The sequence below is a fragment of the Rutilus rutilus genome (genome assembly GCF_951802725.1).
Source record: "Rutilus rutilus genome assembly, chromosome: 18".
Lineage (NCBI taxonomy): Eukaryota > Metazoa > Chordata > Actinopteri > Cypriniformes > Leuciscidae > Rutilus > Rutilus rutilus.
In genome coordinates this window covers 31,609,798-31,742,931 of record NC_140231.1, presented here as the reverse complement: position 1 = coordinate 31,742,931, position 133,134 = coordinate 31,609,798, and the positions used below count along the sequence as shown (strand labels likewise).

General features: G+C 37.9%; 5 protein-coding genes and 1 long non-coding RNA gene across 13 annotated transcripts in view; 4 read left to right on the top strand and 2 right to left on the bottom strand.

The window, feature by feature from the left end:
• The window catches only part of LOC311277205 (synaptic vesicle glycoprotein 2C), a 46,532-nt gene extending 41,299 nt beyond the window's left edge, over nucleotides 1-5,233 (top strand). The window contains exons 12-14 of the mRNA XM_084387430.1: nucleotides 15-218; nucleotides 401-560; nucleotides 2,141-5,233. Of these exons, the coding sequence (XP_084243556.1) occupies nucleotides 15-218; nucleotides 401-560; nucleotides 2,141-2,324 (548 nt within the window). The 3' untranslated portion in view covers nucleotides 2,325-5,233. The remainder of the gene's footprint in view (nucleotides 1-14; nucleotides 219-400; nucleotides 561-2,140) is intronic.
• Nucleotides 5,234-11,670: 6,437 nt separating this feature from the next.
• sema4d (sema domain, immunoglobulin domain (Ig), transmembrane domain (TM) and short cytoplasmic domain, (semaphorin) 4D) lies at nucleotides 11,671-71,680 on the top strand. Of its 8 annotated transcripts, none has more exons than XM_084386381.1 (21): nucleotides 11,671-11,801; nucleotides 26,741-26,840; nucleotides 39,067-39,137; nucleotides 51,204-51,337; nucleotides 53,318-53,463; nucleotides 53,576-53,638; nucleotides 53,744-53,842; nucleotides 55,063-55,156; nucleotides 55,273-55,389; nucleotides 56,806-56,957; nucleotides 58,075-58,250; nucleotides 58,493-58,649; nucleotides 59,108-59,330; nucleotides 60,370-60,485; nucleotides 61,502-61,671; nucleotides 61,944-61,990; nucleotides 63,288-63,644; nucleotides 66,299-66,448; nucleotides 69,657-69,869; nucleotides 69,948-70,039; nucleotides 70,987-71,680. In XM_084386381.1, the coding sequence occupies exons 4-21, from the start codon at nucleotides 51,241-51,243 to the stop codon at nucleotides 71,014-71,016; spliced, it is 2,499 nt and encodes an 832-aa protein (XP_084242507.1). In that variant the 5' UTR covers nucleotides 11,671-11,801; nucleotides 26,741-26,840; nucleotides 39,067-39,137; nucleotides 51,204-51,240; the 3' UTR covers nucleotides 71,017-71,680. The 8 variants fall into 8 exon arrangements, with proteins under 8 accessions (XP_084242507.1, XP_084242509.1, XP_084242504.1 ...); XM_084386382.1 differs by having other exon boundaries at nucleotides 11,794-11,966; XM_084386384.1 differs by lacking the exons at nucleotides 11,671-11,801; nucleotides 66,299-66,448 and adding an exon at nucleotides 20,067-20,247.
• LOC311277789 lies at nucleotides 32,613-33,446 on the top strand. Its single transcript, XR_014625326.1, has 2 exons — nucleotides 32,613-32,900; nucleotides 32,931-33,446. It is a non-coding gene; the product is annotated as an uncharacterized lncRNA (long non-coding RNA).
• Nucleotides 71,681-74,582: 2,902 nt separating the features above from the next.
• On the bottom strand, nucleotides 74,583-79,095 carry LOC311277847 (cyclin-dependent kinases regulatory subunit 2). Its single transcript, XM_084388296.1, has 3 exons — nucleotides 78,885-79,095; nucleotides 78,488-78,615; nucleotides 74,583-75,322 (listed from the first exon to the last, which is right to left on the bottom strand). Exons 1-3 carry the CDS (start codon nucleotides 78,941-78,943, stop codon nucleotides 75,282-75,284), a joined length of 228 nt encoding a protein of 75 aa, XP_084244422.1. The 5' UTR covers nucleotides 78,944-79,095; the 3' UTR covers nucleotides 74,583-75,281.
• Nucleotides 79,096-84,166: 5,071 nt separating this feature from the next.
• Nucleotides 84,167-109,556, top strand: shc3 (SHC (Src homology 2 domain containing) transforming protein 3). The gene is made up of 12 exons (XM_084388292.1): nucleotides 84,167-86,460; nucleotides 94,251-94,321; nucleotides 96,608-96,671; nucleotides 100,023-100,142; nucleotides 100,287-100,340; nucleotides 101,008-101,059; nucleotides 102,242-102,371; nucleotides 102,444-102,591; nucleotides 103,347-103,401; nucleotides 103,534-103,728; nucleotides 104,780-105,084; nucleotides 109,005-109,556. Exons 1-12 carry the CDS (start codon nucleotides 85,936-85,938, stop codon nucleotides 109,131-109,133), a joined length of 1,848 nt encoding a protein of 615 aa, XP_084244418.1. The 5' UTR covers nucleotides 84,167-85,935; the 3' UTR covers nucleotides 109,134-109,556.
• A 3,501-nt stretch (nucleotides 109,557-113,057) lies between these two features.
• s1pr3b (sphingosine-1-phosphate receptor 3b) lies at nucleotides 113,058-117,660 on the bottom strand. The gene is made up of 2 exons (XM_084388295.1): nucleotides 117,430-117,660; nucleotides 113,058-115,742 (listed from the first exon to the last, which is right to left on the bottom strand). Exon 2 carries the CDS (start codon nucleotides 115,594-115,596, stop codon nucleotides 114,571-114,573), a length of 1,026 nt encoding a protein of 341 aa, XP_084244421.1. The 5' UTR covers nucleotides 115,597-115,742; nucleotides 117,430-117,660; the 3' UTR covers nucleotides 113,058-114,570.
• Nucleotides 117,661-133,134: the final 15,474 nt, after the last annotated feature.

Sequence of the window (133,134 nt, the reverse complement as noted above, 5' to 3'; positions counted from 1 at the left end):
TCTGTCTCGTCCAGATATCGACGACTCAAAACTCATCGGCTCCACCGTGATCAACTCCACGTTTGCGCACAACAAGACTGGCTGTCAGATGACGTTTGATGACGACTACAGCGCGTACTGGGTGTATTTCATCAACTTCCTGGGAACGCTGGCCGTGTTGCCAGGCAACATCGTCTCCGCCCTCCTCATGGATAAAGTGGGCCGTTTGAGCATGTTAGGTGATGACATCACCAGTCAACTGCAACTTCACCACATTCTAAATCAGATTTTACATTCTAAATTAGTAGAAATCACTTTGAGGACCTAGAAAAGCGCTATATAAATGTAACAAATTATTATTATTATTATTATTCTAAATGTTGTTGTCTGATGTCATGTTGTTGTGTGTGTGTGTGTTCAGGCGGCTCGATGGTGTTGTCCGGCATCAGCTGTTTCTTCCTGTGGTTCGGCACCAGTGAGTCCATGATGATCGCGATGCTCTGCCTTTATAACGGACTCAGTATATCAGCCTGGAACTCACTGGACGTGGTGACGGCCGAACTCTACCCCACCGACAGGAGGTACACGGACACACCGTCACTAATACACACGGAGCACAAACATTTACACACATTTTTAAGACTGTCACTAATGCACTGACGTCTGTGGAGCATCAAGATACAGTGAAGGGGCTGTTAGCAAATTATTACAAACACTTTTTGTATATACATTTACATTTTAGATGAAGAACTTTAAACTGAAATTAGAGATGTTGCTTTGGCAACTAACTGAAATGAGTTTAAAGGTTGTATCAGTGATTTCAGGCCCAAACATAAATGATCACATTCATCTAATCTTTCCTAACGATCCGCTAGCTGCCCGCCCCATAAGCATGCCGTCAAAAAAACGTGTCAAAATTATTGTATGTAATATATATAATGTTTATTAACATATTTGATCCTGTCATCGTAAAAACATAAACAAAACATAATATAATAATACCCTAATTTTTGTGCTATAAAAGCACTGCTCTGTATAAGTAAAATGTCTAATCTAATTATATAATTTAAAAGATAGTTCCCCATAAACAGCTTCATAACGGCTACACTGAGAAGTGTAGTTTGGCTACAGTTGAGATAGTTCTGAGTAAATGATCAGTGGCGAGTTTCATGTACACTGAAAAACATTTGTGTGTAGGATTTACTTTTAAACCACTTTCACACAGAAACTGCTTGTAAATTTCACAAATAATTACAAAAGCAACACATTGAATATTCCAAAGCTCTTTGTTTTATTCACAACTTTGTGGACTTTTAGACGTCAAAGCTTACTGCAACTTAACTATAAAAGTATTAGTACTATCACTGCTGATCTTGCTAGCTCTGCTGATCTTGCTAGCTCTGCTGATCTTGCTAGCTCTGCTGATATTGCTAATGCTGCTGATCTTACTAGCTTTGCTGATATTGCTAGCTCTGCTGATATTGCTAGCTCTGCTGATATTGCTAATGCTGCTGATCTTACTAGCTCTGCTGATATTGCTAGCTCTACTGATCTTGCTAGCTCTGCTGATATTGCTAGCTCTGCTGATCTTGCTAGCTCTACTGATCTTGCTAGCTCTGCTGATATTGCTAATGCTGCTGATCTTACTAGCTCTACTGATCTTGCTAGCTCTACTGATATTGCTAGCTCTACTGATCTTGCTAGCTCTACTGATATTGCTAGCTCTGCTGATATTGCTAATGCTGCTGATCTTACTAGCTCTGCTGATATTGCTAGCTCTGCTGATCTTGCTAATGCTGCTGATATCGCTAGCTCTGCTGATATTGCTAGCTCTGCTGATATTGCTAATGCTGCTGATATTGCTAATGCTGCTGATATTGCTAGCTCTGCTGATCTTGCTAATGCTGCTGGTCTTGCTAATGCTGCTGATATTGCTAGCTCTGCTGATATTGCTAGCTCTGCTGATCTTGCTAATGCTGCTGATATTGCTAGCTCTGCTGATATTGCTAGCTCTGCTGATCTTGCTAATGCTGCTGATATTGCTAGCTCTGCTGATATTGCTAGCTCTGCTGATCTTGCTAATGCTGCTGATATTGCTAGCTCTGCTGATATTGCTAGCTCTGCTGATCTTGCTAATGCTGCTGGTCTCTTTGGTCTGCAGGGGAACTGGATTCGGCTTCTGTAATGCCATGTGTAAACTGGCCGCCGTCTTGGGGAATGTAATATTCGGTTCGTTGGTGGGAATCACGAAATCGATCCCGATCCTGCTGGCGTCGACTGTGCTGGTCGGCGGAGGCCTGGTGGGTCTGAGACTACCCGACACCCGCTCCAACGTCCTCATGTGACCCCACTACACCTGTGACCTCTGACCCCTGAGCCGCCACGGAAACACGCTCAGGGTGCAGGTGGAGCCAGCGGCAGTGATGCGTTTGCTTTCTTTTTTCATTTAAAGTATGTCGTTTTTTAACTTATAAACAATTATTTATGGATTTGATTTATTGGTTTAGTTTTTGACTTGCCCAGTTTAGATTAAAACTAATGCCTTCATTGCTGTAAATCAAATGTTATGAAGTGTCAAAACGAAAACGTGTCAATCTGTTTTTAGACTGCGAGTTTGTGAGCTAATCTGGGTTGGAAGAGTTATTTAAAAGTATTTATTTAGAAAATTCAGCAATTTTGTTATTATACATTTTTTTTAATGTTATCTTCATTATTTTTTAGCTGAACACAAAAAATTCAGGTGATTTTAATATTTTTTATTTATTTTTAATATCAAAACGCTACTTAATTTCCTTGAAATGCTCAAACAAGAGTAAAAAGGCCATTTACAGATGTAGACATTAGCGATAACAGCTTTTATTGGTAGCGCGTAGGTCCGATTCTCCGGCGGCCAGAGGCGGCCTTTGCAGTTCAGAGGGCGCCCCCCTCCACCCCCCTCCCCATATTCGGGAAAACAGCACTTTTGCTCGTGTGGTATTGCTTATAAGTATAAAAAACAAGAAATTATACTGAGACTTTTTTGCACCATTTCTTATTTTTTGGAAGCGTTTTTATCCATTTTTGCCCCAAGCCCCCCGTTCATTTCAGACCGTGGCGTGATGGGGGGGCGGGGCTTTATTTCCAGCACGAGCGGACGGAGGCCTCTTCTGTTGCGATGCCAGTTTCAAGTGAAACGCCTGAAACATTGCAAAGGCCGCCACTGCATTTCTTAAACAAGACGATAACGATTATCCAGTTTACATTTTCTGCTTTTTATAATGATTTAGCTAGCGGAAGAACACGCTTCGACTTCATTCTTGCCTTCGTGAACTTTGTCGTCGCTGTAGCTGAAACAGACTTAATTTGTGTGTCTCTCTCTCTTGGTTTAAGGGATGGTTCAGAGTAATTTCAACCTAGGGTCCTTTGCACCATGACCTCGAGCCAAACACCCCTCCTGAGGCTTTTTAAAACGAGGCATCGGAAAGTTTGTAAGTACATCAGGAGATTATTTAAATAACACTCGCCTGATGGCTAATGCTACCGCTAACCCGGACGTCGACGTCACTTCAGTGATTTGGGAAAAGCCCGTAAAAGTCCAGGCAGAAAGCGATGCATAAGGACGTAGTGTAACGACGCCCAGTTCCAGGAATGCACTAATATTTTGTTGGTAGTACCAGTTTCTAAAAATTATTAGTTAACACTAAGTTGTCAACACTTCGGAAATAATAATAAATGCATTTGCAAGGATTTTTACGGACTTTTCCCAAATCACGGAAGTGACGTCGACGTCCGGGTTAGCGGTAGCATTATCCATCAGGCAAGTGTTGTTTAAATAAACTCCTGATGTACTTACAAACTTTCCAATGCCTCGTTTTATGAGTACAGAACCTATTTGTACTACTGTAGAAGTTTGGTACCATTCTGGGCATTATTAGTGGGGTAATTTACGAGATACAGCCTTGGATCCATTAGCGCCTGCACTAAGCCATCCGGCTGATATCTCTAAATAAGCTCTAACTTTAATAACGTTCGACCAAGGGGAAAAAAGCTTCTGGGTGGGGGTGTTTGGCTCAAGGTCATGGTGCAAAGGACCCTAGGTTGATCCATCCCTTTAAGGGTTACGGCGTCTTGATAACCCTAGTCTAGCTGCTACGCTTCCATGTGCGAACTCTTCTTCTGAAAACTGAATGGCCTTTGCTTCCTCTCCGTGCCTCCTTCCTCTTAAATCCCTCCGGTCGGCTTCTCGTAGGTTGTAGCGATCCATCGTACAGCAGAACCGAGCGCGTTTCGAATGCTCTACTGCTCAAATAGGTCGTGTTTCATCACATTCCACTGGAAATTTCATACACGCAATTGTGCAATATGACTAGACGTGATACGGCCGCATCATAGAAAATAATAAAAGCCATTCAGCCTGGTCTGATCTCTTCTGCTGCTGTCTACATGCACTGAAGTACACTAAACAGCAGAAACAAACTCTACACAAGTCAACGCTGAGACCTTTCAGATGGAGAACTTTGTTTCTGGCCTAATTTAATGATATTTTGTCGTGTGTATGTCGGGAAAGTTAAGATAAACACTTGTTTTGAACTTATCACGGGCGACAACGTTTGCTGTACACGTCTAAATGTTGTAAAGTGTTGCCTGTCAGAGTTAAAACATTATTTTTTCTTGGTCATATGTGTATGCAAACGTCTCCTCATGTGTATGTGTAGATATACTGTATTTACTGACATTCATTTCTGTCTATAGGTGTTTATTTGGGCTGGTTGTGTGATTTTTTTGGGGGGGTGTTATTTGAGCTAACAAGAGGATCTTGCAGGTGTTCTGAACAAATTCGGTTCGTGAGAGGAACGAATTCAATGTAAAGTTGAACTTGTGTTTTTTTATATTCATTTCTGAACAAATTCAAGTGGCCTATCTGAAAAATTCCACACACACAAATGAAACATGATGTCTTGTTGATAAATACACCCGTGCATGTGCATATTGAGATTTGTGTTGCAGTGATTTGTCTGTCGTGCTTTCGCCATGAGTTTATTTCTCGGTTTGAAAGATGAATGTATCATTATTGTGAGCGTGTGATGTCGTTCTGAAATGGGTTTTGATTGGTTGTGGATCTGGCATGCCAACGACACGTCTGCCGTCACTGCTGGCCAGATTTCTCTGATATATCTGATTTTATTTTGAAAAGAGAGAGAAAAGTGCCATGCACAGTGTGAACGGAACTGAAGTGGATCCAGAAGTACTGCTATTAAAGAGTTTCATTATAAGACTAAAGAGTGTCTGCTTGTTTTTTCCTTTAAACGGACCCCATATTCATTTTTGTGGAATAAAAGTTAAGAGTTACATCCTTCGTTCTGTCCCAGAGTGTGATATAAGGTGTAATATATCATGAAATATCAAAGCAGAATCTGATGAGAATCGATTAAGATTCTGTATGAACTGATATTTTGGGTGGAGAAAAAATTTGGTCTAGTGGTTTAACCTTAAAAAAAAAACCAAACATAATTAACCACTTCATTTACAAAACATTATTCTCCAACACACGTTCACGCAACAACGTCTGCCCTTGCCTCAACACAACACGCATGCCTTATGGTGCTCTCATGAATATGTGTTGGAGATTAATATTTTGTAAATAAAGTAGTTAATTATGTTTTTTATTTTGTAAAAAAAAAAGGTTTTGTTGCATATTACAAAGTATAATTGCAGAAGAACTCACGTCGCTTCATAAAACTTAGGTTAAACCCCTGGAGTCACATGTATTACTTTAATGATGTCTTTACTACCTTTCTAGGTCTTTAAAGTGGTAGTTGCATAGACCGTGAATGGAGGGACAGAAATCTCTCAGATTTCATCAAAAATATCTTCATTTGTGTTCTGAAGATGAATGAAAGTCTTACAGGTTTGGAAGGACATGAGGGTTAGTAATTAATGACAGAATTTTCATTTTTGGGTGAATCATCCCTCTAACGGCAGTATGTACTGACGGTTATATGGACTTTTAATCAGCTAATTAATCCTTGCTAACTATTTTTACTGTTGACGCTATATTTAGTTTTGATGTACAAATGTTAGTGAGTATAAGAGGGAAAAACACTTACAGATCTGCATATACGGTGGATATTGGTTATGCTCACCTTTGCTCAAGTAAAACAGCTCTGTGTATTTAACGAAGCACTACAAAAGACCTGAACCGGAAACGATGCAACCCGTTCCATTATATTATTTAAAACCTGTTTGAATTGATTAAAAACAAGTGAATATTTCAAAATGTATCTTATTGTGACCTCTAGTGGCGAACGTGGGTGCATTAAAATGATCTCGTGGTAATATTAATATATATATATATAAAAGTATTTACCATATTGTTGTTGCTGTTGTTGTTGTTATAATATAATAACAATATATACGAATTGTATGACTAATTATTAAAAATAATAATTGTTGTATTATTATATATTTTAATATATAAAATAAATCGTCTAATAATAGTAATATATAACACGCAATGCGAGACGTTTAAAGCTCGTGCGCCATCTAGTGTCGAAGCGTCGAACAGGTTTATTGATCACTCGTGTTCATCATGAAAATAATTATAAGCAAACACACCTTATTAAAAAAGTTAGGAAAACTTGCTCATCATATTTTCATGATGAACACGAGTGATCAATAAACCTGTTCGACGCTTCGACACTGGATGGCGCACGAGCTCCAAACGTCTCGCATTGCGTCAGAGCGACACATCCCCTCAGGTCCAGAACTTTTATTGGACCAGGACTGTTCTTGATATGTGGTGTTTGATTCTGGAATGACATGCAGCTCTGAATCTGTTTGTCTGTGACTGACTCGAGGACAGTTTAATCCTGCTGGAATGCTCGAGTGAAACTAGACACTCACCAGCCCGCCTGTCTCTGTCTCTCTTTTCACCCTCACTGTCTTTGAGTTTATCCCTGTGGTTTATCCCCGCTTAAAAACAGTTCACATCATCCTCAAGGTGCAGTAGCCTATTATTATTATTATTAATAATATATTACATTAAACATTACCATACATTTTATTTAATAAAATAAATAAAAATATGCTAAATAAAATAGAAATGACTAATATCAATTTCAATCAGAGTTCTATCTGCTTATTTTTTTATGATTATATAACTATTTTAAAAAAACGATTAATACTACTGAACCATTCTGAGCTCTTACTCAGATCAGGTTAAGCTTTGGAAAGGCCTGACGTTGTGAGTGCTCTTATAGTGTAAAACACGGCTTATACGAGATCATCCGAACTGCAGCTGCAATGGAAACGGGAGAGGGTGTTTAATATTTTGCACGCACTGTATCTGCTAAACAGCTGTTTCAAATCATAGCTATATGAATTGAAAAATCAGCAGGACTGCAACTTTCAGCTTTGTAATGTTTAAAATGATTGCATTCTGTGTAAGAGATGTAGTGTACACTGAAGTCATGTGCCAGTAAAGTCATTTACATAATCATACAGTATGCACTCTGATAAGGATTATTGCATTTACTGCTGGGAAACAGCAGGATATTCAAAATGTCACATTTGAATTGCATTATTTGCATTATGAGCACAAAGGGAAATTCCAAATTGCATACATAAAAAAAAAAAACACTATATGTAAGATAAAAATGCATAAAAATGTTTCATTCTTCAAACCCACCATCGATGGCAGAGTTTCTGTATATCAAACTAGTTAGACTTTCTTCACACAGGCCATGAACTCAGATCAGGTCTCTACTCCCTCCTGTAATTACTCTTGTGGGAGAAGAGGAAGAAGAACAACACATCTGTGCAATTATCCGTCATATCAGCGTCCTCAGAGAATGATCCCGGGGTTTAAACCACCAGCAGCTGCTGCGTTCAGGAATAACAGAGGGAATCTGCTGCTGCTTCACTTGTGGGTCAGGTTCAAGAAGCTTTGTAGCTTGCCGTTACACTGGTAATATGGTTTTGCAGTGCAGGAATGCCATAGCTTACTGGTTAATATTAAATGATGCATAGTAGGTCTCCATCAGCAGGACAAATAGGGTCCATTTACATAATGTATTCTAGAGAAATTAATTTCTGGGTTTTGCTAAGGGGTTATTATTGGGGGGGGGGACGACCACATAGCAACTCCCTGGCAACCACCTAGAACATCCTGGCAACCACCTGGAACACCGCAGCAATTCTATGGAAACCACCCAGAACACTCTGGCAACCACTCAAAGCAACCATATAGCATATCCCTGGCAACAACCTAGCGTCCTCCCTGCACTAGCAACCACATATCAAATCCCTGGCAACCTCGCTGTCCTAGCAACTACATAGCAATGCCCTGGCAATCACCTAGAGCAGTACTGAATCCACAATGCAACTCCCCAGAACGCCCTGGCAGCCTCCTCAAACACCCTAGCAACCCCATAGTAACTCCATACCCTAGCAACCATATGGTATCTTCTTGGCAACCACCCAGAACACCCTAGCAACCACATGGCAACTCCCTGCCCAAGCAAATGCATAGTAACTCCCTGGCAACCACCTAGACTAAAAATTCAAACAAATAGCAACTACTTAGATCGCCCTAACGACCATATAGCGAAGCCCTGGCAACCACCTGTCAACCTCCCTGCCCTAGCAACCACATAGCAACTCCCTGGCAACCAACCAGACAATCCTAGTAACTACATACCAACGCCCTGCCAATCACCTGGAGCACTATAGCAACCACATAGCAACTCCATACCCTAACAACCATATGGTATCTTCTTGGCAACCACCCAGAACACCCTAGCAACCACATAGCAACTCCCTGCCCAAGCAAATGCATAGTAACTCCCTGGCAACCACCTAGACTAAAAATTCAAACAAATAGCAACTACTTAGATCGCCCTAACGACCATATAGCGAATCCCTGGCAACCACCTGTCAACCTCCCTGCCCTAGCAACCACATAGCAACTCCCTGGCAACCACCCAGACAATCCTAGTAACTACATACCAACGCCCTGCCAATCACCTAGAGCACTATAGCAACCACACAGCAACTCCATACCCTAGCAACCATATGGTATCTTCTTGGCAACCACCCAGAACACCCTAGCAACCACATAGCAACTCCCTGCCCAAGCAAATGCATAGCAACTCCCTGACAACCACCTAGACTAAAAATTCAAACACATAGCAACTACTTAGCTCGCCCTAACGACCATATAGCGAATCCCTGGCAACCACCTGCCAACCTCCCTGCTCTAGCAACCACATAGCAACTCCCTGACAACCACCCAGACAATCCTAGTAACTACATACCAACGCCCTGCCAATCACCTAGAGCACTATAGCAACCACATAGCAACTCCCTGACAACAGCACCCTGGCAGCCTCCTAGCATACCCTAGCAACCACGTACCGTATCAACTCTTTTGGTAACCACCTAGAACACCCTAGCAACCATAAAGAAAGGCTGTGGTGACCTCCTAGACAAGCACAGCTCACTCAGCTTCTTCAGAAACTGTTAAAATCTAGTTGACATTAGGATTCCTGTACGGTGTAGCCTACTTCATATCTATACAGGGCAGATCTGATCATACATTGTCCCTCTTACTCAGAGATGCCTCACATTCCCAGGCCTGTGTCTTTGACATCCTGAACTCATCTCAGTCATGTTTACGCTCATACTTCACGTGTACAGCAGCGTTACACGCAGCACTCAGAGCGTGACGTACAGGGTCACACGCAACACATACAGAGCGATTCGCCATCGGTTCAGCTGTTTATGAGCGCTGCTCGTTTGCCACTGTTATCTGTGTAAGGAGTGCCATTACATCAGATCTCTTCTTTTAAAATTCCTCCAGATCGGTAGATAACAGATAAAGCAGTTTAAAGGGTCATACTGTGAAAGCAATACGTAAAAACAGATGGAAACTGTTCGCACGGCTCATCAAAGTTAAATATCCAGAGCCGCTGGCCTGAAACAATGAAACTAGCGCACACAAGCAACTTTATTGACTATATTCCTTTATCAAAAAGAATGTGAATGCAGTTCACAGAAAGAATGCAGTTTCTTTCTGTCGTTCTTTTGCCTGGTAATGAAAGACAACACTTGCTCTGTCCTCCACACTCCTGTTTTGATTCACTCCTCCATGGGCTGAAAATGTCACATAACCTTTGACCGTTTGACAAGGGCCCTTTCATTTCGTTCTTGCAGCTTGCTAGTGGCGAAAGAAATGTTTCTTTTTCCGCTTTTTATTTCTTATAAACATCCACGGTGATGTCAAGGCCCATAATTTGAGACACAGAGCCCATAAACGGAGAAACTGTCCAGGATTAAAGCAAATCTAGGTTCCAGTGCAACACGTATTCTCACATACTGAGCTTATGTAACACTCAGCCAAAGACAACACTTTTAAATGCTTGTTACGTAAACACAATGACTCTATAGGTGCAATAACTCTATGGCCTGGTTTCACAGACAGGGCTCAGATAAAGCCACGATTAGGATTAGTTCAATTAGGACATTTTAGTGGCTTTTATAAACATGCCTTAGAAAAAAAAACATTACTGTTTTGAGGCTGTGTCTGAAATCGCCCCCTATACCCCTGAATAGGGCGTTGTTTGAGGGGACAGCCATTTGTAGTGGTGTCCGAAACCATAGTGGACATTATCAAATGAACTCATTCAATCCCATAATGCAATTCCGGCGTACTCAGTGTCCGAATTCACTAACTCGTTTTCATTCATTCCATCAAGGGGACTATATTAGTGGACTAATATAGGGAATAGTGAATGAGGGTAAAGGGGGGAGATTTCAAACACAGTCATTGAATCATTCACTAAGCTGAGTCATTAAAAAAACGCTGATTCATTCAGTGACAAAACAATTGACTTGCTGTGTTTGAAATCACCCACTATACACTCATTCACTATTCTCTATACTCCACTTATCCACGCGGGATTTCAAATGGTCTCAGTGCATTATGGGTATTCTCTGGCCATTGAGCGTATCGGTTGTACACTTGTTATCGCGGTGCATTGTGGGATTGAATAAGTGCACTCGATAATGTCCACTATGGTTTCGGACACCACTACAAATGGCTGTCCCCTCAAATAGTGCCCTATTTAAGGGTATAGGGGGCGATTTCGGACACAGCCACTGCCTTTATGAACGAGTCATTGAATCATTCACTCAGTCGATTTGTGTAAAAACACTGAATCATTCATGAGCGAAACACCACCACTGTTGTGTGATGTTCGGTTTAATCATTCCATCAACTTCTCAGAAACTGCCCAAGCTGTTATAACATAGTATAATGTTACATACCACAGTTAAAAGTATTTTATTTTATTATTTTGATATTATATGATATTTTATTATATGATCAAGAATAAAGGTTTAAATATGTATTATTATTTTTTGTTAAATCACATAAAATGATTTGTTGTATCATTGAGTAATTTATTTTTTCTAAAAACATCAAATCTAATTTTTTTAAACACAACTGGGCTAAATAAAAAAAATCAAACATTTATCAAATAAAAATAAAATAGAAAAAAAATAAAAAACGTATATTAACAAAACCTCGTTATTCTATAAGCGTCTCAGGATTGTTGATCGCTCTCTCTCTCTCTCTCTCGCTCGCTCGCTCGCTCGCTCTCTCTCTCTCTCTCTCTCTCTCTCTCTCTCTCTCACACACACACACACACACACACAAACACAAACATTGCTGAGAGGGAGAAGCGCGTCAGGTCACGGCATCAGCTCTCACAAACTCTTTAAACTTTAAACGTTTAACCCGCGCGCGGAGGACCGGAACCCTTCCTTCTTCTTCACGCGCCCGGGTGAGTGTCTGTGCGGGATTCAGTCGCAGTGTGTGTGTGTCGGTGTGTATGTGTGTGTCCAGGTTTTGAGGATTGTTGTTCTCCGGTTTCTATGGACTCTGGTCTCGAGAGGTTTTAGGACTTTGAGCTGCACTTGTTCCTCCGCGGCTGGATCATTAACAGCAGGTTTCTTCCTCCTCTATACGACACAACACTCCACTTTCACCGCATATCGCTGTTTGTTCGCGTTTAGTGGCGGGTTAGTTTAGTGTTTCTTTGTATTTGGTTCAGAAACAACCGAACAAAAGGAAAGTATTTGCTCTTTTTAAAATATCAAATGCTCATTGGCTGACAGCGACTCTGTCTGTCGTCTTCTGTCGCTCCCTTTTAATTGTTTGTTTGCATACGTTAATTCAAACTGGGTTAACCTGCACGTTTAGTGCTGTTTAGTTCAGTTTAATTGTGTGTTTTTCTTTATGTTAGTCTGGCATTTTAGGGTCACGTAGAGGTCTGCAGTCAAACTCGCATAAATTATCCCAGACTTTTCATCTAAACAACAAAAGAGTCTTTAGCTCAAATGAGACCACAACAGATTTTTTTTCTTTGTGCTTTTTTTTTTTAGTTGAGAACTAGTCAAGGTTGTGTTTAGTTGTACAAACTTCCTATATAATCAATGCAAATGTATTTGGTGACGACGTGAGCATCAAAATCTAAGTTAAAGTTTGTGTGAGGTGAAGTTTTAATCACCCTTTTGTTGTTTTGTAGTTTAATTTAAATGGTCATGTGTTATGAATGATATGCATGGAAATATTAGTGCAATTTTACATGCAGTCTCTCAGTTAATAATATGAGTTTATAATTGCATGTAGTTTAAACATTAAAGTATTTTTCGACACAGTTAATGTATCTTTTTCAGTTTGTTTCTGTTGCATGTGCTCATTTTTAAACTGCATAAATCTTCATGTAGTTTTTAAAACATGTTTGGAGACTCTTTGGTCTCTCAGAGCAGGGGCCTGAAGCCTGGCTAAAATAGCAGCAAGGTAAAAGTGTCTGCTAAGTGGGAGAATATAGCTTGACACGAACTGTTGGCTGTCAGCGGAGGGTTATCATTCAGACAATGCCTTCGTGTCCATGACCTCTTGACCCCTAATGCCTAAAAACTGACCCTTGAAACGATAGAATTTATTCTTTGCTTCAGCGACTACTTGGTCTTTTGCTGTTAAACGTGTAAAAGCACATGATACTGTTATTAAAAGATAAAAAGGATTCTTGTTGCTAGAACTAAATCTTAAGTTTAGCATCAGGTTGATTTGTTTTCCCATCAATCTAGAGTTGGGTTATGTTCAGAATAGCATACCCTACTTCTTGTACTTGTGTACATTTATTCATTTAGCAGTATTTATACAGTATGCATAAGTCTAACTTTATCTGCATACATACAGTATATACTCACATATGGCAATAGTAGCCTATATATATAGCAAGATCACAACAGTTTGATTGTTTATATCATATCTGATAAATGCAACTATGAATAAGGCATGAAAATATTAATATTAACATCAACATCAGGATTTTCTGTAAAGCTGCTTTGAAACCATGTCATGAGGTCATGTGACAACAATGTAGCTTACTATTATTTGAAATGCCTGTGTGCTGTTTCACACACTACTTTTTAAAAATAGTAGGCCGTGTGTACACACACAGCGCAGTAAGCTAGTATTTTATTCTGAATATAGCCTTGAACTTTGCATGTGCTGTGATAATTAGAGCAGATGCCGGTACTCGCCGATGGGTTCGCTGATGTTAAATTAGTCCCTCAGGACATTTTTAATGAGGTAATGATCTTATGAGTGGGTCACATACCGTATGTTAATCTGAACATGGATTGTGCCGATAGTCCAGCCAGACAATGACCCGCCTTCATGGTTGAACACGATAGAATCATGTAACCCGGATGAGTTGGCGCCGGGTCAGACCGGTACCCAATATCCCTGTGAACCGAACACCAGTGGCCCGTCGATGAACAGAACCGGCCTTTCAGAACAAAACCTATGAGATTCAGACTAATTTCCATTCAAGTGTTGTTTTAAAGGGATAGTTCACCTTTTCAGCATATCATTTCAATGATTAATTTAAATTTTTGGGTGAACGGACTCTTTAATGACTTGAATTTGGACAGATGGATTCATCCTGAATTAAAAATCAATGCAGCGATTGACCTTTAGACTTGCTTTGAAGCGATAGCAGGGGTCTCTCATTAGTAAGCTAGTGTAATGCGACCTGATCCGAACCCTACGTCGATGCCCTAACCGCTCTCCGACCCTTGTTTTAATGCTCCGTCCACATTGTGGATGCTGAAAAAGACTCGTCCACGGCACATAATGTTCCTTCACTCTAAGAAACCGCACAAAAGTGCCACTCTTGAGTCTGTGAGCCGAACACAGTCGTGCTTTGTGTCCCTCTGCCAACATCCCTCCATCTCCCAGAGGAGTGTGGAGAGAAGGATCTGGACTGATAGGAGGACGCCTTGCAAAATTAAAGAATTAGTTTTGTATAATGCATTGAGTGTTGTTGTGGGGAGCAGTGCTATTTTAGCATTATTTATATACTCTTATAATGTATGTTCATATTTTGAATTAGCTTCTATTTTTATATTTTCAGGTTTCAAATGTAATTTTACTTTAAGTTTAGTAATTTTCGGTATAGTATGGAATATCGGTGTCGGTGTAGTATCGAATATCGACTCCATATCGGTGTCGGCCGATATATGATCAGTTTTAATGTTATCGTTATCGGTCCGATAAGAGAATTTGTCCAATATATTAAAGCTGATAGTGATAAATAATGGATTATTTCCTTCAGCTGAGACACTTCAGACATTCAACATGATGGTTTTAAATCGCTTGAAATATGATTGGAATAACTTTAAAAGGAAAATGCAGTTAAGTGCAACATGTGCAGCGCAAGTCTGTCATATCGGCTACATAATTGCAATCAGGTTCTCAAAAATTATATAAAAATTTGGAGTTAGATTTATTGGTCAATATATTGGTTATCAGCTTTCATATCGAAAGTGTTATCGGTATCGGCCAACATTTTTATATCTGTGCACCCCTAAATTTTTTTATTTTTTTATTTCAGCTTTAGTATTTTAGTACTTTAACTTAGACTTTTCTGCCGAGATAACATTTCTCATTTTTGTTAGAAAATGTTTTCAAGTATGTTTATACATGTATATCATGAAGTAACACTACATAACTTGCAGCTATTATTGCAAAATATAAGTTCACTGTAAAAAAAAAAGATTAAAAAAAGTCATGGTTAAAGAAAAAAGAAAAAACACTGCCAGCTGTGGTTGCCAGAATAATTCTGAAAAAACATATACAGAACAACATGTAGATTTTACGTTTTAAAACTGTAATTTACACACACACACACACAAAAAACATTTTAAACCGGTAAATCCAACAGCATATCTACAACTGATAACAAAAAAAAAACTAAGAAGAAACATAATAAATACAATTAAAAATCACCAAATGAGGCAACTTGGTATACAGCCTTTCACTGTAAATTATAAGATGATTTGTTCTTTATACTTCAAAAAATGGTACGTTTAATAGTCTTTCACTGTAAAATGACACAAAATGTAAGGTTAGATCTATTTTAGTACTAAATAAATGTTTTCTGTGTTGAATATATGTTAAAAATGTAAGTTATTCCTGTGATGCAAAGCTGATTTTTCTTCAGGGTCACATGATCCTTCAGAAATCATTCTAATATGATGAACATTTCTTCTCATTATCAGTGTTGAACAGTTGTGCTGCTTCATATTTTCGTGGAATCCGAGATACATTTTTTCAGGATTTTTGGATGAATAGAAAGAAATTTATTTGAAATAGAATATTTTGTGACATTATTTACTGTCATTGTCAAACATGTCTGTAAATAAAGAGGGCCATGAGCTATTCAAGTCATTTGATGAAATATCATAAAGACAATTTTTTTGCTTATTTTTTCACAACAACATGCATTTATGAATCATTCACAGTGAAACCAGAAACATAAATAAATGGGGTAAATTTGGATTTCAAGTTGACTTCACGGAGAGTCAAAAGACTCATGTGGGATGGTCGACTCGTTTTTAACCTCGGATAATTAAACCAGGCTCATTCCAGAGATAATCGATTTATTGGCTGATGGGAAGGCCATTCTGCTGTTTGGAAGCGTCTCCCTGAATGGATTCATTGTGTCGGATTGACTTGATTTCTCTTGCGTGCCACGAGTTATCGGACACGGGTGTCGTTTCAGACCAGATAACACTAACGCCATGCAGCAAAAAAACAAATTCTTCCTTGGGAAACGATAATGATTAATCCCTATTTGCATTCACAGCAGTGTTCTCAATTTTATACATGTTTTTTTTATTAAATGCAAATGTTTTCTGGGTGGTTTAGGGAGTGAAACAAGAATTTTCCGAGATTAAATATTTCTGAAGGGAGTGTTTGAGAAGACACAAACAGTTATGTGGAGGAGAAGAGCAGTCAGCGCTTTAAAAGTGCAAATTACATTGTGTTCAATCAAGACTGAGGCCATATTCTACATCCCTGTAGCATTTTACTTTTCTCCCTGAAGCTAGTCAAGGTCTCTTGCACCAAAACAGTCGTAATTTAGTTTAACGTGATCATTTTCCGCCCTCTCTCTGACCTTCTCAACTCGCAAGCTCTATTCCAGCTCATACTCTAAACACAGCTCTCAAATCTCATTTGCACTTACTTTCAGTGAATTACATTGATCAAATATGTCATATTGTGATCATGCACAGAGTGATTGTGAATTTGCATAAATGCAGGTCAGATTTTAAAGGAACACACCGACTTTTTGGGACTTTAGCTTATTCACCGTATCCCCCAGAGTTAGATAAGTCCATACACACCCTTCTCATCTCCGTGCGTGCCGTAACTCTGTCTGACGCACCCACCGCTAGCCTAGCTTAGCACAAAGACTGGAGGTAAATGACTCCAGCTAGCATACTGCTCCCAATAAGTGACAAAATAACACCAACATTTTCCTACGGTTAGAAGATGGCTGTGTCTCATGTGACCTTGTTATTTGTACACGCTGTGACTATGCAAATCACAACATGTAAATAGCAAAATGTTGGTGTTATTTTGTCACTTATTGGGAGCAGTATGCTAGCTGGAGCCGTTTACCTCCAGTCTTTGTGCTAAGCTAGGCTAGCGGTGGGTGCGTCAGACAGAGTTACGGCACGCACGGAGATGAGAAGGGTGTGTATGGACTTATCTAACTCTGGGGGATACGGTGAATAAGTCCCAAAAAGTTGGCGTGTTCCTTTAAAACTGTGGTGGAGGGAAAAATATACAGAAAATAATGTAAAGGCTCTTCCTCAAATGAAACTCTTAAATGCCTTCAGAAGACTTGGAATATAATATTTTATTGAAGCTCTTTTGAAGGAAATACTGTTCCAGTGTTCCTACCTCAAACATTCATGTTTCATTCAACGCGTTACTTGCCATTTCTTTGTGATTATTCATGAAATTTACCTGCAATTTGTGAGCGAAAATGGTTTCAAAGTAAATACTACATCAGAATTTTTTGCTCAGTGTAGTGCACGCCTCATTTGGAGTTTTTAATGGTACTTTTATCATTTTTATTAATATAATAATTTGTTGTCCTTTTAGGAGTTTTACAGCACCAGAAGGAGCTTTGAATTGTGACTGTTAGAGTATGTGTACAAACTACAAACTCTTATTTGAAAAGACCTGTTTTTCATCAAATTTGGCGAAAGCTTTGGCAGGATCTGTATCTGTGCTTCTGTTTTACGAGAATCCTGTGACTCTCTGATTGTGTGAAACCATGTGTGATGATGTTCCCGTAAACACACACTCAAACACAAACAACATCTACCCTGCACTGACTCAGGGTCATTCAGGCTGATCGGGGTTCATCGTGTTCTTTAGTGTTACATTGTAACATTATCCAGGGTTTTGTTGAGTGCAACATCCTTAAAGTGCCCCTATTATGATCTTTTGAAGTTTGATCATTTTGTTTTGTAGGCAAGGCAAGTTTATTTATATAGCACATTTCATACACTATGGAAATTCAAAGTGCTTCACAAAATAAAAACAAGGAAAATTAAAACAGTTATAAAAGAAATGAAAAGAGATATATGGAACAGTTATAAAATCAATTAAAAGAGTAAAAAGATGATACATGGATAAACTTCTCATCTGGCAAAACATCGGTGTATCGTATTTTTCACAGCTCCAGAGTGTCAGTCTGTGGTGTTCTTTGCAGTCTCCTACAACAGGTTTACATGCATCCAAGGTCAAAAAACACTTTATTTTTCTAGCATCAGCTCTTTTCTCACAGTGTCTGAAAAGGTTAAATTGAAGATTCACACTTTAAACCACTCCTTTCCATGAGCCTGCTCTGCTCTGATTGGTCAGATGGCCCAGTCTGTTGTGATTGCTCTGCTCTGATTGGTCAGATGGCCCAGTCTGTTGTGATTGGTCTACTCTGCTCTGATTGGTCAGATGGCCCAGTCTGTTGTGATTGGTCTACTCTGCTCTGATTGGTCAGATGGCCCAGTCTGTTGTGATTGGTCTACTCTGCTCTGATTGGTCAGACGGGGCAGTCTGTTGTGATTGGTCTGCTCTGCTCTGATTGGTCAGACGAACCAGTCTCTATCACAACTCAAAGCTTCCCAGTCCATTCAACACATTTTTGTAGTTTTGCAGCTTTGTACTTCTCAATAAGATGTCTATTGTTTGGACTCAGGAGGCTTATTTTATTGCAGAGCTGATGTAATTTCAGTGGTACACCAATCTCTTTAAAACCACAATCTGTGTTCGATCTTCCAGAAAGGTAGTTTCGTAGAGCGAAGTTATTAATTCAAACCGAGCCAGCAGGTACAAAGAAAGACAAGCTAATTAAATTTGTGGAATGATTGGCGTGTAGATGAGAATCACAGTTAAACTAATGAACATGCACCATTTATTAATTTATTTTTCAATGCATGACTTTTTGTCATTCTTTCATAATTCCCCCGAATTATCTGATGTAAAGCAACATAACAATCTTTGCAATTAAAAAGGCTTTGAATTTGATGAAATCCAAAAGATGCACGATATAGAAATTTGATTGATAACCATTTATATATATATATATATATATATATATATATATATATATATATATATATATATATATATATATAGTTAACTTGTTTTTTAATAAAATGCATTAAAAAAAGTATTATATTAAAAATAATTGTATTATGGAAAAAACTTTGTGCACAACTACGATATTTACATTGAACTTTACATGCTTGAATTAAAATTGTATTTTAATGTTTGATAGAAACAACTGATATCTTTAGAGCTTTTCTATACTTGCCATACTGTTTCAATTGCAAAGAAAATAAGTGCAGATATCTGCTTCAGTTATGAATAATTTATTTAAAAATGTGATAGTGATATTGTGCATCTGGCATCTCTAATCAAAAACCCTGTGCTCTGCTAATGTGAACATTTAGCTTTTTTTTTCCTTGCAAATGCAGATCATCTGATGACCGAGCACATGCATCACATGGTCTTCAGACTCGTGCTGGACAACCAATTGCTAAATTCACACAGAGCAGCTTGTGAGATCAGTTTAGGTTTTGCTTTCTGATCAGTTGTCGTCCCTAGTGTAGTGGTTAAATTTAGGATAGAAATGCGATAAGTGTGGATCATCTTGAAACCAGAACTCTTCCCAACCCCGGTGAAGAGCCGACTGGTCTGTGTCGCAGCGTTATGGACACACTCTGACCCTGTAAACAATAGAAGACTCACACACTGACCCAGCCCCCTCTGTGCATTGATTATATTCTGCTGTCAGCAATCTCAAGTGTGTTCTGCGACACACACACACACACACACACACACACACACACACACACACACACACACACACACACAAATGCATGCAGTTGCACCAGCTGATCTGCCGTTATTGTTTTGCACCTGTCACAGCAGTGCTTCAAACAGTGTGTGCGTGTGTGTGAGAATGTTATAATCTGACATTAATTGTTGCTTTGACGGGGTGGATGTTGAGGTTAAACCGTCTTGATTTGGGTGCTTTTTTTTTTTGCATGGTTTCTGACATTCTGAATGCTTTTCTGAGAGTGAGAGAGAGAGAGAGAGAGAGAGAGAGAGAAGGAAAGGGGGAGGTTTGAATGTCTCTTCATCTCCGTTTGCTCGTGTTCAGACCTCCACAGCCAGACAGAACCATCAACCTTTATGACACCCAGAAAATTGCAGATTTACTCTAAATTATACACACGTCTGAAAGGAAACCGACACGTATGAGACCAGCGGACACACTGAAATGATTCCCGCTTGGTTTTGTTGCATCTTTGTGGATTTTGTGGTTGTCCTCCAGAGCGTCTGACCGGCACTCGGTGAGTTTAAGGAACGTCTCTTGTATTTTTTGGATGTTGTTGGATGCATATTGCTCATTTTAATAACATATAGAGTAGACAATAGATCAGTTGATTTTATAGTTTTTCTTTTCGTGGTAAAGCTTCAGAGCGTCTTTACCAACACTTGGTGGGTTTAAGTAAAAAATGTTATGTTATTAGGTGGTTGTGCTTTATAGGTTTTCTGTTGGTTGTTTAGTTGTAGGTTTTGTTAAAGTGTGCTTCTCTTTTGCATGCTGCTGTAGCATCGCTAGTACAATTTCTCATATTGAAGATTATTACATTTACATGCATATCCCATATGCACATTCATTATTCCACAAATTCCAAACGAATCAGAAACACCACCTGCAAAAGCCTAACATTGTGTTTGCAAGATTAGCAGAAAACGTGAAGATATCTAGTCTTGTATTGTCTGTGAATTCCTCCTGACAGGCTTTAGGAAGGTGTAGTTTAGTTGTGGCTTTTGGCACATGTCCGTATGTCTCCTTCAGCCGTGATCAAATGCATATTTAAACCTCCACTGTAAGCAGTGTTTTCTCTCTTCACGTGTGTGTGTGTGTGAGCCTTCCGTAGCAGCATTGCGAGATCAAAGCACACACACACAGCGTTTCAAGACACATCTGTCCGATTTCAAAGTGGGCTCATGCATCCCTTTAGAGTGGACACTGTATGTGTGTGTTTTAGTGTCAAAATAAAAGTCCCCCTCCTGACACATCGGCCAAACAGAGAAACTTTTTGGCCAATGCCGATAATTAAAAAATACTGGCCTCGGCAATATTGGCAAACCTTGGTCGACATAGAAAACACCTCAACAAAACGCATGATTTGAGGAATCATTCATGTCTGAAGCTCAAACGCTGCAGGACGATGCACACATTAGAGGTTCGATCACGTAATAGTGATGCTTGACTTGGCAAACTTAGATCTGTGCATTCGGTCTTAAAGTGACGACAGCCTAATAACCCCGCTGCCATCTGTGTCATTAATGTTAATCAAACAACAAAAGACCGAGAAAATCACTCACTGCTCTTGACTGAATCACTTCTGAATCTTTAATTCACTCAGTGAAGACTATGCATCGTATTATATTTTTTATATTTGATTATTCAATGTCTGTAGTATTTCTCACTACATGTTAAATAAACCTTTTATGCTAAACTACAGTACTAAACTAAAGTTGTCGGCAGACTCAAGTGTGTGGAAACTGAACACACATCTGTACACGTCACAGATCCCGCAATATCAAAATGAGTCTTTTTTTAGTTTTTTAGCTTAATTAAATAAATGCTTTGTTCATAATAAAGAGGATGTTTTAAAGGGATACTCCACTTTTTTTGGAAATAGGCTCATTTTACAACTCCCCCAGAGTTAAACAGTTGAGTTTTATCATTTTGGAATCCGTTCAGCCGATCTCCGGGTCTGGGGGGTCCCACTTTTAGCATAGCTTAGCATAATTAATTGAACCGGACAAGACCATTAGCATCTCTCTCAAAAAAATGAACAAAGAGTTTCGATATTTTTCCTATTTAAAACTTGACTCTTCTGTAGTTACATCGTGTACTAAGACCGACGGAAAATGTAAAGTTACGATTTTCTAGGCTGATATGGCTAGGAACTATACTCTCCTTCCTGCGTAATAATCAAGAAACTTTGCTGCAGTACCATGAGTGAAGCAGGCGTAATGATGATATGACGCAGCGCATGCCGCCTGATAATAGGCTACCGAGCTGGGGACTATTATCATGCGCTGCGTCATATCATTACGCCTGCTGGACTCATGGTACGGCAGCAAAGTTTCTTGATTATTACGCAGGAATGAGAGTATAGTTCCTAGCCATATCAGCCTAGAAAATCGCAACTTTACATTTTCCGTCGGTCTTAGTACACGATGTAACTACAGAAGAGTCAAGTTTTAAATAGGAAAAATATCGAAACTCTTTGTTCATTTTTTTGAGAGAGATGCTAATGGTCTTGTCCGGTTCAATTCATTATGCTAAGCTATGCTAAAAGTGGTACCGCCAGACCCGGAGTTCGGCTGAATGGATTCCAAAATGATAAAACTCAACTGTTTAACTCTGGGGGAGTTGTAAAATGAGCCTATTTCCAAAAAAAGTGGAGTATCCCTTTAAGCTATGAAACTTGAAGTATGTTTTAATGGTACAAATGGTGCAAATTTTATTTCTCGTGTCATGAGCCCTATAAGTTTAAGCAAGTTTTAAGTTTCTATTTCAGAGAGAAACCCTGGTTGCAACCTTTTTGTAAAAGGAATCAAGTTTTAGACGTGAATGTAGTGGCGCCTTGTAAATGAATACCTTTACAATGCATATGGGATCTATTGGGAGAATTTGATTATGGCTTGTGTTTTCCGTCTGCTTGCAGATTTAAGCCCCGGTTGAAGCACCTCAGGTTCTTGGAAATCATTGTTGAGGAATGTCATACCCTCATTGGAAACTTCTGGAAATATTACAATTGGGTCGTATTGTGGAAACCCAGAGAACTGGAACGCTTGCGTATCATAAATGTTCCATTCCAAGCGTCTCCTCATTCCTGAAGCAGTTCATTAAAGGATCAAATAAGCATTTGACCTTTTAGTGGCCCGTTGCATTCTGGGAGAACCCTACTGGGATCGATGAGACGGTCGTAGCCGCCCATCACGTTTGGGTAATTAGCTGCCATTGTTCTGAGGTGAGAAGGAATTTGTGTCTGTATAGAAATCCAGCGTTGTTTCCAAACCATTGGTTCAAAGCGGAGATGTTGACACATGCAAATGAGCAGGAATGTTGCGATGCATAATTGTCAGAACATCTCAATTAATCCCCGATGGTCTGTTCTTTGTGTACTCTGATGGTTGTACCTATATGCTGAGCTGTGATTTACAGTGTCAGCCTTGCGATCACCGTTAGTGTCTTTGTGCGGTTCTGTCGTGGGTTTCATGAACCCTAATGAGGAGAAGTGGGCTAGACGACTGCCATACGCTTGTCTCCCAGAGGACTTCAGTGATGTCTCAGACGCGAGCCTCGAGGCGTTCGGGAGTCGAGAGAGAGACTCGTCTTCTAGAGCTGCCAAGAGCCATTTAATAACCAATGAAACATATTAAAAAGATTTTAAGTGATTTTAAAGTGACTATTTATGTTTGTCTGGTATTGTATATTACGTATATTGTTGGCTCCCTGACAAATTGCTTTGTGCCTCTCTTATAATTTGTGTCATCTTAATGCATAATGTAAACTGATCAGACGGCTGGACAAGAAAGTCCCACACAAATTTTCTTCAGTCAAGATTTTTCTTTTGAAAAAAGGTCAATGCTGTTATTCAGCAAGGATGCATTAAATTAATCAAAAGTGACAGTAAAGATATTTTTCAAATGTGTTAAATCATCTTACCAGTCGCAAACGCGTGAGTAGTTTGATAATCTAGTTTTCTTCCTGTTCCTATAGTGTAGTGTGTTTCCTTCATTGGCTTGATGTTGCATCTGTTGACATACTGAATAATTTATGAAGCTGAAGGTGTGCTGCAGGTTTAATCTGTTTTGTAAAATCACCCTGTTGCGCTCTGATCTGGTCAGATATTAAGTTCGACTAGAGCTGAAGGAAATAAACTACCTGTATGTATTGCTCTATTTTTAGCACACAGTTTTTCTCTTCGGTTTCAGGGTCTCTATTAATCTATTTTTCGCTGATGAAAACGCTCATACCTTTGTGCAGGTGATAGAATCTAATGTTTCTGTAGTTAGTAAGATCTGACTCTCATGTTCTCTCTCCACGTCGCTGGATTCCAGAACCGTTCTATTCATTCTCTGGGGTTCCGCTGTCGCCATGGCGATGGAATCCCCCTCCAAGCTGGCGGAAACCCCTCTCTTCTTTAGATGAGGCTAACTGAGAGTGAGGCAGGCGTAGTGTTCATCAGCCTTGTGTCGCTCGCCCCGAGAACAGCTGTGTGTGTGTGTGTGTGTGTGTGTGCAGAGTTAAAAAGTTACCATGGTAATCAATCATGGTATCCACCATAATATAATATTAATTGTTACTATAAAAACTGTAATAACTTGGTATTTGTCAATGTTGGCCTTCAGAGCTATTTGTTTAATTGGATTTCTCAGTAGTGTTGCTTGCTTTTTAGTACAAACGCTATTTTATTGGTTAACTTGCAGGTTTGTGTTTGACACCTAACAAGATTTCCGTAATCTAGTCTTGGGTCGCATGGTCATCATCGGCCAACTGTTTTGAATCAGAATTACTGATGCCTGATTTATGAACTCTTTGGATTTGGATTGAATCCCTCTGTACTTGGGAGTCGGATTGAATCCCTCTGTACTTGGGAGTCGGATTGAATCGCTCTGTACTTGGGAGTCGGATTGAATCGCTCTGTACTTGGGAGTCGGATTGAATCGTCGGATTGAATCGCTCTGTACTTGGGAGTCGGATTGAATCGTCGGATTGAATTGCTCTGTACTTGGGAGTAGGGATGTGCACGAATATTCGAATTTTCGAATATTCGATCTGTAATTATTATTCGAAAAATAAAATACTATTCGAATTTTATCGAATTTATGAAGCCGTAAATACTTTGCGGGTCGTAAATGCAGTGAATCCCTGATAAATCCCAAGCACTAACTCGCAGTTATAATTAAATGCACTGGGTGGCACTGTGGCGCATGTTTAACAAGTTGTTTGTATTTTATCATAATGTCGTCGTCTGCCTCGCGAAGTTTGGAATTACTAGTCGAAAATGAGGTTACTAAATGATTTTACAAAATGGAATTACTTTTGATCAAATTAATTTATTAATCTGGAGTTATAATATCATCACCACAATGAGAAATCACATGAAATCCAAACAGCAGCAATCGACTGAGGAAAGACAGCTGTCCATCACTGCATCACGACTGCAGGTAAGCGCAGCTGTAGTGCGAGTCAGTGATCCGAGATGATAACTTATCTAATAGTAAAATGATATTGAGGTATATTCTTCCTATAAGTTTTCTTTGAGAGAGAGGTGTAAGAACAGAAAACGCAAGGTGCTGTTAGAAACTTAGAACTAGAACACCGTCATCTTTGTTTCTCTGAAACGTCTGTCAGCGCAGCGCGTTTTCTCACTCGAGCATAAATTGCTCGCGGCGCCCCTCCATGTGGATATTATTGTTTTTCTCAACATAAACGTGAAACAATATAAACACGATAATCATATGCTGACTCGAGTATATGTGTACGTTCTGTACGATAACTGGCGCAATCTGCTACTCTGCTTTATTAGGCGTTTTTTTCCGTTCGCGCTGCTTGAGCATATATCCTTTTGTTCTTATATTTTTTTGTTTACACATAGGCCTACTGTTTAATGTTTTCAATTAAAAGAAAACTTTAACACATGTTGTAAGCTTTTTGTGTATATTGCCTAATCATAAGCTTCTTCAGAAATGGTGACAAAACGTTAAAAAAAATTACCTTAAAAAATAACGTATTTTTCGTTAAACGTCATTTAAATAAACGAATATTCGAATATTCGAATTTTATGAGCCCGAATATTCGAATGCAATATTTTTGAAAAATGCCCATCCCTACTTGGGAGTCGGATTGAATCGCTCCGTACTTGGGAGTCGGATTGAATCGCTCTGTAATTGGGTGTTGGATTGAATCGCTCCGTACTTGGGAGTCGGATTGAATCGCTCTGTAATTGGGAGTTGGATTGAATCGCTCTGTACTTGGGAGTCGGATTGAATCGCTCTGTAATTGGGAGTCGGATTGAATCGCTCTGTAATTGGGAGTCGGATTGAATCGCTCTGTACTTGGGAGTCGGATTGAATCGTCGGATTGAATCGCTCTGTACTTGGGAGTCGGATTGAATCATCGGATTGAATCGCTCTGTAATTGGGAGTCGGATTGAATCGCTCTGTAATTGGGAGTCGGATTGAATCGCTCTGTACTTGGGAGTCGGATTGAATCGTCGGATTGAATCGCTCTGTACTTGGGAGTCGGATTGAATCATCGGATTGAATCGCTCTGTACTTGGGAGTCGGATTGAATCGCTCCGTAATTGTGAGCTGTTTCGTATCGCTCTTTTGGGAGCCGATTCTTTTCAATGAATCAGCCAAATGTGTTCGTAAAGCAGTCTGAAGTATTTTTCTACTAATAGTCATTCTAATAGTGCTAGAACAAGTATAATTTGACCTTCTATTTCAAGTGTGACTATTGAACCAGAAGTAATAATATTACCATCTCTTGTAGTCATTATTTGATTAGCCTGCCAAAAAAATCGAAACACAAAATGATATTTAAATATCTACATAACTCTATTTTTTGTGACACCACTCGTTAAATGAAACATACTGAGGTCATGTGACATACCACAGTTGCATACGGCTTCAGGCAGTGTAAAGTACATACTGTTCGTTAGTATTGTATTCTGAGCGCGGCCTTTGTATGTGCAAGTTGAAATATCTCCCCCTCCTAATCTGAAAGTCCTTGTGTCCTCTCCACAGATCCGTGAAGAGCTCTCTCTCCATCTTCAGCCCTGAGACGTGAACCTCAGAAAGACTCTTTAATGAATCAGTATTCGCCGCTCGATGCCATGGCGTTCAAGTGAGTAGTTGTTTGCTTCTGCAGATTTGTTGAATGCTTCCTCTGTTGTCCTGCTTGTTCTCCTGTATGATCTCAGTCCCTGTCATCAGGTTAGCAGGGATGCGCTTACGTCTTCAGGCGAACGCACGGAAAACACTGGCACATAAAGGGTCTTTTCTCCGAGGGCCCCTTGGAGACGTTTGGCATTTGCATGGAAGCTGATTTGCATTCCATCTCGGCTGAGTCGAGTTTTCTGATGCTGGATGCTTGTTGGCTGCTCTCTCGGTTTCCTTTTTGACCCAAATTCCTGTTTTGTTTTCTTTTTATTTCTCTTTTTCTCTTTCTCTCCTGCTTGCCTTTGCCAGTTCGCAGACAATAAGGACCATCTTCATTGGTGTTGGTCAGCTGAGGGTGTTTTGAAAGAATTTGACTCACAAATGCTGATGTTTTTTGATAGTGCTCTTTACTGTAAATGTACTTTATGCGAGTATTGCAGCTTTATAGCAGAACACGATTCATAAGGGAACACAAGTATATGTTTGGTTTGTTACCTCACACAGGAACACAATAGTTCAGGTTAAGTGGGGTCAAGAAGGGATGCGTGATATTAGAAATAACTGATTTAGCAAAAATATATATGTTTAATTCAATTGTAGCTTTCGTGATTTGGCAATCGCATTAAGCCTTATCATGATATTGATTTTTATTTCGATGTACACTACTGGTCAAAAGTTTTAGATCGGTTAAGATTTTTTATGTTTTTAAAAGAAGTCTCTTCTGCTCACCAAGGCTGCATTTATTTGATAAAAAACAATAATAAAAAAAACAGTATTATTGTGAAATATTATGACAATTTAAAATGACTTAAAAATATATTTTAAACCGTGATTTATTCCTGTGATCAAAGCTGTATTTTCAGCATCATTACTCCAGTCTTCAGTGTCACATGATCCTTCAGAAATCATTCTAATATGATGATTTGATGCTCAAAAAACATTCATTATTATTTTAAATGTTGAAAACATTGTTGTGTACAATTTTTTTTCAAAATTCTTTGATGAATAGAAAGTTCAAAAGAACTTTAGAAGAATATTTTCTAACATTATAAATGTCTTTACTGTCACTTTTGATTTATTTTATTTATTTCCTCCAAAAATAAAATAAAAATTCGTACTGACCCCAAACTTTTGAACGGTTGTGTTTAATGTTACAAAAGCTTTAGATTTTAGATAAATGCTGTTCTTTTGAGCTTTCTATTCATCAGAGCATCATGAAATAAAAATGTAAAAAAAAGTTTTTAACATTGATAATAATCATAAATGTTTCTTGAGCATCAAATCATCATATTAGACTGATTTGTGAAGGATCATGTGACACTGAAGACTGGAGTAATGATGATCACAGGAATATATTAATTTAACATATATTCACATAGAAAACAGCTGTTTTAAATTGGAATAATATTTCACAATATTACTGCTTGGTGAGCAGAAGAGACTTCTTTCAAAAACATTAAAAATCTTACTGACCCCAAACTTTTGACCGGTAGTGTATATTATGCGGCTCTTGGATCTGCCGTTAAATGATTGTTAATGATCCTGTCCTGCGGTTTACTTCCTAAGTTTTGAATGTAAAGGCATTGGAAAACTTTGACTCATTTATATTGTCAGGGAAAGTTATTAATATTTAATATCCATGTAAAAAATAATGTGATTTGCACTCTTACTTGCTGGTTCTTGTACCCCTTATGAAAGTGATGGATTTGGAAAATCCAGATGGCAAATGAAGTTGTCAGTCAACGCTGACGTCTCCGTTAGTGATGGACGGATGTCAGCTCCCGTTTCCATCCCGTGGGAAGTGTTGCAGCGACTCTTGGAAATTTGGACAGACCGCTGAAACAGTCACATATTTAATGCAGTTTCCCTGATTTTCTAGTGAATAAGCATTGCTATTATTTTCTAATGGTGTCAGCAATCCTGAATCAGAGCTTTGCTTCGTTTTAGATGCCGTTTCAGTTTACGACAGAGATCTTGAGGATACGGCAAATAGAAATGGGAGAACTTCATTTTTATTCAGCATCTGTCTATATTGTGAATGTAGTCATGGATATTATTATTTGAACGCAATCTTACGTTGGCAAGCCTTTAGTCCATCGTGTCTTTTTGAATCAACAACAGCTGCAGAAGTGAAATCCTCCTGGAGACTTATGGAAGTGACAGGCTTGTTGACGAGTTTTTGAAAAAGATCAAAGGTAACCTAGCAACCAGCGCGGGCGGCTGATCGGAGGCCCCCGGTTTAGCCGTCCTTTGTATCGCCTGCGCTCGTGAGTTTTGTAGCACAATTGTTTGTGTGGAGGAATGATAAATGCGCTGCCAAAAAGACGTAAAGAAAACACGGAGTATGAGAATGAGGGATGCTCGCTGTCATTGGGTCCAGAACAAAGACTCCCTCTACTCAAGACTACTTGAGATTCATGTCTGTCTTTCTCTCATTCTCTCTCTCTCTCTCGTTCTCTCTGTCTTGTGTCTTGAGTTAATATTGACAGAGATTTTTTTTGGAGGACTGTAGTGACGACTACTTGATTTTGTTCTCTTTTACTCTTCGCAAGACTTGTTTAGACAGTACAGTTCTTGAATGTCAAACGTCATGTCATTCCTAACCTGGATGATTGTCTTTCTTCAGTAGAGCACAAAAGCTGAACAAACACAGGGACCGTGGGCTGTTAAGATCCTTAATGACAGGAAAGGATGATAAATGGACCTTAAAATTGGAGTTAACTATGTTCAAAAGTCTTCTGAAGTGATTTGGTTTGTGCTTTTCTGGAGCTCAACGGCCTCTGGTCACTGTGTGATGATGATTTATGGAAAAGTGTTGTGTGGAAATTCTGCCTAACTTCTGCTTTTGAAAGAAGAAGAATAATGCATGTTTAAGTCTGGTTTAGTTTATAATTAAAAAGGGTTTATCTGCTTATGGACCCAGCACACACTTTGGTCTGCCTGGATTTGACAAGATTGTTAAATACAGAAAATAACTGACTTATAAGTAAGCATTCTCTGAAACAGCAACAATGAAAGCTCCATTTCAAAAGTGTTTTTTTGTGAAACATTATATGAGACAATTAAATTGCATTGTGTCATCAAAAAAAAAAAAAATTTACATTAAAATTATAAATATATTTTATATATATAATTGATTGAAATTATAAATATATTTTATATATATAATTGATTTGCTTTTGATGTACTGTGGAGTGGGTAAAACTGTTTTTAATGGCAGGCTAACGCATCTACCGTTGACTCGCGCTAGCCTAGCACCAGCGAACTATCCAAAAGTAAGGACTGGATGAATTTTTTTGAAAACGGTCTCCACTGATGAATGACAAACAGGCTCACTTGAAAATGAGGTCCGATGTTGAAAATCCTGAACCACCCCTTTAATGAAAATTTCACAATTAATAGACATTAAATTGCATCGTGCCATCTAAAAATATATTTTTATAAAAAAATGAAGATATATATATAAAAGAATCAAGGTCCATCGTATCATTATAGCATTTATCGGATGGACGTCACACACTCCAGCTAAACTGATCAGCATATGAACAGTTTGAGATCACATGACCTGGAGCTGATTTAGTTCAAAGGTCAAGATCCTGTGACCCGTCACCTCCAGGCTGCCGTAACAACTCCGATTCAGTCCAAACAAACGGGGAGCAGCTGCCAAAGACCATGTGAGAGTCAATCATTTACAGATATTAATTGTTGCCTGATGTCTTTAGGAAATCTGGAGTTAATCGAGAGGAGGATGATAAACGTCCTAATAAACGTCAGAATAACTTCCTCCTCTGAGGAACACAAAAGGAGATTTTAGACAGATTGTTCATGCTTCTCTTTTTCATACAATGGAAATAAGACTTTGCGTTAATTTTTTTAAGCTAAAAATCAGCCAAAGTAGTTTATATGACGTGTGCGATCACTTTATGTGAGAGTGTTGTTTTAAACCTCCACTAGGACTGCATGATTTTGGGAAAAATATCGAATTGCATTTTCTTTCTAATATTTTTTTTATTACAATTTTTGAAAAGCTCCAGGTTTGCTCTGCTTGTTTGTTTGGCTGCACAATTTGGCAAAAATGTTTTGTGATTTATATATCAATATGACTATATATAAAAAAAAAAAATTCATTATTATTATTTAATTTAACATTATTTTATTTGTATAGCACCGTTAATACATAAAATGAAGCTCAAAGGCCAGCATATATATTTTTTTCAATTAAATAATATATAAAATAAAATAAAATAAGTGGAAAAATATTAAAATTATAAAAGTAATAATACCAAAATAATGATGATTATTATTATTAATTAATAAAAATATAATATTGTAATATTTCACTGTAAATATAAAATATTTAATAATTCATTAAAGTTTAAAATTACAATTTTAATATTTATGGCAGTCCTAAAGGCACAATATGTAAGATTTTTGGATTAAAATAGACAAAAACCAGTAGAATACAATTATGTATTTGATTGTTTTGTGTACTTATATTATTCCAAATGTTTCCTACAATGTTTCCAGATCCAGATTAGCTGTTTTATCCAGTATAACGGCCCGTGTCAATGACGTCATATCCACGTTATCTCCGATTTCCAGATTTACTTCCGTAGAAACCATGCAAACACCAAAGATGTTTAAATATGTGTTTAGTTGTGTGAGTAGTAACTCGGCACTTGCGGCCATTTCATTAGAATGAAATAAAATGCAATGGATTTAAAGTAGGGCTGGGAATCGATCAATTTTTTTTACTAATTAATTGCACAATTTGCTGTAATTAATTGCAATTAATTGCATTCCCCAAGCTTGTAATCATCAACATTTAAACTTAGAATCACCTAATTAAATTAAACACAAAAAAAAAGGAACAGAAAATAGTCCTATATTAAAATAATATTAAACATCAATATATCAATATATTATTCTTTTTCAATAATAATAATCAACATAATCAATTTAACAGATTTGTTTTTTTTAACTAATTATCAAAATAAAATATAGTCCTACGAAACTATTATTACCAGAGCATGTGATCAGAGCAGGTATTTTACCATTGTTGCCCAGCATGACTATACCAGCTCAGTAGGGCTATTGCAAACCGAAGTCTACTACAGAGATATTTCACGTTATTTAAGCGGACTTTGCTTTTCCAGTGCGTGATCGGTACATGATTGGAGCGTTTGGGCCGTTAACGACAGAGCAGAACACGCCGCGCAAACACGGAGTGGAACATTGAGCAGAGAGCGCAGCAGTGCGCCGACACACACACACACACACACAAACACAAACAACAGAGAGCGCAGCGCACACACGGAGCGGAAAAGACCCGCTCATGAAAGCTGCGCGAGAATGAAACCTGATCGCCGAACACGGAGGGGCGGGACGGCATATTTTCGGCCTTTTCAATAGCAGCCGCAACAGGAAATCATTAAAGCAACAACATGGAACTTTTCCTCTGCGGTCGCCCTACAGGTTGGAAGCGGAATTGTCCATTACCGCTGTCGTAAAATGATTTACGGTTACTGTCAACGCATTCTCATCCCCAAATCGTCACTTTCAAACATTCTTCAATATCCGACGCACAAAGCACCCTTAGCGTCAATATGAGACGCTTCGGTTAAGGGTAGGTTTAGGTCTGTGGTAGGGTTATGCGTCTCATATGGACGCTAAAGGGTGCTTTGTGCGTCAGATATTGAAGAAATTTTGAAAGCGTCAGTATTTGACGACTTGGGATGAGAACGGGCTGTTACTGTATATGAAGCATGCAGGTTTTTTTCATATGGGCAATGATAATATTATTAATCTTCCTCCTTTCATAATTTATACATGTTTAGTAGACTAAACATTTTAACTCAAACATTTGCGATTTGCATGTCGATTGCAATGCTCAAATCTGAACGAGAATGATAGCGATAGCATCCTAACCATCTAAAACTAGCATGTTAGTGTTTACTAGCTACCAGATTGATAATTCGCTCATCTACTAACGTTAGCTGATTCATGAAGATAAATGGAGGACCAGGCAGATAGTTTCCGTAACGTAGCCAGGCAGACAACAGATTAGAAAAACTAAAGATAGTATGCAAGCAATTTACTTACTAGTTCAACAGCATGACGGCCAAGTCAGCATCGGTCTGACGATAAGCTCACGCCAGCGAGCAAACGCTCGACCAATATTGATCCTCGTCCTGCCTTTCAGTTTATCACTCTCCCTTTTCCTCTTCCGACTCTACTCCGACAAAACCTTGGACTTCTTACGTTTCGCTGCTGCTTCAGCCATGACGAAAACAGACGCACGAAAACAAACGCGCTGGTTGGCCTGTCACGGCCGAATTTGAGGAAGTGATTGGCGAAGTGACGTATGCCGTAAAGCAGTCGAATTTTGTAGTTCTTTTTGAGCTCTGGTTACTACCCGCACCCCGAAGTTACATAGTGCCAGTAAAAGCGATACAGACCCCGTCAGGCTCTGGCAGACGTCTCATTCAACCTATTGTAAGTCGATGTACCATCACAAGGGTCTTGGAAATATATTATGAAGGTTGAAAAACTACATGTTGTTACTTTAAAATGAGGCAAAAAAAAAAGTGCTGCGTTAATTGCGTTTTTTTTTTTTTTTTTACGCGTTAAACATCTCAAATTAATCGCAAAGATTAACGCGTTAATTCCCCCAGCCCTAATTTAAAGCTACACTGTGTAGGATTTTCTCCCATCTAGCGGTGAAATTGTTTATGACTACCAACTGAATATTACTTTCTAGCCCCTCCCATTCCGAGGGCGCTTTAATTCCTACGGTGGCCGTATTATTTCAAATCTGCCGGCAGTCGTGAGTAATCTCCCCCTCGCATTCGTCACGGTGCCACTGAGTGTCAAAACGCGAAAGGCGAAGCTTGAATTTCCAGGTATGTCCCTCTTTGGCTAATGTATTTTCAAGATGGAGGCGCAACATGGCTGCCGCCATTCGAGTGACTCGCTCGTATGTATTATTAATGGCAGATTCTACGCTTACGAGAGTACTTGATTAGTTGGTGGAAGTAATTACACATTAATGAGCACGTATCATTTTGAAAGAACAAAGTGTTTTTTGCTAAGAATCAACTTAAAAAAATTACACAGTGTAGCTTTAAGTGATCAAACGAAACCGTAACAAAGTGTAAGTTTAGGGAGGAAGGAGGCGGACATTAAACGTAACATTATTCGTAAAAGAAACATAAGCAACGAAACGAAAGGAGGGTCAGCGTAATAACCACAACAAGGTAAAATGTCCCGGGCTCTTGGACTGATTCATACCGCAGTAAAATTAAACTCCCACAATCCCACACTCGTTCACGGCGTCATCAAGCTACGCCTTTGTTGTTTTGAATAAGCGACCTCTAGTGGCGAAACTCGCACACTGTGCCTTTAAAGTATGAAATTTGAGATTTATAGTGGTAAATAATAATATAGTGGGATAATATAGTAATAAATATAGTGGGAATGTTTTCAGCAATAAAAAAATTAAATAAAAAAATAAGTCAGGTGTGTTTGAAACCAAGATGAGTATATGATGATCGAACTACTCAGACTTTTCTCATGGCTGTTTTGAAATGTATGAGAACTGAAGTTGATAATAACTCGTATCCCGTCTCCTCTGAGAGCTTTGCTTGAGTGATCACATTGAAATTTAACAATCTCATCCTCTTGTGTTGTAGTGCCACAGTCTTCGTCTCATCAATCAAACCTGTCTGTTCTCCGATCTCAACGCCAACAATCGAGTCGTCGTCTCTGTGTTCGATAATAGAAATCCTCCATTATGAAGAGGGCGACCCGTGACATCTTCACTTCCTCGTGGTGTGTGTCAGAGTGTGACCGACGGCTCGATCGCCGGATGTTAATGACACGTTTTGTGTGTGATGTCAGAAGAGTCGTGTGACGGTTTCCTCTCGCTGTAAAGGGACGCGACCTTTGACTCGTAGCTCATCAATTTTAGTCTGCTGTCAGTGATCTGACAAGAGATCCAGACACCTGCCACAGCGTGTGTGTGTGTGTGTGTGTGTGTGTCTTTAACAAAAAATCAATGATGCTCTGAATGTCAACTAGATATTGAGAACATCAGTTTGTATTAGTGTGTGTGTGTGTGTGTGTGTGTGTGTGTGTGTGTGTGTGTGTGTGTGTGTGTGTGTGTGTAACAAAAGATCAATGATGCTCTGAATGTCAACTAGATATTGAGAACATCAGTTTGTATTAGTGTGTGTGTGTGTGTATTGGGAAGCTTGTTTGCAACCGTATCTGCTACAAGCTGCTCATAACTGATTAAATTGCAGTTTAGAAAACTAGTTTCCTAGTTTTTGCTACAAGCTAATATAGCTACGACATTAAGTTACATAAGTGGCAAATTTGAACATCTATTCCGTTCATATTTGTAAATATTTTGTCTTAAGTTAACTTGTAAACATCTTTTTATTAATTTTATTTTTTATATACAGAGAATAAAAATACAGAAAATAAAAGAATTTTATTCTAATTTTATTATTTAAAGAACAACATCAATGTAAATATTTTAAATGAATATATACAATTTATATTAATTATATATATAGAAGTTAATGCGCATATATATATATATATATATATATATATATATATATATATATATATTATATTATATTATATTATATTATATTATATTATATTATATAAAAGGTCCTTTACAGCGAGAGGAAACTCACACGCCACTTCAGACATCACACACAAAATGTTTCACCAACATCCGGCACGCCTCACTTATTTACATAACTGAACTGATATAGGGATAAACAGCAATCTTTAACTAAAGCTTCATTTGTTACAAAAAAGTAATGTTTTTAAGTGAATCAGTTATTCGATTTTTAAAGGGTAACTAAACCCTAAACCAACTTTTTTTAGTGAATGATCTGTAAGAATGGGGCTTTATTAGTGCTGTTCATTGAATCAAGTAATTTTTTTGACATTTGTGTTTAAAGTATTTTAATTTTACTAAATATGGTGTAAAAACGTCTGAGTGCTGCCCTCTTCAGGTTGAACAGTGGCTACTGCAGTTGAATTTTCCTATTGGAAGTTGTGGTACACTCTGATGTCAGAGGGTACCAGATAACCACGCCCTTGCCTGCAGAGAGATACGTCTCAGATGCACGCCCCCTCTCCACTGGGCTCTGCCTACTTTTCCAGCATTTTTCAAATATTGCCAGGGGTTTAGTTACTCTTTAATGATTTTTTAAATGATTTTAATGAATCGCCTGAAAAAAAAAATAACCTAAAATGATTTGTAAGGACTAGGCCTACATGGCACATTCTTGGAGAATGTTTTTTATTATGCTATTTCAAATTGTGATGTACATTTTGTTGCATTGCATTAAACTGCAACAAGTAACTAATGAGGTTTGAGGAGTTCCAAAGCCACCTTTTCAAAAACAAGTTTTTCCATTAGTTGTGTTCCTCTACTAACCCACTGAACCGTCTGAAGTTAATGCAGATATATGTGTGTGAATCCTCAGACCGGATGAGCAGACGTCTGTGAGGAGTCATCAGTCAAATGAAGCACTGAATCAAATTGAGACTGACATCAGGAAGACATTAGCATGCAACATAATCCATAATTGGGACATTGTGTTCCTGCCCTGCGCTGGGGCCTGTGTTTGTGTGCGCTGGCATTACGTCCGCATGACTTGCTGTGATTGTGTGTGGCTGGTTTGTTCACCCCTCGACTCAGTCCCGGTTAACACACACATGCTTGAGCGCTTTCTCTCTGACCTACATTAAATTGTATTGCTGATTGTTTCCTTTGCAAAGGTTAATGATCTCACTGATATTAACCAGAACCGTAACTAATCAAAAACACTACAGCTACATGTTTATTTTCAGTTTGTGCAGTTGCTTTCATTTTGACGCTTAAATGTGCATGTGGTGGTTTTACTGGTTTTTAAATGTGCATGTGGTGGTTTTCCTGGTTTTTAAATGTGCATGTGGTGGTTTTCCTGGTTTTTAAATGTGCATGTGGTGGTTTTCCTGGTTTTTAAATGTGCATGTGGTGGTTTTCCTGGTTATTAAATGTGCATGTGGTGGTTTTCCTGGTTTTTAAATGTGCATGTGGTGGTTTTCCTGGTTTTTAAATGTGCATGTGGTGGTTTTCCTGGTTATTAAATGTGCATGGAAGGGTAAACTGAGCTCAGATACAGTTGGAAAGAAATTACAAAATTGTTTGAGAATAACTAGAATTTTCAAGTTATTCTCAAAGACTTAAAGCGAAACTCTTGCCAAAATGCAGCCTAGGGTCTTTTTGTGAATCTACCCGAGGCAAACTTTCGTTTGAAAGCATAGTTAGGATGGAAACGCCACTTTACAGTTTGACTGTATTTTCGTTTTCGGTCGAAATGCCTTTTGAATGGGAGTGCTTGGGGCACGACTATGATAGCATCAAAAAAGATGCTAAAGATGGAAAGCTCCTAAAGCTCAGTTCCATATAAATTCACGGATAATTTGTTGTGTTGTCGTTAGTGAAAATCAATATTGACCTTGTATTTGAAAAAGGATCCTCATATAAGAAACAATACTAAAATTAAGAGTCAGTTCATTCGCATTCGGAGATCGACTATTTTTGACTGTCAAAATGCCGGCGGACACACACAAACAATGTTCTCAATGCTGGAGTTCATGTGTAGATATGTGGTCAGATGGTTCAGTCTGTTGTGATTGGCCTACTCTGCTCTGATTGGTCAGATGGTTCAGTCTGTTGTGATTGGCCTACTCTGCTCTGATTGGTCAGATGGTTCAGTCTGTTGTGATTGGCCTACTCTGCTCTGATTGGTCAGATGGTTCAGTCTGTTGTGATTGGCCTACTCTGCTCTGATTGGTCAGATGACCCAGTCTGTTGTGATTGGCCTACTTTGCTCTGATTGGTCAGATGGTTCAGTCTGTTGTGATTGGTCTACTCTGCTCTGATTGGTCAGATGGTTCAGTCTGTTGTGATTAGTCTACTCTGCTCTGATTGGTCAGATGGCTCAGTCTGTTGTGATTGATCTACTCTGCTCTGATTGGTCAGATGGCTCAGTCTGCTCTGATTGGTCAGATGGCTCAGTCTGTTGTGATTGGACTACTCTGCTCTGATTGGTCAGATGGCCCAGTCTGCTCTGATTGATCAGATGGCTCAGTCTGCTCTGATTGGTCAGATGGCTCAGTCTGCTCTGATTGGTCAGATGGCCCAGTCTGTTGTGATTGGTCTACTCTGCTCTGATTGGTCAGATGACCCAGTCTGTTGTAATTGGTCTACTCTGCTCTGATTGGTCAGATGGCCCAGTCTGTTGTGATTGGTCTACTCTGCTCTGATTGGTCAGATGGCCCAGTCTGTTGTGATTGGTCTACTCTGCTCTGATTGGTCAGATGACCCAGTCTGTTGTAATTGGTCTACTCTGCTCTGTGTGATTGGTCGACTGCTTACAGCACGTGTCGGAAACTACTTTTTAAATGCGTATGATACCTTTGCTTAAGATTGTACACATTATTATTTCCACTGCTGTTGTGTGTGAATACATGCAGATTTCTTTGCAGTCCAAACCAAAACACACATTTTAATGTCCGTGTGAGTGTTTCATGACTGTGAGTGTAAAGATGTCGTTAAGTCTGTAAAACAGGCGATTAAAACCATTGATTTAAAACCATTGCAGTAATCTGCCCTCAGTGCCACATCCTTTTAAAGGTTTCATTTTTAACTCCAAGTCAAAAATGTCAAAACATAAAGGGCTGCTCTGGAAGAGATGCACTGATGCAGGTTTATTTTTATATGACCAATACTTGTGCTTTTTCATTTTGTTTCAGTTGCCAAACTGATGGATATGGATAGCTGTTTCAATCCTTTAGAAATCTGGTTTATAATTGAAAATGAGCCCTGATGTGCTTCCAACGTCTGACCAGTGCCACCAATAAACTTGATTCTGGTTTAAAAATAAATATAATATTTGAAGTATTGTGTGTTTTTATATGTTCGTCTGCTCTTTTAATCAGTAGCAGTGCATCATTTATATAGTGTGCATGTTCTCAAATGTGATGTCTGTGTGTATTTCCACTTTAATGAAGTGTTTTCTCCTCTGCTCTTCTTCCATTTGTGTGTGATGTTTAACATTCATCCATTCAGTCAGACTCCATGATAACCCTCTCCTCATCTCTGTGTCTCTCTTTAGCCGGCGGATTTTATAATTCTCTCTGAAGGACGGATCTTCTGGTCTAGTCGAGCGTCGTGGAAGAGTGACAGGTCAGAAACTCAACCTCTCCTCCTCTGTGTGGTTTGGGGCTGCGATAACATCACCGCATGAAACCCTCGGACGCTCCTGTTGACGCTCTTGCGTTTTAAAGCTGCATGTTTCTGTTTGCTCACTCCGATCTTTTGGTTGATTTGGAAATCCTTCTCGTCCCTCCCAAATAATATTTATTTTTGCCTCCTGCTTGCTTGTGTTCTCCAACCTTTCCTTCAGTTTATCCTTCTTTTCTTCATTTGTTTAATATCTTGCTTCTGGCGTCATGGTTCTTTGCCTTTTATTCCATGTTGTTTTATGCTTGAGTTTGTTTTGGTTATTTGTGAGGATTCAAGTCTCTCTATCTCTCCTCATATTAAGCAGAGAAGGAAACTTGAGTGTACGTCTTGGACTCGAGTCGCAGAAAAAAACACTTGAACAACCGACTCGAGACTTGACTTGGACTTAAAGGGATAGTTCACCAAAAAATTAAAATGTTGTCATCATTTATTCACCTTCAAGATGTTTCAAACCTGTATGAATAATTTCTTTTTCTTCTGAACACAGAAGAAGATATTTTGAAGGATGTCGATAACCAAACAATTGTTGGACCCCATTGACTTCCATAGTACTGAGCATGAATAAATGATGAGACAATTTTGGGTAAACTATCCCTTTAAAGACAGAGACCTTTGGTCATTTTGGGGAGGCATTCCCGATTACTTTCTCTCCTTACTACCCCACATGACAACATGGAACATGTTTTACTCTTTTACTCTTTTACTCTTAATTTCCTATCAATATGTGCTGCAGCAACACATATCAAATATAAACACACCAAGCCAGTGTTATTATATATTATACCATCTGAAGGCATGCATATTCATCACCCATCGGACAAGTGCTGATATATACATGAACAACAAACAGTACCAATATAGCAGAGTCCTACCTTGTGATAATATCTGTGCCAGTCAATTTGAAAAGCAACCAATTAATCCAAAGGGGATCGGTGTTGCACAGCTGGCGAGAGGCTTGCTTGCTGATCATTTTCAAGAAGTACATGTTTCCATCCTTTTCATGTTCCTTTGGCCCTTTTTCCCAAAGTGTTTGCTACCATATGCATGCCTATAATATTTGGATATTATATGCATGCATATGGTAGCAAAAACGTACTTGTATCTGGACTGAACGGACACTTCCGTACACATTTTTTGACCCTGCCTGACTCATTTCTACAGATCAGTTTGATGAGTCGGGGTTGTATGTATGTATGTACGTACGACACGTACGACACGACACGACACGTACGACACACACGTACGTGTCGTATTCATATATATATATGAAGCGCTGTGTGTTTATATACAATGTTTGCTATTTGAGAAATATATAAATAAGAAATACGATTTTTTATTTTTATGTATTTATATATTTTTGTTAGAATTGTTTTGTTTTTTTTCGGGGTAGAATTGAAGAACAACAGGTTTGTTTTTGTTTATTTATTTATTTATTTTTTACTTTTTTTTCTTTTTTTTTTGAAGAACATTTGAGTGGTATTGCATATGCAAAACTCACTGCCACAATGTTAGTGTGACCTGAATGGTTGCTGGATTTTTCATTTTTGCTGTTTTCTGGTCCAGCAGGTGAAAATGGTGCATCTGATCACTTAGTAAAGCAGCTACACAAGAAAACCAGGTTTGGATTGTAGTACTCTCACCCAGATCTTGTTCTGGATCTCAGTTGAGAGAGATTTGCGGCACATACTTCAGTGTAACTCGATCCAGAGTTCAGATTTGTAATGAAGGGTGATTTAAAAGCCGTCGTGTTCTTCAGAAGGAACTATAATCCTTGTACAGTAGCTTATTGTTAGTGGGACGTGAGTAAATTGCAGTTAAACATGCTCATCTAGATGGACGGTTCTCAGCCAGAATTTGTTGCAGTGTGGGTAGTCAGTCCGTAATGAAATGAATCCGTGTCTGGCTGTCAAAATGAGCATTTACTCTTGCTTGCCAAGTCCCAGACAAACGCTGTGGAGGTGCTGGAAGAGCCGGAGGATGCTGGGAGTTTTCACAAAAGAGCCCAGAAGGGTTTTTTGTTCATACTGAACCTTAAATCTGAGCGTGAAATCAGTGCCATGCTAAAGATGGTGCCGTGTTACAATACTGAGCATGGAGTGTGACAGTGAGGAGTGTCATGGGGTGTACTCTTGTTTTAAAGACTCGTCCGGGCAGAAAAAGGCACCTTAATTAACAGGAAACAGGCTGATGTATCGCACAATAAAACCGCTGTGTGTATGAGCTGGTCCAGTGTGACCCGCCGTGAGGCTCTTTACTCACTGCCAACTGTGTGTTCCAGTGACATCTTTGACATTGTCTGCAATGATGGCCGAGTTCATTTCAAGTCTTCTTACGTTTAAAAAGGGTCATTCCACACATTTGGGGCATTTGTTTTTCCATTTGTAATGTTGTTAAAATTATTAACAATGAAATTAAATAATATAATATAATGTAAATTTATTCTTTTATATTTTTATTATACATTTTATATTTTATGTAATAATTATTATTATTATTATGATAAAAAATATAAATGAAGTATAATATAAACAAATCTATATTTTATAATATTAATATAATAATAATAATAATAATAAATAATATAAATTAAATATAGTATAAATAATGCAAATTATTTATTTATTAAATAATTATTAATTATATATATACACACACACACACATACGTGTATATACTGTATGTATGTATATATATATATATATATATATATATACTAAATAAATATCACACCTCACAAAACAATGCACATCATGATACATCATAATTCTACAATGCAAATATATATATATAAAAATAAATAAAATATTTGCATTGTAGAATTATGACGTATCATGATGTGCATTGTTTTGTGAGGTGTGATAATATTTATTTAGTAGTACTGAACAATAGTTATGTAAATGTGGGTGGTTCATGTATAACATTTTTCATGATTTTGTAAAATAGTAAAAAAAAATCACTTAGTTTTTGCAGTTCAGATTCTGTAAATGATCTGTGTGGATTGGAGAGAGAGTTGTGAATGTGGGATTATGTGTTTTGCATGATATGAGAGCTGTGCACAGAGACTGAATCCTGACATGTTGACAGAAACTGAATCTTTATGCTGGTTTCTGTTTTTGCCTGTCTGTTATATTGCTGTTCAGCTGAAACTCTGCTCGTGTCGTTCAGAAAGACTGGCCGTAATATAAACCCCCCCTAAACCTGATCGCCCTCTGTGTGTGAGATTTATTTATATACGGGCACTATTCAGAGAGAAACTGAAGATTCCTGGCTATGTGTACACACACACACACACACACACACACACACACACACACACACACACACACACACACACACACACACACACACACACACACACACACACACACACACACACACACACACACACACACACACACACACACACACACACACACACACACGCACGCACACACACGCACACACACACAGTGTTAATGATCCCCAAGACTGCTGCTGAAGTACACACTTGACCACACACATGCATGATGACTGTAACTCACTGAAAACAATCCAGTCTTCCCAAGGTTAAACGTTTTCTCTCTCACACACACACACACACACACACACACACACACACACACACACACACACACACACACACACACACACACACACACACACACACACACACACACACACACACACTTTCAGCACCTGCGTTAGGACATCACAGTCCAGACTTCTGCCTCTGATCTTGACCGCCTGTGTATATTTTTAGCCTGTGAATATCTAAGATCAGTTCCTCCCTTCTTCTCCTTCTTCTTCTGTGTTCTCTGTTTCACTTCTTCTGAAGATCTTTCACACTATACTGTAGTCATTATAGTAGTTCCTGAACAAACTCATGATTCATTTGCACACTTCAGTCACACTGACTACATGTCTGAATGTCATTGCATTAGAGAACAACATAATTTAAAGGTTCTCTTATCACATCATGAGAACTTAAATGTTCTGCTAAATAAATTGTAATGTAATGTTTTATTGCATCATGGGAACTTTTAAAAGTTTTCTTTTTTTTAATGAACTTATAGGATTATTTTGTACCATCATATGAACTTCTTTAATGTTCTTTGATGTACTGTAATTTAAATACTTAAAAGTGTTTTTAGGACATCATAGGATTTTTTTTTATGGAATTATAGGAACTTAATGGTTTTCTAATAACAACATAGGAACTTAAGTTCTCTTATCTCAGCAACTTAAAGATTCCTTTATGACATCATAGAACTTAAAGATTCCTTTATGACATCAAAGTAGCTTAAAGATTCCTTTATGACATCATAGAACTTAAAGATTCCCTTTATGACATCATAGAACTTAAAGATTCCTTTATGACATCAAAGTAGCTTAAAGATTCCTTTATGACATCATAGAACTTAAAGATTCCCTTTATGACATCATTGAACTTAAAGATTCCTTTATGACATCATAGAACTTAAAGATTCCTTTATGACATCAAAGTAGCTTAAAGATTCCTATATGACATCATAGAACTTAAAGATTCCCTTTATGACATCATAGAACTTAAAGATTCCTTTATGACATCATAGAACTTAAAGATTCCTTTATGACATCAAAGTAGTTTAAAGATTCCTTTATGACATCATAGAACTTAAAGATTCCCTTTATGACATCATAGAACTTAAAGATTCCTTTATGACATCATAGAACTTAAAGATTCCTTTATGACATCAAAGTAGCTTAAAGATTCCTTTATGACATCATAGAACTTAAAGATTCCCTTTATGACATCATAGAACTTAAAGATTCCTTTATGACATCATAGAACTTAAAGATTCCTTTATGACATCAAAGTAGCTTAAAGATTCCTTTATGACATCATAGAACTTAAAGATTCCTTTATGACATCATAGAACTTAAAGATTCCTTTATGACATCAAAGTAACTTAAAGATTCCTTTATGACATCAAAGTAGCTTAAAGATTCCTTTATGACATCATAGAACTTAAAGATTCCCTTTATGACATCATAGGAACTTAAAGATTCCTTTATGACATCAAAGTAACTTAAAGATTATTTTATGACTGTATGAATTAAATGTTCTTTTATGACATCATAGGACCTTAAAGGTTCTTTTATGACATCATATGAGCGTAAAAGTTCTCTTATGGCGTTAGGAACTTAAAATGTCCTTTGCCATTATAGGAAATTAAAGGTTCTTTTATGACATCATTGGAACTTATAGGTCCTTTGTGGCATCTTAGCAACTTAAAATGTTCTCTTTTAAAACGTTCTCTTATGTCATCAATCTGTAAAACCCATTTTGGAACCTTTATTTTTAAGAGTTTAGACACGCAGATGTTGAAAATCAAGTTTTTCTTTTGATGGGGCAGCAGAGGTAGTCATTATATTCTAGTGTGTGTGTGCGTGCGTGTGTGTGTGTGTGTGTGTGTGTTAAAATGCACCTCACTTTCTTCACATGTCGTTTGCGCTCCTTCCTGCAGCTCGTGTGTATTTTAAAGGTCTCCGTAGCTCTGCCTAAATATAAGCTTTTACAGGGACTGACCCTTCATCAGGCTTCAGTGTGGTCACGTCAGAGCTGCCCTGCTCTTTCTGCACTGATGTACAGCTGTAATTACACGTGAAGCTGCTATTTTCTGTCCTTTGCATTGGGTTTCCATTACCTACAGTTTCTGTCCTGAAGTTATTTAAGTCAGAAGCGTAGCCGTGCTGCAGCTAGTTTCATTTAGAAAGAAATTCTAAAGCTTTTTGCAGCTTTCATAGTGCGTTTTATACACTCTCAGTGGCCTCAAAAACTATTTAGACACTTAAAATGTCGGAATTGTCATTGCAAAATATCATGAGTTATATTATTTGCATTTATCATTGTTTTTTCCTGCTGTTTATGTTCACTTTTTCTGTGTAGTTTCTTTGCATGTGGGCATTAATTGCATGCTGCTGCTCCACAGGGCTGTGATGTCATGAAAGATTCATCATATTTCATGCCAAACCAAAGACTTTGTGTTCACCGCAGTATTTCTGGGTCCACCGCAGTTCTGCCAGCAACATATTCACTGTGCTTGCAGGACTGTTAATGAGCAGCAGACGTCAACACTCATTTGCATGCAAAATGCAACCCATTTTACAACCCATGTGATGTATTTCTGAGTAAACCAGATATGTAATATTAATCCCGGTCCTAAAGTCCTAGAATCAAGCCCTGTGTTTTGCTCCGAAATGCATCACCTTACAGAACTTAAACTCTTTATACATCCCGTTTCATGGTTTCTTTAAACATAAACTTTTCTCATCTCAAAGGATGCATGAACTAATCAAACGCATACCTTACATGCAGCGGAAGTCACTCTGGATGAATGCATCTGCCAAGTTTTGTTTTTTAGTGATGAGTGGACAGGTTGAGAGTGAAAGACAAACTCTCATGCTCTTGGAAAGGAAAAACAAGAACCTAAAGAACAAAACACACACACACACACAGGCCCTAGAAGCATGAGAGGGTGCAGAGAAAGAGAGGGATTGTGAGAGCTGTCAGCGGGCGTAGTGGGAAAGCTGATTCTGGCAGAAAGTGTTGTGTGTCGGCAGCGAGTGGCATCGATCACTGTGCCGTCTCTGTGAGTGCCAGTGCAGAGAGAGAGAGAGGGGGACGGGCACAGTTGGCAGACACTGAATGTTTGAGAACGGCCTCATGGTTGCCCAGTTGGCAAGACGCCACTGTTTAAACCCAGCTTGCATTTCTGAGCCTGTGCGTGCGGCGGACACGAAACAGGTGCTCCACAAACTGCAGGCTTCAAGAGTATTAATACAGGAAAAGAGGGATGTGTCTGCATGTGAGATGTGTGCGCAATCGCATGCAGTGTGTGTGTGTGTGTGTGTATCTATCTGCCTGTCTGTTTGTCTTACTTCTGTGTACCGTTACACCCCTAATATACACACACATATAAACAGAATGTTTGTAAATGTAAACTGATATTTCCTACTGACACAGTAAAGCAAAAGATATAAATATCTGGCTTAAAAACATTTTTGGGGGGGTGAAAATACAGTGACTTTTGCACAGGTCTGTTTTTATATGTCTACACTCACAATAAAATTATGCTTTTGTAAAATAAAGAAGTTTGTGGAGCGCGCCACAAAAATGAATGGACACTCAGCGTATCGGCTCCTAGCTAGCTCTTGCGTGCCGTCTGAACTCTGGTTTTGGGTTGGTGTGTAGATCGTCTTTTTCTTCTTCTAATGCTCTTTTTCCTGTTGTGGTGGTTAGCAAACAGTGTTGCATTACCGCACGCGCCCCCTTCTGGATTGGAGTGTGAATGGCCTGTGACTGACTGTGTTCGTCGTCTGACTGCATTTTCTGTAAAGCTGCTTTGAAACGATGTGTATTGTGAAGAGCGCTATACAAATAAATGTGAATTGAACTTTATGCACCGAACCGTGATGTCCATACCGTGACTGTTCGGGACCAATGCATGTACCGTTACACCCCTTACACCCCTTACATACATACATACATACATACATACATACATACATACATACATACATACATACATAGTAAATATAAAATAATTATTTATATACAATACATACACATCAATACGTTTTTTTATTATTTGTTATAATTTATTTCGTTATTCGCTGCTCCTCGTTTCATATTCAGGGCAAAACCCGAATCAGGGTTCCACTAATCAGGTCTGGCATGTGAATGAATTTTTCTGGGAAAGTGCAGTGTGTGAGAGGCCATGTCATGCGCTCACACTCAGACAACACACACACATGTTGAGCTTTTGTTGATTGTTTGCTGTGTGTGTGTAATTCTCCCCTCACACACACAACAGGGTCTTTGTGCGTGTGTGACCTCCTTTTAGCATTTCCGTACATTGAGGGTCGTTGGTAGAACTTGTTTGGCGCACGTGGGTTAGTTTCCTCCCTGAAGCTGTGAAAACTCTTGTGCTGTTGATCAATGCTTGTAATTTTACTGTGTTGATTTCCAATGCATCCGTCACTGGTGTTGCTGTCCTGCAGGGTCAGTCACGGGTCTCCTGTCGGTTTGAGTTCGTTTGGGTTTCTGTCCAAATATGTGTTTTTTTCTTTTGATATCTGAAGCACATTAAATCATCTGATGTCTAAAGCCACAACAACTAAAAAAAAAGTAGTCATATTCTATAGTTAGTCCTAAAACTTTAGTCTAGGTTTCTTGTTTTTGTGAACCAATGTCATGTTGTCAATGCTCATTTACTACTCTTTCACAATTTTATAACAGTAAAATTAAGATAAAATCAGTTGAAATTAATATACTACTTTCTCAACAGGAATTAATTGAAATTTGGAATGGAAATGTATGTGAAGTGTATGAATACTTGTGATGGAGTATTTTCGGATTGTAAAAAATAAATAATTTTGCACACTTAGTATTGCTACAAAATAAACAACGGCCAGAGACCATAAACATTGGGTTGTATTTGATGCAACAGTCATATTTGAATATATATATATATATATATATATATATATATATATATATATATATATATATATATATATATATACATACATACATACATACATACACACGTTATTTAGATATAGAATGAATGCAATGTAAAGCGAAATGTACTTTTGTTTTATTTAGGGCTGCACGATATTGAAGAAAAATGTGCTATGCGGTAACTCATTAAATAATGCGATATTCGATATGCGATACGATAATGCTTACAGTGTGTAAAATAAACTTATATACTAAAATTATATAACCTACGTGCGTGTTTCACATTCTTTTTGTGACAAGAAAACATCCCTACAGCTTCTGAAAGGGAACAGCAGTGTTTTACTGTAGCGTAAGAAGTGTTATTTTAACATCAGTGTAAACCACAGGGTTCAGGGGTTCAGGTTATCCTACATTAGGGTTATTTAACAACAGAAACTGAATAATCAAATGTAAAAATAAAACACTGTATAAATTAAATCTGCACTGATTCTTATTAAAGCTACAAAAGTTATTCAGCCAAGAGCTGTGAGTGATTTTTGTTCATGACACGTTATTGCAAGCCGTTGCGATATGCATATCACGATATATACATTTGCGATATTTCGATAATTTCGATATATTGTGCAGCCCTAATTTGTTGAAAAGTGTGTTCCAGTGATTTTTTTCCTCTTTTAAAGCGCTGTGTCTTGTTAAATCTCTGTTCTAAGGATCCGATAAGTTTCCTCCCTCTCATGTCATAAGCTTTTCTCCCTCGGATCAGAATGAAAGAAATGAAACGGCTGAATCTGAAGAGCCGGCATAAGCCGAGCACTGCAGCTTGTGTTCTCTCTTTGCTTGGGGCCGTTTAGTGTTTCCTGTGATCTTCACATGTTGACTTTCCTGGATCTTATTACATTCCTCTCTCTTCACTTCATTTGTTTTCTTTTTTGTCTTTCAATCTCTCTGCTCTTTTTCTCCGCAGAACAATAACACGGAGCACATATGGAGATCATTTGTTGGAATTTAAAAACACCTGTCAGGATATGCCTGCTTATGAACCATCAATACTAATGCATGTTTTATTATGACATTTAAAATCAGACAAGCGTTATGTTGATTTTACATTTTTATTAAAAAAATCTAGTTTTGCACATCTCTGTAAGGAGATGAAGGTTGCGTCTTAAATGACCAATCAGTGTGAAAACCTACCCTGGAAATCCAGAGTTCTCGCGAGAGCACAAGTTGAATTTGCTCAGCGAGTTACTCTGGTGTCGAGTAATGATGCTCATTAAATATGCATGAGCTGCACCAATCACATCGGGTTATCTGATATAGGCGGGCCAGAGGCGAGTTAAACAGATGAGGACAGCGCTGTGACGTCGAAGTCATTAGTAAACATTGCAAGATGCCTATGGATGAACACTAGTTGATTGAAACGGCTTTGTCCGCTACAATGAACGAGTTAGACGTGGCTTTTTATCTAAAACAGGAACAGAAGACGCCGCTCGAATCTTTCCTTTGCAAGAAGGGCCTTTTTGCTGTTTTGCCGACCGGATACGGCAAGAGTCTAATCTACCAGTTAGCTCCGCTGGTAGCTAAGCGTATGGGGCTTGTTGTGATTGGTCGTAGTGTTATCCAATTGCGTGCAGTGAGATTTTCAAATGCACGCTTGGTGCCGCCCCTCGAGCTGGCCGAGTTTCATTAGTCGACCCCAGACCATTCATCTTTCAGATTTAGGTCTGGATTTCCAGGCTAGTGGAAACTCTAGATGATTTTAAATATGAGTTGTCATGAAAATCATTATATCGGGTGACATTTTTCTGTCCTGGGGTTTAGTTGTCATTTCAGAAGCATGTGTCGTGACCTCATGATGTCTGACTTCACTTCCCTGTGGCATAGATATCAGTTCAGGGGAATTTCTGACAAATCAACCGGTCCATTTACAGTCATATCTAGGTTATTGATCTTGAACTGTGGTTTCTCCTATGTTTTTAAACACCTGAATCTGAGGTCAAGGACACGGGACGTGCTGTTTTTAACCACACGGGACAGTGAGCACATGCTATGCTAACCGGCCGCCGCTGATAGCGAGCGAGAGGGATGTTTTGGCTTTATCTCACTGATGCTAATTTTGGTCGCTTGTCATCGCGTTCCTCTTCTCTCCTTCCAAGAGCTGCTGTTCTGCCTGAGGCTCGGCTCATTTGATATGAATGTTACGCAGACGCTTCCCTGCTCTTTACTCACCGCAAAGCGTCTTCGAACTAGGAATGAGCAGAAATACTACAAAGACGTTCATCCATAAAGGCACATTCTGCATTGGGCTGCATGATATTGGAAAAACTGACATTGCAATATTTAGTTTTTCTGCAATATACATTGCAATATGAAAAAATACAGGAGTTTTCACCAGATGACTTGAATTGCTCTATTCTTGAATCTGCTGGGTGATTTCTGTACATCTGCATATAGAAAATAAAAGAAATGGTAACACTTTACAATAAGGTTTCATTAGTTAACATTAGTTACCTACATTAGTTAACATGAGCTAATAATGAACTGCACTTTTTATTACAGCATTTATTAATCTTTGTTCATTTTATTTCAACATTTACTAATACGTTATTAAAATCAAAAGTTGTATTAGTTAACATTAGTTAATGCAATGTGAAGTAACATGAACAAACAATGAACAGCTGTATTTTTATTAAGTAACTTTAACAAAGATTAACAAATACAGTAACAAACATATGATGGTTATGTATCATGGTTAGTTCATGAGAGTTAATACATTAATGTTAACACACACACACACACACACACACACACACACACACACACACATATATATATATATATATATATATATACTATATATAAACAAAATCAGAAATGTAATTTAAAAAATATATGTATTTTATAGTACTGCTGTAAAAGTACTATTATTTACTTCTTAAAATCTTTATTTTCAAACATTAAACAATCAATCTTTTATTTTGGTGGTTTTCTGGCAAATAAATAAATGCAATTTCATGTAAATGAAACCAGTGCCAGACTTCACTCTGAAACCAGCAGTGCATATATTTATTTAATTAAATCACAGCCTTTGTGATTTGATTATCACACTTAGCCATATCACAGCTATTCTGTCATAATTGTATCAATAATTAAGTCCAGGTCCGTTAAGTCCAAAAATGTTTTCTAATATATATTTTTTATACTGTAAATAGTTTAGACGAGCATGAAAATGGTAATGTTTGGACCGTGGGACTGTATATATTCAAAATTGCATGTAAGCTGCTGTATTGTTCATTGATTGGAAATGAGAAGTGTGAATGTGATATGTATATTCATTCGTTGTTGTTGTGTGCAAAGTAAACACTTGATGTCACTCTTAATAAAGCCTGTTACCGCTAAACGATGACACCTGTCAGTTTAAACATGCTAAATTTCTCCATTTCATTGGCTGTGATTGTGTCAGATGTGGAGCGCGTAGTTCGACTGACAGCTGTCTTTTCTTCCTTTTCTCTCTGTCGTTCTCACAGAGGAAACATCACGCTGCCGAAGATCCCGGAGTCCAACATGGCTCTGAGCGTGTTAGGAGTGTTTCTCGGATTGCTTCTGGAAGTTTCCACACACGGCCCCTCCAGCGTTCCCAGGAGCTCATGGAAGCAGGATGGTGAGTGAAGGGTTAATTTAGTTTTTCTTGTCAAAAATGTAATGGGTGTCAAACGTCTGTAGGCGCCACGTGTTTGTGCTGATGCTATGTGTGTTAGAAAAGCCACACATCAAACTTCCTGTGATGGTGAAACCTCTAAACTTCTAAACTGTGTGTGTGTGTGTGTGTGTGTGTGTATTTATACTGTATATATGTGTATACCATATATATATATATATAAGTATGTGAGATATATAAATACACACACACAAACACAATGTCACTATGATTTGTCTTAAAGAAATGAATACTTTTATTCAGCAAGGATACGTTTAATTGATCAAAAATGACAATAAAGACATGTATAATGTTAAAAAATATTTTATTCTCAATTCTATTCTGTATCAAATAAATGTTGTTCTTTTTGGAAAAAATTGGTCAAGGTTTCCACAAAAATATTAAGCTGTTTTCAACATTGATAATAATCAGAAATGTTTCTTGAGCAAAAAATCATCATATTAGAATGATTTCTGAAGGATCATGTGACACTGAAGACTGGAGTAATGATGCTGAAGATTCAGCTTTGATCACAGGAATAAATTACAGTTTAATATATATTTTTTAATTTGTTGTAATATTTCACAATATTACAGTTTTTGATCAGATAAATGCACCGTTGGTGAACATAAGAGCCATAAGAGAAAAATGTTGAAACATTTCATCCCCAAACTTTTCAACAGTTATATTTGTAAATTATATATATATATATAGTTTAGAAGCATGTTTCACCATCACAGGAAGTTCGATGTGTGGCTTTTCTAACACAAATAGCATCAGCACACACATGTGGCGCCTGCAGACGTCTGGCCGCTGGAGACCTGAGAGCCGCAAGTATGTAGCGTAAACTCGCACGCATGCACACACCAAACTGGCTGCCATACACAACCTGAAGTGTGCCAGTGATCACTATCTTTGAATGCTCATGCTCAAATATACATGTAGTGTATAAATATCCCTTACTAAACATAAAGTATTCAAGAATTTCAGCCATTGCACTTCGTCTTGGTAATTTGTGTCCTCCAGAAGAAGCTATTGTAATCCCAAATGTACCCTTTTTACTTTCTTAAAGGGGGACCTCTTATGCCCTTTTGTCTAGATGTTGTTTTTGGGCTGTACTAAAATAGGTTCATGCTTTAATGTTCAAAAAACACATTATTTGTCCCATTTTCTCCACAGTCTGTCAGTAACGCTCTGTTTAGTTCCTGTCTCTATGAAGCCCCTCCTTCTGAAAAGCACACTGTGCTCTGATTGGTCGGCTGGAGCAGTGTGTTGTGATTGGTCAAGCGTTTCGAGCGTGTTTGGGGAATGTCCCGCCCCTTACCATAACATGAGTTTCAACACACTACTAACTAACTGGACCAGGCCCCGCCCCTTTATTCTGCATATTAATTATTTAAATGAGGAATATTGTGACGGGTTTGTTCGTTTCAGGGGGTTCAGAAACACTGACACTGATATAGAGAAGAACTCTTTGTAACTTTGCAGAGCTTTTTCATGCCCAAACAGCAACATTACACACTGAAGAACATGAACATACTGTATAAAACAAGTTTAACAGGACCCCTTTAATGCACATCATTTAATGCTGATTAATGTTAATTTAATGGCAAAAAAGGAGCAATTTAAAAAGAAGCATTAGCAGTTGGGCTCAGGATCTCCTCTAGAGCGGGTTCAACCACAACCAGCTGGAGAATTATATTTTTACTGTTTAATAAACTCTTTTGAAAGTTTATTCAGTTTTAAAATGTGCAATATATTCATTCAGCAGACGTAAAGAGATTCCAGAAAATGTAATTTCTTTTCCAGACGTTTTTCTCCTTGAATTTTCCGTCTTAGTCAGATATGTCTCCTATTTATTTCCAGTATCCAGATCTCGGCCAGTACCCACAAATCCCGTCTGATGGTTTGCTAATGTGTGTGTGTGTGTGTGTGTTCCCGTAGATGTGAACCTGCTTGAGTTCTGGGAGCCGGATGTGTTCAACTACACGACTCTCCTGCTGAGCGAGGACAGAGGTGTGCTGTACGTGGGCGCTCGAGAGGTCATCTACCAACTCAACATGAACAATGTGTCAATCAAGAGCAACCAGGTGACAATTATTCCTGCCTGCCATCTCTTTTAAAGACTCTTTATGTTGGTCACACACAGTGCTCTGTTAGCAGACAGTGTTGTGATGTTGTATTGACTGTGGTCTCTTTCAGCTGATGTGGAAAGTTCCAGAGAACGACATGTCGATGTGTATTTTAAAGGGGAAATCTAAAGAGGTAATGTGGAAAAATGTCATCAGTCTGAATATTTCATCACTGATGGTGGAATCTTTGTAAATATTTGATCCAGAGCATGAACTGTTTTTTGTGCTTGTGTGATAGACGGACTGTCGAAACTACGTTCGAGTTTTGCAAGTCCTGGATGAAGACAATCTGTATGTTTGCGGGACTCACGCATTTCAACCTCTCTGTGATTATCTGGTGCGTACAACTCTTAATATTCACTCATTAAACCTTCAAAACATTTCAAGTGTCAGCCAAACTTGCCAGCAAACACTCAAGATGTTTACAAGTTTTTAATCGGGCAACAGCAAGCGTCCACTTTTTATCAGCATCGGTTCCGAGAGTGTTTTTTCCATCTATTTTCTCCAAATGGATTTTGAGCAATTCTTCAATAAAGGGTTTTAAGTTTTGAACCAAGCCAACCAGCTCGCAGATAAATAACATTACTAATATTTCGAATAACATTTGAGGCAAAGAAATATTTGAACATTTTGGGGGAGAAAGGCTTTGTGAGCATCTTTTATGAAGGAATGAGCTACTCTGCGCATAAAGCATTACAATATTACGGCCACAAATATTATAACACTGAGAATTATTAAATGCAGCTATTAAATGCAATTTAAAAAAAAGGTTTAAATGCCACTAATACATGGCTTCTACAGAAGCATATAAAATCATTCTCAAACTTCTCAAAAATGACATTTGTATTACTATTACTCTTTGGATAACGATCCAGCGATATTTAGTATTATTTTATATATACTGTATACTGTGTATGTATATATGTGTGTGTATATATGTGTGTGTATATATATATATATATATATATATATATATATATATATATATATATATATATATATATATATATAATTTGCAAATGCGAATTTGCGAGTGTGACTCACAACTGAATCCTTGATTTGATTTAAAAGATTCACACACCAAAACGAGACAATATATGACGAGAACTGCATTGTGGTTTTAGTTATCAATAGCAACATTGCTGGGATCTTTACTTGTGGGAACTCAGCTGTTCCGCTTTATATAGTTTTAAACACAAAAGTATTATCATCATTTTCAGTATGTGTGACATTTTGGTTTCTCTAGATTGTCAGAACTTCCCTGATATTTTGATAACAATGGCCCTGTTAATACATTTCTGAATTGTAATACAATAGTTTCCTATTTTTGTTGCCATAAAGACAGAAAACAGGGTCATGTGACTCTGTAGTGTGAACTATTTATTTATTTATTTATTTACATTGATTTACATGCATTTGGCTGACACTTTTATCCAAATTGACTTGCATTGCATTCAAGATCTACATATATGATGCTTTATATCTGTTCCATTTCTTATTTTACTTTTACATAATAAAGAATGTTCTGATGTCTCTTACCGGCTCATTCCTCTTTAGTCTCTGCAGAATTTCAGTTTGCACAACAGGCCAGAGGATGGCAGGGGGAAATGCTCCTTTGACCCGGGCCAAAGTTTCACTACCGTAATGGTTGGTAAGTTCACCTGTAGTTTCTGCAGGACAGCCTCACAGTGTTTCGTCTGGTATTCTTCTTAATATCCTCATATTTCCGGTAGTAGTGTGTTAACTGCTTGTGTTTTTCTTGTTCAGATGGCGAGTTGTACTCGGGAACCGCTTATAACTTCCTGGGGAGTGAGCCGATCATCTCTCGATCTTCTCCGTCTCAGAGTTTACTGCGCACAGAGTATTCCACGTCCTGGCTCAACGGTACGCGCAAATGTTTCCATTACAGTAGACAGTAGTATAAAGTAATAAACTGTATAAGTTCACATAGGGCCCTATTTTAATGATCTAAGCGGATGGTCTAAAGGGCACGATGCTAGTTCACTTAGGTCGTGTCTGAATCCACTTTTGCTAGTTTAACGATGGGAAAAATGGTCGGCGCTCCCGGCGCATGGTCTAAAATGGTTGTCTCTATTCTCTTAATAAGTAATGGGTGTGTTTTGGGATTTACGTGCGTCAAACCAATCAGAGTCTCATCTCCCATTCCCTTTAAATGCCAGTTGCGCTCGCGCCATGGCGGATTCGCTATTTACATGACGGAATTTGATAGTGGAAAGACCGAACGCGTCTCCAGAGCGCAAACGGATCTGCTCGTGCGCGAGGTAAAAGAGCGTAAGCAGAACATCTAAGGGACAAGCCAGATTCACCATATCTTTATGTACACAATTATAATCTTTTACATTGTAATCCTTTTATTTTAAATATTTGGCATGTGTGTGTGCTGCTGTGCATCCCTGTGTGTTTAATAAGCAGAGTGTACGCGCGTTGTGGACCCGCCTATAGGCGCACATTACTAACGTGCTCTTTAAATAACAAAAAAAATACTCCACCATTAACTTTAGACCAGGGTTCAGTTGGTCAATGGCTCAATCTATTTCTGTTGCCTCAAAATAGCAACGCACCAACAATGCGCCAGATCACACCTCGTTTTCAGACCAGCCGCCCATGGGCGCACAGATGGGCACAAATACATTTGCTATTTAAACAACGTGGCGCCGGACGTGAAAATGATAACTGCGTTGGGCTGAAACTAGCAAAAAACACTTGCGTCGCACTTGGCGCTGCATTGCTCCGGGTGTAAGATAGGGCCCATAGATATACAAGTAGGCATAGAGAACAGTCAAATAAGAGTTATATGTAGACTCAAAGCACATTGGCGTAGGATGTAGTAGCTGTAGTAGGCGTAGTAGTAGTGCTGCTTAATATTGTTGTGGAAACCATGGTGCATATTATTTTTCAGGATTCTTTGATGAACAGAAAGTCCAATGAACAGCATTTAGTGGCATTTATTAATTAAATTTATCAAAGCATTTATTAAATAGAATCTTTTGTAACATCATAAATGTCTGCACTGTCACTTTTGATCAATTTAATGCATCCTTGACGAATAAAAGTTCTAATTTCTCTCTTTTTTTATCTTACCACAAATGGTAAGATCATGGTTTAACTTAATAATACTACTAAAAATGACAAAAGCACAATTTTTCAAAGAACATTAAACTAATATTAAAACAAAAACAACAATATAAAAGCTCATTCAGAATAATAATAAAAACTATAACAGTATATGAATGATCCTGCAATAACACTGCTCAGTTGTGACTGGTTCTGGTTGTGCAGAGCCCAGTTTCGTCTTTGCCGATGTGATCCGGGAAGGGCAGAACAGCCCGGATGGAGATGACGATAAGATCTACTACTTCTTCACGGAGGTGTCGGTGGAGTACGAGTTCTTCGGCAAGCTGCTGATCCCCAGGATCGCTCGTGTTTGTAAGGTGAGATCAGCCCTGTACTAACTCTTATCTCCATCTCCATTTCTTCCATCTTCCATTTCGTTTCCAATGAAGGCTTAACAATGTATTTGTTCCGCATGTTTAGGTGTTTTCCTCAGTAAAAATCATCAAACTTCCCTCTTTGTCACTTAAGATGGATGTTTCTATCTCATCATCTTATCTAGAGCTAGATCTTATCTAGATCTCTCATTTTTTGACATCTTGCTTTCAGTTTCTCTGTTTACTGCTAGAGAATCAACATTTGATCGTGTGTCATTATCGTCACATGAAAACTATTCAGAGCTGAAGATTTCACAAAGATATTCTTGCTAGCCATTTTCTTTGTTCATCCGGATGTAATAATTACCAAATATTTCAGACATAATTGAAAACAGGATGAAATTTCAGACCATGAGACAAAAACAAATATTTTTCTGTTCTAAAGTTTTGAACATGTTACTTTTTTTATGTTTTTGAATAAAGTCTCACTAAGGCTGCATTTATTTGGTCAAAAATACAGTAAAAACATACAATAAAAAAATATTGTGAAATATTATTACAATTTAAAATAGCTGATTTGTATTTGAATATATTGAACAATGTAATTTATTCCTGTGATCAAAGCTGAATTTTCAGCATCATTACTCCAGTCTTCAGTGTCACATGATCCTTCAGAAATCAATCAACAACTAATTTCTTCATTTTAACGTCCTGCTATAAACAAAACAAAACACCCGATGAGCTGATGCCACAAAACTTCACCTCGACACAAAGTGTGTGTGATTACAGAAGTCTTTCAGTGCTTGAGGCTATTGTTAGTTTTACTTCCAGTTGTAATGAAATATTTGCTTTATGTAAATGACACCATGCAGATGTACCATTGTAAACATTTTTCCAGTTACACTTTATTTTAAGGTGTCATTGTTACAGTGTAATTATATATTTAAGTACTGAGTAATATTAATTAACTACATGTACTTACTATAGGATTAGGGTTTGGTTGAGGGTTAGTTGCATGTAATTATGCATCATTTACTGCTATTACTATGTAACAAGGACACTGTAAAATAAAGTGTTACCCATTTTTCTATAAAGTGTGTCCCGTCTCTCGCTATAACAGGGTGATCTGGGAGGCCAGCGGACTCTGCAGAAGAAGTGGACGTCGTTTCTGAAGGCTAAACTGGTTTGCTCCATGCCCGAGCTCAACTTTGTCTTCAACGTGGTTCATGACGTGTTCATTCTGAAAGCCCCTCACTGGAGAGACACCGTCATCTATGGGGTCTTCACATCTCAGTGGTGAGGTTTGGCACATTTGTTTATGGTTAGTTGAAGAGCAAACCTTAATCCCACAGTGCTAAATGACCGTTGTGTGGCATGTAAAACCACTTGTTCCAGTTTGGCTTGATTCATCCGAGTATGTGCGTGAGTCATAACATCACCTGGATCTGAGTAATGGGAATAATGCAAAACAAAAGCGGTAAGAAGAAGTGGCAAGACTGGATTTTTGTGAATGCATTTCTTGTTTGTCTGTGTTTCAGGGGGAATGTCGGTCTGTCCGCGGTGTGTGCGTATAACATGAGTTCAGTGCATGAGGTCTTCTCCAAAGGGAAGTACATGCAGAAGGCCACGGTGGAACAGTCCCATACCAAGTGGGTCCGATTTAACGGCATCACCCCGAGTCCCAGACCCGGAGCGGTTAGTATTTGCCCAAAACATGGCTTTCAATGGTACATGTCTGCTCACATGATCCTTAGATGGATCATTTAAAGGGTTTAGTGAAGGAGTTCAGTTTAAAGGGTGCTGTGAAAGAGAATTAGTCATGGAAATTAAATATTAAATATTAAATAAAATATAATGAAATGATAATGACAATGAAATAATGAAATAAAATTAAGTAAAATAAAACAATAAAATAAAATAAAATTAAATTAAATAAAATTAAATTATAAAATATGAAATAAAATATAAAATAAAATAATTAAAAATAATAATGAACTACATGCAAATAATAAAATAAGACACACACACACACACACACACACATATATATATATATATATATATATATATGGAAGAGCTAAGAATTAAGCTAATAACATCACCTATTAATTGCTCTATCACTAATCATTTGATTTGATCGTTGTCCGTTTCAGTGCATCACTAACCTGAACCGCATGCAGAACATCAACTCGTCCCTCCAGCTGCCCGACAAGACTCTGCAGTTCGTGCGGGACCACCCGCTGCTGGAGGACCCTGTGCTGCCCATCGGCAACGGCCCGCGCCTCATCACCAAAGACGTCAACTACACACAGATCGCTGTGGAGAGAGTCCAGGCCCTCGATGGAAACCTCTACGATGTGATCTTCACCGCCACCGGTGAGTGAGTGCGGTGAAGAGATGTGAAAACCACAGGGTGTGAAAGTCTGGTTTTGATTTTTTTTCTTTACACCAGGGTTTCCCAAATGGGAAATATGATTGTAAAATTAAAATGAATAGATGGGGCTGAATTAGAATAGAATTAAAGGTACGATTCAGTGAACTTCATCTCTGCTCGTGCATTCAGGAACACAACGTGTGCTAGCTTTACTTTATTATACATTTGCATAATTTCCAAAAAATTTTGTTCAGTTTGCAGCATCTCAGCAGAACTCCGCCAAAATAAAAGCTTGAGGATTTGAAATGTTTACAACTCGAGTGAAGTGAAGAATTTAATACATAAATATTATTAGCAACTTGTAGTGTAAATAAAGCATTATGATAATTATCAAATATTCATTTTTATTTACAATTCTAGTTTAAAACAGTATTTATCTTTATAATTAATTAAAATAATAATATAATAATATATTATAAATAATAATAATAATAATGCTCATTATTTTAATAATAACTTAATTAAATTAAAATGATTAAACTAACAAAAAATTATAATAATAACATTTTATTATTCATAAAATTAATATATAACAATACAGATAATATGTATTATACAGATAATTATGATAATAATCATATATTATATAAATAATTATTATAATTATTATAATTTATTATTTATATAAAAATTATATAATAATAATTATTATTATTATTATTATTAATATTATTTATTTTGATTGGGTTCCTGAAACACCAGTGTGAATGTAATGTGGACTGAGACACTATCACATCTAAAAAGAGATTCAAATTTCAGCTACAAAGTCAAAACTAACAATCATTTATTAAAGATTAAATATTTTATCTGTTTACTTGCATGTCATGAGACCATAAACCGACATCAGAGAAGCTTGAACGGGCAAATTGTTGGAATATTAACTTCAAATCTGAATTAGAAAGGTTTGAGTTGGTGAAGTTGTGTTTCCGGTGTGGTGATGGTGATGGTGATGGTGATGTCCTGGTGTTGATGTGTTCTCAGATAAAGGCTTCCTGCATAAGTCTCTGGTGTTGGAGGGAGAGGTTCACACGGTGGAGGAGATCCAGCTGCTGAAGAACTCTGAGCCAATCAAAACGCTGTTACTCTCCACACGGGCGGTACGCACAGCTCAGATTCATCTTATCAGCGGTGTGGCCGTTTGAGAGATGAATCATGGGAAATCAAATCCACAAAAACACACTTTATTCACTGTTATTCCACAGCAGGGAGGAAGTTTCCATACGGTGGAGACAGACAGTCTGTACAGACTCTGTTCCTCTTCCAGCCGCAAATCATCTACAGTTTCTCATTCTCACACAGACAATAAATAGGGGAATGAAAAATGGCTGCAGGAATATTAATCATCATTTTTATATATATATATATATATATATATATATTTTATATATATATATATATATATATATATATATATATATATATATATATATATATATATATATATATTATTTCTGCAAGTATTTCTCAATATATATGAAATATATTTAGAGTCAGATGAATCATCATATTTTGTTTTATTTTTTACATTTTTATTATTTAATATCCATGCTTGCATATTTGTCCTGAAAAGATTTGTCAGAGGAATCATAATTTATATTATTTATATCATAGTCTATCATTAATTTCTCATAATCATATTTATATTATTTTGTATTATCATGTATTATATTATTATATATTTTTATTTCTGCAAGTACTTGATATATACTTTATAATTTTAGAGTCAGAGGAATCGTCATAATTTATTTTTTATATAATTCTTTAAAAATAATTTATGATATTTTTTTTTTTTTTATTTATTTTTTTTATATATAATATCCATACTTGCATATTTGCTCTGAAATGACTTTAGAGGAATCATAATCATAGTTTCATTGCCAGGTAGATTCTAAATTATAGAAGTGGATCTCAGTACAAATCTAGTTAAACATAATCTCTCTGTTTTTCACATCATGAACACAAGAAAGAATGTTTATTCATTTTAATTTATAAGCATAAATATAACCGTACAGTCTAATAAACAGCAATATTTATATTTTTATTGTATAATTTTATATCTCAAACATTTGAGTAAAAGCATTTTTGAGTGAATCATTGATTGGCTGTTTTGCAGGCCCAGTTCCTGTACGCCGGCTCTGACTCCGGTGTGGTTCAGTGTCCCACAGCGTTCTGTGAGAAGTACCTGTCCTGTGTGGACTGTGTTCTGGCCCGAGACCCGTACTGCGCCTGGGACGCGCGCTCAACTTCCTGCATTAATATTTTCCGGGATGATGCTCAACGACGGTGAGAAATGAGAACTAACCGCCTCACTGTGACCGACAGCACGTCTGCCATGTTGATTTTAGTCTTTAACTTCTCAAATATGAGCAGACACTGTGTCTCTGCGCCGGCTTTAAGAGGAACACAGTATGATGTAATTGTGTCTTATCTGTTCATAATTAGTTTAAAAGACGCTTTTAAATAGTTTTGAATGTTTTCTGGAATATGTTAGCCAGACGGCATTATCATCTTTAATCAGATGTGTCTATATTTACTCTGAGCTGTGTGTGTTACAGGAAGCTGATTCAGAGCCTCAAAGGGGATGCTGGGATGTGTCCTCCAGGTGTGTAATGTACAATGTCATTTGTATTAAATTAGACTCTGTAAAGAAGCTCAAATGGTCCAGGTTTAGTGCCTGTTTATGTTTGTTTGCTGTCTGTACACTAGCTGACACAGAACAACAAAAAACCAGAGTACACAAGACCATTGTCACTGTATATCTGATAATTATACTAATTATACTAAATATTATATGTAAACACCACACACACCAGGAAAGTTTAACGGATAAGACTGCTAGAGGCATTGTGTGTACTAGGACTGGGCAATGTTTATCTTTTTTATTATTTACATATATATATTTATATTTATTTTAGTTTCATTTCTTAAGTATTTCTCAGTGCTAATATATTTAATCTATATAATTTCTAAATATTTTAATATACTTCATAATTGTATAGTTAGAGGAATTATCATCATCATTTATTTTTATATAATTTATTAATAATTATTATTTGTGTATATGTGTGTGTATATATATATATATATATATATATATATATATATATATATATATATATATATGTGTATATATGTATGTGTGTATATATATATATATATATATATATATATATATATATATATATAAAATGTTAAATGTTTATAAATGTTTTATATATAAATATACTTTTTCAATTTCTCAGTACATTATAATATAATGTATAATATATTATAATGGACTTTATACTTTATAATTTTAGAGTCGGATGAATTATCATTATTTTTTGTTATTTATATAATTTATTTTTTATTTATATAATTTTATTATGCAATATCCATAGTTGCATATTTGTTCTTAAATAACATCAGAGGAATCATAATCATAGTCATAATCATAAAATATATATATATATATATATATACACACTTTTTTTTTCATTTCTCGATACTTTATAATATACTTTATAATTTTACATTTGATTATTTATATAATAATAAAGTTAGAGGAATGATAAATTATAATTTAAACAGTTATTGCTGGGTAGATTCAAAATTATTAAAACAGGAAGTGGAATACAGTAGATACAGTAGTACAAATCTAGTTATGAATAATCACGGCATGATTTCCTCGCTGTTTTTCACTACATGAACACAAATGAAGAATATTAAATAATTTTAATCAATAAGCACAAATAAAGTAGTACAATAGAATAAACAACATTCACCTTTTGATGTTTTTATAATGCGTTTTTTATCTAAAACTTTTGGAATTAAAATAATGATAGGCGTCACTTTTCCCTGTAAACTAAGAATGCACTGCAGTGATGTTGAGGATAATCGTCCTGCTGTCCCTCTCGCAGTCGCCGCTCTTGCGCTGGAGGACTACCAGCAGGTGGCGGTACAGCCTGGCGGTTCTGCGGACCTGTCGTGTCAGGTGCGCTCTAACCTGGCTCAGGTGTTGTGGAAACTCAACGGTCACGCTCTCACCGAAGCCTCTCGCTTCCTCCTGATGGGGGAGAACGGGCTGCTCATCTACAGCGTGACGTCAGAGGACACGGGCCGCTACGAATGCTGGTCCGTCGAGTCGGGTGCGGGACAGAACTTCACCCGTCTGGTGGCCGGATACGTCCTCCGCCTGGATCTTCCCGAGAACACCCCTTCGCTATCCGCTCGGCGTCCGCAGAGCGTGTCCCGCGACCCGACCCCGGCGCCTGAAGGTAATGACGGTCTCACCTCAGGACTAACGTCAACACACACGGACTCTCCCTCACTAACAACCCCTCCAAACAACGCCATTAAACCCAAATCCCACATCCCTCCAGAGGTCAGCAACTTACCCACGCGCACCGAGACGCTCGATCCTTCGGCCAAATACATCCAGCACGACAACAGCATAGCCCTGCTGTCGCTCTTCCTCCTCTTCTTCCTCCTCTTCCTCGCGGCGCTGGCGTATAACTGCTACATGCAGTATCTTCCGGCGCCGTGTCTCCGCCTGCGGTCCGCTCTGCTCGGCTCGAACAAAAAACCTCAGGCCGAGTACGTGGCCTGTGAGTCGGGCCTGATGGAGCCCGTGCAGGAGAAGACAGATTCAGCCAATCAGAACGGAGCGCATCCACTGCACGCGCTCAGAGACACCGGATACGAGACGGAGCCGGAATACGTGAACGGAAGAGTCCCGTCCAACAGCTTCGAGGACGGTGACGACAGTCCCACTAAAGACCGACCCTTCGACATAGACTGCGCGTCTCAGCCCATCGAATACGCAGACGCCGACACGCCGCACTAATGCACGCGCTAGCGTTTACTCGCTCTGCAAGAAACACGACTCGATTCCAAATAACATTCCAAATTGGAAACATTATTTACCAAATTGGTAAGTTTGCGTGATGTTTTCCAAATTGGAGTTCCGGACTGTGTTTGAATATATTGTATGTGCAGTTTTTGGGGCGTTTAATATTCACCCTCGGTTTGCACTTTCCTGTTATCGTCTCATTTTCTGGTACAAATATCAAATCAAATCAAGATGCATTTGCTTGAGAAGCGAAATAAGATATTAAGTCTTTGTTTCTGAAGTTTTTTTTTCCAAAATTTAGTCAGTTTTGTCTTTATGCGAAATATTATTATTTTTTTTATTATTATTTTTTTGCTTTGATTTTGGGGTGAAATATTAACAAACCCCAAAATGTAAAGACAAAAATTTGTTTGTGAAAATCTTTTTGTTTAAAAAGGATTATAATTATTAGTATTATTTAGCAATTTGACATTATTTCTTGATATTTTATGCCAAAAAATTGGTTTCTGATTCTGACAGGATAATTTTTATGGCTGTATTGCATGTAAAGTATTTTTTGCATAATGGTTATTAGAATATTAAGAAGAAATTTGTTTAAATTTCGTAAAAATAGTGTCACAAAAAATCTAATTAAAAGGGAAAACAAGATACATATACACACGACTGACATATTTCTTCTAGTTTTCTGCATTTTTTTTTTTTTTTTTTAGAAAAGAAGTGATTTTGATTCTCCGGTAAATGTATCTTGATTTCAGAATGTTGAGATATTGGTACTGGAAAAGAAGACAAAAATACAGATTTGTTTGCAGTGTGGGGTGACTGGGGTCCGACCTGAAGTTTATCGGCGTGTGATTTTAAATCTCAGGGATGATTTCAGTATCACACATGCAGGATTGCATATAACGAGGAAGAGGAAGATGTCTCTGGAAGACGCTCAAAAACGGAGCCAGATTGTTCCAAAAGCTCAAATGGGTTCCTCGTGTTTCTAAACGAGACCAAAAAGTAGAAGTCTAAGCACTGTGATGTGTCTCTTGCACAGCTTCCTGTGGTCTGTCTGAAGAGTTTGAGAGAGAGCGACACGACACAGTATTTCTACAGAAGCTGTTAGATTTCTGACAGTGTTTGACTCAAGTCCACAAACGTGAGCTTTGAAAACCTTTTTTTCTTAAAGAAGAAGCTTTATGATTTCGATATTTTTGAAGATATTATATTATTTATGTTAGCAATAATAGCGTGAATATCACAAAAAAAGTCAAGAAACCCCAAAATTGAAAGAAAAACAACCTAAAGGATTTTTGTTTTTTGTATTTCGACATTATTTCATGACAGTGTAATAAATGAATAATTTTCATGACTATTACATATAAGGTATTTCTTTCACATTATGGCAACTAGAATATTAAGAAGTATGCTTAAGCATCATTGAAAATAATGTCACAAATATGTTTTTTTATTTATATAATTTGTAGTATTTTTTTATTTTGGCAATATTTCATGACAGTAATTTTAATACACACACACACACACACACAAATGCATATAATAAATTGTGTCCTAACTAGATAGTTTGGATAGTGATGACTGTATTGCATATAAATTATTATAGTGATAATTCTAATATTAAGAATAAATCTGCTTAAATGTCATGAAAATAATGTCACAAATATTTATTTTCTTTATGCAAAAAAGTAACTTCTTTTTCTGTTCTTTTTTTTTGCATTTTGCATTTTGCCATTTTCATGATAGTGATTTGAATAAATTTTTTTTTTTTTTTTTTATTAATACATAGTGTCCTGTAATATAAAGTACTTCTGGCATTACGATAATTCGGAATATTAGAAAAGAAATCTGCTTAAATGTCATGAAACAATGTCACAAACCTGCTACGTATAATTTCTTTGTGCAAAATATTCTTTCGATTTTTGTGTGAAATGTTTGGTCACGCCTCTCCCGCTGTTTCCCGCCGTCATTCCCAGCTTTCCTCGTGGCGTTCCTGAATCTGCTGTCACACTCTTGTGTTTGTCTCTCTCTCTCTCTCTCTCTCTCCTTTCCTCCTTCCACTCCCTCTCTCCCGCACAGCACCCTTGGCTGTTCCTCGTCCCCCTGTCGACGTCCCGTCCTCGGGCTGGAGGGGTGTGGATGGGCCTCGGCTGATCCCCCCTCTCCTGAGGGAACAGTCCTGGGCCCTTCACCCTCACCAGGCCTTTCTGCTCTTCTGCCTGGCCTTGGGTGAGTGGTACCTCTGACCTCTGACCTGTTTCTCTGCTCACTCTCTCATCAGTCTTGTCTCAATACTCCCAAGTCTGACTTTCTTTCACTCGTCCTGCACTATTAAGTGTTCTGAGGACCCAGATCTTGTGAGAGGAAGTCATTGGAAGAGTATTTGGACAAGTGTGTTTGTGTGTGTGCATGTTCTGCTCACCGTCTGATGCCTAAAATCTGCATTCCAATTTTTCTTTATTTTCAAAAAAAGAGCGAATAATAAAGAGATTCACTTCTTTAGCGTTTACTAAACTTTTATTTGACAGTAAATAACTTTAGAATTTCAGTTTGTTTGTTTTTTTTCACAATTCTGTTCAGATCTTAATTTATGATTATGGTTTGTATTATTGTTTTACCTGGAGACGCGAGTCTTGTTCTGTAAATGGACTCTTGTGAAAGAAGTGCGTGAGAAAACGTCGAACTGAAGGACTCTATAATGGACGTTCATCAAATCACATGCACTTTCAGCACCAGTCGTGTACAGTGTAAATATTTGTACATAAAAAAAAAAACTGATGATGTACAAAGTTTCTTCAAATCTTTTTGCTAGAGAGCCTGAATAAATGTTTGAATTGCAAAAAGATGTGAAATGCTGTTTATTGCGTACAGATGCGTTATTGAAGCTGGATATTATATCATGTGGTTTAAAGTGTCCCTGTTATGCTATTTTAAAGACTCTTAATTGTGTTTAGTAGTCTCCTGCAACATGTTTACATGCATCCAAGGTCAAACACTGTCATTTTCTCATAATATCCATTGCAGAATCAGCTCATTTCATAAAGAGTCTGAAACGGTTTGATCAAGGATCTGATCTCTCTAAACCCCGCCTTTCTGAGAGCTTGCTCTGCTCTGATTGGTCAGTGATAGATCTACTCTGCTCTGATTAGTCAGTGATTGGTCTACTCTGCTCTGATTGGTCAGTGATTGGTCTACTCTGCTCTGATTGGTCGACCACTTACAGTGCGTTTCGGTAACCAAATGGCCATTACCATATATGGATTTCAGCTCCGGATCTTCCTCAGCACTTGATAGACACAGTGATTCGAACAGTAACGATGGCGTCGGTTTTACTATATCAATCTCATCCTTTAGAAGTGCAACAGAGTGGATTCACACGCTGAAAACAGTGTCTTCTCAACATGAACAACACAAACCAAACTCTTCCAGTCTCAGATACAACTACAGTGTTTGAGGGCAGGGCAAAGTAGACGCTGTACGCCGTCAGCCAATGAAAACTATAGACTGGTATTATGCAAATTAGTTACACAACTACATGAGTTTGAGCAGGAAGTGAGACTGGAGTTACTGGCGACTCGTTTCAGGCGGTTCAGAGTCACTTCTTTCTTCTGCGAGACAATTACTCTTAGACAAAGTTATCTTTGATCTTTCACAAATATTCACAAACAGCTTCATTACACACTACATGAAAGATAATATCCGACAAACCATAATGGGGCGCTTTAAAGGGCTTTTGAAGTGAGCAAACACATCAACAGCCTGTTAAATCATGACACGCAGAATATCAGTAATGAATTCATCTTTACAAATATAAAATGCACAAATCTATTCAAATTTGCTTGACGTTTTCTACCAAAAATGTTTAAAGTATTATTTGTGCTATTGTACAAAATGTTGTGGTCGGGAAGATTTTTTAATGTTTTTGAAAGAAGTCACCGAGGCTGCATTTATTTGATCAAAAATACAGTAAAATTGTGGAATATTATTAAAACTGTTTTCTATATGAATATATATTAAAATGTAATGTATTCCTGTGATCAAAGAAAAAAATCTTCCTGACCCCAAACTTTTGAACTGCGGTGTACAGATGATAATTCATCTTCATCATCTTTGAAACTACATCATGGTATCATTTTACACAATGAGATTATTTGTGTGTTATTATACACTATTACACTTTTAGTAATGTTTTTAAGAGAGGGCAGGGAATCAGTCCTTTCCTGTAGTGACTGCATTAAACACGCGTGACGGATGCTTAAAGAACGTCACCTGGGGGTTTCAAAGCAGAAATGTGAAGCTCATGTTTTTGTTAAAGCACTTTATATGAATTATTTCATATAGAATTGTGTGTTATTTGTAGCTCAAGCAGTAAGTAGAGCAATGCCAAGATCACGGGTTTGATTCCCACATCATGATCGGAGAAAATGAATATCTTGAATGCAGTGTAAATCACTTTGGATAAAAGCATCTGACAAATGCATGAATGTAAATGTATTTGAGCTGAAGAGTCTTAGAAGGTGAAACTCATTTTCTGGGTGAACACTGTTATTCATCGCCAAATTATTATTTTTTACTATTTTATCCCTATGTTTACTGTGAAAGTTACCAGGTTTACAGGTTACAAGTTGAAATGTTGGGTATAACTTTGCGCAGAAAGTGCTTTTGGGTCGACACGCACTGTAATGTTCCAGTGAACTGAGACAAACTGAGACCAGTCAAAATTTATGAAAACCTGTTTCTGCTATAGAATAAAAAAAAAAAAAAGATAATTGCAACTTTTTATCTAAATTCTGACTTTTTTTCCTCACAATTCGCAATTTTTTATAAACAATATAAAAAGTTTATATGTCACAGTTCGGACTTTCTCGCCATTCCAATTTTATAACTCGCAATTTGGACTTTATTTCTCGTAAATTCCGCGTTTAAATCTCACAATTCGGACTTTATAACTCTCAATTGTGAGATGTAACCTCTTCATTATGACTCATAAAGCCTGAATTGTGAGATATTTTTAACTCAGTCATAATTTTGAGTTAAAAAATTGCTATTACGTTTTATTATTTGTTTTGATTGTTCTGTGGTGGAAACTAGCATCCATAAACATGTTCTGTGGTCAACATCATGTCACAGATACTGTAAATCCAGCTTGTATATACACACTCAGTTGTTTTTGGAAACACTCATTTAAAACATTCATTTACTCGTTTAGCTGAATGCATTTGAAACAAATCCTAACTAATTTGATCTGGTTTATGATGTGAATGTACAGTTTGTTATGCATGTAGAATGAGAGTGTGTGATAATCCAATGATTCCTCAAACAGCATGAGACTGCCAGGTTTGACTGGCTTTCAGTTGTATCGTGTGTGTGTGTGTGTGTTTGTACTGGAGCTCTAAATATCATGCAGGGTCCAAATGTAAGTGCAGTTCTCCTTCAGGTCCTAGAGATGTAAGTGTTGAGTGGCACATAAACGGACGGAGACTCGAGACTCGCGTGTTTGAACACAGACATGTGGTTTCCCATGATGCCGTGCTGGTGAGCAGCTGGCTGAGGGAAGAAGCGGTGAATGAAGATGTCCAGTATGAGTGTACAGCAGTTTCTGAATCTGGAAACGACGCTTCAAAAGTCCACCTTAGGCTCAACGGCAGAGGTAAAGCCGCGAGTCTGACGTTACAATGCGCCATCTTGCCTTCGCCTGTGACGTGATGTATGATGTGTTTCCTCTCAGACGACGCCGGTGTTCCTCACACACACGTGGATCAGTGGAGAAACACTCTGTCTGAACACAACACACTCCTGCAGGAGTGGAAGAAAGCCTGGGTGAGGGGAAAATCTGTGTTTTTGATGCTCGATGTTGAGTTTTAGAGCACATTTCCTGAAAGAAATGAAAAGATTATAATTTATTTTTGATTATTTTTTGTTATTTATTTATTTATTTATTTGTTCATTGAACGTTTTCTATCAAATCAGTGTTATATTAAATGTTGTTTTTTTTTTCTTTTTTTTTTTTAAGATATAATACTTTTATTCAGCAAGGATGCATTAAATTAATCAAAAGTGACAGTGAAGATTAGACTGAGCATTTATAATGTTAAGAGTTCAATTTCAAATAAATAAAGTTCTTTTGAACTTTGTTTCATCAAATAATCACCATAATCATATTAGAATGATTTGTGAAGGATCATGTGACACTGAAGACTGGAGTAATGATGCTGAAAATTCAGCTTTGATCTCAAGAATAACACATAACACTACTATATATTCACATAGAAAATAGTTATTTTAAATTGTAATATTTCACAATATTAATATTTCTACTGTATTTGTAATCAGATAAATGCAGTCTTGGTGAGCAGAAGAGACTTCGTTCAGAAACATTGGAAAACCTTACAGACCCCAAACTCTTGAATGTTAGTGTTCGAACCATCACTGAGCGGGAAGATGTCAGTGTCTTCATTCAGTATTTACAAAGCTGAACCAGAAATATATAATCATTATTTATTCATAATGCTTTTCCACATTTAAAATGCGGCCTCATCAGATTTAGGGTTTGTACTGAAGGTCAGTTAGACGTAGAGCATTTTCCTTAAAATAGTTCCAGTAACTACAAAATATTGTGTGTGTGTGTGTATATATATATATATATAGACCTGAACATGTGAATTTGAGGTTTGATTTGTAACGGACGAAGATCTCAGCATATGTTGGTGTTGGTGATGATGATGATGGTGTATTTGTTGTTTATCACAGTTGTTCTTGTCCTGTAGGAGAGCTGTGATGGACAGGGTGTTCTCTGAACCGGGTCATTATCGCTCATCATGGCATCGTTTTCTGGCTCCAGGGACGGACGCTTGGACGAAAACACACACACACACACACACACACACACACACACACACATCATCGTCACACTGCTGGTGTGTGGTGCTTCAGGTCCATGATGCACACACACTCTCTCAGCGGCTCCGTGTCCATCAGCCTGTTCCTGTTCCTCCGGATCACAGATCCCACTGGAGAACGTCCGGGATTCCAGGCGGTTTGAGACAGTTGTGGAGGACGCACGCGGTGAGACAGGTGCAGACAGCGGGACCGATGACAACCGCTTTCTATGACGCTTCTATTTGTAGCCCTTCCATCCTCGAGAGCAGACGACAACGGCTCCTGTTCGTGAAAGCAATATGTGTGTTTATAGCCTCCTGTTGTGTGATTGAAATAATCCAGTGTGTTTATCTAAGCAGATTTTGAATGCATATCAGGGAAGTTGCTAGAATATATTTTGTGTTCTCCAAAATAGAGGTTGCAACCACAATAAATAATATTTCTGTTATTTGTCAGAGACTTTAACCATGTTTTTTAATGTATCTGGAGCAGTTTCTACTACTGAGCTGTAGTTTTGTTCAAGATATTCTGAAGGAAACTTTGTTTACAGAAGGAAAATAAAAGCATACCATAACAATCATAATAGCCTATAAAACCCATGTTCCTTATAATACTGTATATGTGAAATGATTAATCATTCACTCCCACAGAATCTCTCTTATCTCTTCAAGTTGTTTGCACTACTCAAATTGAAGTTTAATGGCTCCTCTCCATATGAAGGTCAATGGTGTCCTCTTCCTGACCTCTGACCTCAGAGTCCAGCGTATGATCTTGGAGAGAGTGTGTGAAGACTGTTAACTGACACACACATTCAGCTGCCAATGAAAGGCACGTTAATCAATCCCTGCACTGCTTTTCAGCTGATCCAGACCTCTATAGACACTGTAACACACACACACACACTTAACAGCCTATTCAAATCATTGTTCACCTCTGAACACATAAACAGCGTGGCTTTGGGAATAGTAACATAGTAGGAAAAAAATATACTATGGTAGTCAATGGGGACCGAGATCTGTTGATTACAAACATTCTTCCAAATACCTTCCTTTGTGTTCAGCAGAACAAAGAAACTCATACAGGTTTGGAACAACTTGAGGGTGAGTAAACAATGATAGAATTTTCATTTTTGGGTGAACTATCCCTTTAAGTGATGTTCATAGCGGATATTTGTTTTTATGACCATACAAGTTTGGTTAAATAAAAATATGAGGAATTTATATATATATTTTTAATATTTTAAATACAAGTGAAGAACTAACACTAAACTTGGTTATGGTATTTATCTGACAAAATCATTTGGCAAAAAAGGCAAACTACCGTTACAGGTTTTATTTTACTATGCTAAACAAAACAAAAACTTATAGAAAAGCATAAAGCTCAAAGGAAAAAGCATACATTGACCACAACATAATCAGTTATTAATATTTTGTTGGTCTCTCTTGTTTTTGCATGTTCGTATTCATATATATATATATATATATATATATATATTTATGATAGCCTGGCCAAAGATGATGTCAACACAATTTGCTTTGTCAATGCATTATTATCACAAATAAAACAATTGACTCCAAGCACAACTACTCAATATACTTACAAAATCTTTAACAACATTTTTTAATAATATTTGAATCAATGGATATAGGCCAGACATCACTTTCGGCCACTGCATGCAACATTTTAGAAAGTATTATGCAGCTGTTGTCAAAAAATTAATTAATAATTATTTAAATTCCACAAGATTCTTAAATGCATGATGTGAGCAAATCAAACCAGTGTGTGGTTTGAGACATGCCACCTTTATTTATTTATTTATTTATTTCCAGAGTGAGATTTGACCTCGACATGAGAATTTCACCCTAAATGGCTTTAAATGGATGAAGATCTAATTAAATTATTTTAATAATTTAAATCACATTTGATAGATCAGCAACCACGGTTTTGAAAATTAGCATCCATACATGCATCATTACCGTATTAGTTGTCAAACATGCTTTAAACAAAGATGCATCTCAGAACGTTTTCCACACAATATTATTAAATGCGTTCATTTTAAAACAGGAACTTTAAATGTTTAAATGTTGAGTGGTTTTATATTGTGGTTTTCAGACTTTCACCTCGTATATTCATCAGGAACATATTTTGCCACATACAGGGAAATGAGAGAGATCCAGCCACAGGTGAGGGAGTTAATGTCATGTGTATTTCATTAAATTAAATAAACTTAATAAGCATCTGTAAGTTGATCAGTAATGATCCACAGCTTTATTATCACTGAACCCAATGAACAGGCCTGTTTAGAGTCCAAAACTAGTGGCTTTTGCCATTTCGACACCGATTTAAGTCTTAAATATGTTTTAGGTAAAGCAGGAATTGGATGTCCGGAGATTTAGCAGCAACATTCACTCAAATCTTTTATATCTGCTTTAGCTTTGAGAAACAAAACAGGACTCCTGTCATAAATACTAAAAATTACACTAATAGAAATCTGATAAGTCACTGTGAGAAAAATTCAGTATAAATGATGACCGTTTATAGGCCTGATTCTTCCGCCAGCCATCACTGTGACCCAGAGCTATTACTGTTAGCTACTGTAATGGTTCAGTCTGACCAAGTAATGAAAAATGTAACTAATTAAACTATTCATCGTTTTGACCAACAAATATAATTTCCTTTAATATATTAAACACATGATAGTTTGCCCCAAAAAGAATTTCCCAAACTGCCTCAATCTACCATCATCATCATATAGAATCCACTGCCTCAGCGTTCTCGGAACTTCCATAACGTTTCTCTCAAAGTTATGAACAAACATTCCACCATTAACATTAATAGAACGTCTGGTCAGAGTTATTAGTGTTCTCAAAAAAAAAAATGCTAGCACACAAACATTATTTATTGCATGCATCGTCCCCCATCCCTCCCCCTGAACCGTTGTAGTTTGACGTTCCTCTAATGTTTTTAAATGTTTCAGAATGTTAAGAGAACATTCAAAAGTAACGTTTCCATGTTTGCAAAATGATAAAATGGAACGTTCTCTCATTTTTTTTAACCATTCAGAGAACTTTCTAAAAGAGCGTTACCTCATTTGATTGAGCTGTGAAATCACTCGACTGGAAAAATGAGATGGAGCTTTTAGACCACATAAAACATTGCGATACACAACATTAGTTGACTAAAATACATACTTACTAACAAATTGGGAACGCATTTGTATTTTTTTATTGTAGCCTATTATAATTTGCATTTTACCATGTTCTTATTTTATTTAAAGTACCAAATGAGAAATACAACATGAATGCTTTATCCTGAAATGGGTTAGCAATTATGCTCTTCGAATGAAACAGCTGTTCTTCAACAATTAAGCGAAGTATTTAGAAGTGTTATTCAAAACGAACCACTGCATTAGTTGCGATGTAGCGCCACCGTGTGGTCAAAGTTGAGTTGTGCTGGCAGAGGAACTACGCAGAAAACAGGCACGAAGCGGCATTTTAATTTTATTATAAAGAGCAGCAAGAATATAAAAAAATCATAATTCTATAATTTTTGATAAGTAATGTTGTGATAAAATGTATAAACTTGTTCTTTTCTCAGTAAAAAAAACTGTTTTCAAGAAGCGCAGTTGCTGATAGTGCTGTCACTATGGCTGTTCTGTAACTACTTTTTAAACAGATGGTTCAAATTTTGTATCGTAATTTAAAACATGATTTTGTAACATGACAAAGCTCTTGTACAGTATACACTTGCCTTCCCTGAACATTTAACTGAAACTAAGAATCTTCATTTCCTAGATACACACAAATTATTTCCCTTTAGCATACAGTACATCTTTTTATCCCTCAAAATATTAAGCATTGTCCTTTAGTTCAGCCATAAAAACACTGATTTAGGTTTCTAAACACTGATGATGCATCACAGACTTTTATTCAACACACAAAGGTTTGGCTTCACCCAGGGAGGCACTTGGGTCACATGCTTCTTTTCTTTTTTTCTTCTTTTTTTTTTTTAGTTAAGAGCCCTTGAATTTTTACTGAAAATTTCCCATAATCCCTTGATTCTGCCCAAGCATAAATCGTGGTCAGAGGAGTCCAGAAACGAGGTGAAATTCTCCAGTATTCACTGAATTTCACATTCAACCACAGGAATGGTCCAGAGGAGCAGGCGACACTTGTCACTGTCATTATTTTGGTAGAGGTCTTCTAAACAGCAGAATATGCGGTTCTGGAAAAATAAACACAAAAGAAAATGTTATATATATCTTTAATTTATTTGATCAAAACTTAAAGGGATAGTTCACCCAAAAATGAAAACTCTTTCATTAATTACTCACCCTCATGTCGTTCCAAACCCATAAGACATTTGTTCATCTTCGAAACACAAATGAAGATCTTTTTAATGAAATCTGAGAGCTTTCTGTTCCTCCATTGACAGCTGTGCAACTACCACTCTAATGCTTCAAAAGGTTCATAAAGAGATCGTAAAACTAATCCATATGATTCGAGTGGTTTAGTCCAAAATTTTCTTAAGACACTTGATTACTTTATGATGAACAGATTGAATAAAGGCTTTTATTCACATATAAACATTGATCAGCGAACAGAAACAGAAACTCAACCGAACCTGCTTGGTGTGCAAACCTCATTGGTTCTTACTGAAGGTCAAACGTGATGCGTAACACAAGAATGAACCTCATTGGTTCTTGCTGAAGCTCAAGCGTGATGCGTAACACGAGAACGAACCTCATTGGTTCTTGCTGAAGCTCAAACGTGATGCGTAACACGAGAATGAACCTCATTGGTTCTAGCTGAAGCTCAAGCGTGATGCGTAACACGAGAACGAACCTCATTGGTTCTCGCTGAAGCTCAAACGTGATGCGTAACACGAGAACGAACCTCATTGGTTCTTGCTGAAGCTCAAGCGTGATGCGTAACACGAGAACGAACCTCATTGGTTCTTGCTGAAGCTCAAGCGTGATGCGTAACACGAGAACGAACCTCATTGGTTCTTGCTGAAGCTCAAACGTGATGCGTTAACAAGAATGAACCTCATTGGTTCTTGCAGAAGCTCAAACGTGAATCGTAACACGAGAACGAACCTCATTGGTTCTTGCTGAATCTCAAACGTGATGTGTAACACGAGAATGAACCTCATTGGTTCTTGCTGAAGCTCAAGCGTGATGCGTAACACGAGAACGAACCTCATTGGTTCTCGCTGAAGCTCAAACGTGATGCGTAACACGTGAACGAACCTCATTGGTTCTTGCTGAAGCTCAAGCGTGATGCGTAACACGAGAATGAACCTCATTGGTTCTTGCTGAAGCTCAAGCGTGATGCGTAACACGAGAACGAACCTCATTGGTTCTTGCTGAAGCTCAAACGTGATGCGTTAACAAGAATGAACCTCATTGGTTCTTGCTGAAGCTCAAACGTGATGCGTAACACGAGAATGAACCTCATTGGTTCTTGCAGAAGCTCAAACGTGATGCGTAACACGAGAACGAACCTCATTGGTTCTTGCTGAAGCTCAAGCGTGATGCGTAACACGAGAACGAACCTCATTGGTTCTTGCTGAAGCTCAAGCGTGATGCGTAACACGAGAACGAACCTCATTGGTTCTTGCTGAAGCTCAAACGTGATGCGTAACACGAGAACGAACCTCATTGGTTCTTGCTGAAGCTCAAACGTGATGCGTAACACGAGAACGAACCTCATTGGTTCTTGCTGAAGCTCAAGCGTGATGCGTAACACGAGAATGAACCTCATTGGTTCTTGCTGAAGCTCAAGCGTGATGCGTAACACGAGAACGAACCTCATTGGTTCTTGCTGAAGCTCAAACGTGATGCGTAACACGTGAACGAACCTCATTGGTTCTTGCTGAAGCTCAAACGTGATGCGTAACACGAGAATGAACCTCATTGGTTCTTGCTGAAGCTCAAGCGTGATGCGTAACACGAGAACGAACCTCATTGGTTCTTGCTGAAGCTCAAACGTGATGCGTTAACAAGAATGAACCTCATTGGTTCTTGCTGAAGCTCAAACGTGATGCGTAACACGAGAATGAACCTCATTGGTTCTTGCAGAAGCTCAAACGTGATGCGTAACACGAGAACGAACCTCATTGGTTCTTGCTGAAGCTCAAGCGTGATGCGTAACACGAGAACGAACCTCATTGGTTCTTGCTGAAGCTCAAGCGTGATGCGTAACACGAGAACGAACCTCATTGGTTCTTGCTGAAGCTCAAACGTGATGCGTAACACGAGAACGAACCTCATTGGTTCTTGCTGAAGCTCAAACGTGATGCGTAACACGAGAACGAACCTCATTGGTTCTTGCTGAAGCTCAAACGTGATGCGTAACACGAGAACGAACCTCATTGGTTCTTGCTGAAGCTCAAACGTGATGCGTAACACGAGAACGAACCTTATTGGTTCTTGCAGAAGATCAAGCGTGATGCGTAACACTAGAATGAACCTCATTGGTTCTTGCAGAAGATCAAGCGTGATGCATAACACGAGAATGAACCTCATTGGCTGTTGCTGAAACAAACGTGATGCGTAACACGAGAATGAACCTCATTGGTTCTTGCAGAAGATCAAACGTGATGTGTAACACGAGAATGAACCTCATTGGCTCTTGCAGAAGATCAAGCGTGATGCGTAACACGAGAATGAACCTCATTGGTTCTTGCAGAAGATCAAGCGTGATGCGTAACACGAGAATGAACCTCATTAGTTCTTGCAGAAGATCAAGCGTGATGCGTAACACGAGAATGAACCTCATTGGCTGTTGCTGAAACAAACGTGATGCGTAACACGAGAATGAACCTCATTGGCTGTTGCTGAAACAAACGTGATGCGTAACACGAGAACGAACCTCATTGGTTCTCGCACGTCAAGCAAACATGCTTGAGTTTCCGTTTACCACAACGGATGTGAGTGTTGAATGTTTATATATAAATAAAAGCCTAAATTCAATCTGTTCATCATATAAACCAGAAGTCTCTTCAGAAATTTAACTAAACCGCTCGAATCATATGGATTAGTTTTACGATCTCTTTATGAACTTTTTGAAGCACTAGAGTGGTAGTTGCGCAGCTGTCAATGCAGGAACAGAAAGCTCTCAGATTTCATCAAAAAGATCTACATTTGTGTTCTGAAGATGAACGAAAGTCGTACGGGTTTAGAACGACATGAGGGTGAGTAATTAATGAAAGAGTTTTCATTTTAGGGTGAACTATCCCTTTAAATAGATTAATTTAAGTAACAGAATTGGGGTAAATGGCTCTTGAGATCACATGGTCAGAGATCAGCTGACTCTGGATCAGAGCAAACACACAGAGACACACACACCTCGGCACTGATGAATGTGTATGTGTTTGTATACAGACCTGGTTCATGGATCATGTAATGCACCCATCCCAGTGACTGCTGCACACCCAGCCTCCTCCACTCGTCCTCCGACATCAGGTGAGATTTGGGCACTTGTTTGGCCAGTTCTCGCGGTAACACCACGTGTCTGCCATCACAAATGACAACATTCAAATCACAAATACCGTGAATGACATGAACATGCCGCTTGAAAAGTGACGTCACTAGACTAGAAGAACATAAGAGACAATCAAATCCATAGCTTTGTGTACACGTTAAAACATGCCGCTCAAATATGTTACCTAACTGTATTAAGCAATTCACAAGGAGTAAGTTCAACACTGATGTGAAATTAAATGAATGATATTTAAACAAAAACGCCGCAACGAGGCCTTGAAGCAGTTCAAACCTCCTTACCTGTATTCATAGTGATCATCTGTGTATTTATCCGAGTAGTAGATCTGTTTATGAGCCATATTAGATTGATAAATGTAGACTGCTATGAACTATATTTATTGAACCGTGAAAGAAGGATTCGATCAAACTCTCGCAACTTTGTTACAAATTTAACCGATACAGTTTTAAACCTGAAACTCAACCGGAGCAGCCGCTTCTGATTGGCTGAGAGAGGTCATGTGATTTTAGCCAGCGTCACTACGTCGAAATGGCGGGGGCGTAGGAGAGGGCGGGCGGTTGGTTGTCCTGGAAACAGATCAGCGATGAGCTAGATTGTGAAAATTGATTAGAATATGCGTCTGTAAATATAGAAATGTTGCATTTTTTGCCTCAGAAATCCGCCAAAGGTAAAGTGTGCAAGGTTACTGCTGCATTATCATGCTATTTTGACCCATGCTCGATGGTTACAGAGTTAGAGAGCTTAAAACCTTAAAAGTTCAGTGAAATTTGTAATCTTTCGTTGAAAGAAAGCAAATAATTTTATAAAAAATTGTAATCTATCGTCGAAAGAAAACACACAATGTTTATTACATCATAGCATTTACAGCTCTTGATCTTAATTTTATCGAAAAAAAAAGTTTAGATGGTTGAGACTTGATGAAATATAAATACAGGGTTTAGAATTTAATTTAAGAAACAAAAAAGTATAATCTAACATAAAAGTGTGTAATGTATATATTTGTGTGTATGCATGCATGTATGTGTGTATAAATATACACAGACACACATACACATTATATATTTACAAACTTTTATGATAGATGCAATTAATTTAATAATTTGCAATTAAGTTAACCACATTAAGTAACTGAGAGTCTCCTGCAATAAAACGCCTAACTAAAAGTTATACAACAAATTATAATTTTAGTCATAAGATAAAAAAAAAAAATATGAATCTGTCACAGCGCAGGACTATTTTAGTGAGCTGAAAAAGGGTGATTTTAAATGGGTTGAAAACTTGCTAACGAAAAAAAAAAAGAAAAGAAAAGTACACTCTCCTTCATAAATAAAAATGAAAATTAACCAAAAACCTTGATGTATAATTTCATGTCCATATTATGTGTCAACTACCCATGTACAGTTCAGAATATGTCACTTCTGAATAAGAGTAACACTTCATCCCCAAATCGAATACTTTCCTATTATGTAGTATCCGAAAAAAAGTACGCCAACAGAGTAGTGTGTCTGAATTCACAGTACTCATAAAACAGTAGGCGAAAAGTGTCCGGATGACCAAGTGTGCATACGATGGACTCTTTACTGTCCCATGAGGCCACGGGAGAGGATTTGTGAATGACAGTGAAACGACACAACTGATGCTGGTGGGTCACATGACAGTTACAACATGGTGGATGTACACGCATTCATACTACCCATATTAATACTATATAGAGCTTACTCTTTTAACGGTTGCGAAGTAAATTCAAATTCAAATATAGTACCTATTCGGACAATATACTATTTCAGACGCAGAACCACAAGTATAAGCAACACTTCAAACTGATTTAAAGGAAAAAATCGGACAAAAAGACAAAGATAGAAAGACTACTAAATGGTTTTAGTGAGGGAAAGAACTACAATCCCATGAAGCATTGCGAACAGCATAATCGAATTAAATACAATGAAGAAATATAAAAATGTGAGTGTAATGATACTCAATTACGTCATTCATTCGCACTTCTTCATGGGAGAGGTATAGAGCTATTTTGACGCATGTTGCTTTTTCCGACTCTCTGATTGGTCGAATTTTTCCTACTGCATCATGGGTAATGTAGTTTATCACCAGGAATTCCACAGTTAAACATGATTATTTAAAAAAATAAGCTGAAATAATGTGGGCTGACAGCTTCAGCAGAAGCAAATACCTTCGATTATCAACCTCGTAGCTCACTGTACGGCTGTCTTTAAAGGTTTATAAGTTATCGTTCAAAATCTAATTCTTTATGGGGAAAATGAATGGAGTTTTTACTTCCGGAACCGGACTGTCACACTCTGTAGGTTTGTGCCACTGCAGCTGCTTGAGATGAGCGTTTCATCTTCACGCTCCTAAATGCAGCAGAATTTAAAATCATGAATCAATATTGTTCATGATTCAGTTATAGTGACTCACACTCGGGTATTTGCATTATAGATTGTTTGCACAAAAAACAAATGTTTATCTTATGTAGTGGTATCCTAGTAACACCTGAATTCCATCTTCCTGCAAACACATGTGGTGGCATGTACACCAGAATATGCGGTGCTACACCGGAAAACACTCACTCACAGCAGCCAATGGCATCCACCGGATGTGAGCTGCCAATCACTATGGCCGGCCCCCTCACCTCATTCCTGTTGCTATGCTGTCTTTGAAACTATGGTTACAGTAAAGGTTCCTGTAGGCAGCGTCTCTCTCTCTCTCTGTATGGACTTATCGCATGTGTCTGGATGCATTCGCAACGTTTACTTTGCTAAATGCTGTGTAGTGTTACACTGAAATTTAATCTCTGCAAATCTATATGTTGTGGATATTACTTATTATAGATGTTACACATTATAGTCACATCACAAACGTAGTAGTATAAATGTACACTGTAGTTAAACAAATGCTCCTAGGTTGCTAAATCTCACTATTAGTCACTGGACTTTAGTGTGGTCTTGTTTTAGCCTGCGTTTAAGAGTGACGTACCTGATGTGTGTCCCAACAGACATGTGATGTGATTTTTGGACTTTGAAAAGGAAAGCCTTCTGTGTTCTCTGTCTCTGTCTCTTCTAGTTTCTATACTTCCTGCTGTTTTAATGAGCATGTGTAGGAGTGAACCCGACACACTTCAGTCACGACTATGAAGATCACACACACACACACACACACACACACACATGCGCGCAGTCCACCACCCACTATCTCTTCTCTCTGCATGTGTATAAATAAAAACATGTAGAATGTCTAAAGTGCGAAACATACATTTACAGTGAAGCAGTTTCATTTCCTATTTGTTTGTAATAGATTTTCTGTATTTTTCATGCTTCAGGACGTGAAACGGGTGTGTTATGAGAGGAAGATAAACCCGATGAACTCTTTTCCACGGTGAGTAAACTGTCTGAGAACCTGTGTGGTGTTCAGAGAGATAGATGTGTTGCAGATAGATAACTCAAATCCTGATCCAGACAGGTGTGCTCAACTGAAGCTTATTCATTATTCAAGGTTTTGACCAGCTTTTTATATTGAATATTGAAAGTAATTGAACCCCCTTTATTTTTTTTCTTGGTCTTATTTTTCTTTAATAAGTGCACATTATTTCCAACAAATGCTCTATGTGACTTCATTCTGGAATGTAATGGCTAATTATTTTAAAATTAAAATGTAAGTCCTGTCCTCCATAATAGAGTGCATTAGTGCACTCTTTCCCAGCACGGTTGCTTCCGTAATAATTGTTTTATTCATTTTTCCAATCGGGATTTTAAAGAGTTATAAGCCATGAACTGAACCAAACCAACTAGCTTTGAGGTGAATCACAACATTACTTTGATTTGAAGCAAGAAAGTTTTAGAAAATCTGACAAAAATACAAAGGGAAAGAACTACAATCCCATGAAGCATTGCGAACAGGATAATCTAATGAAAAGTAATGGAGAAATATAAAACTACTCGTGTAGAAATGTTGATTATAGGTATAAAAACAATAGGTTTGAAGTTTATTGCAAAATATGCATATACAAACATTTAAGTATTTTGAGCGTGTAGGCAGGGAGACTCGATTACGACACGTGCTGCTTTTTCCGACTCTCTGATTGGTGGAATTTTCTGTACAGCATCATGGGTAATGTAGTTTATCACCAGGAATTCCACTGTTAAACACGATTATTGTAAAACTAAGTTAAAAAAATGTGGCCTGACGACTTCAGCAGAAGCAAATACCATCGATTAACAACCTCGTAGCTCACTGTACGGCTGTCTTTAAAGGTTTATAAGTTATCGTTCAAAATCAATTTCTTTATGGAGAAAATGAATGGAGTTTTTACTTCTGGAAAAACCGTTACACGATATGCCTAGTTTTCTTAAAGTCATCACATTATGGCAAAATGAGAAGTAAAATGGGTTGCAAACAGCACGTTAAAGCAACACCAAAGCACTTTTCCTCTTCGGTCCCCCTACAGGTTGGAAGCGGAATTGTCCATTTCCGCTGTCGTAAATAAGTTAGCCTACCGTCGCACGCACGCTATTTATTTATCCATCACCGGCTTTGAAAATAACGATGTCCGCTGACAGGGTAGAGTATGTTGCATGATTTTATGAAAGTATGATGGATTGCGACATCAGAAACGAAGAAAAACTAAATAATGACATTGCTTACTATTTTTTTGCTATTGTAACGCTTGCCGTAAAGCAAGTCAAATTTGTAGTTTCTTACGTCTCATTCGAACTACAGATCCGCTACCCGATCTGGCAAACTTGCTCAGTGCGGTTATAGCCGATAGAGGTTCGCAAAGCGAATGCAGAAGTGCCGTTCACCCTGTTACGAGTTGATGAACCACTGAAACGATTGTTTTAAGGTACAAAATAATCTTTGGTGTTGCTTTAAGAATGCATTCATGGGCTACAAGCTACACAATAGTCTAACTTAGTGCTATTTGTGCTTCAAATCACGTGTCTAGTTGAGGAAAGGTGTGCTTATACTTTACTAAGTGATCAGATTTAATATTTCCACCTGCTGGAGGACAAAACGGGTGAAAAGAAAACCACTCAAAACCACCTAGCAGCCACTCACATCAGCCTCGCATTCTGGAGAATCACTAACATTTTCTTCAACAAATGTACAAATCCAGATCCTTTTACCCTTTGCCTTGTGTTTTATTTCCAGAGCTCGGCTAGCATACCGCATGTAAATGGCTCTGCTGGGCAGGATGCATCCGATAATTCAGTTGATTCAGTTCAGCATATGTTCTTTGATCACCCTTCATTCATATGAATGTGCAAAGTTTGCCCCCAGGAGGACACAAAGAGGGGCCAGTTTATTGGAGTGTGCAATTGATCGCTGTTATTCTTTTCCAAAACAGGCCATGCATCCTGCCAGGAGATATTTTAGAGGAGAACAACATGGATTCAGGAGTTTAGATGCGACGCAGCGAGCAGTTTGCAGTGCTGTAGGATGAGAATGGTTTCTCCCTTCACCTGTGCTTCAAGTGGTTTGCCCCACTATTCAGCCAGCCTACCCTGAATGAGTCATCCTGCTCTTCCCTGATTGGCCGGTCGGGATCCATCCCGAGGGATTGCCGTGCAGAAAGCTGCCGAGGCCTGACTTCATTCACAGAAACGTCGGTATGCCCGTCTGCCTTTCCATTCACAGCCAGCCCAAAACATTTTCCCTCCACAGCTCCTCAGCATCCTCTCTTCCTCTCCTCAGCATCTCTCCTGCATCTCCGTGACAACACCGAGCGAGGAGCACGCATAAGGCTTTTTTAGTTTTTTTGCTTGCTTGTTTGCTTTTGTCTCAGTGGAGAAGACAAACCTCTTGCTCTCTCTCTCTCTCTCTCTCTCTCTCTCTCTCTGTCTTTTCTTCTTTCTTTTTTTCAATTCGCAGGCAGGCAGGAAAGCGAGACGCTGGGAGGGACTGCAGTGCGTTAGCCGCAGCGTTACAGAAGCTTGTGAATGACTGCCGCTTCCCTGTCACAAGCTCTTCTGGACATTTTACATGAATGGCTCTTTTTCTGCTGCCTTAATGTCATGGGCTTCATCCCGTTGGATGCTTTTTAATGGGGCTGGGAGATCTGACATCACTATTTACGGTTGTATCCTTGCTGAATCCGGATGGCGTTTTAGTGAGATCGAATCTCGACATTGTGTATTTGAGAGGGATGTTTAATTATTCAACAAAGCTCATTCAGAAGCAAAGCTTGGCTTGTTTTGCCTTCTGTAGGGGGGGATATTCGAGTGCTCGTGTGGATAGATTTATGCCGATGTTTCGTAGTATGTAAGGAAGAACGAACGTGACAAACAAAGAGATAAAGCCGTATCGGTCTTGTGATTTAAATTCGTGCACGTTTTAAACTCGCCGTTAACAAAAGCTAGGTGGAACGCGGTTGTGGGCGAAAGGTGAACGCATTCAAATATATTTAACCCTGATGTCATTTAGGTAATTTGCTAGATTTGTATTTATTTTGATGTCACAGTCATGTGCAATCATTATGCTTACGTTTCATTAGAGCACCTTGCTTCTGAATTAAAGTAAAGCCACAATTGCACGTATGAAAAATTAGCGATCGCCATGCACACCGACTCAAGTTTCATTCTATGTGGCGTACATGTGATCCGACAACATGCACGGTACTCTAATGTGATTTTTGCATTGAATTGTGTCAGCAAATCATGACTGTTTTGGCATCGTTTTGAGTAGTTTGATTCAAAGATCCTCCTTGGTTTTGACTGAGCTCGGATTTCACTCTTCTCAGTGATCTCTTCGTAGCATCTTTTTCATTCTATTTATCCGTTTTCACACGAACTGAATCAAAGCAGGAGGCGTTCCTATAGACAGGGCAAATTTTTGCGAATTGATTGGTTCTACCGAGCAGTAAGTGGGAGTTTTTTTGTAACGGAAAGTGCTCTGCAGTGTAGAGTGAGTCTTTTGTTGAGAAGGGTCTCTCTCTCTCCCTCTCTCTCTCTCTCTCTCTCTCTCTCTCTCCCTCTCTCAGAGTGAGTCATGCATGTTCAGGGATCTGCCAGGATGCGGGGAGAGAGAGAGACATCTCTTCACTAGAGATCTGTCTCTCTCTCTGCCATCTCTGGCCCTCTGTAGAGGAGTGACCTCGCGCTGCTTTTCTCTCATCGTCCTCTGTCTCCATGGATTCCGCGTTTTGTGGTTTATTTTTGGTCCCCGAGTTGCTGCTGCGTGGTGTCGGATTTTCCTGACGACCACCCGCTCCCTTTCTTCAAACCCCTTCGAGGACGCTTTCTCAGCTCCAGCATGCAAAAGATGTGGACGGTCAGCTGGGAGTTGGATGTGTCCGTTCGTGTGTAGGCTGGCATACCGAGGGGAATGCTTCACCGTGCTAAATACAACCGATTCCGGAATGAGTCAGTGACGTCCGTCGATGAGCTTCTGCACGGTCTCTCCATGAACGCCAAGGTCTCGGCCGTCCCGCCGTCGCCGCCCGTGGGCGACCCTCCGTACGCCCCTCCAGCCGACCCCGAACCCTCGGAAGAGTCGGGAACCTTGTGCACCCTCATCAACAAAGTCTCCAACCTCAAATTCGCCAACTCCTCCGGTCTGCTGGGCATCAAGGGCCTGCCGTCTGCCGTGAAGGACCTGGCCGTGTCCAAACTCCAGGGAGGAGCGTCGGGAGGCGGATCCGGCAGCCCAGGCTCGTCTTCGGCGCCTCACGCCCCGCTGGAGCCCGGCTTCGTGAGCTCGGGGAAGAAGTGCAGGATGGAAGAGTCTCAGCCTGGAGGGGGAGAGGGATGGAGTCTGGGCGGGACGGGCGGGCTGGTGAACAAGCCGTCTCGTGGATGGCTGCACTCCAGCGAGAAGATTTCCGGACCTGGAGTGACGTACGTCGTTAAGGTAAGATCCAAATCCTTTCACTCTTCTTGCATTTCCCTTGTTGTGTTGTTTTTTTTTTTTTTTTCATCAGCGTACAGCGTCTTCCTGTCCGTGTGCTGGTACAGAGGGATTATGTGTACGGTTTGGATAGTGTAGGTCGCACGACTGACCACCAAAGCACAGGCTGTTCCGCCACATACAGTACCATGCATGTTTACATGGCATCTGTTGCATTAATCTTGCATGCATGTGGAGGTGGGCGGTATGAATGAAGTCGTGTTATTTAATTTAAATCACACTTACAGTATATAGAGTGCTGTATAGATAAATAAATTTCTTATATCATTCTCTGTTCTAGCTTGCGCTATTCTGGACAATGTTTGAAACTCATGCAGTAATGTCTGTAAATAATCCAAATAATTTACAATCTCATTTTATTTGTTTTCTTTGTTCTAGTTGGAACTAAATGGACTCAACTCAATAGACGATTATGCATAACAAATGGTTGACATTTGACACTTGAGTTGAGAACAAAAAAAGTCTAATATTGTCAACACACTTGGTTTAGCATCAGTTGTCAAAAAATGGCCAGTTGCAAGTGCAATGTTGCCCAAACTTGTGAAGAAAGATCTATATTTTTCCGTATTCCTCATTGTATATCATATTAATTTATATAGTGCTTTATACAGATGTTTCAAAGCAGCTTCACGGTAATAAACAGGAAAACAACAGTGTTAATGTTGTAAAATTCGTAAATTACATAACAACCGTAAAGCAGCTCTACAGAAGACAACAGTCTCATTATTCAGCTCAATTCAGTTCATTGTTGATTTAGTGCTGATCCAATAGCAGTGTTGATGTTGTATGCAAATAAGATAAATCAGTACTGTCCGATCATAGCCGTGAAACTCTATTTAACTCGTTATATACAGTATAGCATCATTTCTGCCATCATTTTCCATAGAGTAATATTAATCTTCTCTCAGTGAGAGGAGAGAACATATTGATGGTGTTCCGGTTGTCCGTGCGACCACTTTTTTCTTTTTTTTTTCTTACCTCCACAGATTTGATCTATTCAAATTAACTGCAAGTTTATCACATCAAAAGGGAAGTGCATGCAAATCGCGTAACCACGGCGACCGGTTACCAGACCAGGGGGACGTTGTTCCGGCTACAGTTCTGTTACTGTATCGTCTCCGGGGACCATGACGCGCTGCAAGACAGAGCTGTTATTCTTGTCCACATCTATATGCAAAGACAAACATGATAACTGATCTTTGATTTGTGCACGTACGCCACACGTCTCCAGTGTAACTTGCGTGCGGCACCTGTGCTCTGTGCGCTCATATATATTTATATCCAGGCTTCCAATGGTCAACAACCCTGGAAATATCATTTAAACTCTTGAAAAGTAATGGAAATTTCTGTAGCGCGTGTACATTTTTCTTGTATACATTCGCTTTAGAAATATAGACATCATTGCCTCCTTTTCGGGTTATTTGCAGACATTTTTTTTTTTTTTGATGTTTGTGCATTAATAAGTGCATTAGTTCTAACACATTTCAAACATGTTTGCATTATAGATCGTGCATATTGTGCACTGACCTCAGGTCTTGCAGTATCATGTATTTTAAGCGTATCATCTAATGTGTTTGTGATCATATAAGCATGTTCTCAGCCTCATTGAGCTAAAGGTGACTCTGATTCGTGCGGGATGAATCATGCATTATTCCCTCCTAGCTTTTTTCCCTTCTGAATTGTCGGTTGCTGTCGAGGCAAAACACGAACCGTCGACACGATTGAATTAGATGATGCAAACCAGTGTGCATCGGAAGGGAACTAAATGTGTTTTACTTTCTTGATTATCATTGACCAAGGTCTCTCAAAGCATTTAAACGTGAAGAGAGTGACAGAGGAAGAAAAGGACAGTGTTTCTAGTTTGTAAGAGTTAGTTGGTAAAAGTTGGCAGCTTCAATAACAAACCCTTCCGGCGTCCCTCTGCAGGCTGAATGTGTGTTATTCTTTACAGTTCACTTATTGAGTGACCCTGTGCATGAACGCACACACACACACACACCATGCTCCATTTCACTAAAAGGACAGCTGCTGACATTGACTGGACAGGCTGCTTCTCAAACACACACACTACCAGCGTTCTGACAGACTACAGACTTTAGATACGGCCCAGGCTTGGTTTATGGGTTTAAGTGGAAATTTGTGCACTTAATTTATATCTATTAAAAGCAATAAGGCACTTGGGTCACGCCTTACAGTAAATATATAGTGCATGTTCAAAATTGTTGGCAGTTTAGTGTGCAAATATGTGAGTAGCTGTGTTGATATATTATTAAGAGCCGGTTTCATTCTCAAGTGTGAATTTGAATGTCACATATAGAGCAATATATACGAGATAGCAAGTCTTGGCTTGTTTATATCCTCACAAAAATGTAAACTGCGTTATTGCACGATATATATATACATATATATATATATATGAAGACTTCAGATGCAAAGGCCTCTAAGTGCCATCTGAAATTTTCTTCTAAAATGAGCATTTTTATCAAGCTCGTATGTTTAAGTTCAGTAAATTCACTTTAATGACAATTAATAGGTCATTTTCATTGCCATTAAAGTGAAATAACTGAACATAAACATACGAGCTTGATAAAAATGATCATTCTAGAAGGAAATTTCAGATGGTACTTAGAGGCTTTTGCATCTGAAGTCTTCATATATATATGTATATATATGTATTAGATCCACCTTTATCCGCATAGACACAGTATACTCGTGTAAAGCAATTTTTTTTTTTTATTATTGCAAAATGTAACTCTGTTATCGCCCAGAACTTTATATAAAGATAGTTATGTGAGAATTTCCAACTGTATCCGCATGCATACAGTATGTACTCATGTAAAGCGATATATACTATATAGCAAATCTCAAATGCTGTAACTCTATTATCGCCCGGCTCTAATCTGCTAAATGTGACTATAAGGCATGAAGATAAACATTAACATTTTTTTATTAAGCTGCTTTGAAATTTGTATTGTGAAAAGATTTGATTTGACTTGATTATCTTGGCATGTTACTATATAATAGCCACTTTGTCTAATACAATCAGTCAATTAGCAATTAGCTTCCGTCATTGTATTTAGCTAAAAACTGTTTGCCAAAAACATTGCTCTGACTCATCGTCCGCTTCCGGCCTCATTTCCTGTCTGCGCTTTGAATCGTACACCAGTGAGTTAATCTGGACTGTTAAAAAGAGAGGCAGTGAGGAGATGATTTTTCCATGAAGCACTCGAGTGATCTTAACTAATCAGCTCTGACAGCGCTCCTGGGAGAAGCCGAATCTGCCGTTGTTAGACTGGGCCGTGTGTTAGACGGTTCTCAGGTGGGTTACTGCAGGTGAGTCACTCGTTTAGTCAAGGAAAGTTGTAGTGAGACTCTCACTGAGTGAGTCATGCGGCTTTGAGGGATCGGTGAGGTGACGGGCTGAGAAAAGCAGAGATGTGTTGATGCATGATGTCACTGTTGATGCATGATGTCATCGACTGGAGAGGACGTCACACTGTTCTCATGCGTTGCTCGTTTTTAATTCACAGCTGAAGTTCTGCTGGCTGTTTTTATATTATAATTATATAAGGATTTTATTTATTTGTATTTATATTTTTATTAATGTTATTTAAGACTTTCTTATATAGTTCATGCAGGGTTAGGATTTTGTGTTTGAGATTAATCCTTAAAGCTGTTTCTTTTTTGTTTTGTTTTTGTAGTTGATTACTTTTTATTTAATTTTATTCTTTTTTTTTTTTTTGTCCATGTAGGGTTTTGAGATGTTTATAGTTAAAATATAAAATGAGGTACATCCTTTGAAGTTGAAGTGTTTTTTTTTTCTGTTTAATTTTTTGCTTTTGTAATCACTTTTTATTTTTATTTTTTTTATTTAATACTTTCAAGGGGTTTGAGCTTTTTATAGATAAAATAATATCAGATGAGTCCTTGAAGCTAAAGTGTGTAATATATCAGTGAGGAAAATAAGTATTTGAACACCCTGCTATTTTGCAAGTTCTCCCACTTGGAAATCATGGAGGGGTCTGAAATTGTCATCGTAGGTGCATGTCCACTGTGAGAGACATAATCTAAAAAAAAAAATCCAGAAATCACAATATATGATTTTTTAACTATTTATTTGTATGATACAGCTGCAAATAAGTATTTGAACACCTGTCTATCAGCTAGAATTCTGACCCTCAAAGACCTGTTAGTCTGCCTTTAAAATGTCCACCTCCACTCCATTTATTATCCTAAATTAGATGCACCTGTTTGAGGTCGTTAGCTGCATAAAGACACCTATCCACCCCATACAATCAGTAAGAATCCAACTACTAACATGGCCAAGACCAAAGAGCTGTCCAAAGACACTAGAGACAAAATTGTACACCTCCACAAGGCTGGAAAGGGCTACGGGGAAATTGCCAAGCAGCTTGGTGAAAAAAGGTCCACTGTTGGAGCAATCATTAGAAAATGGAAGAAGCTAAACATGACTGTCAATCTCCCTCGGACTGGGGCTCCATGCAAGATCTCACCTCGTGGGGTCTCAATGATCCTAAGAAAGGTGAGAAATCAGCCCAGAACTACACGGGAGGAGCTGGTCAATGACCTGAAAAGAGCTGGGACCAGCGTTTCAAAGGTTACTGTTGGTAATACACTAAGACGTCATGGTTTGAAATCATGCATGGCACGGAAGGTTCCCCTGCTTAAACCAGCACATGTCAAGGCCCGTCTTAAGTTTGCCAGTGACCATTTGGATGATCCAGAGGAGTCATGGGAGAAAGTCATGCGGTCAGATGAGACCAAAATAGAACTTTTTGGTCATAATTCCACTAAACGTGTTTGGAGGAAGAAGAATGATGAGTACCATCCCAAGAACACCATCCCTACTGTGAAGCATGGGGGTGGTAGCATCATGCTTTGGGGGTGTTTTTCTGCACATGGGACAGGGCGACTGCACTGTATTAAGGAGAGGATGACCGGGGCCATGTATTGCGAGATTTTGGGGAACAACCTCCTTCCCTCAGTTAGAGCATTGAAGATGGGTCGAGGCTGGGTCTTCCAACATGACAATGACCCGAAGCACACAGCCAGGATAACCAAGGAGTGGCTCTGTAAGAAGCATATCAAGGTTCTGGCGTGGCCTAGCCAGTCTCCAGACCTAAACCCAATAGAGAATCTTTGGAGGGAGCTCAAACTCCGTGTTTCTCAGCGACAGCCCAGAAACCTGACTGATCTAGAGAAGATCTGTGTGGAGGAGTGGGCCAAAATCCCTCCTGCAGTGTGTGCAAACCTGGTGAAAAACTACAGGAAACGTTTGACCTCTGTAATTGCAAACAAAGGCTACTGTACCAATATTAACATTGATTTTCTCAGGTGGTCAAATACTTATTTGCAGCTGTATCATACAAATAAATAGTTAAAAAATCATACATTGTGATTTCTGTTTTTTTTTTTTTAGATTATGTCTCTCACAGTGGACATGCACCTACGATGACAATTTCAGACCCCTCATGATTTCTAAGTGGGAGAACTTGCAAAATAGCAGGGTTTTCAAATACTTATTTTCCTCACTGTATATATAAAACATTATTATTTTTTATTTTTTATTTTTATTTATTGTCGAATTAGTTTTTTTGTTTTTTGTTGATCACTTTTTATTTTATTTATTTTATTTTATTTCACTTGAATACTTTCTTATATAGTTCATGCAGGGTTAGGGTTTTGATGTTTTTATAGATTAAATAATATGATATGAAAGGTGTAATATTTCAATGTCAAAATGCATTTTTTTGTTCTTTTGCAGTAATCTATTTTATTTTAGCATAAAATGACAGACTGATAAAATGACTATTGTATGCTAAAATAAAAAATGACAACAAATCCATCACTCCTTATCCAACAAATGTGTTCAAGTGAGTTTGAGAAGTCATGTGATCAGATCAGACATGCTAATGCCGTGGTTTAGAGTATATCACGTCTGATGAGGGACATTGTGTGAAATAACAGTGTGATTTTGAGAAATTTGTGGAATTTGTTGTTTTCCTGAAGAAAATGTTTGATTGTGTGTCTGCATATGTGAGTTTGGTGTGTCTGTGTGTTTTTTGTATGTGGATATTTGACATTAGTCAGAACTGGGGTGTGTGTGTGTGTGTGTGTGTGTGTGTGTGTGTAACAGTGTGTGACTGTAGACAGGCAGATTAAAGTATGAAAGGAATAGTTAAATCAAAAATGAGGATGCTGTCATTAATTACTCACCCTCATGTCGTTCACAAACTCTATTTATTAATATTATTATTTGCTGTTATTTTATCGAATGCAAAAAGGGAGTTTTTGAAGAATCTTCATACAGCTCTTGTATGACCACAGACTGTAAAAAAAAAAAAAAAAATGGATGACACATTTCCGCTTCCTTCATGTAACATGTTACGCATCATGTCACACATTAAGCATGTGCATGCAAAGAACTCAAAATGGCGATTGAACGGTTAATGCAACAGATACACTGTTAACTATTTGACTAAAACATGAAAATAACAAGCAACTTGCATTGCCAGTGTGTTCACACATTAATAATGCAAATAATGAAAAATAAGGTGGATATGACAGACTTGCGCTGCACATGTTGCACTTTATTGTATTTGCATAAATGAATATTCCCCTCCCCCCTCCATTTTCAATAATAACATCGTGCACACAAAATCGTTTTCCTCAAAAAAGTTGTCATTTACACCAACCCGCATACATACGCCGTCGACCGCCATCATAACTATGCCAAACCTATGGGCGGCAGTGTAGGGAGAAGGACAGAGCCTTGCAAGCCAATCAGAATCCTCAGAATTGACAACAACAAATAACACGAGCGACATTGCCCTTTTTCTATTTCTTTTTGGACTGACTTTGAAATAGACATGACAAAAAAATGAAACAAATGTCTTAATTTAGAACCTCATGACATTTTACTTTGTTTCCAAAACCCATATTTTTCTGCTTCCTTCCACTGTAGAAAAATGAAGCCAAAACATCCCAGAAATGATAGGCTTTATTTTGATATCATGTTAACTCTAAAGTGATCATCACAAGCCATGTTTCCATCCACCTACTTTTATGTGAATACGTGATATTAGTGCATAAAAAATGCTGAATGGAAACACCAAGATGCAAGAGAAACTGCGCTCAGTTGAGGCAGACAATTTTTTTAATCTGATAACAAGACATGCGCATAAACTACAAACACATTTACTGGATGCACAACAACAACCTCACGTGACTTTGCCTCGACAGAGCATGTGATTGGATAACTGGGCTAACCAGCGGACCAATCGCATCGCACAGCATCTCAAATGTTGGTTTGGTGGTTCTGAAATGCCTGAGCCAAAGTCTGTCATCAGAATGATTCGGTTTAATTCCCTTCCTCATACGACTGTGATCCCAAACACCAGCATCCAAACGCTGGATAACATGACGGTGTTTAATGTGTTTCACCTGATTTCACCGGCTTCCCCCGATTGCAGCAACTTCCATTTTTATTACAGATATTTTGCGGCAGGAAGTGATGTTGTTGTTCTCTTGAACACATGGAAACGTTGCTTCATTCGCAAAGGTTTTATGCCATATTCCAATTTTGCAGAAAAGTTACATTTGCAACATTTGAATATTAATATGGTACTTTATCACACACGGGCAATGACAATATCTAGTGTTGAAGATGATTCTCAGCTGTTCTAATCTCATCTGTGTCCTTCTGTCTTCAGTATTTGGGCTGCATCGAAGTCCTCCGGTCCATGAGATCCCTGGACTTCACCACACGATCACAAATCACACGGTACGACAACTCTCTCTGTCTTTCTGCTAATGAAGAGGTGTAAAATAGCCTCAAACTCTTCCTCTTATGCTGTACAAGGAATAGTAGCATGCACGGATTCACACACTTCATAAGAAAGAAGTTTATCATATCATATACCATATAGTTATTGTTCTTGATGTGAAAAAATAGTAATTAACAGTGGTGTTAATAGCATAAGATTTTGCCATAAATTTTTTTTGATAAAATTAGTGTCCAACTTAGGGTGCAAATATCAATGAATATTAATAATCACAAAAATAAAAAAATATGCACTCCTTTTCCTCAATTAAATTTTAATAAATTTGACAATTTATTCATTTATTTTATAAATAAAATTATTTAAAAATATTAAAAAAGAGGTGCAAATGTCAATTAATATTAATAATCACACAATGAAAAAAATATATGATGACCTCGCTTTTTAAATACATTTTATTTTGCAGTTTAGTTATTTATTTGTTTTAAAAATGAGTGCATCATTATATTTTTCATATATATTTTTTTCTTTTTTGACTATGAAACACAATCTAAGGTATTGATTATTTTACTAGTTTTTGTCCAAATGAATCAAGACTCTCCGATCCTACACATGAAATGATATCCATTGAAGACAATAGAAGGGGGAGAGCATTTTTGTAATGTTTAGTTTTCTCTTTTATATTATTTTTCTTATGTTTATGTATAAATATTTATGTTTTTGTTGTTTTGCTACTAAATCACGGTTAATGGCTTTTGTACGCTGCTTTTTAGTTGCTTTAACGGTTACATCACAGTTAATGGCTCCCGTGTGGCGTTACATGACTGTTATCAGCTTTTTTTATGGCACTTTTATGTTTTTTTTTTTCTTCTTTATTTGCACCCGCTGCCAAACACTCATTTATTGTTGCTAAAATGAGCGCATGAGATGTGAATGTAACCCATCCATGTGTGCTGCTGATGAGTCATTGCGTAACATTAGTGTAGAGGCAGCAGATCGGATCCCAGCGGACGCTGCTTGTTTATTGAGCGCTGGGCTGTGTGGGCCGATCCTCATACAGACGCTGGAGATGACATGTCATATCCTCTTTTCTGCCTGACTTCCTGCTCTCTCTGCTGTGGCGTTCGCACGAACACACCACACACTCCCGACTGCTCTCTGGACACAAGTCAGATGGGTGCAAAGAGGACTGTGATAGTTTAGATTTATTGTGCCTTTTGTAAAACATCTCATCAAATGTGTCAAAAAAAAGCATTTATATTTCTTGGATTTTAAAATTCTCATTACTGTAATTTTTAAATCCCAATTTCGTTACTGTAATACTAAATTATATATATATATATATATAGTAAAGTATTTATACATCATGGTAGTATTTGTTGCATTGCATTTAATTTAATTCATGCTGACTTAAAGAAATGTTCTACAGTAATGAGTGTCTAATGAAAATCAGCATTAATTTGAGAATTATTTAAAACAACTTGTCAGAACACATTAGAAATAGGAAAATGGTTAGAAATGTGCTTAATTGCTCTAAAATTATGCAGTGTGCAAAATAATCTTTTTGGTCTTAAATAGGCTTAATTTTCTTTTTACAAAATTCCGGTATCATTTATGATTATTATTATTTTTTATTTTATTTTTTTTAAATATGAACATTTAAAAAATGTTTAACCTTATCAATATATATTATTTTTAGCAAATGTTTTAATATTTAAAATATAAATATTTAATTTATTTTTATTTTTATTTTATGTGAGTTTTATATAGGTTTTTTGTTTATATAATTATTATATTTATATAATTATTATTATTATTATTATTATTATTTATCAACAATGTATTTATCAAAAATAGTATATTTCCTTTCCTTTCAACCTTGTCAATATATATAGTATTTTTAGCATTTTTTATTATTATATATATTTAAAATGTTATATATATATATACATATATATATACATATATATATATATATATATATATATATATATATATATATATATATATATATATATATCATTTTCTAGTTTATGTTTATAGTATTATTATTATTTATATTTGCATTATTTAATATGAACCATCGGCAACCCTAGATATTATCATGAGCGTCTGCTAATGAAAACCAGGCCGGATTGACAGAAACAGATCAGATCTATCCCAGAATGAACAGGTTTGCTCTGGCTCCAGAATGACTGTTTGCACAGAGCATCATTACAGTTTGCTCTCTCTATACTTACACTTACTCTTACTCACGTCTTTATATTTTTTGTAATTTCTCTCCACAGGGAGGCGATCAGTCTGGTGTGTGAAGCCGTCCCTGGTGCCAAAGGAGCTCTGCGCAAGAGAAAGGTAGAACGAGAGAAAAGAGAGATGCTTTGTGAGGAGAGAATGTGTGGAAATATGTTAAAGAAAATAACTAAATTAGATGAACTATTATACTGCATTTCAAAGACGTAACAACTGCATTCATATTCTCCATAGGAACATTTATTTTGAACGATTAAACCTTTAAAGACAGCCGTGCAGTGAGCTACGGGGTTGTTCATCGATGGTATTTGCTTCTGCTGAAGGTGTTAGCCCGCATTATTTCAGCTTAGTTTTACAATAATCGTGTTTAACGGCGGAATTTGTGGTGGAAAAACTACATTACCCATGATGCTGTGCAGAACATTCAGATGTAAAATCAGAGTCGAAAAAAGCAACACGCCAAAACGATCACTTTAGTTTAGTCCCTAGTCCTTACTCTTTTAAAATACTTACATATTTGAATAGATAAGCATATTTTGCAACAAATTTAATATATATATACAGACCCTTTCCAAAAAATTAGAATATCATGGAAAAGTTTATTTATTTCCATAATTCCATTCAAAACGTTAAACTTCCATAGATTATAGATTCAGGGTCCACAACTTAAACGATTTCAAGTATTTAGTTGTTTATTTGTACATAATTTGGGCTTCCAGCTCATAAAACCCACGAAAACAGGATTTCAAAAAATTAGAAGATTACATGAAATCACACAGTAATTACACAGTGATACCATGATCATTGAACCAGGTTTGGTTATTTTGGCAGTGTGGGCAGGTGCAAATCCTGCTGGAAAATGAAGTCAGCATCTCCATAAAGCTTGTCTGCTGAAGGAAGCATGAAGTGCTCTGGACATGTCCTGGTAGACGGCTGCGTTGAGTGGACAGCACAGTGGACCAACACCAGCCGATGACATGGCTCCCCAAACCAACACAGACTGTGAAAACTTCACACTGGACTTCAAGCATCTTGGATTGTGTGCCTCTCCATTCTTCCTCCAGATTCTGGGACCTTGGTTTCCAAATGAGATGCAAAATTTGCTCTCATCAGAAAAGAGGACTTTGGTCCACTGTGCTTTATTAAATCCTGAGTCAACGCAGCCGTCTACCAGGACATTTTCAGAGCACTTCATGCTTCCTTCATTTTCCAGCAGGATTTGCACCTGCCCACACTGCCAAAAGAACCAAAACCTGGTTCAATGATCATGGTATCACTGTGTAATTACTGTGTGATTTCATGTAATATTCACATTTTTTTAAATCCTGTTTTCGTGGGTTTTATGAGCTGGAAGCCCAAATTATGTACAAATAAACAACTAAATACTTGAAATCATTTAAGTTGTGGGCCCTGAATCTATAATCTATGGAAGTTTAACGTTTTGAATGGAATTATGGAAATAAATAAGCTTTTCCATGATATTCTAATTTTTTGGAAAGGGTCTGTATACTCAACATTTTTAAAGTAGTAGTTTTATATTTCTCCATCGTTTTTAATTCGATTATGCTGTTCGCAATGCTTCATGGGATTGTAGTTCTTTCCCTCACTAAAGCCGTTAAGTACACAGTCTTGTGCCTTTGTATTTTTGTCTGATTTTCAAATACTTTTTTTTGCTTCAAATCAAAGTTTTGAAATCCCTATGGGAGAAAATACATGGAAAAAAATAGAAAAAGTGTCCGGCCACTGTTGCACTCTATAGACAGCCTCTTAAAGTCGGACTTCCTACTTGGAAACTCGTGCAACAATCCACAAGCCTGGTTCCTTCGTGTTGCAATTATCAAGTATTTGTGCAAATTTGATGATGCTTTTATCTGCAGTAAGAGTGTAGTACTCTCATTCCACGTAATTCTGCATATTTTCCCTGAAAGATCAGCACAGAAAAGTCTGCAGATTCCCATTTGTTGTCTTAGGAAATGTTCAGTTTTCATGGAAAATAATATGTTGATGGTGCAAACATGATGTTTAAGGCATGTAAGGATGAAGCAAACTGAATTACATACAACAGATAGAGTTCTAGATGACTGTACATGACAACAGGAGGTGGAGGTTATAGATGCAGATCAACAAAGATAACATGCAAAAGAAAAAAAGACCAAAAGCGGGGCATCAGAAGGTTTGGAGTGAGATAAAGACAGTTAGAGATCAAATAAAGGCTGGAGAAAGAGAAACGGCATGCTGCAGTGTGTGTGTGTATGTGTGTGTGTGGGCATACTGTTAGCACGGTGACTCATTCTGTGCTGAGCAGCAGTAATCAGGCCTCCTGCCTCCTGCTGTGTGTGTGTGTGTGTGTGATGCACGTTTGCTGCGAGGATTGCAGCCGTGGAAAGGGACGTGTCCGCTTTCAAATGAACAGACGTGTGTGTGGGGATTTTAGGGAACCTTTAAAGCGTGCTGCGCTGTATGTCCTGATTTAATGAAGCCACACTGGATCAGTTTAGCACACGAACACAGAATGATGCGATTCATGTGTGTTTTTTATTTTAAAATTTTTCTTCCAATAAGTAATATGAATGAAGACGGGAGTGATTTGAATTTAATTAATACATTTAAAAAAGCGCATTTTAATAGGCAATTAGTAAAATAAATTAAAATAATAATATAATTTAAATTAATCAAATATTAAATAAATATTAAAAATAACAATATTTAAATAAAAATGTACAATAACAATAAATAAAATTAACATGAAATATATTTTAAAAAATCATTCCAGTGTTATTATACAATGAGATACTATTGTAGTTTTTATTAATAATTAGATTTTTTTTGTATATTTTCCATTTTCATTTTAGTTAAAATTTTAGTAATTTGTAAAAAAAAAAAAAAAAAAATTTATGTCTAGTTTTTATTCATTTTTATTTCAGTTTTAGTTATTTTAATACTTGAAAAATCATTTTTTTAAATATTTTATTTCAGTTAACATTTTTTATTTCAAACAACAACAAAATAATGTTTTTATGGTTTTAGTTTTAGTGAACTATAATAACCCTGAATCAGTCTGAATATGTTTAAATAAAAATGTATAATAAAATATATTATTATAATTATTATTATTGAATATTATTAAATATTGAAATATAAAATCAAATAATGTGGATGAAGCTACTATTTAATGCAGGACACATAATTATCAAGCAGTGTAATACTGTCTCAACACCAGACGCGAGCGGCGTGATGAAAGACAGAACGAGCCCAGTATAATCACGATGCCTCGCTCTATTTCTGACGTATTTCAAATGCAACTCCTGACAGGAACGGCACATGGATTCGCAGCGGTCGCTTTGTCACTTCCGGTGTAGACGGTGTAAGAACTCAGCGATCATCACATAGCGCAATAAGGAAATTAAGAAATAATTAAGATTGATAATCTGAATGTGTCTCTCTCTCTTTCAGACTCCCTCGAAACTTCTCTCCAGTATTTTGGGCAAGAGTAACCTACAGTTTGCTGGAATGAGTATCAATCTCAACATCTCCACCAGCAGTTTAAACCTGATGACACCGGACTCCAAACAGGTACAAAAACACACACACACACACACACACATCTCTCTCTCTCTCTCTCTCTCTCTCCTCTCTCTCCTCTCTCTCTCTCTCTCTCTCTCTCTCTCGATGAAGTGTTTTATTGCAGATGAATGATGCTCCTTCCTGTTTCCACAGATAATAGCCAATCATCACATGCAGTCCATATCCTTTGCCTCCGGTGGAGATCCGGTAAGACTTCACAACATCACACCAGTGATTCATTCTTCAGCTGACGTTCAGTCTCACGACACTTTATGGCAAATCTCAGAGCGCTCGGGGGAAAAATGAAGGTGTTTCGCTTTTAATGATTATCTTCCGCCCCTTTGAGACGTCTGTTCGTAAATGACCTCGTGACTGGCTACTCTCTGTATACTAGTCGTTTATGAGATCAAGTTGCTGAATATTGAATAAATATTGATATGTTAATGTGGGTCATATGTTTATTAGCTCATAATCATACATTTTTTATGAATTAGACATTTTTGCCATTTTTAACGGTCACATGTGAACGAACTCATAGATATAATGTCATAATAATGAAAATTTTATTAAGTCCCCTTTTTCGGTTTTTAGTATGTAAATGTGGGAGCTTACTTGTGATGTCATAATCATGACATTTAAATTAATTTTAAATGTTTCCATTTTTAATGCGTAAATGTGGGCGGTCAAATGTGAGTGAGCTCATAGATATGATGTCATAATCATGACCATTGACGAATCAGTCATTTTTGCAGTTTAGTTTCAATCTGCGCAGACTGGGATGGACAGATTTGAGATGTACAAATACATATCCCGTTCTCCATTATAGGACACCTTTGAAGAAACCATGCTCATTTTCTCTGTCTTCTGTCAACAGGACACGACTGATTACGTCGCTTACGTAGCGAAAGATCCTGTTAACCGGAGAGGTATTACTCCCGTCTTTTCCTTTGCTGATGATTTGTGTGTCATTTATTAGTTTTATTTTTTTTGGGCTGTTAAAATACTTTCTCATGTCCGTGTTAATGTTCGGAGACGAGCAATCCCTTCTTATGTTGAGAGTAACACTGTCTGTTTGAGAGTGTGTGACCTGTCAACTTTTGACCAGTAGCAAATTAATTATCACCTTTAACTAATTTCATAATATCTCCATAACATTCACAATGATGGTTGGTGCAGAGTTTGGCGATGCTCTTTGTTGATCAACCACAGTTTTAGCTCTACGGCTCCTGAGGGCCATTTCATTGTGTTTCCCACACTGGGCCGCCCTGTAGCGCTGCATCCACAAACAAGCGTGATTGATCAGTCCGCCACGGCTGCATTTAGCATCAAAAAATCAATTTCTGTGGCTGTTATATCTTCCTCTCTTTTCATTTCATGGATCTTTTAACTTCCTGTCAGCGCAGAGGCCACGTTTTAAAACTCTTGCCGTACTTTCTAATGCATTTTTGATATTGTCAGAGGAAAGATCCTGTAATGAACACTTCACAGCGGAGTGAGTCAGCAAATCGCCATCCGTTTCACCATCTGCTGATATCTAAAGCTTCAGCATGCGTGTGTGTCTTATGTGTGTGTGTGTGTGTGTGTGTGTGTGTGTGTGTGTGTGTGTGTGTAGCTGAATGTCAGATTGATTGTTGCTTCATTTGTGTGTTTCATGTATTTTGATGAATAAAAAACACGTTAATGTCACATCTCACCCTAAAATTAAATCATTTCAAAATAAAACGCTTACTAAGAAAGATGAAATATTTTTTGTCAACTTGACAATTAACCAACATCAGAGAACCGTGAATATGCAAATGTGTTGTTAAATGATTGAAATATAAAAATAAATTAAAATCTATTAAAAATAATTAAAATCAAAAAGGCTTTATATATATATATATATATATAAATAATTGTATTGCAGTACAACAAATTTAAAATACTATTTCAATATCATACATACATATATATATTTTGGGACTAAACTAATGAGAATTTAGAGGGTTAAATGTGCTATTGTCATTAATTGGCTATGTTTTTTTGTTTTGTTTTTGGGGTGAAATATGACCCATGCATGTTCTTGACAGGTTTGGTGAGATTCATCCTGACTGTGTGTTGATTTCTAGCATGTCATATTCTGGAGTGCTCCGACGGTCTGGCTCAGGATGTGATCAGTACGATCGGTCAGGCGTTCGACCTGCGATTCCAGCTCTACTTGCAGTGTCCATCCAGCAAACCCTCATCCATGCACGACAAGTGAGTCCACACAGACACCTTCAGGACTCTGAGCCTGAGGCTACCTCTACATCTCATTTGTCCTCTCTTCAGGGTTATGAGTACGGACGAGCCCCCGTGGACAGAGGAAGGGGAGGAGTCCGCCGATCATCACTACTACAACAGCATTCCCGGGAAGATGCCTCCACCTGGAGGATTCATTGATGCTAGACTGACCAATCAGACGCAAGACAGCAGCCAGGTCTGCAGCACTAATCACTCACACACACTGACAGGAAGTGACCTGACCGGGGAGTCACTCAAGCTCAGTTCGTTCTGTGTTTTGGTAAAGAATGAGAGTAAAGGATTATGCTATGATGAAGTGTGCATAAAACATAGTATTTATTTCTGTTGATGAGGGACTATTTTAAATTGAGGGAACCAAACATATCTGATATTAATGGTAATAATATTTACTTAAATTTAAATTCTATTTTTATACAATTTCGTTATAATATTGAAATGACTGACACAAAATACAAAACAATTCCAACTTTCCCACTCCAACATATATAATTAAATTAAAATAAATATTATATTTTGTTAAAATATTAAAAGAAACAACACAAAATATTGAACAGTTCCAACTGTCCCACTCCATAATATATAATAATTTAATTAAAATAATAAAAAAGTAAATATTAAATATTGTTATAATATCGAAACCAGCAACACAAAGTACAGGACAATTTCAACTTTCCCACTCCGACATATATAATAATATAAATAAAATAACAACTTAACATAAGAAATTGACTTGAGTTACAGTTATCAGTACAGTATTACTTATTGTTTAAAAAAAACTCACATTCCACATGATCTGCTTCTTAATAACGTGTATAAATGTTGACATTAGTGAATGACTTCCTGTAGTGTGGACTCTGTTTCCTGTCAGCAGGTCAGAGATGAGGAGGGGTTTCATTATTGTTGTTGATGACTCATATGCTGTCCACACAGGGCGCTGGAGTCGACCAGACGTACTACCAGGGCCGACCCATGTTCTTCCAGCAAGGTACAATTCACTTTTATTTTCACATTTAGACAAGTTAAAGAGACAGATCGCCTAAAAACCTTTGTGGCAAACCTGTATGACACAAAAGATGATATTTTGAAGAATGTTTTTCTGTCTGTGCTTCTCATTTAGGGTCCTGTGACATATACAGTCTCCCTGAGGTCAAAGGTCAAGCCCTTAAAGCAGGAGAAGTCCCCACGTATGTGAACACGCAGCACATTGACACGCAGGTGTTGGCCGCCCTGCAGGGAGAGTCGGAAGCGGCGTCCGATTCGGGCACGACCGGGACAGCTAAAGACAGCCCGAGGAAGGACCTCTTTGACATGAGTAAGAGTTTAGAGTAAACGCAGAGGCTGGAGCATCTAATGTTGCTGCTATAGCTTCCGATAGGAAAAAATATATATTTGTGCAAATGATTTGGTTAAAAGCAGAGAACAACACAGCTCTCCTTTCAACAGCTAGAGAGCAGGGGTTGCACAGACTAGTCGACATCATGACACTTTAAGCTTGATGGCAATTAGTTGCTGATCATTCATGGCCTATAGAGGGCGCAACAGGATAATAAATCTTTGAAGTTCACTTTTACGCTCCATTTCCAAACAGTTAAAATGACTAATAAATGCATACTCAGAGAGCGCTCCACAAGATGTGTTTGATTAAACCATCTGGATGCTTAAAATTGATCGTGTGAATTCATGTTTTACTCAGCTTATTGTAGACGCAAGTTAATCGCCGCCATTGTAACGTACACACATACAGACAGTAGCTCGCAGATCACGTGATGATCGCACACACACCGAATCATTCAGTACTGCAGAGACATGTTGTAAACTCTGTTCTGTGATTTATCAATAAAATAGCTTAGAATCTGAAAAGTTCTAGCATATATTTCTTAGTACCTAAACCCAGAGCTTCACTATTAGTAGAGAGACGCTGCCAGGTAGAATTAATTCTCACGCAATCGCTCTCTCACTAATGCAATCATATAAATGTAATGTAACTTTATCTGTATGTGATTTAGATCGAGCAGAAATCTGTGAGAAATATAACGACCCAAAGACAAAAGAACTGATAAGAATGAGCTGTTATGTAGGAGCGCTGTGTCAATATGCCAGAGCTGAGCACAAGGCAACCCGTGTTCGAGTCTCAGCTCGAGGTTCAGGCTTATTTGCTCATCAATGACATCATCAGTGACTTCGACTCTACTTTAACCACATACATGTCTGAAGTCTCTAAGTAAATGTGGTTGTCAATCCCAAAAACTGACCGTGTGAACGTAGCCTGTGAGTATCTACTGTATGTATGCAGATAAAGTTACATTATGCAATGAAATAAAAAAAATCAGCACATGAGATAACATTTGTGCTCACGCCCTCAGAGCCGTTTGAGGACGCCATCATGACTCAGTCTCCAGCTCCTCCGGCCTCAGAGCTACACAAAGCGGCGTCCGTGGATAACTCCAGTCCGCTGCTGATGCGAGCGGCCGCCCTGAGAGCTCAAGAGGAGCTGGAGGAGCACGCGTGGTATCACGGAGAGATGAGCCGGCGCCAGGCTGAGAAACTGCTGCTTCACGACGGAGACTTCCTGGTGCGCAAGAGCGCCACAAACCCGGGGTCATACGTGCTGACGGGGATGCACAACGGCCTGGCCAAACACCTGCTGCTGGTCGATCCAGAGGGAACGGTGAGAACTGCGCACCCACAGTCAAACCAACATTTATTCAGACGCCTTCGACATTTCTCACATTATCACACTTTATCCGCTATCGTTTTATCGTAATTAAATATGACAAGAACTCAAATCCGTTGATATTTCTCTGGTTTTGTCCATCCTCCTGTTAGACTGTCTCACAGATGAACTATGTTGAATATCTGTCAGCTGTTAAATTTAAGTACACAATTAGGTAATACCAATTTAGGTCAAACAATCGCCAAGCAATGCTTCATTTTGTTCAGTCTGGTGTAAAAAGAGCATTAGCAATTAAAGAAAAAACACTTAAACAAAACATGCTCAGGTCAAAGTGTCTGAATAATTTTTGGTCCCAAATTTTTATAAATTTTACTGGTAGTAATTTTTGGATATAATATGTCACAGTTTAATTTATTTTGCTATCCTCACATTCATAAATGAACTAAAGTGTCCTGCTAAAAACTATATCTGGTGTCTGAATAATGTTTGGTTTGAGTGTAAATGTTAGTCGATGAGAAGAGGCTTGGTCGACCAGATGTTAATTAGTTGGTTGGTCACAGAAAATAAAAAACTCCACAGGAAGTGGCAAAGTCCGATGGACAGATCGTTAACACAGTGGATCCATATGGTAATTATGTCAGGCAGGAAATCCAAACGTTCATTGACTTATCACTTTTTAACATATTAGTAGTAGCCTAACGTTAGCCGCTCACTCTAACGCTAACCTAGATAAATGTGTGCTATTATTAGGCGCATTTCCAAGTGTTCATGTGGAGTGTGTGTGGAAGCTAAATTAGTACAGCGCTTGCTGCATGCCATTTTTAACTTAACGTGCATTTCTCTCTATAGGCATGTCTGTGGCGATGAGGGTCAGCCTCCTCCACTTCATTCAAACCTTCAAAGTGTGCACTTAATTGATCTTTTAAAGGCTCATTATGGTTTAGTACACTGCACAGCCCAAAAAAAAGTCACCAGCATGTTATATGTCCGGCAACAGTTCTTCTCACCCTAACTGATGGAGTGTGTAGCTTTTCATTACTTAAACACACATGTAGGAAGACACATCATGACCATATTCCTAAGATTCATCAGGCTCAGATTGTGAGAGAATGGTTGTTAGAATTGTCAATACTTGTCCTTAACCAAAAATTGATGCACCTTTTGATGGAATTTATTAATGTAAATAAAGGTTACACTTTATTTTAAGGTGTCGTTGTTACAGTGTAATTTTATATTTAAGTACTGAGTAATAGTAAGCAACTACATGTACTTTCTATAGGGTTAGGGTAGGATTAGGGTTTGGTTGTGGGTTAGTTGCATGTAATTATGCATAATTTACAGTTATTACTATGGTAAGTACATATAACATATGTAACAAGGACACTGTAAAATAAAGTGTTACCTAAATAAATGTTGTGATGCAATTCATGTGTGAAATGATTCTTCATGCTCCTCCCAACCATTCTTTCACAGTTTGAGTCTTGATGAATCTTGACATTGTCCTCCTGGAATATGGTCATGATGTGTCTTCATACATGTGTGTTTAAAGGGATACTCCACTTTTTTTGGAAATAGGCTCATTTTACAACTCCCCCAGAGTTAAACAGTTGAGTTTTACCATTTTCGAATCCATTCAGCCGAACTCCAGGTCTGACGGTACCACTTTTAGCATAGCTTAGCATAGATCATTGAACTGGACAAGACCATTAGCATCTCTCTCAAAAAAATTATATTTTTCCTATTTAAAACTTGACTCTTCTGTAGTTACATCGTGTACTAAGACCGACGGAAAATGTAAAGTTGCGATTTTCTAGGCTGATATGGCTAGGAACTATACTCTCATTCCTGCGTAATAATCAAGAAACTTTGCTGCCGTACCATGAGTCCAGCAGGCGTAATGATATGACGCAGCGCCTGAAAATAGGTCTAATAGGTTAGACAAACTTAGTCCCGGTCACGTTGGAAGTTACTGAGCTGGGGACTATTTTCAGGCGCTGCGTCATATCATTACGCCTGCTTCACCCATGGTACTGCAGCAAAGTTCCTTGATTATTACGCAGGAATGAGAGTATAGTTCCTAGCCATATCAGCCTAGAAAATCGCAACTTTTCATTTTCCGTCGGTCTTAGTAAACGATGTAACTACAGAAGAGTCAAGTTTTAAATAGGAAAAATATCGAAACTCTTTGGTCATTTTTTTGAGAGAGATGCTAATGGTCCTGTCCGATTCAATGATCTATGCTAAGCTATGCTAAAAGTGGTACCGCCAGACCCGGAGTTCGGCTGAATGGATTCGAAAACGGTAAAACTCAACTGTTTAACTCTGGGGGAGTTGTAAAATTAGCCTATTTCCAAAAAAAGTGGAGTATCCCTTTAAGAAATTAAAAGCTACACACTCCATCAGTTAGGGTTAGAAGAACTGTTGCCGAACATATAACATGCTAGAAACATAATAATCACTGCAATAATGATCCAATCATAGACTCTTTAAATCCAAACAGCAACTTTTTTTTATTTTTTGGCCGGGCAGTGTGTTTAATGTAGGAGTATGCAAGCAATGTTACATATATACTTGCGATTAGTCTATTAATGGCTTGAATGAACGACTACCAGTAGACTAGGAAAATCTTTGGTCGGACGCAGCTCTACTATTCAACTATAGTTAATTTGACTAATTCCATAAAGCCTGTAAAAGATGTTGCTAAAGTGTCATTTTATCCATGAGAATGAGTTGAAAAATGGATATATATAGTATTTCTTAAAAAGAACAAGGCAGCTCTGAGCATTGATGTTATAAATATCACATATGAAAGCAGTGGGTTCAAAACGTCTCTAGAGACCCAGAGAAAATGCTTCTATTTTGGGTTCGTCTGTAGTTCAATCAAACACTGAAGTTCAATGTACAACATTTGGAGTGAAAAGTTGAACATGAATTTAAGAAGTGAATGAGTCACATGATCGATTTAATCAGTCACATAATCAGAAATACTGCAATGTATCTTCATTTTACATCATAACTTTACTTTTCTAAATCCTAAACCATTTAAACTTCAGGTTTCAGATTTCCTCCGGATAAATTGAGTCTCTTCTGCTCACCAAGGCTGCATTTATTTGATCAAAAACACTGTGAAATATTATTACAATTTAAAATAGCTGTGAATATATTTTAAAACGTAATTTATAAAGCTGAATTTTCAGCATCATTACTCCAGTCTTCAGTGTCACATGATCCTTCAGAAATCATTCTGATATGATGATTATATGTAATATCAGTGTTGAGAACAGTTGTGCTGTGGGATATTTTTGTGCAAACAAAACATTTTTACGGATTCTTTCATAAGTTTAAAAAACAGCAATATTTCGTAACATTATAAAATGTCTTTACTGTCACTTTTGATCAATTGAATGAATCCTTGCCGAATAAAAGTATGGCAAGCCGTTTTAGCTTAAATTGTACCCAGCGTTACTCGTCGTAATTGCATTTTTACTAGTAAGAATTCAATTAGAGAGCTCTACAATTCAATTTTTACTAGTAGCAATTACAATTACAAATGAATTTTTACTAGTCATATGTCTCCATTGACTTCCATTCATTTTTAATTACAGAGCTCTCTAATTGAATTTTTACTAGTAAATAAACGAATTAAAGATATGTATAATTGCAGAGCTCTGTAATTGAATTAAAGAGCTCTGCAATTGCATTCTTACTAGTAATAATTGAATAAGAGAGCTCTCTAATTGAATTCTTACTAGTAAAAATGCAATTAGGAAGAGTAACGCTGGGTACAATTTAAGCTAAAACGGCTTGCCATATAAAAGTATTAATTTCTCTACGTTTAAACAGTAGTGAACATGCAAGCGTCTTTAACTTAACTTTGTCTTTAACTTTTGTGCTTAAACTTTCATCTCCTCAAGGTTCGGACGAAAGATCACATATTCGAGAGCATAAGCCACCTGATTGGCCATCACCGCGACAACAACCTGCCAATCGTCTCGGCAGGAAGCGAACTGTGTTTGAAGCAGCCGGTCGACAGAAAACAGTGACGACGCCTGAAAACACACGTGGAGTTTTACGAAAACAAACTTTCCGTCGGTGAACACGTCGACGGCTGTCAAACTGCTTGACTGTGACGACGGAGGACAGCGTTTTTAGAGAACGGAAGAGGAAATCGACCCCGATTTATAGAACTGATACAGTTATTTTATTGCGCTGGTTGAGAATCTATATTTTTGAAGAAGACGACGCCGATGGACTTCGTTGTAAAGTCGGAAGTTTGGAACTCGGATCTCCAAGAGGGGGATGAGAGGAAAACCAGATAAAGAAAAAGTATTTTAGAATAAATAAAAAAAAAAGTTTTAGTTTTGTCTATCAAGCACAACCGGATTTTAATGTTCGTTGGTAAGAGATAGAAGGAAAACAAATATTTGAGAAAACGAAAAACAGGAAAAAAAACAAAAAAAACAAAAGCTGTTTCTATTGACCTATTTTAGGAGTTCGTCCTTTACTGCAGCTAGTGTGCCAGATCCTTTGGTAGCTTCTATCCAATCACTGTTGATTATGCTTTTCAGAGGGAAGATGACGTGAATGTGTTTGCTTTAACAGAAACCACACTCCGACATGCTGCACGTACACACACCACGACCAAAACACACACACACACACGGCTTTAAAGTACCTACATTTTTGTATGACGTTGAAACCTGTGGCACTCGCATGACTTAACTTAACTGTACTTGTGCTGATTGTTGGTAGCATCCAGAGCCCCAGCGGAGGTGCTTTTGTGTATGCTCACAATGTTAAATATTTATGCTTCCCAGTATTCATTGAGCTTAGCTCCTTCTTTAAACGTGTCAGAGGTGTGTAGTCGCTCGGTTCGGGGCTTACTTTATACCTTGGATGTTTCTATCAGTTAGGACTTTCATGGTTTGACTGTGGGCTTCACAAACAGACAAATTGGTATTATAATTCTTCTTCTGATGATTATTTTCAATTAAACGGTTCTAAGTGAATAGCACAATCTACTCTTTTTGGTCTGATGTGGTTTTGCACAGTCTAATTACTGGATGAACTGGAATATTACTGGATTTTTCACTGTTTTAGACACACGCTTTAAAAAAAAAAAAAACATGTTTATTACACCGTAAACGTGTAGTTTTGTCTTTTAAATCCACATTTCGGATGAATGAAATTTGCATCTGATATAATTACTGATTAGAAACTAGCAGCGAGATAATATTATCATGCGTAAAGGTGCATCTCATAAAAATGTCAAGAAATTGACATCAAAATCAACACGAAATTATATTTTTGTCAAGGAAAATTAAATGAAATGCGACCTATCTTTGTGAGATTCACCCTTAAATTCACTTCAATTGTGATTTGCATTGCTATTAAATAGGTTTTGTAGCCTAGAATCACTGATGTGAAGACCTGTGTGCAGTTTCATATATGCTCAACTGTGGATCTTTTTTCTTTCTCGAAATAGGCCATTTTAATATGATTGTTGTTATTGTTTGCATCACTTTAAATATTGTCACTCACACACAAACACATCACATGATATTTATGTATTGACATTTGTCACATTAAACTCTGGAAATATTGATTTGGAGGCACAGGATGAATCTCATATATTTAGTTTTAAATCATTTTATTTTACATTTATTTTAAATTGTTTACATGTAATTTAATTATTTTTAAATATTAAAATGAGGAAATAATCTCATATATATTTAGTTTTAAATTCTTTTTATTTTACATTTATTTTCAATTATTTACATTTAATTTAATTATTTTTAAATATTAAAATGAGAAAATAATCTCTCATCTGTGTGTGTGTAATATAATTTTTAATTATTTGACATTTATTTTAAATATTACAATGAGAAAGAAATCTCATACTTCATAGTTTCACTGCAAATTTACAGCACAAAAATAAAATCAATACTTTTACATTGATTAATATTATATCACCTTCTATTTTGCGAGTCAAAGTTGCATTATTCCGGTCAAAACTAAAGTGCAGCTCATGATAAATCAACAGGTTTAGAAAAGAAAGACTAGTTCAGCTTAAACGGCTTCATGACACCATCTCGACATCTTTAAATGCTGTTTTCAGATGACACTGCTGAAGAAACGAGAAATCTGCATTTCAAGCTCTACAGTGATTCTCAACACAACATGCGCTCACAGATTCCCAGTCTGCCAAATGACCTAAGGATTTTTCCAGAGGTGTCGACTTTCCCCGTTTAAACTGCCAGATCCCAGCAGATTTTCACCGACCTTTGCAGAGTCTGTTTCACGTGTTTATCTAAATGACTAATGTTAGGGAAAGATGTTCTGTTACATTATACACATTAAACTGACTCCAACTAAACAGTGCTGGTTTTACTGCTTTTCTAATGCTGCAACAGAACACCATCTTAACTAGACTGCTCCCAGTTATTCATTATAGAATTTCAAAATCGATTCTGTTAAGGAAAACGTGCCTTTTTATTAACACTCTCATGCTTTTCTCTTTAAAGCTCATCTGTGTGCTCTGATCTCATTCCCCTTCAGCTCTGATGATCACAGGTGACAAAACTCAACGTACGAAAGCCCAAACTGTGTTTACAGAAATAATCTTTGCTTGTATGACTTATTCCTATTCTTTATGATTGGTGGCAATAAAACAATCAGTGTGTGTTACTCTTGGCTTACTCGACTGAATCTCACAGAACCTGGAAAGAATCATAAACAATAATAATAAACAAGAAATGATGTTTTACATCAAGGAAATTGATCCTATTTTTAGGAGCACTGTTTTTTGTTTTGCGTTGAAATAATACTTTAATGAGCATAAAAAATTGATGTGAATGTAATCGAAGACTGTAAATCGTGGTAGTATTTGTTTTTTATGCTGATTTCAATTCTTATATATATATATGTACTGATGCTTTGTGTACTTTAGTATGCACTAATGTTTTAAGTGCACTTAAAAACTAAATATAAACGTTTTCTAAGTCCTATAGCATGCACTAATCCTGTAGTGAGATGCTTGTGTGTGTCCAGCAGATGGCACAAGTCAAGTATCATCATCAAACTTACACACACCCACAAACTTGGAACGACATGCTTTCCCATAAACAGCTGCACTGGTTTAAGACATTACGCTTTTAATCTGAAAATAACTTTACAGCAGCCCACATTTGCTCCATACAGACAGATCTTGTATGAATGTTCTTTTCAGTCCTTTGGTCAAAGTTTAGATATGTTACAGTTAAGTTATATCAACAACCTATATACAAGACTAAAGTGTAAAACATGCTAGTATACAATATCAACACCTGGCATGAAAGGCTTATGGTATACAGATCATTAAACATAGCACAATATAAATAGTCAATATTTATATCATTGTCAAATTAGTTTGGTATGTCCCATCTAAGAACAGAGCTTATTGGTTGGGATGTAAAACGAAAGCATCTTGTTCTGTTATCATTAGTTCATTAGAACTGCTTTCCACTCGCTGACATTGGGTCAATATGCACTTAACATGTGCTGATGCTTTATTGTGCACTTTAGTATACAACAATGTTTTAAAGTGCACTTAAAAAGTGCATACTAAAGTTGTATATCATACACTAATGTATTTAAGTAAACACTCTGAGTGCTTTAGCTTTTTGTTAAGACTCGGTATGTTGATTTTTGTGTGCCGTGTGTATTCAGTTTTCACGTGATGTCACACCTGGAGGGCAGAATAAGGCTTTCCTCATGCCCGCCTGATCAGGTATGAAGTATGAAGTATGAAGACAGTGATATTAAAAGACCAAACTCAGTATACACTTTACTGATGATGCATACAGGTGAACAGATGAATCCAGAATACGAATGCAATACATTTTCTCATACAAGACCATTATAAAGAACATGCTTATTGTGGCTTAAAGTCACCATTAATCTTTTTTTTTTTTTTTTTTATATATATATATATTGCAGTATTTATTATAAATGATTCATCCATGCACATAATTAATTTTTATTATTATTCATTTGCCTAATCAGAATCACTTTCCATCTTGGACCGCCATCTCTTCTCTGATGACGAGGGCCCTGCATTTGTTTCACTCGGATATATACGTCACATTAGGAAAGAAAATATTGCAACTTCCATTTCATGCTGACTTGAATATAGTGATAATAAATACCAGTTTGCAATATCAAGAAGCTGTTTTGTCCAGCTAAAATAACTGGAAGCGGATGACACCTGAAGCCTCGCACATTCAAGCTACAAATTGTCAATAAGGTGTATAATGAATTTGATCTTTTACTATCACTGTCTTGGTGCATTATGTCACGTTAAGCGTTTTTCAAGTTAAGGGCCAGATTTACTAACAGCTTGCGCCAGCGCAAACTATACTGTCAGGATTTACTAAAGACACGTGAAAAATTAGCGCTGAAAATGCGTGGACAGGGTTATTTTTGCGGCTGAGCTTATTGCAAAATTTATGGGAGGAGAGTATTTAAATGAATCACGCAAGGTGGTTTACTAAAGTTTGCGCTCGTCAATTTACTGTTATTTCCGCGATTTTTTTACGACCAATAAAAGCATGTCATACACCAGACGCTCGTTTGCGCTGCTCTTGGTAGATTGCGTTGATCATAATGGAAATGACCCTTCGCAGGGAGTTTGATTGACAGGCGATCTGACCAATCATAATCCACCATCCGTCAAATCCGCCATTTTTGTCCGACAGTTAATCATGTTTATTTGATGCTATAAATTAACTAGACGAAAGAGATCGGTTCACGAGCAGCTTTAAGAGGCTCTACAGCGATCTGTCAGACACATTAAAAAGCCACAAAACGGTATTTATTGTTTATATTTCTTTTTAAAAAAATGACCAAATTTGAAAGTTGAGACTTTGTTTCATATCAGAAGTAACCTGGTCTGTCCTGTCTGTCAGCGCGTTGTCAGTGTCCTCTTTGCCCCGCGATGTTTCACTGCGTGCGTGAGAGCGGCGTGGCTTGTCGGACATAGCAACAGACAGTAACTAAAGGGGGCGGGTCTTTGCGAACGGTCAAGTTGCGCTCTCACGCTAATTTGCCCTGTTTAGTAAATCTGGCCCTACATGCTTTAATTAGAATGTCCTGTTGTTTTTATATGGATCGCAAGTGTCCATAACTTCACATATCTTTGTGAAATAAATAGGTAACACTTTATTTTACAGTGTCCTTGTTACATGTTATATGTAGCCTACTTACCATAGTAATAACAGTCAATTATGCATAATTACATGCAACTCACCCTCAACCAAACCCTATAACCATAACCGTAACTCTATAATAAGTAGGCTACATGTAGTTAATTAATATTACTCAGTACTTAAATATATAACACTGTAACAACGATACCTCCAATAAAGTGTAACCAATAAATATTTAAAACATGTAAATTTGACAGGCCTGTGCTGCAGTCGTTAACAGTCACGTGACTGAAAACTATGAATTGGCGTCTGGGTTTTCTTGTTCAGCCGCCCGTGGGCAGTTGGAGCTGGATTTGCTCCTGCTAGGGTCCGTGTTCTGCTTACACCCCACGATGCCGTCCCGCGCCACACACCCGCATACGACCTTGTAAAACGCCCTTCGCATTTCCCTGCTGGCCAGCGTGTAGATGACGGGATTCATGGCGGAGTTCACGACGGCCAGGGCGATGAACCAATCGGCTTTGAGCAGAACCGGGCACCTTCTGGGCCCGCAGGCCACGTCAACGAGGAGGAGCACGAAGATGGGCGTCCAGCAGGCGATGAAGACGCCCACCACGATGCTGACGGTGCGCAGGAGGGCCATGGAGTGCGCACAGTTGCTGTGTTTGGTCACTTTACGGCTGCTGCTCTTCACGAGGATGTATATGCGGGCGTAGAGGACGGAGACGGCCAGCAGGAGAGAGATGAAGATGGTGATGCAGAACGCCACGTAGTTCTTGCTGTAGAGAGGTAAGATGGTGGAGCACTGAGGAAGATCACCCAGACAGTTCCAGCCCAAAATGGGCAGAGCTCCCAGTGTGATGGCGATCAACCAACACGTGCCTATTAGCAGAAACACACGGTACTTTTTGTTCGCATCATAAGGCCTCATTTTTATCATAGTGAGATGCCGCTCGATCGCGATCGCCAACAGGCTGAAGATAGAAGCGCCTAGAGCTACAAACATACTTCCTTCACGAACTAACCACTCGGCTGGAGACAAGTGTAACGTCCGCTGTCCTGACATCAACAAGTTTACTATGTAGACAACACCGGCCAATAAGTCACATAACGCCAGGTTGGCAATAAAAAAGTACATCCGGTTGTGAAATTTGTGGTTTTTCCAAACCGCCACCAGGACTATTATGTTCTCCAAGATGATGAAGCTGCAAATGACCAAAAACACCACCGTTTTGGGGTCCATTTGGGCCTCTTGGGTTTCATTGCGATTGTCTAGTTTCCCTGTGTAATTGTAATGCAGGAAAATGTGTTGATTAATCATTGCAGCGCCTCCAGCAGATGAGGATGATCATGAAAACGAAGCCGCTCTGTGTTCAGACAGGTAAGACGGGGTCACGGCCGGGTGTTGGTGAGTGTGTTTACTGCGTTCTTCACCCCTGTGCTGGCATGTCGGTGGCACACATCTGCCTGTGGAGTGAACCAGATGTGCTTTAAACTCAGATTGAACTCAAAATCACTCTGGTCTTAAAGGGATAGTTCACCCCAAAAATGAAAACATTGTCATCACTCACCCTCATGTCGTTAAACCCCTTTGAAACACAAATGAAGATCTTTCAATGAAATCTGAGAGCTTTATTATGTCCCTCCATTGACAGCTGTGCAACCACCACTTACACGCTTCAAAAAGTTCATAAAGAGATCGTAAAACGAATCCATATGATTCGAGTGGTTTAGTCCAAATTTTCTGAAGAGACTCGATGGCTATATATGATGAACAGATTGAATTTAGGATTAGTTTTGCAATCTCTTTATGAACCTTTTGAAGCGTCAATGTGTTAGTTGCGTAGACTGTCAATGGAGGAACAGAAAGCTCTCAGATGAAATCATTGAAATATCTTCATTTGTGTCTCCCTTTAATGTGAATTATTCCTTGTAGGCTCTCTCTTATATTTCAAGAGCATCCCTTTCATGACTCATGGATCTGCGTGATGTTTCATGAAAACCATGCTGACTTTAACAAGGCTAGAATATCTAAGATGTTTCCATGATGCGTAAAGTCCATGATGGCAATAAAGAATTAAGATGACTATCAAGCATAAATTTATATTGTAGCTAGCTATACAAGACGTATGGTGGTACTACTCAGATATACTATATATGCACTATGATTATAGAAATGTACCACCGCCTTACCGTTGAAGTTTGCACTGTATTTTTTTATGTTTTTGAAAGAAGTCTCTCCTGCTCACCAAAGATGCAGTTATTTGATCAAAAATACGATAAAAACAGTAATATTGTGAAATATTACAATTTAAAATAACTTTTCAATTGTAGTATATTTTATTATTTAATTTATCTCTGTGATCAAAGCTGAATTTTCAGCATCATTACTCCAGTCTTCAGTGTCACATGATCCTTCAGAAATCATTCTAATATGATTTGTGCTCAAATCAAAAAAAAATTATTATCAATATGCTGCTGCATATTTTTGTGGAAACCATGATACTTTTTTCAGGATTCTTTGATAAATAGAAAGTTCAAAAGAACAGCAATAATTTGATATCTTTTGTAAAAAAACTAAAATAAATGAAATGTCTTTACTGTCACTCTTGATGTGTTCTTTTTTAATAAAAGTATTAATTTCTTCTTACTGACAACAAAATTTTGAACGGTATCATATTTCAAATAAAACAATGGTTCTACCCTTATAGAAAGTCCATCTTAAACTTATTTGCTTCTTGGAACATAGTTGGTTTACTGGTCATTAGCTGGTGCTGTTATATGGTGTGTGGTTCACCAGCTATCATGAGCCAAGCTCTATAATACATCAACCATAATAAGCGGAACTTTCCAACAGGCTATACTTTTTATTATTGTAATATAGCCTAACATGTATTGCATGCAAATATAACATTTAATATCATAATATGATCCAGGATTATTCGATAACGATAACTTTTTGTCGTTTGCATTGAGCTCGTCGTGGTGCGCATGATCATTGCAGATTTAATAATAATAATATGAGAGTTTTTAAAAGCTAATATTCAGCATAACAAAATACATTCCCAAAAAGTTGTTTAAAAAAGTCTTTCAGAGATGCACCAGACAAGAAGTTTAAGACGAGTTTGATCCTGTCTTTGAGTAGGCTACTCACCATCAGATATCACGAACCGCAGAGTTTCTTCACTGAGACCCATCCGTGTCTTGTTTTGTTATATTTCCATCTTTAATCATCATGTTCTGTTATGCAGAAGTTCAGAGCTCAGTAAAGTGACTGTGCGCGTGCACGTCGAGATCACTGACTGCGCGTAATGGAAGAAAGTCCTTTATCACAACCGCATGTATGCTGCGCTTTTCCTGCGGTGTGTGACAGACAGTCCAGCCCACGACACACACACACACACTCCACTCCACACCCTCCAAAGAGGAGAGCCTTTCTGATATAGGAAACAAGATGTATTCTTCTAGTATTCTAGCATTTCCTCTTTAAAAAAAAAAAAAAAAAACTTTAACTGCTGAAGAAGGGAATAAACAAATAGGCCTATCTTTAAAATAATGAACAGTTTTTTTTTTTTGTTTTTTTTTTGCTTAATATGCTTAGGCTATACTTTCAAAACTGACGCTCTTTTTATTTATCACCTTTTTTTTCATGTAACATATTTTAGTAATCACCATCAATTATGTATTATTCGAAAGCTTATGAACTCAAAATTTGTCCTGTGATAACCAATTTTAAATTGGTTGCATTAATATGGAAATAGTAGCCTACTCTAAATTCTTTTTAGTGGGATCCTCCCCTTAGTGGGCGGTGTCAGGTTTCATATTACAAAATGTATTTGAACTATTTTATAATCAAAACCTTTTCTGTTCTTGACAAAACACTCATCATCGGAAGCATCTGAGTGTCAAGGTTCCATATTTTGTGATAGAAGTGATATTTGGACAGAAATGTATTAATTTGTAATGCATGTAAAATAATTCAATGAAATGTGGGTGACACCCAGTGACTATTTTTGGTTCAGTGCCTAAACAAAATTTCATAGGAACTTGAATTTTTGTGATATCATTCAAACTTGGAACACAACTTGGTTAGACGTGTATCCTTGATTTTATAGTAAAAATTATTTTGTAAAATATATTTTTTATAAAATAAAAATTTAATTAAAAACATGAATTAAATGTATGGTGTTTTCACACCAGGAAAGTCCGCTAGTTCACTTGCTTTGGTCCGGACCAAATACAGTGTTGTTGTATTTTTGTTTGGTGTGGTTCGCTTTCACACTACCCTTTTTGCAAGTGAACCAAAATTTGTACACAAAACCGTGTGGTATGTGTGCTAAGGTCATCCATTCATTGGACAGAAATTCTAGCAGGGAAAAGCAGGAAGTGCAAAAACAGGCTAATCATGGAGATCTTTCATAGTGCAATTTTTATTCTTTTACTGATTTGGTGTTATCAACTACTAACACAATATCTATACGTTGTTGTAATTAGGGTTTTGCAAAGACAAAGATGTGCTGCAAAATGGTTGCGGCGGAAAGAGCATCTGAACTGATAAAGTTCAAACTTTATTAAGAACAAGTGAACAGTCACTTGTAATAAAGTAATAAAATAAGAACAAATACACAAATTACAAGCAGAGATGAATACTAAATATCAAAGTTTCAAAGGCTAACAGTAGTATACAGGTACAGAAATTAATAATTAAGCCTAAATGTAAAATAACACTATTTGTTCACTGTGGAAATTAAACATAGTTTCATCTTTGTTAAAGCTGTATTTTGTTGTTTTATTAACATTAATGACACAGACAACAGCAGGAATATTGTCTGCTGTCACTTTAAGATCGAATTCACCGAAAAAACTGACAAACATCTAGTTTCTTTTTCAACTGTTCACTTATGACATAACTGAGAGAATATTTAGACAAGTTTTTTAACATAGGCTAATTTTGTGTGCATGTGTCCGTTCAAGGGCAAGGAAACGCAGAAGAGGAATCAAATCTCTCTCTCTCTCTCTCTCTCTCTCTCTCTCTCTCTCTGCGTGCGCACGCTTCGGGTGAAGGCCTATAGCGATCGCTGTATAACGATCAAGGAACTCACTTTACGGGTAAGGTTTTAAAAGCAAGTATGAAAACCTTGGCTGTGAAACAGAAGTTTCACATCCCCTTATCGGCCTCAATCTAGAGGTATAACGTCAAATCTCAGAACAAATAGATTAAAATGGCTTTGCATGCGAAATTGAGTGAATACCTGCCAACAGTTCTCATGTCTAGTCACTCCGAATCGCACCACAGGGCTGCCGCCTTTTGAAATTTGCATGGGACGTCCCATGTCATTAGGGTAGACTGTGTACAGTTGAGACACTTTTTGAGTTTTGATTTTTCACACAAAAATACATACTGAAAAGAATTGAATTTTCACATGAAATGCCACATGACATTACATTAGCTTGTAGACTAATATATTATCAATCAATAATACCCATAAGTAGTTTATATTTTCCAAAATTAGCGAATAAAAATAAGGTGCTTTTTGTGTCAACTCTGTCTCACATGTACCTATGTACGGGACAGTTGAGACAGTACTATGGTACAGTTGAGACACCCATTTTTAATGAGGGAAATGTAACTAAATGTTCATTGCAAATATAATAAATAAAGACAAATGAAGAAAATAACAATTGGGCAACACGTCTGTTTATTCATCCTTTCTAAATTCATTAATTTGATGTAAATTAGCACCATTAAAATGTATAAAACATGAACAAGATATTTAACAATATCCATTAATAATATACAGTTTAAATATAATAAATATGAAATTGTATTTTTAATTGCATCCTATGCTGGCCAATTATGACGTTTAACCTGTTATCATAACACTGAACAAATAAACAGCGTGTTTTGTAATATAACTCCATTGGGGTACGGTTGAGACACTTGTGTCTCAACTATCCCCCGCTGGCCACTTCGCACATTTCTCTAGATTTTGCATTGAGCTTGCATGAATCAATACCATGAAATATGCCAATTTTTAGGGCACAGAATAACGTTTGTAATGGTACCAGTTACGTTTAACAGTCACATAAGGATAATAAGTTATTCATAGTTGAGTGCGCAAAAAACGATGCAAGCCTTAGGGTAGAGTGGGGGAAAACGCCCCCCTTAAGGAAAATGTGACATTACAGTGAAACAAAACATAAATGTGACTAGAATTGCCATCCTGGTTTTGAGTGACTATGGCAGGAGTTATTCACCAAATATTAAAATTGCTCAGCCTTCATAATTAATTAGTATTTTCACTGAAAATATTTTTGTACAAAGGGGGCGTTTTGCCCCAGCAGTGGGGTAAAATGCCCCCTTTCTTACCAACCAGTTTGCTTCATAGATCATCAGCAAAATTAACAGACAATAGTTTTTAATCTCTAAAGGTAAAAGGCAAGTAATGTATCAACATGTATATATATTAATATTTATTTCAGCAATGTCCAAAATAGCCAAATTTAACTACCTTCCATCAGTGAGCTAACTTTGCTAGCAAGCTAGCTAGTTAATGCTCACTTGAGGTAATTTTTTCATGTTTTGTTCAAATATTTAGATTTTACCACCTAGTTATACTGCATTAAGTGTAAAACAAAGGATTTGATAGACAGAAATATTTTATTATAGTAATTATGATAGAGAAACTATGCCCCCAGGGGGGGGCGTTTTACCCCTCAGCGTAGGGGGCGTTTTACCCCACAAGCTATGAGTTTTAAAAAAAAATTTAAATTTTTAAAATATAATTATATTCCTTATAAATAATATATGATCTCAAACTACAGACTTCACTATTCATCTATCATACATCACTGCGATATCCTGCAGAACAATATTCTCTTAAACACTTATTTACTAATATCTGAAAATTATAGCATTTACCATGTAATCCTCTTCTCTTCAAATGTGTCGCTGGTGTCAGCTTCTCCATAGAGATTTGTATATCCCCGTTATCAACGTAGTGCATAGCAACAGTAAAAATGTATCTTGACTACTTTTAGTGGTTATTTTGGGAAAAACAGGTGGGGGGCGTTTTACCCCACTCTACCCTACGTTAGAAAAAAAACTTTTGCAGATATCTTCTGATCGGAGACGCGTCCAGTCTTCAGATTTTGCAGGATAAAAGAGGACACTAATACGCATGTGCACAGCAAAAATCACAACTTGTGCATGCTGCGCGCGCAAGTTATTTAAGGTGTCTCAACTGTACACATGTCTCAACTGTACACAGTCTACCCTACCGTACAACGCACTGTTGTGACGAGCATGTCCTAGTGGTCCTTTGAAACTTATGATGAGTTCTTTGAAAAATACTCATTTCACTGCTCTCAGTGCTCAAAACGCAAAAGATTTGACATGCGTCACTTTCAATTTACGGGTTCAGAACCCCATACAAGTGGGGGATCAGGCTCTAATTGAGAAAAGTGGGATTTTTGGGCCCATAGCCACTCGATATGCTGGCCCTCATCCAGTGTTGTTGACAACTCCAACCTCTGTACTTGTTGAAATCGAGCCAGATGTGACTCGATGGATGCATGTGACTCAAACGAAATTTGTTTGTTCTCCTGCTTGCTCTACTAACCTTCCTGATTCTTCTTAAAAACCACAGGTGAAGTGAAGGAACACACTACTGATTTAACCCATGTTATGGGTGTGGGTGTGTTTTCTTTTCTTTGTATTTCTTGGTTTGTAGGTCGCAGCGGAGATGAGGAACACCTGATTACAGTTAGGAGGTGGAGATATAAGGGTTTAAATTTTATAATTTTAAACTTTATAAGGGATATAAGGGTTTCGGTTCCGTGTCGGCGTACGGGGAAGTGATCCCTATAGCGGGATCTAGCGTCTGTCGGCATTTTGAGTCATTCAAATGGCATATCGTTTATTATTGCACTTTGTGAAACCCATAGAATTATGTAATAAACCTCATTCATTATATCAATCTATTGTTTTGATTTTCCTATATTGTTGTGGCCACGAGTAGGCCGTAACACCCAGAATGTGAAATGGTTGTTGCTGCTATAACTCCCATGATGATGTTTACAGTTTATTCTTTTATTTTCTGTTATAGGGATGCTGAATGATGCATTTTCAGAGAATGCTGATATAATGCTCTCTTTCCAGGAAAATGAATGAAATAAGTTATGTTTATTTCCACATATTCTTTATATCTACTCCTATCAATTCTTGGGCATGAATAGATGCTTTCTGGAGACTATTCGAATACCATCTATCCAACCAGACTGCTGTTTCAAAATGCAGTCCAAAAGAAAGAAAGAGATGGCCAAACACCTCAGCTCAAAAGAAAGAAAAACTGATGATCTATGCATTCATTCTCTTGTGTGTGTTTGCATCTTTGCTAAAGGGTCTAAGGAAATGGTTTATGCTCCTGCAAAAGTTATTGATCAAAAGAATGAAGTGTATGAGGTAGGGCTGGGCGATATATCGCATGACATTGTTAGGCGCATCTCGTCAGTAAAGCCGGTTCCTTGATTAGTAGTAAATCGCCATCACCTGCTTTCAGATGGAGCGGCATTTACAACACAAAGCCGTAGTTAACTGACAAGCTGAGCCATATCGCATTAATTATCGCGGACCGGCTTTTCTGACGAGATGCGCCTAACATGTCATGCGATATATCGCCCAGCCCTAGTATGAGGATATTGTTCAAAAATAATCTTGTGTGTAGCAGAAAAAGAAAATGTATTTCTTGCTTATGTTTTATCATGCAATCATCATATTTTAAGAAATCATTATCATCATGTTGATTTGTTTCTCATTCCTATCATTTTGATGCATTTACCATTATCATCATCTGAATTGCGTTACGGAATCAGACTCACAAGACAGATGAAGCAAACAGGAAGTTTATTTGGACAACTACTGAGCGGGTGAACTGGAAGCAGTGGAGTGGTAAGTGCAATGAATTGGAGAGTGAGATGCTGCCGGTGAATGGAATGCATCTTCTTACAGGAATGCTGATGGATCGATGAAGGTGTGGAAAGATTGAATGCAGGATTGCTGGAGACTTGAGACACGGAAGAAGGACGAGACACTGGGAGAATCACACGGCGGAGAATGGAGAATGACACTGGAGTGGAGATTGGAGAGAGATTGCTGGAGAAGTTAGGTAGGTCGTTGCAAGGAAAGGCAAGTAGTCCTCTACATACAAACGGTACTGGACAGTGAGCTGTGGTGAAGTGTGTGCTTAAGTAGTGGTAGTGATGAGGGTGATGAGGTGCAGGTGTGTGATCAAAACTCAGGTGAGGGAGTGCACTGTGATTGGCTGATGTGAGAGATCTGTAACAGTACCCCCCACTCAACGGCCCGTTCCTGAGGGCCGAGGACCCAGACGTCGTGATGGCCAACCTCTACCTCGGGTTGCTGGACGATCGGGATGAGCAGCGTGGAAGGCCTCCAGAAGAGTGGGATCGAGGATGTCGACTCTGGGAACCCATGATCGTTCTTCAGGTCCATAGCGCTCCCAATCTAATCAGGTACTCAAGGATACCACCACGGTGCCGGGAGTCCAAGATCTCCTGGACCTGGTAGGTAGCGCCGTCCTCGAGGATTGACGGAAGGGTGGTTCCACTGCTTGGCCAGGCTCTGGGGAAACAGAAACAGGAGAGCGATGGGGTTTAAGGAGTGAGACATGGAAGGCAGGATGAATTCTGAAATGTGCTGGGAGTTGGAGGTGGTATGTGAACGGGTTGATCTGCCTGATGATTTTGAAGGGACCAAAAAATCTGGGACTAAGCTTCTTGCAGGCCAGGCGCATCCTGATGTCCCGGGTTGACAGCCAGACCTTCTGACCTGATTGATAGGAGGGAGTCTCAGCACGTCTGAGGTAGGCTGTCATCCTGCGCCTGCGCACTGCCTGTTGGAGCTGGTGGTGAGCTGCGTCCCAGACCCTCTCGGAACCAGTAGTCGACCGCGGGGACGTTGAACGGTTCCTCAGACCACGGGAAAAATGGCTGCCGATAGGTGGTGAGGAGTGAGCGCTCATTCCAGCTGCTGGTGGCCACGAGGGATCTGAACTTGATAGCGTAATCATTAATTGACATATTCCCTAGACGGAGATGATAAAGTTGCTCACCCATTGACGAATCTCCAACAGGTTTGCCAAAAACTTCACAAAAGTGAGTGACAAAATGATTAAGGGACTGGGTTACAGTGTTGGATTGTGTCCAGAGAGTATCAGTCCATTGGAGAGCTCGCCCCCTCAGCAGGGAAACGATGAACACGATCTTAGCCTGTTTAGAAAAGGGTCAAGAGTCTACAAGTTTCCGATCGACAGACCACAAATATCTCAGAATAAAATGTAAAACGAATATCGGGCCCTATCTTGCACCCAGCGCAATTGACTTTGTACACCGACGCATGTATCATTCCTATTTTGCACCCGCGCAAAGCGGCCTTTTCCCTCCACAGACGCATGTCGGTTAACTAAGAAATACACTTGCGCTCCCCGGGGCGGTTCAGCGCAAAGAGGAGGCGTGTTCCGGTGCAAACGTTCCCTCGTGCTATTTTACAGGTTTAGAAAACAATTCCGCCACTGACCGAAAAAAAACAGTTTAAAGTCAGTGGCGCGTTGCGCATGTTATTCATATGCTATTTTAAGGGCGCATGCTTGGCCATAATCAATGTAGCGTGTGCACAACGCGCATACACTTTGATTCTCTCATCTACACACAGACGCAGCAGTTATCATTTTTGCAAATCATACATTATTACGATAGATAGATAGATAGATAGATAGATAGATAGATAGATAGATAGATAGATATAGATAGACATTTTATTATAAAAGCATACATCTAGCTTACACATTTACCCAAATTATCATACGCCTGTTTGACCGAAGTTAATTTGGGTGTGTTTCTCCATTCCCAACGTCCCTCTCCTCGGCCTTGAACCGCTCCTCGCGTGCGCCTGGCAAATCCGCCATTATAATAGGAATCCGCTTCATTAGAACAAGCGCGCCTGCTCTTAAAGGGAATGTGAGATGTCGCTCTGATTTGTTTATTTCACGTTACGCCCAAACCACACCTATGAATAATGAAGCTACTTCAGACCAACCCCTTTTAGATTTGCGCCAGGCGCAAGAGTCATTTATCCCGCCGGGAAAATAGCAACAGCGCCCAAGACCCGCCCACAAAGTTACTTGCGCTTTGCGCTTGACACTTGCGTTTCAGATCGTTCAAATAGGGCCCATTATCTTAGCTAAACATCTTGCAGTGTATGGGCCAACACCTCAGAGTGTGAAAACACGAAAACTAGTTATGTTTGTGTCTTGTTTGTCTGTTTCTATGCAATATACTATGAAAAGAGGATCTTAGCTCTGTTCCAATAAGCAACTGTATAATCAGTCTATACCTTGGACTCAGACCGGGCTCCTTCGCACCCTGTCTTTTATAGTTCTGAATCTTAAACTGCCAGTAAAAGAAATGGCCACTTTGAAATTAGATGTAGAATGAGTCCATATTTGGCATTTATAATTTAAAAAGAAACTCCAGTTTTTTCTTTTCCAATGAAAATTGTTTCAAGAGAAGCCATAGCAACAAACTTTTATTTTATTGGATCGCTGCTCAGCCAATCAAAGTTGAGGACCAGAACTAAGTGTTTTATACAAGAAAATCCAAGAAATAGCAGTTCCACCAATTAAAAACACAACAGAAGACTCTTAATGGCTAAGGTATGTTAGACCTGCTGAGAAACAAATAAAAACATTTTAAAATAACTGGAAATCTACAGTGAATAACCAGATTTTCCATATTATCAGAATGGCAGCTCACACCAGATTTAAACTGGAGCTCACTGGGCTTAGCCGGCAGATTTGAGAGGTGAGTAATGGAACAGCAGAGAAGGAAACATCCCAGAAAAGAGTTGCCATGACCAGCCAGCAGACCAGAGCAATAAACATACAGTGAGCTGACGTTCAAATGAAGACGTTCGGTGCTGCGGTGAAGGCCTGATGGCTGCTGACGTGTGTGTGAGTGTGTGTTGTTCTGAAAGTGTGGGTTTAGCATTAATACACTCCAGAATGAGTGAAAGTTGAGCGCTCTGCTGTTTTTCTTCTTGCTTTCACTGATCCTGGATCAGATGGGTGTCTGCATGTACATGCACACACAAGACTTTTTCAACACAAGACAAGTTTATGGACATTTCCTTTAACCCTAAAACACAACATAATGCAATGCATAATTCAAAATTATGCAGGTAAAAAGTGAAAAATCAATACAGGGAAAAAATATTATGCCTTTTAGTACTATATGTTTTTTTGCATTCAAATACTATTTCTGTAATTCTCATCCAAGATTATAGGTGTTTTATATATTTATATTCATACTGTACAAACTGTATATTCTCTCCCCTAACCCTAAACGTACCCATCACAGAGAACTTTCTGCAGTTTTACATTTTCAAAAAACATCACTTCGTATGATTTATAAGCTGTTTTCTTCATGGGGACCAAAGAAATTTCCCCACGAGGTAAAAGATTTCTGATATTACTATCCTTAGTTGTGGGGACATTTCGTCACACACACACACACAGGCCACACACACACACACACACACACACACACTTGTGTTTATACCATGAGCACATCTGTACATCTGTGTATCTGTACGGAAATGATCATCACTCATCTGATTTTAATACAGCCAGCAAAACCACAAGAGTCAAGAGATCTCAAAGTGTTATTGCTCAGAGGCTTAATGGAGATCTCAGATATGTTTCATTCAGTATTGACTACTTTGGTGTGAGACTGGAAGAACTGGAGGAGAGGGCAACTCTCTGAGAGAACAAAGGAAATTAACATTTGAACTCACTCTTGTGGACCATTCGAGACGCAAGTCTTACCTCAGAATCATCCTAATCTACATCTCTTTCCCTCTTCCCCCATTCCTTCCCTCTCATGCTCAGATCACCAACATTCACCCAAGAATCTATATGGTTTAATGTGAATAATTATCATACAGTATTATACATGTTTGTTATCATTTGAAATGTCTCAGTGCGACTGGTACAAATGTCTCATTCCCAAAGAAGTAAAACCAAAAGGTAATAAGGTGTGGAGAGTTTAGAGATAAGTTGTTAACTGCTGTGGGTGTGACCCCATGTAAATCAACCTCTGTCCCCAGTAATTCTGGGACGGTGATTAATGCAAATTCCCACTGTAAACTCTTGTTTACATTTGAAAAGAGTTTTCTGTCTTGGTCTGAGTATTTAGGGAGATGCTGAAGAGGCTCATGGCGATTTAGCTCAAATTGGCCCGTGATGCGGAGAGTGGCCGAGACTCTCGGCATCATGTATTTTCTAATGTCAGGTTTGCATCTTTTCTCTTTATTCCAGAGCATTTCATGTTTCCGACTGACTCTGAAATTTTTTCCGTATGTTCCCGCAAGTTTTGCGTCAGATTAGTGACGACTAATATTTGGCACTAATTCAAGTGTACGTGTTTTGCAAAGACAAGAAGTGAATTTCCGTTTAGGGCAGCAAATGCTGCTTGACCAACCTAAATCTGAGTGTGTCTTACCTCTGTTTTAATTTAATGTTACTTTAGATAAGTGTGCATGGGAAACCACGGCATGGCCAATCCAAAGCTATTATAAGACAAGTAAAGTTGGTTGACTTATATCTGTAATAGTGGCCATACCTCTACTGAAGTAAACGTTACTTTAATTTCAAGTGTATGCAATCACGGGGGCTATACCAAAGTATCTTTGATTGTGTAAGCGTGAATGTGACCGATCTCGGGTATATAGCGATTACCTCTGTTTAGTGACCAAAACTGACGAGCTTGTGATCGTGAGACCCACGTTAAACAAGGCGTGAGGACCTCTGAGCGACATTGCATCCTAATATGAACGGGTAAAATATAAGTTAAGAGTAAAGAATAATCAAATATTCGTTCACTTTTGATGATGCTCAGATATCATTAAAACCTTTTTCATATATGGAGTCAGATGAAATAATGAGGTAATACATATGAGGAAATGTATTTAATTTAATCTTGTTGTGTTGCGTAAAAGGAAAGACAGTAACACGCAGAGACCTTCACCCATCTGATTGGAAACCCCCTTTTGGACCGATAAGCAGGCTTACATGACAACGACAACGTAAGGGCTTATGGTGCGTTCAAGTCATCTCGTATAGATCGTATTTACGAGTCGAACGCACTTGAACGCCACCACAATGTCGTAAATACCAGTGGGGAGCCCGGGATTTTCTCTAAGCTCCGATCTTTACGAGTTGGGGGCGTGTCAGTGATTAACATGGCGGAATACACAATACGTAAAGGTATTTAGCTGTGATATTGTCAGGCTTTTCTATTAACAGCTCAGTTAGCTAATCGCAAACACAGAATATGATAATATAACAATGCAACATGTAACGATGTGTTGGCAGTGGCTTCATAAATTAATTAAAAACATAAAAATACAAAGTACACCTGATGCACATTTCTTTGTTCTTCATTTTCTAGAACAAGAGTTTACGAACCATACGGGATTTTTGTGTAATTAATTAAGAGAAAGTAGGGGAGACCGGGGACGGTTGTAACACTTTTTTCTTCAGCACCTAAAACTACCTTTTTTTTTAGCTACACGTCTGAAACTTTTAGGCAAAGTACCCATATTTGTCTACTACAAATGGCAACAATTTAAATTTCCGACGAAAGTGACTTGAACGCACATTCCGTTATAAGCACGACTTCCCACCTCGTACGTACAAACTTCCCAGGAGGACTTGAACGCACCATTACGTCACAAATGAGTCTGTACTTTTCTTCCAGCTGTTATTCAGTTGCACACAGTCAGATAATGTCTTGAGAACATGCATCATTATGTAATTAATTTGTGGCTGATCTACAAATAAGCAGAAGTTCATGGTGCGTCATTTACACATTCATGGTGTTTGGTTTCCTCAGTTGTTAGCAGGAATTGTTGTGTTGTTCATAGTTTGTGAAGTTTATATGTGAAATTACATGGAGAATTTTGCTTTGCCTGCTTCTTGGATGTTTCTCAAGATTTTCAGAAGAACACTGTAAGAAATATATATATATATATATAGAATAGCGGAAAAGGCTGGGAATTGTCTGCCATTACATTTATGGACATTTCCTTTAACCCTAAAATGCAATGCAATGCGTAATTAAAAATATGGGTAAAACACTGGTGAAAAATCAATATAGAAAAGATTGCCATAGGCTATACAGACTTTTCTTAGTCAATGTCTCAAACTGTACTCAGATTAAAGTCTGCAATAAAAAGTGATTTTATAGCTCTATTTTTATAACAATTGGCTCATTTGTGTCCGTTTTTTATTTCCCCTATAAGGAATTTTAGGAGGAGCATTATTGAAGGTCCTTCTGTCCTGCAGAAATCGGTTTTCTCATGTTGGATTCACTGCCGGCCTCAGAAAGCAAGATCTGGAGGAGTTCAGATGGAAACCCCTCATTTACTTACGAGAGGAACTCGTAAGCAATTACACTGAGTCAAAGCCTTTCATTTACTCTCACTCGCTCCAACAGTTCTCAGTTCTCATCTCCATTTGCAAAAATGTATATGCCATTAAATTATGTGATCATTACTTTTTATATAAATTGAAACTTTTTTTGCTTTTAAATATACTTAATATTTGAAAATATTGTATGTCAGATACGTTTTAGGATGGTATAATAAGCCTTTTTGGTTGCTATGTAACAAGAAAGTCATAAAACAGGAAATTACATCATATGGCTGTTTAACACTTGCAAACTTCCCTACGCACTTCCCCTTGCGTGAATCCCCAATGCCATTTTGAAGGTCAACTTTGTCGAGTGGGTGAGGGAAGTTTATTTGGACAGACCCTCGACTGACCCTTGACCGAGGGAGCGAGTCTACTCAACATGTACGCTTCAGGCAGATCCATAGACCACAATGCATCATGATTGATCTGATGAATCTGATGAAGATCTGATGAAGGACCTGAGCCTGGACACGATGACAACGCAGTCCTGTAGTGTCAACCAGTCCCTCCCCTTTTTACTGAAGTCAGCCGGATCCGGGCCGTATCCAGATCAGATGGTGGACCTGCGCCTGGACCCATCCATGACGCATCCCTGAAGTGCCAGCCTCATCAGCCCTGTGAAGGCCTCATCGACATGACAGCCATCTGCACTGATCCTCAACAAACTCGTCTACATACCATTGTGATGACTCCGACTTTCAACCAGATGGAACTGGATAAATATTCGGAATGTTCTGATCCAATCTGACTTCTGACCTGTAATGCTGCCTTAATCATAATCATACACTGTTCATACACAGAGGAGAACTGGCCCCCGACTGAGCCTGGGTTCTCCCAAGGTTTTTTCTCCATTCTGTCACTGATGGGGTTTTGGTTCCTTGCCACTGTCGCCTTGGCTTTTGGCTTGCTTAGTCGTGGACATTTAATATTCAACAATATTATTGATCTGCCTTACTTAATAATAATAATAATAATTCATTACATTTATATAGCGCTTTTCTCAGCACTCAAAGCGCTTTACATAGAAGGGGGGGATCTCCTCAACCACCACCAATGTGCAGCATCCACTTGGATGATGCAACGGCAGCCATATTGCGCCAGAACGCTCACCACACACCAGCTTACTGGTGGAGAGGAGACAGTGATGAAGCCAATCAGTATATGGGGATGATTAGGAGGCCATGATAGACAGAGGCCAAGGGGCAAATTTGGCCAGGATGCCGGGGTTACACCCCTACTCTTTCGAAAGACATCCTGGGATTTTTAATGACCACAGAGAGTCAGGACCTCGGTTTTACGTCTCATCCGAAGGACGGTGCTCTTTGACAGTATAGTGTCCCCGTCACTATACTGGGGCATTAGGACCCACACAGACCACAGGGTGAGCACCCCCTGCTGGCCTCACTAACACCTCTTCCAGCAGCAACCTGGTTTTCTCAGGAGGTCTCCCATCCAGGTACTAACCAGGCTCAGCCCTGCTTAGCTTCAGTGGGCAACCAGTCTTGGGCTACAGGCTGACATGGCTGCTGGCTTAAGGTGGACGATGATGCAATTTTCTTCTAGAAACAAACTTTGTTGTATTATTTTCATGTTATCAGTGTGAAGCTGCTTTGATACAATCTGTATTGTGAAAAGCGCTATATAAATCAAGGTGACTTGACTTGTCTTGATTGTGACGTCACAGCAGGTAACGCTTAACAGCAGCTCTCCTACGTTTAGTCTGAGGTCTACCGCGGTAACATTAGTTAACTACATTAGTTAAAAATACTTTTAATACTTTTTGTATCAATCTTAGTTACGGTTAAATTCAACAGTTACTAATACATTAATAAAAACAAAAGGTAAATCTTATATTATCTAACCCTTTTCATGCATGAATTATGACAACCTCAGTCAGGATTTTTTCCAATGTGTTCTTATTGCTCTTAGGGCATGATAAACAAGTATTTATTTGTCCACTTGAGTGTTATTATTAAACATAATACAGTAATAATAGCAATATTGTGTGTGTTTTTAACAAACAATGAATAAAATTCTATAAAATGATGTGAAAACTAAAATATATACAAAAAAATATAAACACAAAGTATTGCAAATGCAATTGAACGTCATACCAGTTAAACTTTGCATATCAGAACAACAGGACCTACAACCTTTCAAGATACAAAACCCAATTCAGATGCTCCCTCCAGTGTACCAGAGTGTGTCGATTTACCCTTATTAGCTGATCATTCAGATTATGTTCAAGATGGAAACATTTCTACCATAGCTCTCCTCTGAGAAAACCTCAATCTCATCTGAAATGAGCAGTGTTTGGGGAAACGCATTTCAAGTAACATGCATTACGTAATCAGATTACTATTTGATGTTACGAGTAATGCATTACAAGTAACATGCATTACGTAATCAGATTACTATTTGATGTTACGAGTAATGCATTACAAGTAACATGCATTACGTAATCAGATTACTATTTGATGTTATGAGTAACGCATTACAAGTAACATGCATTACGTAATCAGATTACTATGTTACGAGTAATGCATTACAAGTAACATGCATTACGTAATCAGATTACTATTTGATGTTACGAGTAATGCATTACAAGTAACATGCATTACGTAATCAGATTACTATTTGATGTTACGAGTAACGCATTACAAGTAACATGCATAACGTAATCAGATTACTATTTGATGTTACGAGTAACGCATTACAAGTAACATGCATAACGTAATCAGATTACTATTTGATGTTACGAGTAATGCATTACAAGTAACATGCATTACGTAATCAGATTACTATGTTACGAGTAATGCATTACAAGTAACATGCATTACGTAATCAGATTACTATTTGATGTTACGAGTAACGCATTACAAGTAACATGCATTACGTAATCAGATTACTATTTGATGTTACGAGTAACGCATTACAAGTAACATGCATAACGTAATCAGATTACTATTTGATGTTACGAGTAATGCATTACAAGTAACATGCATTACGTAATCAGATTACTATGTTACGAGTAATGCATTACAAGTAACATGCATTACGTAATCAGATTACTATTTGATGTTACGAGTAACGCATTACAAGTAACATGCATTACGTAATCAGATTACTATTTGATGTTACGAGTAACGCATTACAAGTAACATGCATAACGTAATCAGATTACTATTTGATGTTACGAGTAACGCATTACAAGTAACATGCATTACGTAATCAGATTACTATGTTACGAGTAATGCATTACAAGTAACATGCATTACGTAATCAGATTTGACAGATAAGGGCTGTTA

Coding starts and splice junctions, on each gene's coding strand:
- LOC311277847 (XM_084388296.1), bottom strand. CDS start 78,943: ATGGCTCATAAACAGATCTACTACTCGGATAAATACACAGATGATCAC. Junction 78,616..78,884: donor GATGATCACTATGAATACAG/GTAAGGAGGTTT, acceptor TTGTGATGGCAG/ACACGTGGTGTTACCGCGAG. Junction 75,323..78,487: donor TTACATGATCCATGAACCAG/GTCTGTATACAA, acceptor TTATTTTTCCAG/AACCGCATATTCTGCTGTTT.
- shc3 (XM_084388292.1), top strand. CDS start 85,936: ATGCTTCACCGTGCTAAATACAACCGATTCCGGAATGAGTCAGTGACG. Junction 86,461..94,250: donor GAGTGACGTACGTCGTTAAG/GTAAGATCCAAA, acceptor TTCTGTCTTCAG/TATTTGGGCTGCATCGAAGT. Junction 100,341..101,007: donor TTGCCTCCGGTGGAGATCCG/GTAAGACTTCAC, acceptor TTCTGTCAACAG/GACACGACTGATTACGTCGC.
- s1pr3b (XM_084388295.1), bottom strand. CDS start 115,596: ATGATTAATCAACACATTTTCCTGCATTACAATTACACAGGGAAACTA.
- sema4d (XM_084386378.1), top strand. CDS start 51,241: ATGGCTCTGAGCGTGTTAGGAGTGTTTCTCGGATTGCTTCTGGAAGTT. Junction 51,338..53,317: donor GAGCTCATGGAAGCAGGATG/GTGAGTGAAGGG, acceptor GTGTTCCCGTAG/ATGTGAACCTGCTTGAGTTC. Junction 56,958..58,074: donor GGATCGCTCGTGTTTGTAAG/GTGAGATCAGCC, acceptor TCGCTATAACAG/GGTGATCTGGGAGGCCAGCG.